Raw genomic sequence first — 144179 nt, forward strand, 5'->3', positions numbered from 1 at the left:
TTGGGAAGGGACCACTGCAGCCATAAATCCAATCAAACAGTAGCGGATAGCCAAGCTGCAGCCCCCTGCATGAGGCATGGCCCACTGCATGCTCAAGGAAGGAAGGAAGGAAGGCAGACAGCACTTATATGATACGTGCACTGCAACTTTTTATGCCAGTCAACACAAGCAAAATTCTAATCTAACCCATTCAATCCGGGAAAGCATCTGTGTCATTTTAGATTTGAGCTAAAACCATTATTTTATACTTTGGCTATTCAAAAATAGCGTGTAGATCTGCTTTTTTTTTTTTTTTTTAATCCGGGACAATTTGTGCAAATCTTTGAATATATATTTTCTTAAGCGAACATTTGTAACTCAAATCTTTGCTTCTGGGGGTCCCCGGAACACAATATTTGACAAATGTTTCGTTTAAAAAATATACTGTGTATTCAAAGATTTGCACACGTTCTCATGTTTTTTCAAAAACAGCAGATCTACAAGCTCATAGCGCGGCACTCGGTGCCGCGCTATGAGCTTGTATATCTGCTGTTTTTGAATAGCCACAGGAAATCTTAAAATGACAGAGATGCGTTCCAGGATTGAACGGGTTAAAATAATAGAATCATGTGGATCTCGGACCACACTGGAGTGGCCAGCCGGAGACACCAATCATCTATATACTGTAGCATCAGTCATTTATGATGCATCTATGATGCATCACTCCAACATTTGGGAAAGGTCTCAGCCCGATCAGAGCCCTTTGACTTCCGATCAAATATTTAAGTTGAATATTTCCCAAAATTATAGAACACGTGAAAATTAATTAGGTACTGTACTTCAGTGGCCTGCTGGCAGTGTGCACAATACAAGACATTTGGCGCTGATCAGTCAGGCGGTTTGTGAGATTAGCTCCGGACACACATACAGACACACACACACAGACTGGCCTCTTATAGACAGATAAGACTCCTACAGATGCGGTAACAATTCTCGATGAATCTCAATACGGTATATCAAAGAATCGCGATGGTAAATGGTGCATTTATATAGCGCTTTTATCCAAAGCGCTTTACATTGATTGTGCATTACATTCAACCATTCACACACACATTCACACACCGATGGCGGAGGAAACCATGCAAGGCACCAACCTGCTCATCGGGAGCAATTGGGGGTTCAGCGTCTTGCTCAAGGACACTGCCGACACTTAACTCTTCTGGGAGATCCCGGGATCGAACCGGAAACCTCACGGCTTCCATCCGGCCGCTCTAACCGGCCACTCTACCCACTGAGCCACTGCCGCCCGACGATCTTATCGAATTGAATTGTGAGGTCAATGCGAGTGGGTGCGTGTATGTGTGTGTGTGTGTGTGTGTGTGTGTGTGTGTGTGTGTGTGTGTGTGTGTGTGTGTGTGTGTGTGTGTGTGTGTGTGTGTGTGTGTGTGTGTGTGTGTGTGTGCATGTTTCTATGATTGTATGTATATACTGGATGTGCATGTGCACAGTGCATACAGTTGTTATAAGGTTTAGTGTGTGTGTGTGTGTGTGTGTGTGTGTGTGTGTGTGTGTGTGTGTGTGTGTGTGTGTGTATTGCCGCTTGCATCAGGCTTCATGCCGCACGTGGTTTATGTGAAGTCAGGCAGGCATATAGTTTGGTGGGCAGGGTATGCGTACGTGTGTGTGTGTGCGTGTGCGAGTGTGTGTGTGCGAGTGTGTGTGTGTGTGTGTGTGCGAGTGTGTGTTGGCACTTGACAGCTGCTTTAGAGGTGGTGGGTGACCGTAACCACCGGTAAAAAGGCCCTCGAGACCCACCTGGAGCAGCCAATGAATCTGCTCTGAGCTGAGATGAAACAGACCTGGAGGGAGTGGAGGCGATAAGAGTCCCCCTGGGTTGAGGTGTGTGTGTGTGTGTGTGTGTGTGTGTGTGTGTGTGTGTGTGTGTGTGTGTGTGTGTGTGTGTGTGTGTGTGTGTGTGTGTGTGTGTGTGTGTGTGTGTGTGTGTGTGTGTGTGTGCGCGCACGCGCGTGTACGCACGAGCAGATTTCTGTGGGTGTTCATGCGCGTTCATGTGTGGGTATGTGCACGCCCGTGCGTGCATGCAGTGTGAAGCAGGCGGGCTACCAATGACCTACTTCCTTTAAACTAACAGTTTCCCACCTCTAAAGTCAGCAGGCAGTTTGTGGGAAGAGCTGTGATACATCATGTGTGGCAGTGCTTGGTCTCAGACCACAAAGTCGGCCCCGCGCAAGAACCCTTAAGCCTGACTTGTTGCGTTCCAGTGTCACGCACGAAAATAGCCGATCCGCAAGCTCACAATGCGTCGCGCCGTGGCACGTTGCGAGCTTTTAGATCAGCTATTTTCTGGATGCGACACTTCCGTGCAAAGAATTCTAAATCAGGCTTCACAGCATCCCAAGCAAACCAAACACTTTTGGGATTTGTTTCCCAAAGACACACTATAATACGTTTCAAAGCATTTCTTATCGCGCTGCATGAAAGGATTACACTGAAGCTACGAATGCGCAGCGACTTAAAGGGGCTACACCATGAATTTCATTTTTTTTTAGGTTTTTAGTATTTTTTGGGCTCCCCAGTGTCTCTTGTACCCAAAAAAATATTTTTTCTTAACATTCAGTCATTCATGCTCATTTCATGGATTTCCTGAATGGGCGTGTCTGAACAGGCCATTTCAGAATGGCTGTGCAAGTGATGTCACTTGCACTGATTTTGCATTGACGATGGCCAGAAAGAATTGCTCAGTAGCTCCCCCCTGCCCAATAGGACGTTTTGGTATTGCAGCTGAAAAAGCTTGGAATGACAGACAGTCAGATTGTGAGAAAAAATATCTGGATGTTTTTTAGGCTTACAACCTGTTTAAAACGTATTAGGGGGCAATATTTATATATAATATATTTTTTTTTAATTCATGGTGTAGCCCCTTTAATGTTATGTTATAAAAAATATACAGCAGTGCACGTTCTGTACTTCTGTTCTACTCGAAATGACTGCAAAAGTCACATGATCCACGTTAAATAAAGAATCAAGAATCAATGCTACATCTTGGATAACAAAGGTGGAGTTTCAAAAGGCAAAAATATAATCTATCTAATATGATATATTATATGTGCAGGGGGGGTTGGTTTGAGGTGAGTTTAAAGGGGATGATGACATCACCCTTGTATACACTGGACATTCATACTTAATTCAATTGGAAGATAATTCGGTCAAGTGTCACACTTTTTCAATTGAAAAAAGGTCGCTCTGCAACATGTAGATTATCCTAAAGGGAACAGGGGGTTTTAACCTGTATTCATTCAAGGACAGGGTTGTTGTTTTTTTAGCAGGTACAGTAATCTTTCAACAACGTCCTCCTGCTTCATGTTCACAGAGATGCACAGATTCACAGCAGGCCAGGGACCATAACGGTACAACCACAGACTTCTGGTGTTCGCTGGTGTGCTGCTATAGAACAATTAGGGTTTATGTTCATTGCTCAGGGCCAATATCACAGAAGATGCTGAGGACGAGCAAACATAATTTATTACTTACTTACTGTCCTAGCCCAGATTGTTTCTGCTGCTCCGATTGTTTTTAACTGCCAAACTTCTGCCAACACATCTGCTTCTCTATCTTTAGGCGAAGCTGCAATGAACTGGCCCTCTATTTACCTTGTTAACCCATTACAACTGAGAGAGCATCTGTGTCATTTTAGATTTTAACCACGTTAACCATTATTTTATACTTTGGCTATTCAAATATAGACGATATATCTGTAGCTGACGATCTGCTACTTTTGAAAAATCATGTAAATGTTTGCAAATCTTTGAATATATATATATATATATATGTATATACCGTATATATATATATATATATATTTTTTTTTTTTTTAAGCGGACATTTTTTACTAAAAACTTTGCTTCTGGGGGTTCTCGGAACAGAATATTTTGAGATGGGGGTCCACGGCCGAATACATATAAATTTGGGGGTCCTTGACATGAAAAGGTTTTGAGCACCACTCCTATAGCAACATACGTTTTTCAGAACACAGTTGGGATTTAGAAGACATTCGTAGAATCGGCCTCAGGTCCTAATGGGTTCAATCGAATCCAGTTACTGTATATGCATTGGAGTCTCACCTCGGGGGGGATGGGGTCCAGCCCGGTGCAGTTCTCGTTGCACTTGTCATAGACGAGCCGTAGCTTGCGGAAGAGCACGGACAGCATGCGCAGGTGCTCCTGGAGTTTCCCCAGCCGGTCCTGATGGGTGTTGGGATGGTATGTCACCCCATTAGGCAGCTGGGAGGCAACACAGAAAGACGAGAGGTCATGTTGGCAGGTCAGGAAACAAACATTTTTCATCTAAAAGGTCACAGATAGTGGCTGGTAAATGTACAACCAAACCTCCAAACAGTGGCAGGTTATCTGCACAAGCAGCTGGTTGACTAGGCAAACGGTATAGTGCGTAGCAAAATAAAATCCTGAAGGGGGCGTCAACAAGTGTCACTTGACTTAACATTGACTCTTACCCCCCCAATATGTCTGCAGCTACTATGCCACGCCCCCCGTGGTGACGACACGTTGCCAAGCACTATAGGTTTTAGCTAGTGGCTAAGGCTTCATTTTACACTGGACATGAGTTTATAAACTAATCTCAAATCTTGCTAATACAAATTTTATTTTACACACTGGACATGTGCATGTCCAGTGTGTAACATGTCAGAACTGGGTCTACATAATGACACTGCAGTTTAAATATATTTAAAATACATACACAGTATATCTCTGCAGCAACAACAGGTAGACCGTTCCTACTGCAGAGACTTGTATGTGTTGCCAGCTCTAGTGCTGGGTCATCATCATTGATTTTTAACCACTTTGAACCTGGTGTCCCTATTTTGGGCATTACAGGATTATAGACAAAGATCTTCAAACATTTTCAAAAACAGCAGATCTAAAAGCACACAACTAATTGCGATGCAATGAATTGTGAGCTTGTAGATCGGCTATGTTCGCTGCGCGACACCAAACAAAGTATGAAATAGGGCTTAAGTAGTTACCCTACTTGTTAAAGATAACCAGGCTCATTACGATTGAGAGGATCAGCAAGCCTCTAGGGATGCACCGTCTGATTAGAAACATCCTTCATAACGTAAAAGAAGCATAAAACAATGTCTTCCAGGCATACATACCTAAACAAGAGATATAACAAGAGGGTGAAAAACAAGAAAGGGAGAGAAAAAAGCAGAGAGAGAGAGAGAGCGAGAGTGTGAGTGAGAGAGAGAGAGGGAATGGGGGCAAAGCCGGAACCGAAAATATGCATTTGCAAGTGTTTTATCGGTATATGGAAAGTCTCTGATCTGGAACTATAAGTCACAGCTATGGTGTTTTGCATTCTGTGGCAATGGCAGACTTTGTTTGTTTGTTCTTTAGACTCTTTAAACAGACTCCTTAAACTGACACTTGAGTGTAGTTAATCGATTCATTGATGTATAAAAAAATCGCACAAATATTTGAATAAATGTGCTTCTTGGCTATTCCCATCTGGTCACCTTATGTCCAGATAACAGAGTGACAGAGAAACAATGGTGGTCCAGCTATCTAGGAAAAATCACTGCAAAGGCAAGAAAAACAAAAAGCTTACCTAGCAATGTATTGTATTTCTTACCACAATGACAGAGAAAAGGCTTGTCATGTTGCGTTAAACTTATCCGATTCCATGGTGGGGAAAGGGGGAACAGTATTGAATTCTACATATTCAAACCAGGGCGCGCGCACACACGCACACACACACACACACACACACACACACACACACACACACACACACACACACACACACACACACACACACACACACACACACACACACACACACACACACACACACACACACACACACACACACACAGTTGTGATTTCAATTACGACTCATGTTCATGTAGTTAATGTTAAGTAATGTAATACATAGAGTGCTTCTGGGAGTGGTGCGATGGGACAGCGAAAAAACTCTAAATTGAAGGAGTTAGACAGAACCACGGACGGCGAAAGATACAGACAGAGAGACGGACAGAGAGACAGAAGGCAGACGTACATTACAGACACCCCGTTCCCTCGCTAGCTGACCTGCATGTTGCGGAGAAGCTGAAAGATCTCCATGGTTCTGAGGACAATGTCCTGGACCGTCTCCTGGCCGATGCGACATAGCGAGGCCGTGTTGACGTCACGCGCTGCCTGAGCCTGCTGCTGCTGTTGCTGCTGTTGCTGCTGCTGTTGCTGTTGCTGTTGTTGTTGCTGCTGTTGCTGTTGCTGTTGTTGCCCGCCAAAAGGCGTCACCTGCAGGGGCGGCGTGGTCATGGCGACAGACGGCAGAGAAGGAAGGTGTAGGCGGAGCTACCTGTCAGGCTATTCCACACTGATGCACCTTTACATGCCTGGAGGACAGGGAGGTGGAAATCAACACGTACGGAAGAGGTAAGCAATAGGCTCTATGCAGTGGTGGGGAAAGTACTCAAATGTTTTACTTAATCCATTGAGACCTGAAGCCGATTCTACATGTCTCCTAAATCTCAACAGTATTCTGAAAAACCTATGTTTCTATATCATTGGTGCTCAATCTCTTTCATGTCAAGGACCCCCATAATTATATGTATTTGGCAACGGACCCCCATCAAAATATGTTGTTCCAGGGACCACCAGAAGGAAAGATTTGAGCTAAAAATGTTCGCTTTAAAAATATTTATATTCAAAGATTTGCACACATTTTCACGATTTTTCAAAAATAGCAGATCTACAAGCTCGTAGCGCGGCACTCGGTGCCGCGCTATGAGCTTGTATATCTGCTATTTTTGAATAGCCCAAAGTGTAAAATAATGCTTTTTAGTTCAAATCTAAAAATGACACAGTTCCAGGTCTTAAAGGGTTAAGTAAAAGTATCAACGCTGCAATGCAGACATACATTGCATACTCAAAATGTACTTGAGTAAAAGTACATAAGCATTGGCATCAAAATTATGCAGAATGTCCCATTGCAAGTTTTCAAATGGTTAAACATCTTCTGAAAATAGCAGATCTAAAAGCTCACAATGCGTCGCATCGAGACACATTGTGAGCTTGCAGATCGGCTATTTTCAAATGGCCGAAATGTATAATGGGCTGAAGTGGGTAACGTATGTTTTGTAATAATAATGAAAATCTAGTTTTCAAATAATTGTAGTGGAACAATATTTGCCTCTGAGATGTAGTGGAGTAGAAGTAAAAGTATCGAAAATTGGAAATACTCCAGTACCTAAGTAAATGTACTTAGTTACTTTGCACCACTGGCTCTATGCACAGCAGCTATGTTGGAAAGAAATTGGGACTTTTCTTTACTTCCCTCCCAGGTCTTGCCAATTATATTAGTTAGGGTTTTGTTCCATTCTGGTCAAACAGAAGTCAGACAGGACAGCTGATATCGTGCATGTCTCACTGGAAACACTCTGCTACACCAGTGGGTCTCAAGCTGTGGTCCACGTACCCCCATGGTTCCTTGGGGGGGTTCCAAATAGCCCCTTACAGGTGCATAACTCTGAGAGTGTACGAATGAAACCAGGTTCCGTTTGTACACTCTCAGAGTCAACGTAGGGGTCCTTGAAATTAAAAGGTTTGAGAACCACTGTGCCACACTAAATGGAACAGAGCCGTAATTAGTATAATTGGTAAGAAGACCTGTGAAGAAAGTATGGAAGAGGCCCACATTTCTTTCCAATATGGCTGCTGTGCATAGAGCCTATTAGATTCACAGAGAAACTATAGAGGTGTCACGTTCAAACCCAGGGCCTTCTTGTTAAAGAGTCAACAGTGCTAATGTAGATTCAAACCTGGGTCTCCTGTGTGAGAACTAAGGGACACTAAAGCCACACATCTAATCCAATAGCCTATAAGAGTGGAATCCCCCCTTGGCAGGAGGAGATAATAGGTTTTTTTGTTCTTCAGCCTGAAGCCCTGAGTCACTCTGCTACACTAATTGCTAACCACTGTGCCTAAACTGGCTTTCTAACAGGGTTTCTCAATGTCGGTGCCTAGGGTGCCACCACGCCAATCCAAGTGGCGCCATGGAATACTTTGATAATATTTGGAATTTACCAATATCACTAATACGATTTTTATATGATTTTATATGAGTTTAAACATCAAGTACATCAATAACAACAACAATAGCAACATCCAGTTCGAACAACGTTATTATGCTCCTTTAACCCATTAAGACCTGGAACGCATCTGTGTCACTTTAGATTTCTTTGGCTATTCAAAAATAGCAGATTTACAAGCTCATAGCGCGGCACCGAGTGCCGCGCTATGAGCTTGTAGATCTACTATTTTTGAAAAATCTTGGAGGGAAAAAAAAACAATTTTAGGATTAGGATTTTGATCTTCTTTAAGAATCGCCTCAGGTCTTAATTGATTAACTGTGCGCATTCCTTTGAATGTTGTGGTTACCATCATCACAATAAGAATAGTAATAATCATTACAATGATACAAATAGTAATAGTAGGGCCTAATATACTGTTATGTAAAATGTCAGGGATGAAAAAGACCTGTATTGGGGTGCCTTGAGCCCAAAAGGTTTGAGAACCACTGGCCTAGCTAGCCCACCCTAAAGTGCCAATCTACTCTACCATACCATACCAACAATACAAATACATAGCAATAAAAACGGATTACAAGAAGAGAACACGTTTGACACCTCTGATAGATACCCAGCATGCGGGTATCACAGTTTGGATCACGGTTTACCGCCACTGCACTGCACTATAAATAGGCTCTATGCACAGCAGCCATACCCCATAAGAAATTGGGCCTCTTCTTACTTCCTTCACAGGTGTTACCAATGATACTTATGAAGGCTCTGTTCCATTCTGGTCAGGGTCCAAACTCTATACCAGTGGGTTTTTTTCAACCTTTTCCATGCCAAGGACCCCTAAATTGATATACATTTGGCCACGGACCCCCATCTGAAAATGTTGTGTGCCAGGGACCGCCAGAAGCAAAGATTTGAGTTAAAAACGTTGGCTCTAAAAATATATATATATATTCAAAAGATATGCACACAGATTTTTCACTCAGTGCCGGGCTATGAGCTTGTATATCTGATATTTTTTAATAGCCAAAGCTAAGTGGTTAAAATGATTGTGACGCTAGGAAAAACTAATTTCCCTGGGGGGGACCCCCAGAAAATTACAGAATTCAAAATGTACTTGTAAAAGTACAAAAATATTGGCATCAAAATATACTTAAAGTACTAAAAGTAAAAGTACTCATTGTGCAGAATGTCCCATTTCACAGGTTCAAAGTGTATGAAAAAATAATTTGAAAATAGCCGGGCTGAAGTGGCTAATGTATATTTTGTAATAATAATTCAAATCTACAAAGTAACTAGTAACTAACGTTTTCAAATAATTGTAGTGGAGTAAAAAGTACAATATTTGCCTCTGAGGTGTAGTGGAGTAGAAGTAAAAGTAATGAAAATTGAAAATACTGAAGAAAGTAAAAAAAATACCTTCAAATTGTACTTAAAAGCACAGTACTTGAGTAAATGTACTTAGTTACTTTACGCCACTGTATATAAGGAGATGGGAATGGGATGTAATATGGACTGTTTTCTATCAGCGACATTATCTGGACATGTTGATACGCAAACGTATCCAAATGGTGTTGAATTAGCTGTAGAATACAACTCTCGTAGACGTATTTATGATTCTGACGTTTTCAATCTACGAGAGTTGTAGGGTTCACCCCCCATGAACACAGGGACTTTCAGCACTATACCCCGTAGACACTCCAAACCCGTACAAATTGAAATAAATGTGCTTAACCCCACGCCCCAAATGTTAACTATCGCTACGGGGTAGTAGTTTAATGCAATAATCCATATCTTTCAATAAAGAAGTGTTTTAATGCCGTCTGTGGCCGATTCTGTCGGAAGTTCCCAATGGGCGGTAGTGACGCGCCCCATCTGGTGAAACCCGGAATTACACTCAATGTAAAAAGGAAGTAAACGAGGGTGAAAAATGGCGTTCGGCCACAGACACCATTAAAGCACTTCTTTATTGAAAGATATGGATTATTACATTAAACTACTATCCCGTAGCGAGAGTTAATATTTGAGGCGTGGGGGTAAGCACCGTTTTTTTCAATGTGTACATGTTTGGAGTGTATACGGGGCATAGTGCTGAAAGTCCCTGTGTCCATGGGGGGTGAACCCTACAACTCTAGTAGATTGAAAACGTCAGAATCATAAATACGTCTACGAGAGTTGTATTCTACAGCTAGTGTTGCTTGTGTGTAGTGAATGTTAACGTTATGATAGGTTAATAGTCTAAACGAGTAGCCGCTGGTTTATAACTGGTTGCACGCCGCCGGTTGTCGGCACCGAAAATAGCAGATCTACAAGCTCACAACGCGTTGCAGGGTTATGAGCTTGTAGATTTTCGGTGCCGCGACACGATACGCAAAAAGGCATAACTGTCCACATGCAAAAGTAGGCACAGTGCAGAGACATGACACTTCCAACTGCCTCTTAAGCCACTTTTTACGTTAAATATCCATTCCGAGACACAAGATCGGCCTTTGGATCGCTGCTATCAATCATATTACAAAGGTAAACAGTACGATATTTAGTCATATTACCTGTGTCGTGTTAATTTATCTATTTTGTTGACATTATGTCAAAAGAAAAGCCCCTTGCTTTTCTCCAGAGCTCAGCTGCTGCGCAAGTGTCGCGAGATTTGCCCCCCTACTACGTCTGCCTGCTGCCTACTGTAAAGAATGAAGTGCGAGCGCCTCTTGAAATCATTATTTTTATGATTTTCTTAATTCCGGTGGAGTGGCGGAAAAAGTACCCAAAAAAAAGTTAAAAGTACAGTAGAAATACTCTGTTACAAGTAAAAGTCTTGTATTCAAAGTTTACTTGAGTAAAATGTACTTAAAATACCAAAAGTAAACGTACTCATTATGCAGAATGTCCCATTTCACAAGTTTTCAAATGTATAAAAAGCTATTTTCAAATTGCCAAAATGTATATAGAGCTGAAGTGGTTAATGTATGTTTTGTAATACTAATCCAAATCTACATAATCAAAATAACTAGTAACTAAAGTTTTCAAATAATTGTAGAGGAGTAAAAAGTGCAATATTTAAATTGTCTCCAAAGATGTAGTGGAGTAGAAGTAAATGTACTGAAAATTGGAAATACTCCATTAAAGTAAATAAATATATCTCAAAATTAAATTGTACTTCAGTACACTGTACTTGAGTGAATGTTCTTAGTTACTTTACACCGCTGCCTCTCTAGCAGTTGAAATCATCATTCATTCACACCAGAAAGAGCCCATAGATCAAGTAAAAGATCAAGCATTGCTTTGTATTAAATTATAGCCAAACATTACGGTAAATGCCTGTGTCCACAGCGCCATCTGCTGCTCATTTCCTGCATAAGAACCAATTTAACTAACTGTTTGGTTCTTTATCATCAGGTTCCATAATAACAATAATCTGTGGTTCATGTCACCACTTATGGTCAAGTAAACATAATGTTATTTTACTATGCACATTTCAAACGACCCAGAACTGCAGTCTCATCTACTTGAGTGGCGCTCGAATCAAATCTTTTAAATTAAAATATACATTACTTGTATACACGCTTGGCTTAGCCTACTTTGTGAGCAACCAGAATTCAAATTAGAGTGTGAAATACAAGAGGTCCCTGAAATAGTCTGTGCTGTATACTCATTCTGCGCGCTCCACCATGCAAAATTACCCTTCTGACTGACATTGCACGGAAATAAAAGCTCTATTTGGGGTAAATGAAAGGCTGTGCCTTCAGGCTTGAGTGAAACTGAAAAAGTAGATTAGAATGCCTATTACTTAATTTCCATTATCCATTTAATTTGGTGGTTACAGTCTGGATTTCAATTTACATTTATATGGAGCATCCTTTGTGTGATAATAACCTCCAGATATTATTTTCGTGTCTGGGCTTACTCTAAAAGCCCCCCTATCTACTAAGTCCAATCAGTTGATAGAGAAAACAAAGTCAAGTTCAAGTGATTGCCTACAACTTCTTAATTACATAAAGAGTGCTGGTTATGTTGCCATGATGAATGAATCCCCATACTTTTTTTTGTGTGTGTGTGTGTGTGTGTGTGTGTGTGTGTGTGTGTGTGTGTGTGTGTGTGTGTGATTATGCCAATTGTCTGCAGGCCCTTACATGACAGCCCATCTATCATCAATGATCAAAGTATATAGAGAAACAAAAAAAAAACGTATTGATCAAGTGGATGAGATACTAAATCAACAACTCAACTCAGATGGTTTCAAATTACTTCTTCACATGAATACTGTCAGGAGAAGTTGATGACAAATGTGTTGGTTTAGGGTGACTTTATTCATATTAATGTTGTCAAGCCAGATTGTAAAACATGGCAATGAAAAAAATCAATGACACTTATTTGGCACAAGGTAATGTCATCAAAGACTAGAATTCCATTCTGGAAGGCATCTCATCAATAGCATCATTTTTATAACTGTAACCACATTCTACGGATCTCTCAAACACAAACAAGCAAAGTCCAAATGAATTATTGAGCAGACAGACAATACAGTATCTCATTACCCCTGTGCATGTCCCACGACATTTACTATCTATGTTTAGCCCTCCAGCTAACAAAGCATCAAGCAATACAAATGACCTTGACACTGATGCTCTGTTCCACTGTATCACTCAAATGGAGAGGGGGATTAAACACAATACAAAGAGAGCAAAGCGACAGATACACAGAACTACTCAGTGTGAAGAAACATGAACTGTGGAATTATCATGAACTAACTAGGGGTATCGGGCGGTCCGATAATGGTTCTTGGGGGGCCAGCCTGAGGTCAGTTTTGTCAAAGGGACACATAAGACCTGAGACAAAATAAAAGAGACAAAGACAGTGTTCAAGCTTTGTGTCAAATAAACTTTATTGCTTTTCCAAATTTAGACAGTGCTAAAGTGATATTAGAACAATAATAAAACTAGAACATTCTAAAATGTCCAAGTGTTCAAGCTCTCTTGTTCCTTTCAGTATATCAAGTAATAGCGCGCAAAGAAAAGAAAAACATAAGATTGGCATTTGTTTCAGGAACCGTATTTGTTTCAGTGACTTTAGTTACAATTCTATTAAATTACAATATTGAAAATGAAATGAGACATTCCTGTTATCTTCAGCTCAAGTTACACACATTCTTTGTTGCAACACTTCACAAGGCTCAATGAACAGTATCAGCTCTACTTTTCTAGAGGGTATCTATCTGCATCCCTGTCTGTAGTTTCCCTTGTAGAATTTCACCTTACAGCAACATAATTCTACGGTTTTTGTGACTTTTGGCAAACAGATCAACAAATGTGTCAAGACTCAAAGCATTTGACCTACTATACTCAATACACAGTACATCCAGATTGCACATTGCCCCATCAGTTATGGTGGACTCGAGATGATTTTTCACGCGGTTCACCATAGAAAAGTTATTCTCAGAAGAAGCAGCACCCACTGGGATTGCGACTGCTATTTTACAGAGTCTGAAGAGCTCAACAAACACATCTTTTAACGGCTCAAGGATCAGTGTCAGCTCTGCTGTACTAGAAGGTCTCTGCATCCCAGCCTGTATTTTCCTGTCTAAAAATCGGCTGAACAAAGGTAGTTCATTCCCCAAGTGTTCAATGTTTGAATCATACACTCGAGCAAATGAAAGCAGAACTTCACTTTGAAGAAATGCATCACTTTTGGGGTTTAGAGCATGGATGCTTTTCATTATGTCACAGGTTGTCTTTGAAAAACGTCTGTTAAGCTCATTGAGCATCTGATCAATGACGGGGTAGAAAAAGGCTGTACGAAACTTCTCTCTCTGATCAACAGTAGTCGCTATAGTGTAAGGTTCGAGCTCGGGCGCTATTGCATCATCACATTGCTCAGAAACGCTCAAGATTTCATCCCACAAGTTATCAAAAAATGACTCCTGCCTGAAGTCAGTCAGTGTGTGAACTAAAGCTTCAGCTAAGTCAACAACTTTTGAAAAGTCAGGCGCTGAAGACTGTAGCATATCAGAGAGAGGTTTTGTTTCTCTAAACACTTTACCGAGTGTAACGAGATACCCAATGAATTCAAAATCCATCTGTTCCAGCAGACATTGAGCCTCGATAGTTGTTCTACCACCATCGGGTTTTTGGCCTTCCATTTGCAGTACTCGCATAAGGGCAGGCAATCTATCCATTATGTTCTGTAGAGCTATAAATCGACATGCCCCTTGTGTGTCTGCAGATAATCGTTGGAGTTCTCTTGGTGCTCCTTCGTACATCTCGTACGTCGTACGTCTCTGGATAGCCAGCCACTCAGACTGGACAGATGGCCGAGACGTGAACACACATAGTTTTTCTAACAAGTTGAAGAACATGTATGCCCCCGGGATAACTTTGACCGCATCTACTAAAACTGCATTTAGACAGTGGGCATTGCTATGGATGTAAAATCCATATTTTGCTTGCTCTTTGATTCTAGCCTCGAACCCGGAATGACTAGCACTCAAGAGGTTAACACCACTGTGTGCTTGGGCTACAAGGTTGTTTCTGTGATCCAGACCATGACTTTCCAATATATAGATAATTTTTTCACTAAGACCCGGATTTAGCCCCTCAAAAGAGTCAAAATGGAGACAACTCTCCTGGACAGCTCCGTTGAAATAGTACCGGACTACTATAGAAATGCTGCTGTTGAAATGCTGCTGTCTCGTTTCATCTATCATGATGCTGAACACTTCACTGTGTTTCAGCTCTTCTGAAATTTCGGTTCGAACCATGTCTGCCAAACAATCCAGAACTTCCTTCTGAATGGTTTTGCTTGTGTACACTGCATTATTAACGGAACTCAACCTTTTTTTAACAGGTTCGTTGTCTTTACCAATTAATTCTAGAAGTGCCACAAAGTTCCCTTTATCATCTGGGTCTGCAAACTCATCATCTGAGTCTGCAAACTCAATGTGGCCTCTTTCAGCAATGTTTTGTGTGGCAGTAAATAGTAGCAGTCGCCCTATTGTTTTCATATATTCCCGATTGCTTTTAACCTGTTTGTTACGTTTCTTTTTTAGGACATTTGCCAGTGTTGGATCAGTTGCTACAGCTCTCTGATGATCCCTCCATGTAACCATTGCTCGTTTGTGCTGCTCAGAATTGGCATGAATTGCAAACCCCCCCTCTTTGTAGGTTGCTTTCTTCCAGTTTTTTAATCCAGACGCTGGGTCATATACTGCGTCTGTGCCTTTAGGAGGGCTAAAATGTCTGCAGGCGTAACAATACACAGAGTCCGATAATTGAGAATACTCAAGCCAGGGCTGAATGTTGCACCAGGCCGCCTTGAACCTCCTTCTCCTGTTCTCCATCACGGGCCTTGAAAAACGTTTAATCAACGGGTCTTTTTTACGCTTGCTGACACCTGTGGAGAAAGACGAGCGAGAAAGACGAGAGAGAGAGAGAGAGGGAAAGACATATATATTGATAAATCCAAACATGTATGACCATTTTATTAATCTTTTCAACTGATTTTCACCCAGGGACCACCATCCTGACTAAGAGCAACCTGGGGACCACCACTATCGTGCATGGGGGGGCCATCATAGACCCACCCCACACAATAGTGGTGGGGGTTTCATGCACCACAGGGAGCTGGAGAAAATAGCTATAATATCAATATAATATCTAATAAAATACAGTGATTTTGTTTGAATATGACGGAATATGATTAAGGATTACTGTGATTATGGTAAGCTCACATTTCATATCACACACACACACCATACAGTAAGAACTTTCTTTTTTAATGCATGGCCAGGGACCACCTGCAACACCGTCGCCAGTGGTCCGCGGACCATCGGTTGAAAACCCCTGCTATAGGTGGTTCCAAATGGACCTAGAAGTCAGTAACTCTGAGAGTGTACAAATTAAACCATACCCTTTCAGAGTTATGGTGGTCCTTGAAATTAAAAAGTTTGAGAACATAGCATATATATCCCATTAAGACCTGAGGCGGTTCTTAAAAATGTTTTCTAAATCCTAACAGTTTTTTGAAAAATAAATCAAAACATTTTTTTTTTTCAAGATTCTTCAAAAATAGCAGATCTTGTATATCTGCTATTTTTGAATAGCCAAAGAAATCTCAAGTGACACAGATGCGTTCCAGGTCTTAATGGGCTATATATCGCAGACGTGAAGTCCACATACCAGCTCTGACAGTGTGATGAAACCGGTTCCGTAAAATGGTTCAAAATGTGATGGAACCCATTACGGTTTCCTCAATGTTGGATCCGGTTCCGGAGCCCAAACCCGTCACACTTCTACATGGACACACCACAATACAATACAATGCTTTACAAGCGAAGCAGCATCACAAACCTGGTCGTCCACGTCGGCCAGTGCTTGAGGTCTTCATGACTCCTCCCATCTCTCAGTCTCTCCAACCCGACAAGGCTCTGTGGTGCTCTTCACTTCCTGCCGTTTCTCCTCAGCTCTCTCAAGTCAACACCTAGATCTATCTCAATGAATGAGAGTTTATTTACAGGTTCATTAAAAACAACATATACAACGCAAAGACAGGTACACAAAAATAAATAAAGTGTGTTACATGTCTCCACACATGACTGATTGCTTGTCCCTGGTGTGGTAGTTAAGTTACTTTGTAGACACAATTGTATAAAACATTAACCCATGAATAAAAACATTTATAAAGTACAATATTAAAACTAGTAGGGTCTGAACGCAGAATAATAATGGCAATTTGAGAATCATTCAGTTGTAGCTTTTTATGTTTTTTTTTTGTTGTTATTTTATTGTTTTGGGGTGGGGTGCGAAATAGGTCATAATGTCCTGTTTCCTCATCATTTTGAGTATAAGTTATATAGCGGATAATATAGGTGGGCACTGGGGACATCTGGGCACCTCGATGTAAAATTGGCCTTTATGTCCAAAATGTTAAAAAAGAAAATATTTGAAAAATGGTCTTAAGTAATGTAAAGTATACATGATGTGAACATGCAAGGTACATCATTATAATCAGACTTAATGTTATCCTTCAACTTCCTGTGTATGACCCAAAATGATTGGATGCACAGGATTTGTAGCACTTGTAGAAATATTACACCTTAATTGTCGAATGTTTAAGCCTGTTCTGGTCAGGTATACTTTACTTAAGACCATGTTTCAAATATTTCACTTTTTAACATTTTGGACACAATAGCCAATTTTACAAACAGGTATGTATGCACAGCAGCCACGTCATCACTTCCTACACAGGTGTTACCAATGATACTAATGAAGGCTCTGTTCCATTTAGTGTAATCTCTCAAGAACAGATTCTGCTCTGCGTTTGATAGTCAAAAACAGCAGAGGGCGCTGTTTTTCCTTTTCATTTGGCAATGGGTAGGTTCCCAAATTGCATTTAGAGTAGCACAGTGGTTCTCAGATATTTTTCCACGAGCCCCATAACTCTTAAGAGTTACACACCCTCAAGGGGCCATTTTGGAACCCCCTCAAGGAACCATGAGAGTCCCTGGACACAAAGTTTAGACCCACTGGTGTAGCAGAGTGTTTGCAGTGAGTCAACAACAAGCACAGTATCAGCAGATTCAGCACCCTGACTCTGTTTGACCAGAATGGAACAGAGCCTTCATTAGTATCATTGGCAACACCTATGAATGTCTTACAATGTGGCTGCTGTGCATAGAGCCTGTAGTGTGTAGAGCACACACACAATGGCGACTGTTTGGCGACGAATGCATAAAACTTCACCATGCATCCCAGAATATTAATATCCTGGCTTACTTTACTGATAAATAGTGTCGTGGTAGCCTTTGCGCTTATATTTCACAACTAGAGCTAATGGAGGAAACACCAATAAGCAATAACTAATAACTTCATTCATCCAGTCAACTCTTAACAGAGACAGAAGACATTTTTCAAAACTTTACAAGTTAACAAGGAGCGCGACGCGACAGACAGCGGTGTCCACAGTGACATGTCTGTTTGTGTCAACACAAAGACTAACTTGACTTACTTTGTATGGTAAAAAATACTTTTGCTCAGTTCCTCTCATAGCGTTTAGATGTCTTCAAGTGATTCTAGTCTGACGCAGTAGTGGAGCAGGCGTGTTAGTGTTTATCATCGGTGTCGGTGTTGCCATGTTTTGTGAGAGAAACAAGCAACTAGGTCTATGAAAATACAATCTGGGAACCCATCGTCAAATAAAAAGGAAAAACTCAAGCCCAAAAGAAGCGAGCCCTTCACCCTTTTTAAACATATGACATTGGCTATTTGAAAATAGCAAATCTATAACAACAGATGTAGATCTGTATTTAGAAATGCTATTTTCAAAAAAAATCTTGAAGAATAATTTGTGTACATTATAATTTGGGGGTCCAGGGTCCTTGACTTGAAACTGTTTGAACACTGTAAACAACATTAGGAAACAAGCCTAAATAAGCAACTAAGAAAAAATAAATAAGCAACTGAGACAAGGCCAAAAAAACGGCGCAACCACCAGTATTTATAGGCAACTTTACAGAAAAAACAAGCCCAAAGTCGCCGACATGGCAACCCTGTTTATCATGCTGCTGAGCCCGCCACTGGAGGTGTGTACCGCTCTGCGATCCGACTAGAAAGCAATGCTGAGCCAAGCCAGAGGCACTTTCGTTCCGCCTTTTGCTCAGCGCCCGTAGCGTAGTGGTTCTCAAAGTGGGGTCCGGGGACCCCCACCCGCAGGGGTCATTGAGGAGGGTTTCAGAGGGTCCCCAGCTAAATTACTTGATATAGCATCAAAATCAGTTTAACCCAAATCTTCTCTTATCGTCCGTGGCACAAAATCATTTCAGATGGGGGTCTGTGGCCAAAATACATGTCAAGGACAAGGGGGTCCTTGACATGAAAATGTTTGAGAACCACTGTAGGCTACCTGTTTCCTCAGCCCTATGTTCTATCAGCCTTAACCCTAGCCAACCCCTCCCTACACCAACCCATATAGGTCTGACCCTGGGCCATATCATCACAATAAATGGACAATTTTATTTTATCTATTGTGTGACTGTTCGGAGGTGGGCCACAGGGGGGTCCAAGAGCTCAGTGTATCAGTTCAGATATTCAAAAATAGGGGATCTCTGAGCTTTATCATTATATATCATATTATTATTATTTTTTTAACTTTGGTACTGTAGGTCAGGAGGACCGAAGTATATTTTAATGCCAAACTTTTATAGTTCTACTTTATAGAGGCCATATAATTGTAATGTTCAACAACGTATTTCTTATATTGTGATATTTCTACTTTTACTTAAGTATAAAACCTGCTATACTATAGTGTAAATAGCATCTTTCACCTCTCTGGATTCTCTGGACACCAGTCTGAGTGTGTGTGTGTGTGTGTGTGTGTGTGTGTGTGTGTGTGTGTGTGTGTGTGTGTGTGTGTGTGTGTGTGTGTGTGTGTGTGTGTGTGTGTGTGTGTGTGTGTGTGTGTGTGTGTGTGTGTGTGTTGCACACACAAGTTACGAGTGCATGTCTTGCTCCAGCAACTCCTTTGCACCCCTTCCTCACTTTGCACGCCACTCTATCCTGCTCACGAGTCTCTGCACCCCTAACCCCAGACACACGCACCTCCTCCCTTCTCTCTCTCTCTCTCTCTCTCTCTCTCTCTCTCTCTCTCTCTCTCTCTCTCTCTCTCTCTCTCTCTCTCTCACACACGCACACACACACACACACACACACACACACACACACACACACACACACACACACACACACACACACACACACACACACACACGCGACACACGCACCTCCTCCCTTCTCTCTCTCTGTCTCTCTCTATCTCTCACTCTCTAGCTCTCTCTCTCTGTCTATCTCTTTGTGTGTGTGTGTGTCTCTCTCTCTCTCTCTCTCTCTCTCTCTCTCTCTCTCTCTCTCTCTCTCTCTCTCTCTCTCTCTCTCTCTCTCTCTCTCTCTCTCTCTCTCTCTCACACACACACACACACACACACACACGCACACACACACGCGCGCACATGTGGCTCCGTGTACAAAAACTCAATGTGGCAATTATAAAAGCTGTAGTCTATGAGTCTGGTGAGTCATGTACTGGATGCACTCCATTTCTGCTCTCTCAAATGAACACTGCTAAGCCATTGGTTCAATATTCATTTTGGGGGGATATTCATTCAACAAAAAAAGCTAAATACGTAGCTATGTTTAAACAGTAACATAGTTATAATCTGCTAAACTAATATTAGAAATGAAATGTGTTGATAGTCATGAACAGAAATGCAGATGAATTAATGATTATTAATGAACACCAAGTGATAATGAAAGGAAATTAAATTGTTACCTAAAGAACACTAGAACGTTTTAAAGTTTTGTCTCTGCCCAGGGCTGGATTAACACCTCTCAGTGCCCCTGGGCACTGGAACTGCAATGGGCCCCCCCTCATGCGCCCGCGCGCCCGATTTGCAAGAAAGATTTTTTTTTGCCATTTGACATCATTTATTTATTTCATTCGTAATAGATAAATGCAAAATGGGGAATATTTTTTGTAAACAAAAAAAAAAACACACACACACACACAAACAGGATCTGTAACTTTCCATGTCGCAGGCACGCTGAAAACAGCATATACCGTCAAAAATGCACGTCTTTCCCACCTCCCCAACTGTCCACAAAACATTTATATACACTATGATTGATTGTCAGACCATTGGTAAACACAAAGGGTATCACTGTTTGTTGTCTAGAGAAATAATATAACCGGAGCTGTCCATTCATTTGTTTAGACCATGTTGAAAATAGGATGTCTCGCGTAATACAGTGGAAAAAAAGATTTAAGCATTTACAGGAAACCATTAAACATTTCCGGATCCGGGTGAGTGGAAAGTGAACCTGATCACTCGGGTGATTGTTAGGAAAATTAGATTTAAAGTCTAGAAGTATAATGAATGTGTCTGTAGAAAACTGCATAAATGTAGGAGTTTAGAAGAGTAAAAAAGGGGGAACTAACACATAAATCTAGAATAGAGGACCTTTGATTGATAGCTACGGCCTGGTCTTATGATGTTTTGATATTTTTTATAGTGGCTCCTGTTTATATCCTGCTGTTTAAACATATAACTGCTTTAAGTTCAGCTATTCTAATCACTTAAGCCACACATTGATATATAGACTATTATACTGTGTACTGTATATATACCGTATATTTTAATCATTAGTATGACTAAAAGTGTTAAGTTTTAGTTTAACTGTGTCATTATAACCTTATTCAAAGAAAATGTGTTTACCAAGGATGAGAGGAGATCATAGGGGGGCCTGTGAAAGGGGCCCTGTCTTTCCCTCTCTCTCATTCACTCCCTTTTTCAGAGGAATGTATCACTGGAAATACAAGCACTAGTGGTGCCTAAAAAGTAATATTAGGTCATAACAATTGTATACTCTTGTTGTAATACTCTTATAGTAATATACTAAAAGCTTTAATATGGATATCAAAATGACATAAAATTACACAGCAGAATTCAGAGTGTTAGTTCCCAGCCAGGAAATAGAAAACTAAAAATGCCATATACCTTGGCCAAATCATATTAGACAAAGGTTTCATAGACGCTTATCGCACCCAAAAGTTAGGGAGTGTAGCCATCGAGGGGAGGTGAGGAGCCCAGAGCGAAGGCTGGTCAGCGTGGGAACAGCAGGAAGCCTCATCCTCTGCAACCAAACATCAAGATCTAATTGATAATGTTTTTATGATGTAACGCTGGAATAGGGATAGGATGCTTCAGTACAGAAATCGCCCTGTCTCGAGCATCATTACTCTGTGAAAGGGATAGATTTTTGTATCCAGCGCGCTGTTATTGAGTGGTATTGTATCTTTACTGTTCGTTTGATAATTCATTCTGATAGTTTCATAGGCTCATAAATAATTGTAAACTTAGTTTAAAGGATAATAAATGATTTGATCTTACAATTGTAAATCTCCTGTCACTTGCATTTAAGGGTGTTTTAACGTCTCCCCATTTCACAGAACCTCTGAACGTTGCACCTTGGTTATTTCTTAAGTATTTCAACCTTATCTCTTATGGTGTGAAGGTACTGGTGAATCATTACATGATACAGAACAGCGCACTCTTTTATAAGATAATTAAAGAATGAAAACTCGTCCAAACTCGTCGACGGCAGGCTGCGCCTTAACAGAATTAGAATTTGTGCAAAATGTCACGGCAATCGCACGCTGTGTTCATGATTTGAGGCATGTTGTTCAAAACGGACCACTCCTGCAAACCTTCAAAGCCAATCTTAGACAGTCAGGATGGAATATGAAAAATCCGACTAACCCATTTGGTTTAATGACTATAGAGATACTGTGTGCCGATTTGCGTGACGTTTGGACAAAATCTGTAGGAGTAATCTAACAAAAATGTTTTGCAAAAATCGGCCTCCGTGTGGCGCTATAATAGGCCGATCTGAAAAATTTGGGGCAAAGATTCTGTACTGGCAACCACAGAGTTTCGCTGCGATTGTAATTTTATCAATAATATTCATCAACATCTGAAATTTGAATGAATTTATGAGGATTTAATATGTTCTTCCACTGTGGAAAATGAAATAAGTAGATGATTCATGTGCGTGTGCGTGTGCGTGTGTGTGTGTGTGTGTGTGTGTGTGTGTGTGTGTGTGTGTGTGTGTGTGTGTGTGTGTGTGTGTGTGTGTGTGTGTGTGTGTGTGTGTGTGTTTTCATAGATAAACACCCAGGGCATGTGTACTCACACATTGTGCCAAATAATGTAATTATTAATTACAAAGGGCAAATGTTAAAATATGCCAATGTCTTTATTTTCCCAGTACAGTCAAACAATGCCCAGAGGAACTGCGGTCAACTTGTTTTATTCTTCAAACAGGTCTAAACAGGTGAGTCAGAGTTGAGGTGAGGATCCTCTGCGTTCAAATAAACTGGATATTAGGAGGCTTATTTGGAGGAGGGGGAAAGCAACAAAACATTGTATATCTAAATAATTATAGATTTTTGTTTTGTTGAGATTTGGCTGCCAAGTAGCCAAAGAACCAGCATGTACTTTAACAGTAATCTTCTGTTGTGAAATACATTTGCTATATAGAACGGTAAAAAGCTGATGTAGACAGTTTTGCAGTGTTGCTGTGTTAAAAGTGACAAATTAAAAACAAATATAACTAGAAAAGTGTACAGGTGTCCGCCAGGTCAAGTAGGTTAGTGTGGGCCAGCAATGTACGGAATTCGCCAATCAGACGGATCCGTCTTGATGACTTGACTTGACTGTGTATCAATTTGCGTGATGTTTGGACAACATTTGTAGTAATAATATAAAACAAATTGTTTTGCAAAAATCGGCCTCCTGGTGGCACTATAATAGGGCAATGTTGAAAGGGTGGCATTTGTTGGCATGTGTGTGCAAAGGATGCATGATTTGCGGCATTTTGCTCTCCTGCAAACTTTAGATGTCATTCTTAGCCAATCGGGATGGAATATGAAAAATTGAACAGGTTTATCTTGATCACATGACTATAGAGATCATCTACTGTGGCTCTGGGCATTGTCTCATTATGCAGCACAAACAAAGAAACCGGGCAATTATTTTATTTGCTTTTTATGATATGACAGATTTATGATATGACAGACAGTACACACCCTTCAGGTCCTCATGTTGTTGACTATAAATGCTGGCTCATTACCTTATAAATAGCTGGGGGGTAATTCATACATCAAACAAGATAAAAGATAGAAATAACAAATCCAGAGGCCCATGATCCAAAATAGAAGGATCTGGTTATTTGTTATTTTGTTATTTGTGATCTTCACCGGCCCATAGCGGGGGTCGGCCGCGCGCGGGCGCCGAAAAATTGCAGTTAATTGGATAAAAATGGTTAAAAATGTCTTGAAAATTTGTTCTTAGGTGACTTTATTTCGGTTTTAGGGTTGGCCGCGGCCCCAGACTGCCCGGCCCTTCTGGCATCTGCCAGAAGTGCCAGACCGTCCAATCCGGGCCTGTTCCTGGGGTTCTGACCAAAAGGCAATATGTGCCTTCATGGGAGTGAGACTGTGTTGCAACAACGTATGGGGAAAATAACAAAATGTGTGATAACCATGAAAAAGCTGCTCCTGTGGAAAGGTTATCATATATTTATTTACTCGTATTTACCTATGAACAATTTAATATAGGTTTGGTTTTGCCCACTCTTTCGATAATCATTGCTCAATTTTGGGGCTCTGGCTCATGGACTATATGTGAGGAGACTGTTCAATGACCTCCATTCTTTTCTAAATGAGAGTAAAATGTTCAGAAGTCTTCATAACTCACAAGGACAAATGTCTGCAGTGTCCCTGAATACACTGAACCCTGACCTGTATGTCAGTTTCCAAAGTGTATTCTTCTCACACACATGTACACGATTATACTCTTTGTTTAAGTAGCAATTCATAAATGAACTCTTTGTCAATATATTTCATACATAAGCCTATAGTATTCTGGGTGAATGTATAATCTGACTTCCATTATATTTAAATCAGCCTGATCGCCAGAGAATTAGTATACATTGCACGGATTTGTGCATGTCATTCCGTGCATAGTCGCCTAGAAACCCCCAAATTCCGTGCATATGTACGGGGAGTCCCACGGTGGGCGTAACCAGTCGCAACCCGGAAAAACCCGGAAGTAGAGCAGTCCCCACAACAAAATGTACGATTCTGTGCCTATCGGTACGCAACTCAAACGGCGCTGAGTAGGCTCAAGGGAATGTCGCAATGTCCAGGACGGCAACTCGCTCGCTTTAGCTCGCTCGGTGGTCCTTCACACGGCGACAATTCCCTTGAGACTGCGCGCCTCCGAAATGGTTTAGTCACAATGGGGGAGATGCGAGGCGGCTATGCACGGAATTTGTGGTTTTCCAGTAGTCTATGCACGGATTTTGAGAAACGTTGAAAAACGTTCAATGAGAACGTTTCCTCTGGCGATCGGGTTGATTTAAATATACTTTTTTAATTGTATGATGTTTACACAATAATTCTTATGACCTTTTTAACCTTGTCCATGACAAATATAGATATATTATAATAACAAACTGAAACCAACATTACACTAATACCTACAGTAGTGATATTATGGCTTGATAAAAGTAGGTACATTATTTGAATAAGTTGTAGATATTGGGGTCAATAGCTGATCCGACAAATATTCAAATGAATTACTATTATTTAGGAAACTGTGAAATTATATATTTGTTATGTTATGTTATATATCACAAATTACTATCTGTTAAATGTATGCATGTTAACAAGTTAAAATAACAGGGTAAGTGATGGAGAACATTTTAAGCAACAAGGAGAACATTTTAGCAACAAGGATAACGAATACAGCCTATAGCTGTTGTGAGCAGAGGGCTATTTACATGTGGACCATTTCTAATCACTCATGAACAACGAGGTGCATTGTTAACATCTGGTGTAAAAACCTTTACATTCACAGCCTAAAACACATTTTAACAAACAACAAAAATGTAAAAACGAATTTGACTACAATGAATATCCACATTCCAACTATATCAACCTTTGCTCATGCTCTGCTTGTTCAGTTTAACTACAGAAATAAATAACAAATGTATTTGTGGTGAAAAAACTCATTTTATGATGATACATTACATTATACAATGTCAACTAACATTCAATTAACAACTTAAATAGTGAATCATGGCTGGATAAAAGCAGGTCCATTAATTGAATAACTTGTAAATATAGCTAGCTATTATATGAAAAAGATATGTTTGTTTCAATGTGTGTGTGTGTGTGTGTGTGTGTGTGTGTGTGTGTGTGTGTGTGTGTGTGTGTGTGTGTGTGTGTGTGTGTGTGTGTGTGTGTGTGTGTGTGTGTGTGTGTGTGTGTGTGTGTACAGTATGTACAGTATGTTTGCATGATAACAAACAAGCTAAAATGACAGGATATAAAAGTGAAAATTCTAGCAACAAGGATATACAGAATACAGCCTATAGCTGTAAACTATTCATTCATCTGATTAATAAGGAATGTGGGTTTCAATTGGTTCCTAATGGCTCAAATGAATATTCATGATGGCTGGTGACATCACCACAAGGCAGAGGGCAGTATAAAGGTTCCAGTTTGAAACGTAGTCATAACACATTATAAAGCCTTTCATAATGACTTATAATGCCAATGATTATAATATTTAATAATTTGACCACTTTTAGCAACTTATAATGACACTATAACATATTATAACAGTGATTTGTCAATTCAATCATCAGCCATCATCATTTAACCTATTAGCATTTTAACCAGGTGATAGAATGTGTTTCTTCCCCATTGACATTCAAATATATATAGAAATAAAGCACAATCACAACCCTATTGAAAGTAATTGTGCACTCCTAAGTGCTGCTCATTCCTTCAGTACAATAGCTACACTATGTGAGGAGACTGTTCAATGAGCTCCATTATTTTCTAAATGAGAGAAAATGTTCAGAGGTCAACATGACCTCAAAGTCTTCATAACACACAAGGACAAATATCTGCAGTGTCCCTAAAATACACTGGAATATTCATTTATCCTTTGTCACTATTACTACTTTAACATTAACACTTACCTGTCCTTTACATTTAGCAAATGTGTTACTTGTTGGGGTGATTTCAATTGGTGGAAAGTTCAAACTCAATGTTGTGTGTGTATGTGGCTAATCACGTAAACATGGTTTGTCTGCCTAACGTTAACTTGTTCATTTTATCAAATGAACAATTGAACATCAGTAGAGTCTGAGTCTGAGCTTCCATGCCTTTCATTTTCAAGCCAATGTCACAGCTCTTGCACTCCATAAAAACATGGGAGAGGGCTAAGTCTCAACAGCAGTAAATATTACAGGGTCAATACAATAAGAGTCTCTTTTAGCCCCACAATTGCTGACTAGTTAGACTGAAGCCCCATAGCTGCAGCAGACCAGCACAAGGTCAAGAAAGGGATGGGGAAACGTATTAAAGATCAATGTGAACCGCAAGACAATGGATCCGTTGTGTCCCTATTGCCCAGCAACTCATATCTATAGTTATAGCATAGAGATGAGGTAGACAGTATGGGAAAGTAAATATATATAGTAGGATGGCTAGAGTCATCTTTTCTTTTCAACCCATTAAGACCTGAGGCCGATTCTACAAATATCTTCAAAATCTTAACAGTTTTTTTTTGTTGCTACATCAGTGGTTCTCAAACTTGTTCATGTCAAGGACTCCCAAAATGCATATTGGCCGCAGACCCCAATCTCAACATATTTAGTTCCAGGGACCCCCAAAAGCAAAGATTTGAGTTAAAAATGTTCGCTTTAAAAATACATATATTTGCACAAATGTTGAAGATTAAAAAGAAATAGTAGATATACAAGCTCATAGCACGGCACTCTGTGCCGTGCTATGAGCTTGTATATCTGCTATTTTTGAATAGCCAAAGAAATCTTAAAGTGACACAGATGCGTTCCAGGTCTTAATGGGTTAATCAATAATTATAGATGTTTATACGTTTTTTCATATACGTTTTTATAATCAGATCATAAAGAGAGCATGATTACACATACAGCATATATGGCATTTCAAACCAGAATCATTTATGAAATCAGATGAGCGTCATTTTGATTCATTGTGTTTGAACCAATCATGAAGAAATATTATAAAAGTGATGCTGCTGAGCATGAGCAGTGGGCTGGACTTTTGTTCATGAATATTTTTTCAGGATTGGTTCATTACAGTCCAACGCACCTGCATAAGTGGATGTGCGGAAATATTTCCTTCCTTTTGCAAAGACAATTGATTGTGTTTGTTATTATGTGTTCAGATACATCAACCTTCAAGTTGTTGCCGTTGAGCCCATAACAGATTGCAATATTGTAAATATTATGATTTGGGTCCATTTGTTGAACTGCATTGCAGCACCATCCAAAATGTTTCACAAATGAACTAAAAATAGACAAACAATGTTTAAAATATTCTTTACTCTGGTGATATCACTGATAAATAGCTACAAATAAGGAATAATTCATAGCACTTGATGATGATCAGCTATCATGTGCAGATTCACAATACAGTAATGTAAACATAAATGCACTTTAAATAGTCAAGCTAATTAAATTTAAAGCAAAATACAACATGGGGAGAGGATAGACACTTTTCCACAAAACAAACCAAAATGCATTAAACATTCATCTCTTTGATATTCAAAATAGTCAACTCAAGCTATGGTGATTTGACTGAGAAATACACATTCCCTATTATCATGTGAATAATAACTTAGTTTGGAGGGTTAACACACTGTCAGTGACCATGGAGTGACCCCTGCACTTAACAAGTTCAGTGCCAGTTCAGAACGCCCAGTTAACTTACTTTATCACCATAGGTCACACCAATTAAAGTGGTGTCCTGTAAGGTAGCCTTCTTTAAAGTGGCTTATTATTAGACATCTCTGAGAGGGCCTTCCATTTAAAAAGAACGCCCCAAGGAGAGGCCTACATCTTGGGGTCCTCGCACAGGGTACACCCAGGCTTGAGGTCTGCTTGCCTCTCCATCTGGATGGTAACAGAGTGGAAGTTGTAGGCAGAGAAGCAGACCTGTGTCATCTCCCTCAGGACAGACTGGGCATCTTCTGAGACATCTGTGGGGGGAGGGGGGACCAAAATGAAAGCGATGTGAAACAGGGCCAGCGGTGGAAAAAATACTCAAATGTTTTACTTAAGTAAAAGTACCAATACTGCAATATAGAAATACTCTGTTACAAGTAAACGTCCGGAATTCAAAATGTACTTGAGTAAAAGTTCAAAAGTATTGGCATCAGAATGTACTTAAAGTACCAAAAGTAAAAGTACTAAAATGTTTGAAAATAGCCGATCTACAAGCTCACAACGCGCCGCGATGCGACGCGTTGGAGCTTGTAGATCGGCTATTTTCAAATAGCCTATGTATAAAACAGGACTAAAGTGGTTAATGTATGTTTTGTAATATCATAATTTATATCTGCAAAGTAACTAGTAACAAGTTTTCAAATAATTCTAGTAGAGTAAAAGTACAATATTTGCCTCTGAGATGTAGTGGAGTAGAAGTAAAAGTATTGGAAATTGGAAATACTCAAGTAAAGTACAAATACCTCAAAATTGTACTCAAGTACAATACTTAAGTAAATATACTTAGTTACTTTCCACCACTGAACAGGGCAGTGATAGTCCATTGATTGCATTGTCTCGCACGCGGTGAAAATGGACCTTCATAGGTGCATTACGTGGGTTAAATTAAAACAGGATTTTACTGTGCACCTGTGAATTGAACTGAGCTGAGTGTTTTTGTGCGGCCATTTCCTCTCACCTATGGCTACGTGGGCTGTCAGTACAGCCTGGTTCATGGTGAGGGCCCAGATGTGGAGGTTATGGACCGCTGTCACCCCCCTCACTGCTAGCAGATCCTCTCGCACTGCACTGTACTTCACCCCTGCTGGTGTGCCTACGGTAGAGAGACACACACGGAATGATAAGTGTGAGAGAGAGAGAGAGAGAGAGAGAGAGAGAGATAGAGAGAAAGAGAGAGAGAATGCAAAAGGTGTGAATGTGGAGTATGCTGTTAGTGAAAAAAAAAGTAGTTAGTGAAAGCATTAAATGCAGCAATAAAGTCAGCATCACAATTCACAATCTGAAAACACTTCTCTAAGATGCCTGCTTGTTAGTGCCAGGCTTCATTTTTACCAACAGATTTAATTTGACATTCATTCAATGGGTTATCGAAGTACAAGCACATCAGGATCAGGATGAAATAATATGTGTCAATGTCACAGTTTAACAGCAATATATATACCTATAACATTTCAGGGGTTCACCTTTTATATTTGTATGGTTCGGTAAAATTTCAATATGAGTGGCCTAAGTCAAATTCCGTGCATTTGAAGACTTGCTTTCACAGACCGTTGCCACATTGACCCATCATTTTAAAAGTGTAGCCTAAAGCCTGCTATATGTTTCATCTATAGAGTCGTGCACTCAAAATAGAGGTGGCACTCAAATATTTTCACATTTTAATATATAGAGTTGTGCACTCAAAATACAGGTGGCACTCAATTTTCACATTTTAAAGGTGTGAGAGAGTTGTGTGACTTGTGGACATAAATCAGGCTTATGGGATTCCTGCCTTACCTTCCATCAAAACAAGGAGGATGTCCCTCATGATGGTGAAAGTGGTGCACAAGACAAATATAGAGAAGAGGAAGGTACAGATGGGATCAGCTATCTTATACTCTGGCTGAAAGAAACAGATAAACATTGTGAAATCACACAAGCGGAAAAAAATGACACTAAGAGTTGCTTAATGGTCCTGGCGGCACAGCATCACGGCATGGGACAGTGAGAATAAATTGTCTGGTTTCAGTATTTCCCGTGAGCGATGGCCATAGCACAGCATTACTGAGTGCCCTGGGTGTTTATGTCATGCACATGGTGATCATAAGGACTTCACGGGCACACAAAATGGGGGGAACAAAGAGGCTAGCCTAAGGCTGCGTATCCACTCAGGACAATACGTTCTCAGACAATATGTTATTTTCAAAGTGAAGGATGTGCTCCAGCATATCACCAACAGAGAGACCTTGGTGTGATTTTAACATTAGTATTAGAAATTGTCTTATAAATGAAAGATGAAAGTAATAAGCCCCAAGAGGCCATGGTTCACAGTAGTGATAAGCGAGCCGACCCGTAACGCGCGGGTCAACCCGCGGCGCGGGTGGGTCGAGTCAGGATTTCAGAGGAAATTATGCGGGCTGCGGGTCAGCCGCTCTCACACGCAAAAAAAAATAAAAATCACATGCTCTTGTTTTGTCTTTATTTCTAATAAGAATAAGAATAATAACAATAAAACAGTTTGAATACACTTGGGGTGTATACTTGAAGATTATTTTCCTTCATGATTTTACTGTTTTTTTTTTTACCGCGGGTCGCGGGGCGGGTTGAGCCATAGATTTATATATGGGTTCGCGGGGCGGGTTGAGGCGGGTTGGGTTCCGTGGCGGGGCGGGGCGGGTCATGAAAAAACCCGACCCGCACATCAAACAGTGATTTTAGAACAGCTATGGGGCGCTGTTAGGAATGACACAGACGTGAGTGCCTAAAACCCTCTTAGCTCTTCTATAATCACTGTAAACTATGGCCTCATCATGTGCCTCATTACTTTTTTTAAATGGTTACTAAATGCACAGTGACCCCTTACCTTGAAAAAGATGATGATGGCACTGACCAGCACACTGAAACTCTGCAATAGATCTCCCACCACGTGGACAAAGGCTGCACGGACGCTGGCATTTTCCTGCTTGGCCCTCCCTCCTGAAGGCAAAGTTTAAAAGATTGCTGTTCTTCATTGACATCATACTGTAAAGTTAACTGCAATTACTCTAAACTTCATAGTATAGAATAAAGGGCATTGGACATACACATGTAAGGCAGGCAACTCTTATCGTCACAAAGTTGACATTACAAGGAATAAATCACCACATATTTGATATAATCATGTATTATATACAAATACATAATAATACATATTAAATAAATAATGATAATAATAACATTTTGTCAACTTCATGATGAAATTGATACAATCATCTGAATCTCCTGAACCTTTACACCGTACCATGCTCCACCCCTTGTTGCTCCAAATCCCTGTTACTTTTCCTGGCACCATCCTTGGCCTGGTTTGGGTCTGGGGTGCAATCCTTTTCCTCCTTGTGATTGAGGGCGTGATCCGTGCCCTTCTTGTGACTATGACCGTGCCCATGCGAACTAAGCCCGCCGTGACTGTGACCATGTCCAGACTGATGCAGGGTGAGGGCCATGCTGCTCAGAGAGAACAAACAATACAAGTTCATCATTATTTTATATTTTTAAAGATTTATTTTTGGCTTTTTTTAATGACTTTATTGATGGGATAGTACAGTGGTTTTCAACCTTTTTCATGCCAAGGACCCCTAAATTGATATACATTTGGCCGCGGACCCCCAATTGAAACGGTTTTGTGCCAGGGACCCCCAGAAGCAAATATATCAGTTAATTTTCGCTTCAAAAAATATAAATATTCAAAGATATGCACACTTTTTCACGATTTTTCAAAAATAGCAGATCTACAAGCTCATAGTGCGGCACTCGGTGCCGCGCTATGAGCTTGTAGATCTGCTATTTTTGAATAGCCAAAGCTAAGTGGTTAAAAATGATTGTGACGCTATTAACACATTTTGCTGGGGACCCCCTGGTACTCCCTCAAGGACAACTGGTGGTCCCCGGACCACCGGTTGAAAACCACTGGGATAGTAAGGCTGAGAGGAAATGGGGAGAGATGGGAGGTGACATGCAGCAAAGGCCGTCGGGATCGGGACTCGAACCCGCGACGCACTGTCAGGCTACTTAAGAGCCTAGGTGCCTGGACCGCCGCGCCAGTGGTCCAGGGCAATGCAAGTTCCTTATCAAAACTCATCCATTTTGAGAGATTAAGAGGGAGCCTGTCACTATTTTGTCAATCTGGGAACCCATCGTCAAATAAAAGGTTCTATGCCCATTGACACTCTCTTTAGCGCAGAAGGACGAAATCAAAAGTAACACAGATTGTTTGTGTTGTGACGGAGTCACGTAGAAATACAAAAACTACAGGAAAAAATCATATTTTGTCCGTCCAGGTGGCACAGGTGTAAAGTTCCTGCGCTCCATGATGACTGGGGTTTTGAAATTGGGGGGCTTAGAGGGTGCTGTCATGGAATAATGGTATTGTTTTTATTTGTTTGTTTTTTGTTCAAAAAAAGGTGTTGGATTCATTGTCTTCAAGTGGCGAAGCTCTCTAATCTGCTCTCACTGAGAATCTGTTGTTTACCTTGGGTGATACACAGCAGAGCTTTGGTTAATCACTAGGATCATTTTTTTAATAAATAATCAGCTCTTCATAATATGGACTCCTTTCTTTTCACTAAGTTAGAGTTAGGGTAAGTTAAGGACGTAAATAAGAGGAAGGGGGGAAAGACTACATTTTGAGAAAAAAATAAAATAACAAAAAAGGTTGATTATTGTTTACTGATTAATGATCCTTGAAATGTCAATGTCATACACTGTAAGATTGTACTGACCTAGGATTGTTAATAGGATGAAGTTATGTATGTTTGACTTACATAACGTTGGCCAGAACAGCACAGAGAGAAGTGACGAGCATGACAGTTCCATCGATGGTGTAATCGTCACTGATGAGGCGCTCAACAGCCAGGTAAACCAACACACCTGTTACCAGCCATATTGTGAACACTGACAGCAGAGCACCCAGGATCTCTGTGCGGGAGCAGAAATGGAGAGAGCAGGTTGGAGAGGGACCCAACATGGACGATTTGGAGGAGAGAGAGGGAATGAGAAACAACAAATGAGATTATTTCTGTCTGAAGAAGAGCATGGGCTAGAATTGTCACTGTGGTTGATTAAGTAATAACGCTTTTCAAAGGGAGCTATAGTGTTCCCCACACACTCTATCCAGTGGTGGAAAGTAACTAAGTACATTTACTTAAGTACTGTACTTAAGTACAATTTTGAGGTATTTGTACTTACTTGAGTATTTCCAATATCCAATACTTTTACTTCTACTCCACTACATCTCAGAGGCAAATATTGTACTTTTATTCCACTACAATTATTTGGAAACTTTAGTTACTAGTTACTTTTCAGATATAAATTAGGATATTATGAAACACACATTAAAGGAGCTACACCATGAATTTAAATAATAATAATAATATTTAATATCATATTGTTTATGTCCCTCAAACGTTTTTCAAAAGGTTTGAGCCTAAATCAAGCCTCAGATATACTCATTCCAACTAACTTCTCTCTGGCTTATAAAGCACTTTCACCTGCAATACCACATTGTCCTGTTTGGCACGGGGCGCTATTGAGCCAGTTTGTATGCATGTTATGTCCTGGTTCTGTGTGGAAAAAGTAAAAAAAAAAATAAGAAAAAAAATTAAAAAAATTAATTAAAAAAAAACCTTTTTTTTTTTTTTTTTTTTTTTGGTTAGAACTGAAAAACGGGAGGAATTGTTCCCAGACGTGACGTAGGCAGGGGGAACAAATCTGACGGACTGTTTTCAGACCAATTTACATAAAAACCACAGATAGCCTATGAAAGCCTGCATGCTCGAAGTCGGGTAATTGTTGGAACAGAAGAGAGGTGGGGGAGACAACGCTTCACGATGCGACGTGTTGTGAGCTTGTAGATATGCTATTTTCAAACATTTTAGTACTTTTACTTTTGGTACTTTAAGTACATTTTGATGCCATACTTTAGTACTTTTACTCAAGTAGTACTGGATTTTTACTTGTAACAGAGTATTTCTATATTGCTGTATGTGTACTTTTACTTAAGTAAAGAATTGGAGTACTTTTCCCACCACTGCACTCTACTTCTCGTTGATCTCAGCTCACTTTGGGGGGCCAGCACCTTACCTTCTAGAGGTCGGATGGGCGTGACTTATCTTTGATCGTGCATAATTTCTACCTCATTCTTTGGCGAATGGAACATCCCGGTTATCAAGGTAACAACAGCAATGACAACAAAAGAAAACAGCCTACAGCCGCGGGCCTGACCTGCGCGGTGCCAGCCGTAGTTGAGTGTGTGTGTGGCAGGTCTGGAGGAGAGCCACAGGGAGCACAGGCTGATGAGGAAGCTGGTGAAATCCACCAGCAGGTGAGCAGCGTCCGTCATCACCGCCAGGCTACCTGCAAAGTACCCACCTGCAGCGTATAGGGTGGAGAGGACGGGCGAGAGAGAAAGAGGGGATGGGGGGGGGAGAGAAGGAGGTCGGTGGGTTACACAGGGCATGAGGAGGTGCAGAGGGAGGATGTATAAACCAGTGGTTCTCAAACTTTTTCATGTCCAGGTGACCCCCAAATTGACACTTATTAGCCCGCGGACCCCCATTTGAAAAGATATGCCAGGGACCCCCATAAGAGAAGATTTAGGCTCTAGCAGTGATTCTCAACCATTTTAATTTCAAGGACCCCCAGTTTGACATGCGTTAGGGCTACGGACCCCCATTTAATGGCATTTCTATCACTTGGACCGCAATTTATATTGTAAACTCCATGTCAATTTAACTCTGAGAGTGAACCAAATGGACCCTAACGGGTCCATTTGGTTCCATTTGTACACTCTCAAGAGTTACAGACCCATAAGGATCCATTTGGTGCCTAATCTATCATTTAACGGGGGACCCCTGGAACTCCCTCAAGGACCCCTGGGGGTCCCCGGACCCCACTTTGAGAACCAATGGTATAAACAATGAAGAAAGATGTGAGTTGGCAAGGATTGAGATATGGAGAGGAGAGAATGGAAGGATGTATGATAAGTCATTTATTGATTAACTAACAAACAGCCTCCCTTATGAGTGAACCTTCAGAAAGCTGACATCAGAGATCTATGGTTTATCAGACTTGTCCTGCTGTACTGATGTGATCTGATGAAGTAAACTGGACTTTTCACCCCTACACCTTGATAGATTCAGTAAAGACAGAACTTAAGAAGTAAGCCTAGAAGATTTAATCCTTAAACAAACACTGAGGAGTTACTGTGTAGGACAGTGGTTCTCAATGTGGAGTATGGTCTTGTGTTTCCTGTCTTCCATTGTGTTTGTTACCTGTCTTGTCTCACCTTCCCTGATTTATGGAGCCTGTCCATCACTTGTGTCCTGTTTGCCCCAGCCAATCCCTGTGTTAACTGTCTGTTGAATTCACCTGTGTCCTGTTATCCTCGTGTGTATTTAAGCCCTGTGTTGGGCCTATGGCTTTGTCGAATTATTGTGTTTGTGACCTGAGTGTCCCAGTCTGTTCATGTATACTGTTTTTGCTCTCCTGCAAACTTCTGTTTAATTAAACTCTGTCTTCCAATATTCCTTAACTTCCTTGCATTTAGGTCCTACTAGAAAAACGCCCTGACATAGACTCACCCAGGATCTCCCCGATCATGAAAACGAGGCAGATGACAGAGACAATATACAGCCTCTTCCTGGCAACTTTCTTCTCTCTCTCACGGTCCTCCTGGGCATGGCTGTTGTCATGGCAATGATTGATTCCACCATCGCTGTTTTTCTGAATGCCATCTTCTTCACTGGACACACTGGTCAATCAATAGATAGAGAATTAATACAATTTAGGAAAGAACACACTACTACAAGAAGTGTATGTAAACTGGGGGAACGGGGGTTGATCCTAAAAGTATTTTTTTTTTCTTTCTGTTTATTAGGCTATTTATATGGATCATGTGATTAATTAGCAAAATACTTGACTTGTTTGGGTAGGCTATGAGTTTCTACCGGGGAATAACTTTCAATATATAGCCCAATACACAAAGTTTGCAAGCTTTCTTTCCAGGTTTATCTATTTATTCATGTATCTATAATTTGTTTCTTATATATATATATATAATACAGATATAAGTAAATAAATGGACATTTTCAGTCCTATCGTTTAACACAGTTGTGGGTGGCCCACCCAGTTCCATCTGTGAGAGTCATACTGTAGCCTACAAGGTGAAAATATATCAGGCTTATTGTCACTCAGTGGTGGAAAGTATTAAACTAAGTAGCCTACATTTACTCAAGTACTGTAGGCCTACTTAAGTAAAATGTTGAGGTATTTTCACTTTCACTACAATTATTTGAAAACTTTAGTTACTACTAGTTACTTTGTAGATTTTGATTATTATTACAAAGTTACATTAACCACTTCAGCCCTATATACATTTTGGCCATTTGAAAATAGCCATCTACAAGCTCACAATGAGTCTCTGCTATTTTTCCAAAAGATTGTATACATTTGAAAAGTTGTGAAAATTAGTACTTTCTTTAAGTACATTTTGATACCGATACCTTTGTACTTTTACTCAAGTAAATTTGGAATTCCCGACTTTTACTTGTAACAGAGTAGTTCTACATAGCAGTAGTGATACTTTTACTTAAGTAAAATGTAGCGGTCCCCACCGAAAGATAGTCAAGACTTGAACTGATGATCATGAATTTATTAAGATCCAAAAACCACCGTAAGAACTGACAAGACAAGACAGTACTATAACACAAACAAAAATACTCTGTTAGTTTCCCATATTTTGTGAAAGAACAACAGTTGGCTTTTTCTTTCATACCATAACATTACCATAAGCTCCAAATATACATAAATGCACATTCAAAACTGTACTGAAAGTGCTTTTTAACATGGCTTTGACCATCAGTCAGCATTACTGTAATTACTTTACAATGAATTAAGGCACAATATGACTTCAACATCATCACATCTAATGAACTCGTTTTCCTTTCATAGCAGCTGTTTTTAACTCAATATAACATAATGAAATGCCCTTTTTTAACCTTTTTTAAGTGCATAAACTGACATGAAATAATGACGTTTTTAAACCAAAGAGCATGAAATACTGTAACATCAAATACTTTCCTTTACAATGCACAATTCAAACCTTTCATTTTCAAAACACTTTACAGAAAGAGTAGTAAACTCTACTCTTAACTAGTTATCATCCATAGCACCATACACCTTTGTTGCAGAAAAACGTTTCTTTCATTTAATGTCCATCAATATACCGTATGCTGAACAGGATATAAACAAATCAAAACATGCATTTTGAGCGATAGTTCTGTCTTTTTATAACCAAAAAAAAACGTGTTGTTTTGTATGTAGCAAGCAGTCCATGGCTACTGACCTTATGCCTCTTCGGGGGGTGCTAAACTATAAGTAATCATCTCAAAAGACAAAAACAATATGCAATCTTTTTGCAGCACAGAACAGCGTGTCTTCGTTGGTTCTCAAAGTGGGGTCCGTGGACCCCCAGGGGTCCTTGAGGGAGTTCCAGGGGGTCCCCAGCTAAATGATGGACAGGAACCAAATGGACCCTTATGGGTCTGTAACTCTGAGAGTGTACAAATGGAACCAAATGGACCCTAACTGTACACTCTCAGAGTTAGATGTTTCAATATGAATTAGGGTCCCAGAGATATAAATGCCATTAAATGGGGGTCCGTAGCCTAATGCATGTCAAACTGGGGGTCCAAGAAATTAAAATGGTTGAAAATCACTGCTAGAGCCGTAATAAATGTCAATTTGGGGGTCCTTGACATGAAAAAGTTTGAGAACCACGTCTTCACACTGCTGTTCTGTCAAACTGTCTCTCTGCGTCGCGCAGGTCATAACGTCATCCCAAATTATTTTCAAAATAAAAGCACTCGACTCAAAACAAAAAATAAAAGGATATCGACTTAATACAGGTATATTTCAGAATAAAGCCACAACAACAAATGTCTTTTCACCCCGGAAATGTTAGTTTTAGTGCAAAAACGTATTTGGGTTCTGTACATAAAACATTTGAGTACTTTTTCCACCACTGCGTATTGTAGCCTCCGTGATGGAGCGATGTTTGCGCACTGCTAAGAGACCCCGTGCCCGTGTGTATAAAATATGTGATATGTGGAGGAGACGAGAGAAGGGACCGTGAGCAAAGAAACACTGACAAAAAAAAGGGAGGAAAGCGATTTCTATCGACACACAGTGTCTATTTTTAACGGTGTGGATATAATAATCATTGTGCGAGTGAGCTGTTAAATAGACGATATTGCCTATTGGCAATTAATGTAACACTTCTAACACAGTATAGGGGTGTTAGAATGGTTCAATTATGTTTGAGACAGACACACTTCAAACACAAAAATACAATACAAATACGTACAACTAACTGTTGCCATCATTACTTCGGATTGGACACAATTAAAGATCAGTGAAAAGGTCTCTTACCTGTCCATGCCATACATTTTCTTTTCTGCGGTCACCAGGAGAGACTTTTCTGGATTCTTATTTTTGAACATTATTATTAAGTATATATGGACAGTAATCCGAATCGAATCGGGGAAAAAAAACGTTCAAATGGATTGATAAATACGCTCGATCTAAGACTAAGAGATTAAATTATTAAATGAAATATGTTCCCATATAGCCTATAAAGAAATCCTATGCATATGAAATCTCTCTCTTCATTTTGAAAGCTCACCCCTTATAAAACAGAGTTAACAGACCCCCTAGAAAGGCTATAGACCTATAGATCACCCTGTTGACTATGATCTCTCTACTAAAGGACGTGAAATAAATACCAGGGGTGCAAACCCTTCACATCATGAAGCCTTGTGACTCCATGTTTGCACCGTGTGCAGCCACAGTCACAAGGCCTCAGGCCGCTTGCAGCAGCACCTTCTATTCGGAGGGTGATTTATTATGAAAAGATCAGATCCATTATCCTACAAGGTCAAGGCAATGGGGATAGGAAGCAGTGTTGGAAAAAGTATTCTTTTTTTTTTTTAAGTAAAAGTATCAATACTGCAATGGAGAAATAATCCACAAGTAAAAGTCCGGTATTAAAATGTTACTTAAGTACAAAAGTAGAAAGTACTTGTCATGCAGAAGGTCCCATTTCACAAGTTTTCAAATGTATGAAATGTATTACAAATATTTTGAAAATAGCAGATCTACTGCATCTACAAGCTCACCGCATTGTGAGCTTGTAGATTGGCTATTTTCAATGGGCTGAAGTGGTTAATGTATTTTTTGTAATAATAATCAAAATCTACTAGTAAGTGACTAGTAACTACAGTTTTTAATGAATATAATGAAATAATTGTAGTGGAGTAAAAGATTATAATAAAGTTTGCTCAACAAATACACTATTCTATTTAAACCCACTGACACTATTCCAACATTTGCCACACGGTGGCGACAATTCAGACATAATTCAGTTTGGGGGCAGGATTCCATAGTCAAATTAGAGTTCTTCATGGAGTCAGAAAAATGGACAACAATGATAATATGCTTTGTTGATGATCTCTGGCCTCAAGAGGGCACATCCTCAGCTCAGAACACTGTGGCAGCTGCACCAATAAAGACTTGTTGAGCTGTGTTCTAAATCAGTGCTTTTCAACCTTTTTCGTGTCAAGGACCACCAAATTGACACATGTTAGCCCAGGGACCCCCATTTGAAAAGATGTGCCAGGGACTCAACCATTTTATGTGGTTCATGTGTGCAAATGGAACCAAATGGACCCGGTAGGGTCCATTTGGTTCCATTTGTACACTCTCAGAGTTACAGACACATAAGGGTCAATTTGGTTTCTAACTATTAATTTGGCTGGGGACCCCCTGGAACCCCCTGGACCCCCCTCAAGGACCACTGGTGGTCCCCGGACCACTGGTTGAAAACCACTGTTCTAAATGATGTAGGCCTATATAGTTCACAACTGTATAATTTCTCTCTGTCGTTTTTTTAACCAGGAGATACTTCCCCACAAACTTCTATCAGACAACAATGACAGCGCCTGCGGCCAGAGCAGGCCATCCTATACCCGAGAGTATAACTCACAATGGTGGTGAGTCAGAGCTTTTAATGAATGTCAAGGAAGCATGATAATCATATGATAATCATATGAAGACATTGAGCAGAACTAGCCACATAAGATCATCATAGTCCAGCACTGTGTGTGTGTTGCTATCAGATGTACTGCAGGACCTTTGTCCCATGAATGTGGGCAGACAGCTATACATGGAATACAGTTACAGAGGTCAAATTAGTCTAATCCAGGGGTCTTCAACAGGGGGTCCGGGACCCCTAGGGGGTCCTCAGAGTTACTACAGGGGGTCCGCCAAATCTTTGTGTGATATGTTTTTTTTTTTACCTGAACCACTTGAACCCTAACATCCCTTTTCTGAGGAGAACTTTAGCCAAAAATAGCAGATATGAAAGCTCACAACGCCTTGCAGCGAGAGGCGTTGTGAGCTTGTAGATCTGCTATTTTTGGCAAAGAGGTATAGGTGTAGAGGGAAAAAAGAGCAGACCAAGTAAACAAAAAAAGTTGAATCTGAAACACAATTTTATACAATATAGAGGGGGTCCCTGCTTCATCTCTCTCTCAGCGAGGGGGTCCTTGGCCTGAAAACGTTGAAGACCCCTGGTCTAATCACTGTCTGGAATCACTAGAATTACACCCTCGTCTCCTGAATGTATTGAGCCATTACACAGTTGTAATGGCTATACATGTTTGCCTTACTTCAGAAACAACTATCTACCAAATATAGATAAATTCAGCTTAAACTGTTCTCATTTCCTTCACGTGTGTAGCAACATCAAGAACGTATGTCAGATTTTATAACTTTTTACATACAGAGTATATCACGGGAGTCTCTAAAACAGCCTTTCAGTCTAAAAGTGGAACGAATTGGACTCTAAAAATAGCCTCCCGTGCGTCAGCGTTAAGGCTCTATTTTAGTCCTATATTGTTGATAGACTTTAGAATCTGGGTCTGTGCGTGGTTGGCCAAGTGTTAACATTTCTAAATGGCTCAGGCCTATTGCAAGGGTTGCTAGGTGCTGCTGAAAGAAAAGGCAATAGTCGCCCATTGGTGTTCACTCAGTTTGTTAGACCCAGACACAGGGGACGGATCCTGTTATTGGAGTAACAACTTACCTCAGTTGCAGTGTGTGTGTGTGTGTGTGTGTGTGTGTGTGTGTGTGTGTGTGTGTGTGTGTGTGTGTGTGTGTGTGTGTGTGTGTGTGTGTGTGTGTGTGTGTGTGTGTGTGTGTGTGTGTGGGGGGTGCTGGGGGGGGGTCCTCATAAATTCTGATAGTCCACAGCAGAGCATCCAGGGAACTCAAGACAGAAGGGACTGGAGAGAGAGAGAGAGAGAGAGGGTCGAGAGAGCATTCCTCAGACAACGCTGTGATCTTAGCACAGCCGAGACGATCAGCGTATAGTAGAATGGTACAGACAGACAGTCACATCATTTAAACAACAAAAACCCGTTACTGATCCGTTTGATTAACAGAACAAGCTTGAGCCCGTATAGTGTGCCATGATGGAAGTGGTCCTCACCAGGCTGCGAGACTTCTCCTGTAAGACCAGCACCTTCCAGAACTGCATGTCGGCCGGGCAGAGCGTGTGCAGGGTCCGGGACCCTCGGACGCAAGGCGGCTGCTTCAGGGACGGGGTCCCAGCAGACGGCCACGCAGCCGTCGCCGCGGTGAGCAGCCCCTGCAAACTGGACATTGGGAGTGCACTGGCATGGCTACGTGAGGAACTGGTAAGACTGGGGCCAAACGCTCACAACGCTCTCACTCAGGAATTCAGTTGTTTTTGTTTATGTTTTTAAGACATTTTTGAGTGCCTATAAAACTGTAAAGTGCACATGATTTACAAAACATGTATTGAAAATTCACTTGAAACTAAAGAATAAGGAAGCTATTTTAGAACAATGTTATTCAATTTAAGCGCAGGAATAGCTTTTGACTATAATTGAGTGATGGCAGGAAATATAGACCTACACTGAAATTGGCAGTAATAATAATCCAGTAATTATCACATTAAGGTATGGTATTACATGTTTTTCATAGCCAAACAAGCCAATACACCCAAGCTGTGAAACCTCCTGTGTGGTCCTGTGGCGACAGTAGGGTTCCAGTGAATACAGATGCATTTTTATTGGCCATAATTAAGGCCTATAGGTCAAGACATTTGTCATCCTAACAAAATGACCTGCAAGCTCATTCAGAATGTTATTGTGTGGGAGGCCCCTGTTATTGTCTAAGATGTGTGCAGGTCATGTTATCACACTGTCACTGTCTAAATCATTCTCCCCAGTTAAATAGGTGTGTGTGTGTGTGTGTGTGTGTGTGTGTGTGTGTGTGTGTGTGTGTGTGTGTGTGTGTGTGTGTGTGTGTGTGTGTGTGTGTGTGTGTGTGTGTGTGTGTGTGTGTGTGTGTGTGTGTGTGTGTGTGTGTGTGTGTGTGCGTGCGTGCGTGTGCGTGTGTGTGTGTGTGTGTGTGCGCGCGTGCACGTGTGTGATAGATAGATAGTGTACTATAAAGTCAGAAAGACAGGTGCTCACGTGTGCATGTGGGCTTGTGAGATGTGTGTGTGCGCACGCAAATGTGAGTACTAGAGAGAGAGAGAGAGAGAGAGAGCGTGCAGTTGTATAGGCCCATTGTCATTGATTGATATATGTATGTCTTGGCATTTACAGCAGCTTGTCATGGTTACCAAGTGTCCAGCACACAGAAAGCAACAACCCAGGCTTTAGAACACAAGGTGTTCAAACGAGCCTGTAGACATGAAGGCCTTCATACTACATGATTGAGATCCGTCTGTGGTCTATGTCCGTTGGTCAATCATGAAAAGTTGTTTTTGTGCTAATCTCCTCTCATCTAATTGTTAGACATCCATCCACTAACAGAATATGGGATGAATAAAACATATGGTGCAACGCCATTCTCACAAATTGACAATTCATAAATGTTGCACCATTGTCTGATGGACTTTAGTTATTAGACAGCAAGCAAGCCATTGCACAAGATCAGTCACATATCCTGTGATAGCTTATCTATCGGCCCAATGTAGCAGGCCTCAGGACAGTTTATATCCACAGACCATACGCAGTGGTGGAAAAAGTACTCAAATTCTTTACTTAAGTAAAAGTACCATTACTGCAATATAAAAATACTCCGATATAAGTAAAAATCCAAAATTAAAAATTTACTTGAGTAAAAGTACAAAAGTATTGGCATCAAAATGTACTTAAAGTACCAAAAGTAAAAGTACTAAAATATTTGAAAATAGCAGATCTACAAGCTCACAACGCAACGCGTTGTGAGCTTGTAGATCTGCTATTTTCATTATATCATAGTTTATATCTGAAAAGTAACAAGTAACTAAAGTTTTCAAATAATTGTAGTGGAGTAAAAGTACAATATTTGCCTCTGAGATGTAGTGGAGTAGAAGTAAAAGTATTGGAAATTGGAAATACTCAAGTAAAGTACAAATACCTCAAAATTGTACTTAAGTAAATGTACTTAGTTACTTTCCACCACTGCGACCCCTGAACTCAAAACAGTGAAGTTGAAAATAATATGGACTGTGACTGTAACTTGGCTTATACTGTATATAAACTTTAAGCTCAGGGTCCATGTAGCATTGTACTGTATTCAGTGTTCAATATTATACTGCTCTGTTCACTTTATCGCCATAATATATGCGACAGCTGTAGCTTAGTGGGTAGAGGCCGTTGGTAATCTTAATCATACGTTGAAGTGTCCCTGAGCAAGATGCTTAACACTAACTGCTCCTCCAGTGCACTCATCATGTCCATCTGAACAGTCATCAGCTGGGTGAAGCTGAAACTGAATTTCCCCCGCTGGATTAATAAGGTCCCGAGACTCCCGATAAATAAATACATAAATACATACACTAAATATATATACACTATAAAGTATTTATGTACAGGATCACAATCTACAATTATGCGGATGTAATTTTATTTTCACCTTAATTGTATTAGATTCTATTTTGGAACATAATCAGATTTCTCAGTATTTTGCAGCTGAGGAGGATCTAAGAATATCACTGCTTGCAATGTTGCCACAGCTGTATCGTGGTGCATGTTACAATACAAACTTTGAAACTTAAACCTTGATTTAGATTAGAAAGAAAATGTGTGTTTTCTTTTCTTTTTTACAAACCATACACCCACCCAAGATGTTTTTTTGGAATAATGCTTTAGTGCGTACACATCTGCTGCCCTATTTCAGACACAACAAATGATCAACCAAGAAGTGAAAGTAGAACTGATGTTATAGAGACAAACTACAAAAGACAACCACTGTTTAAAAAAAAACATTCTTCCACTTCACTGTGACCAACAATCGAATGCACTTTGCTCCCTTAAGAGAGTTTCGGTTACTTAAGCCGAAATGGCCCCTCTGCTCATGTGCCTGTGGCATCAAATAGGCACAAAAGAGGTAGTCTACATTAGTTATGATCATCCCTTATGATCAACGGCCAAGGCCCAGTATTCACTGGCTCCTCATAAAGGAGTAGGCAAGAAGCTCTGAGGGGCCAGTAAATGTGTTTTGGTGTTCTGTGATCCACAAGGCCCCGTGATTCATACCACTATAGGTAAGATTCAGTCCTGAAATAGTCAAAGCAAATGGCATTTCCCAAGTGTGTGTGTGTGTGTGTGTGTGTGTGTGTGTGTGTGTGTGTGTGTGTGTGTGTGTGTGTGTGTGGTAAATAAAATGGTAAATGGTGCATTTATATAGCGCTTCTATCCGAAGCGCTTTACATTGATCGTGCCATTAACCCATTCACACACACATTCATACACCGATGGCGGAGGAAACCATGCAAGGCACCAACCTGCTCATCGGGAGCAATTAGGGGTTCAGCGTCTTGCTCAAGGACACTTCGACACTAACTCTAGGGGAGCGCCCCAGCCCGGGATCGAACTGGGAACCTTGCGGTTTTCCAGCTCACTCTACCCGGCCACTCTACCCCTGAGCCACTGCCGCCGCCGTGTGTGTGTGTGTGTGTGTGCGCGTGCGCGTGTGCGTGTGTGTGCAGGGGGTGGGACCCCAGGAAGCCTTTAGGCTCAACGTTTTTCAAAGGAAAGTTCATGTTTCTTCTCTCATTCCCCCTGTGCTAACAAAGACGACGAAACCCAGCATCTTTCAGCCTGAGCCCAGTCCCAGCCTGGTGCAGTAATTATCAAAGAAAAGAAATGCAGATTGGCCATGATGTGTTTTTGTTTCGGACATACCTCACTCCTTTGGACAAATTTGGACTCCACATTTGATGGAATGCCAAATGTTCTGTTTGCACAATGCATGCAATTAGACAGCCGCTCTCGTGAAAGAGACAAGAAAGGGAAAGACGAGAAAAATGCATTTGCATCTGAAAGAGGACGGTGCTCAAATGGAACGGCTGGAACAGCACACAATATTTCACACTGAGGGCATGAACCTGACCAGCTTGAAAGAGCCTCTTTGGAAAAGGACATGCTTTAGCTTTCTTCTCACTGACAGCTTTTGTCATATAAACAGACATTTTCATCAATAAATACATAATTCAATAATTGATTGATGATTTGACTGTTTAGGTCGTCAACCTCAGGGACATCATTTTGTTAGATGCAGTGTAAAGCGATCTACCGACCTGCTTCGCCACAGCCATCGTTGTCTGAAAAAATGTAAAAGTTGAAACAAAAGTACAAATACTCTTCCTACGCACCTCCCTCCCTCCCTGCCTGTCTGTCTGTCCATCTGTCTGTCTCCATTGAACTACAGCACATAAATGAATGACATAAATGAATGTGCCTACTGCCTATACTGTATGTGTGCAGATGGAGATGCGGTCCCAGGACCAAGCTTTGATCCGACAGTTGATGGACCTTCACACCGGCATCCAGGAGCTCAAGCAGGAGCTGTCCGATGAGGAAGAGGAGTCCGAAGAGGAGTCGGAGGAGGAGGAGGAGGAGGAGCAGGTTGGCGAAGATGACGGGAGCTACTGGGACTCTGCGAGTGAGCGGGGAAGCGGTAGTGTCTACTCCAGCTCAGGTGAAGCGGGGTCCTCCATTTCCTGTGTGAGGATGACGCCACCCTCTGCGTCTGGGTCTTGGCCCAAGAGGATGTTCAACAGGAGAAGTTCCGTGCCTTGAGCACTCAAAACCTAAACCCCCCCCAAATCTCTACCTGACTTTCCCTATCGTCTGTGATTCTTATCGAAGGCCATAGATAAGCACCTAATATGTTTCCTGTCAAATTTAATAGGAGGGGATGGGAAGAGTTGATGAGAAATTCACCATGCAAAAAAATGCTAAATTAACAATAAGGATTTTGCTGTACATTACCCTTGTGTGTGATCATACTTCCCCACATCCCAGTTACATCCACTCTAATGTTGCAGTTACTAGCTGTACTGCGACTGTATTTCCCATTTACATCATCAAACACACAAAAACTTGGCGTTCTAATGCCTTAACTGTATCATTTGTCATCGCTTGTGTATTCATACAAATGTCACATGATGATTTCAGACAAAGCCATATGGCTGCTATAAATTAAAACATGTTTTGATGTGTGAAGCTAAGATATGTGACTGTGGACAGCAAATGTCCTACATTATTCAGACCTGAGGACATTGTTGCCTTGTATCTATTAGAACTAGGATTTGAATGATGTCTGTGGTAGTGTGTGTGTGTGTGTGTGTGTGTGTGTGTGTGTGTGTGTGTGTGTGTGTGTGTGTGTGTGTGTGTGTGTGTGTGTGTGTGTGTGTGTGTGTGTGTGTGTGTGTGTGTGTGTGTGTGCGCACCAAACCAACCCACACATGTCAACACTGGAAGCATATTTATAACACACATACATTGTGTGATCAGTTTATCTCTTGATACTGAACTCATACCCAGGCCAGGACTCTATATCTGATAAAAGGTCATTGACATTTTCCTGACTGACTGCAACTGTTCATTTACGTGAATTAGATTCAATGGTCCGGCTGGACATTCTAAAGTTCACCACAAACCCATTATGCAGATAGTTGTTGTGGAGTAGCCCTGGCTGAGGACCCGAAGCCAATTTCACTGATTGACTGGTGATTGCGATTTATGTCACTATGTAAATTAGTGTTTTATTAAAAAAACTGAATTATGCGAGATCACTGTAAAATAAAATACCTGTTAACTGAATAAGCTACAACTCTTTCTGTGTGTGTGTGTGTGTGTGTGTGTGTGTGTGTGTGTGTGTGTGTGTGTGTGTGTGTGTGTGTGTGTGTGTGTGTGTGTGTGTGTGTGTGTGAGAGAGAGAGAGAGAGAGAGAGAGAGAGACATGGATGTATCTATTAACCATCCTTCATCGTCCTGCTACATTAGAGACAGGTACTGTCTTGAGCTACAGTATGCCAGCACAATAAAGACATTAAGACGATCATAATTGTGCACATTTAATTTTTGTTACAAATCATAAAACATTCATGGCATTACATAATGTTTTGTAAACACAACAGGAATCACTGCCACAAAAAGAACACTACAATTCAGACTACAATCTGAATTTCTTATTTCCCATTTACATTCACTATGTTTGTTTCTCTATCCAGTACAGAAACAGAACCTGCTAAATACATTACACCTCATCATAAGTGCCAGTCACTTGAATATAACTAGGGCTGTGTATAAAAAAACACACACAAAAAAAACAATGCCCACACCAACCTTTAACATCAATGTTGATTTTAAGGCATCACAATTTTTGGAAAAACTTTTTTTTAAAGGGGGAAAAAGGGGGGCATTTCATTGAAATCAATGCAAAGATTCTGTTTTGAAAAAGAAAGGGCAGAATATAATTCAAGTCTGCAATGAAATGTGACTGACAGTAATTGAAGGAAAGGCTTCACAAAATGGTAAAGTTACGGAGTCTGTATTGAATCTTAAGAATCGGAAACCAATACTGAAAAGTATTTGCATACTAGATGCAACAGAGAAACGCAGAAAATGTCATTATTGCAAAGTGATTTCTTTCATAATGTCATCCTCACAAGACAGGTGGGTATTACATTTGACTACATTCAGGTGGTTAAAAAAACGGCACCAGCAGCTTCAGCGACAAATACAGTGAATTAATTCCATCCGACAACAGGTTCTGTTGCACACATCACTCCTTGAAATAATAAACAATGAAAACCATTGCTTTGGTTTTTCATCAGCTCTGTGCTATGAAAGAAAGATTCTTCCTGCTCACTTTCTTTCTCTTGCCACTCCATCTCAAGGCTTCCCCAGAGCAAGAACTCTGCTGGGTAAGGTCACTGCTAATCTCTCAAGACAGACTTTCTTTTTTCTTTTATTTAAAACCGAATGGGTTCCCAGATTGGGTCACTGCTGCTCATCTCCTTCTGCTTCCAGAGCTCCGTAACTCTCCCTTCTCAGTCTCTGGATCTCAGTGTTGAGCCCCAGTAATGTCTGAGCCAGCTGACGGTCCTGCGAGCGCATCTCCAGCTGCAAGGAAATGATGAGGGTAGAAAATCAGACCGACCATCCTGAGCTTCAAGTATTACATACACTTGCTCACTGAAGCACAATGCCACATCTAACCTGAGTAACAAAACCTGCATAAACCAAAAAAAAATCACAGTTTTTGAGCTCTAAAATAAATGGTTTTGAGCAACAGTTCTCATTAAAAAATAAATAAAGAAACTATAAAAGCAAATGATTAACAACCAACAATTAATAGTTTTCCAGTAAACAAAGAACTCACCAGTTCAGTTCTAAGCCAGGTTATTGCTCCATCTATCTTTGCTCTGCGCAGTTCCTCGTTGGCTTGGTAACTCCTGCCAATGCTGACTGGTTGGACAGTGGAGCCAGAGTCTTGGGCTTCTCGGGGCTCCCCTGTTGTCCTGAAGGCATGAATCAGTTTGTTTTTGATGTTCTCCAGGACCATAGTGGACAAAGTGTCCTCGCTGTGACTGTCCCGGTTCATGCTGTCTTTCAAGGGAAGTGTGTGTGTGTGTGTGTGTGTGTGTGTGTGTGTGTGTGTGTGTGTGTGTGTGTGTGTGTGTGTGTGTGTGTGTGTGTGTGTGTGTGTGTGTGAGAGCAGGTGTGTGTGTGTGTAGCCTTGAATCCTTCCCTGCTTTGTAGAGAGAGAACACCCTTTTCGCGGCAGGCAGAACTGTACACTTCTTTGGAGTAAACTTTAAGGGTCTCCTCTTCTGTTCCACTACACTGGATCAACGGTTCCCCCCAGTGTCCTTCCACTCTTCCCCTCTCCGTGCTTGTTGTCCTCCCTGCGCGTGAATAGGACTCCTCCTCAGATTCGCAGCAGAAGTTTCTGTGCCTCTGTTCAGCAGCTTCACTCATCCCATTGCCTGCCTGGTGTGGAACCCGGCCTGTTTTGTCATCGTTACTATGGAGAAGCAGCCCTCTGCCTGCAGACCCCTCCCCTCAGTAACCCCAATGAGAATGGTGGAAGATCTCAGACAAAGACCATTGTTGCCCCCGAAAAGAACTGAAGACCCCCCCCCCCCCCCCCCCCCGCCCCCCACATCCCCACCCACCCCACAACCACCACACCCCCCTCCCCTTTTTTTCTTTCTCTCTCTCTCACTCTCAGTCTATCCCGCCCCCATACAATTCTAGTGTGAGAAACGTGGTGTGAGTGAGCTCTCAGTTGGAAAGAGTGGCAGAGTAAAAACCCGTGCGCAGGCCTGCATGCAGCCGTGTGTGTGTGTGTGTGTGTGTGTGTGTGTGCGTGTGCGTGTGCGTGTGCGTGTGCGTGTGCGTGTGCGTGTGCGTGTGCGTGTGCGTGTGCGTGTGAGTGTGCGTGTGCGCATGTATTATGCACTTCCATCCAAGCCCCGGCCGACTTTTCAGCACCTCTCCCTAAATAAGACCTGCTTGTCAGCTTTGGGAGACAGACAGGTTGGGTGCGGAGAGAGACACACAGCCTCAGTGTTAGCCGATTCACTGGCATAAAGGCCATCCAACAGTGAAATATAACCAGGCCTATTGTGTCCGAGTTAAGTCCATTCCCCATGGGGCTTCTGGGATGTTTTTTTGGCGGCATTTATGTCGTTTTTCTTTTTTCCCCTGACTTCTGTACACAGATAAGACAGGGGTCTAGTGTACTCTCCTCCCTGACATATGGGACTGGCAGTGGGAATTGTGCTAGGCACATTTAGAGGGGCATCAGACAGTGAATGCTTTCAAGCCCGCAGCATTTTCCCAAGGTAATTATTTACTTAGTGGAGGTATTTTGTCTTATTTTCGTTTACACGCCACCCAAAACACAGACTTGAAAAACACTGGCGTACATACGTTGCAGCGCGTTGTGACGCATTGTGAGGCATTATGAGGCTTGTATATCAGCTATTTTTCCGGAACGTTTGCATATTTTTTGCCAAATGTTCACCTATTTTGGCAGAACGTTCACCTATCATGACACGCCCAGAATCAGGGCGCTATAGGGTTCACTAAGTGGTGAAAGGGTTTAATTATGTGCTTCTGTCATAGTGTGACCACAGCAAGATGGATGAGCGTGTTATGGACAAACAGAAGTGCACTAGTGTCCAAGGCAAGCTACGACTCCATTTGTGCAGTGGTCTCTGGAGCGTGAGAAGAGCTTGGAGGGATTGGGCCATTCAGTCTTGAAGGTCAAGGAAGCAGGGCTAACACATGACAACAATGACACGCATCAAATGACCCACAAAGTCTGATGAGGCTCAGTCCAGATTTAGTGTGATGGACAGAGTGGTGGTGGATTTCCTCGCGTGACTAAAATGTGCGGCAATTAAGTGGTATGTGTGTTTTTGTGCATGAGGGAGTGACAGACCGACTTACCCTGCTCTCTTTGATCTAGAGACCAGTGGTTTTCAACCTTTTTCATGCCAAGGACCCCTAAAGTGATATACATTTGGCCGCGGACCCCCATTTGAAAATGTTTTGTGCCAGGGACCCCCAGAAGCAAAGATATCAGTTAATTCTTGCTTTAAACAATATAATTATTCAAAGATATGCACACTTTTTCAAGGTTTTTCAAAAATAGCAGATCTACAAGCTCATAGACGCTATTAACACATTTTTGCTGGGGACCCCACTGGTGGTCCCCGGACCACTGGTTGAAAACCACTGATCTAGACAACATAACATTTTCATATGAGTAATGGTATGCTAGTTTCTTCTTTCTATTCTAAATTCACACCGCAGCTAGTTGTAAGAGTTGGAATGGATGAGTCATGACATCCTGAAATGGTTAGGTAGCATAGAGATACATTTAAATTCCAAGAAAAGAGTAGGCTTAAATGGAGTTTAGGCAGTTTAACTATGCACCGCTGTGCAGCGGAATGCCACTGGTATTACTGATAGTGGTGAGAAGCCTTGGGTGACATATTGATTTATAAAATGGTCAAATGTGAAAGCCTGTGACAATATAAATATATTCTGCCCAAATTCTACCGTGGTGGAAAGCCTGGTGATGCGAGGTTACCCAAATACTCCCAGGCCTGGGCCTTGACAGTGAATCTAAACAAGACATTGGTTCAGTTGTAGAAGGCTCCAACATACCCATGTTGTTTGTCTTATTTTAGTTGTCTTTTACAATGGGAGTTGTATGAATGTATTTATTGATTGATTGAGTTGAGCAAATCCATTCACCGCATCCAATGGAAAACACCAAATAATACATTGGTTCTGGGACTCCAGTCTGTTCACAAACATAAGCAAAACTATCAAACGGAAACCACACTATAGACTAAACCAAATGATAAGAAAACGAAAAGAAAACTTATCTGACACATTGCAAAGAATCATGCCAAAAAAAAAAGAAAAAAGAAACATAGCTTACGTGAAAGCTATTTGGCCCTCAACAGAGAACACACCGTGGCAGAACACCTGAGCACTGTGACTGATCCAAAATTAAGCAAATCCTTGACTATGCAAAGACCCAGTAATCACAGCCTCCTCGCCATCGAGAGAGGCCGCAACAGGTGGACCTGCTGGTAGGCCTGTCACAATTATTACATAATCGCCTAATCGCAATTACGTTATATAATCGCAATTCTTTTTGCATAATCGTCATAATCGTCATAATCAATTCCATGTTAAAAAATGTCATATATTTTCCAAAAATGTCAAAAATAGTGGAAATAGCAGATCTACAAGCTCAAAGAGCTTATAGATCGGCTATTTCCACTATTAATGTTTATTTTTAAGTATAAAGTAATTAAATATATGTTATTTGTCATATCTCCCCTGTGCAACTTTTGTGGCTAAAAGCCAAACAGAAATGTCATATTTATTCATAATGTTCCATTAATTTTCAACGACAGAAACACAATTAAATCGTTAATCGCAATTATTTTGAGTGACAATTTATCGTCAACTTAAATTTGTAATCGTGACAGCCCTATCTGCTGGCTCCCGAGAAGAGACAGACTGTGCACTAGTTGTACACAAAAATGAGGTGGAAACTGACCTGCCCTTTCTAACAACCTGTGCCAAGACATCAGAGACCTGCCCACTTCCAGCAGATTACAACCCCCCCAAATGACTTTGAAAACATGACTAAAACATTTCCATATCTGCGCTGGGTGAAGAGCAGCCATGTGCAAACACAGCAACAAGAAGCTGAAAATTATGTTCAAGGAAAGGAATACAACCGCCGTAAAAAGACTGTCAATCGTCTGTGTATTCCTACATTGACAGATACGTACTTTTAAATGATCTTTTCTCATCTGTGTCTAAATAATAATATATTAGCATTGTATCTGTTTGCAGTAGGCCTAATCTATAAATGTTCATACTTTTTTTGTTCTTTATTTAATTTCACACTTACTTTGGCAATGTGAACAAATCAAATGTATGTTTCCCATGCCAATAAAGCCCCTTTAAATTGGAGAGAGAGAGAGAGAGAGAGAGAGAGAGAGAGAGAGAGAGAGAGAGAGAGAGAGAGAGAGAGAGAGAGAGAGAGAGAGAGAGAGAGAGAGAGAGTATTGTGTTCACATCTGCCACCTAGTGTCCCATGTAAACACACGCACATGGCTCGGGTATCAACAACATTGCAGCTCAGAGACGGAGCAGAGTAAAATGTAGTGCAAGAATCTCCACCAGGACCAAGCAACGAGTATTGCCAGGGTACGGGACTTTGTCTGAATGGTGCATAATCATGGTGTTATTTTTGATATGTCACTAAATCTCTAATCATTCAGAACACCCTGGCAGTTTACTAAGCTTCCACAAGTACATTTACTTATGCACAGTGCTTTTCTAACATTGTATTGAGTGTTTCCATTTCTTGATACTTTATACTTCTACTCCACCATATCTCAGAGGTAAATATTGTACTTTTACTCCACTGCAATTATTTAACAGCTTTAGTTATACTTACTTTGTAGATTTCTTTTTAGATTATTAATAGCAAATGAGCATTAACTAATAAATGATGATGTATTCACTACCATAGGTTAACCTACCCAGCAGCATATAAAGTCATCAAAATCATCATCCCGACCCGGGTCTCCTGCACAAATGCCAAAATGTTTACCACTGAGCCTACCTGCTTGCTCTGGGGAGAAATAGAATTTCACATTCAGGTCAAAGTGTCAAACCATAAACAGGATCGTGTCAATCTGTCAAGACGGATTCTGCTAACACCGAGTTCCTGTTTCAACACAAAAAAGGAGGTGGTGCCCCCAGAGGCAAAAACGACTATTGTTTTTTTTTTACTGGGTTCCCAGATTGTGTTCAGTCCAACCTATGTCAGATCTATGTCTCAATAGAACAGCAGGGTGACCAAATAGAACCACCCCATTTGTATAAGTTATATTGTATTAACATACCCTACCATACAGATTGGACAAAATAACATTCTATTCACTAAAAACAATTACATGATATAGCTTTAAAGTGATGAAAACATTAATGCATTAAAATTGCAAATTGCAATCCATTCTGCTTAATGAGTACCTTTACTGTAAGTACTGCAAGTATATATTGATGCCAATACTTGTATACAATACTTTTTGCCCCACTATACTGTCACAATTCAATGCACCATCAACTACAAATCCCAAAGTTTTTAGACCTGCCATGCATGTTGGCAATAATATTCAACTCTATATACAGTAGTCCACTGATTCTCCACATGGGGTCAGAGGAACCCCAGGAGTCCTTGACCTTGGGGAGTTTTAAGGGGTCCAAGGAACCAAATGGACTATCTAACTCAGAGAGTGTACAAATGAAATCAAATTGATTTGGTTCCATACTTCCAAGTTCCATGATTACACTGATTGGAGTCCCAGAGATCAAATAGTATCAAATTGAGGCCCTTGGCCTAACGCATACCAAAGGGTTATTGAAATGAAAAAGGTTGAGAATAACGGATATAGGCTGTCCTCAATACATATAAAACGTTTTAACTGTGTTAATATTAGTCTAGAGCTTCAAACCATCAGCACTCTATTTGTTAAAGGTACTGTAAGTGATAATCTTTGCTGAAATGTATTAGATAGCTCTATATTCCCATAGCAATCATTGATATATAGAGTGTTTGTTCAGTGTCTCCCAGACCCAGTCTCTCCAGCTCTTTAGTTAACAGAAAATACATTTCCAGGTCAGGTTTCGTCCAATCAGGGAAAAGAACTCATATACAGGCCATAAGCAAGTGAAACTGGAAGTGATGTATAACAAAAACAGAAAAACAATAAAACCATTGGAACTGGAACACAGGCTGATAAATGATCTTTGTTTTGTTCTCTCTCCTGATTGATTGAAATTGGTATCCTGACCTGAACATGTAAGATGGTGGGGAGACCCTTGTTATTGAACAACCACTCTATTGCAATGATTTTTTTTCTCCATAATAAACGTATTGTATCATCATCAACAACAACAACAACAACAACAACAACCAGTGGTGTAAAATAACTAAGTACATGTACTCATACTGTACTTAAGCACAATTGCGTGGCATTTTTTACTTTCCAATTTTCAATACTTTTGCATCTCAGAGGCAAATATGGTACTTTTACTCCACTACAATTACTGGATAACTTTAGTTACTAGTTACTTTGTAGATTAATAAAAATATTGCAAAACATGTATTAACCACTTCATCGCATCGCGACGCATTGTGAGCTTGCAGATCGGATATTTTGAAAAGATTTCTTTAATACATTTTGAACTTGTGAAATGGGACATTCTGCACAATGAGTACACTACTTTTACTTTTGGTACTTTAAGTACATTTTGATACCAATACCTTTGTACTTTTACTCAAGTACATTTTGAATACTGGACTTTTACTTTACTAACATGTTATTTCTACATTGCAGTATTTTTTACTTTTTACTTGAGTAAAAAAAATTGAATACTCTACTTTCCTCACCACTGATGATGTCACACAGCAGAGTCGCATCCTTGCAGCAGCAGCAGCAGCATCAGCATCATCAGCACCGCATCATCAGCAGCAGCAGCATCAGCACCACTCTGATGCTCTGATGTGGCCGACAGCAGCAGCATCCTGGATTCAAACCGCTGCTTTGGGCGGAAGACAGGGGAAGGAAACACTGCCATCTTGTTTGTTTTAGTGGGAAGCAGCGTTGCCATGTCTGCTTATTTTTATAAGCGACTTTAGGCTTGTTTTTCTGTAAAGTTGCTTGTAAATATTGGTTTTGATTGATTGATTGATTGAATACTTTATTAACAGTTTGCACATAATAAAGTACTGTTTAATACAAATACAATGCTAAAAGGATTGAACCCAAGAAAGCACTTCCATTATTGGGGTCCTGTATTCAATTCATAGAAACATTTAGACAAATATACAATACTATGCAAAAGCATCATATAATATAAACGAGTTGTAATCAAAAAGGGGGGGGGGGGGGGGGGGGCTTGAAAAACATTTTCAAGTCAAGGACCCCCATTTGAAAATATTGTATGCCAGGGAGCCCCATACAGATAGTTTTGAAACATTTTAACAACACGTATCTAAGATACGTGTTGTTAAAATGTTTCAAAACTATTCCAATTTAAACCACGGCTATTTTCAAATAGCCACGGTTTAAAGGTCTCATCGTATCATATGATATGAGACTCCTAGGGCCACATTGGCCTAGTAGTCGCTTCTTTTGGGCTTGTTTTCATAGACCCGATTGCTCGTTTCTCTCGCAGAACCTGGCAACGCTGGGAAGATGCAGGGAGGAGGAGGAGGAGGAGGAGGGAGAAGAAATAAATAGCAAACGGTAGCTAAAAAAAACAAAAAACAGCTGCCAAAACGGGAAAACCACAATAATTGCGCTTGGTGAGTTGATAGATACATAGACTTTAACACGGCCGCTCAGCTGACTGCAGTTTGTGCATTTTTTTCCTGTTTATTTACGCGGAGCAAAAATTATATCGGGCCTCGTAGAGCATTTAAAAAATATATATATATATATATATATATTATGAATGTTAGCTTGCTAGCTGAATAATTCAATGTCGGTATGATCAGTAGGCCTACCATCTAATCGTCTGGTGCGATTGGTATAAATATGCCTTCCATCTGTACGATCAGCGATAATGCGGCTTTCGTGGCCGATTCTTTATCCTAGAATGTCCCTAGAACAGCACTGAGTCGATCCTGTTTCTCTATACCTCTCCTGGAATACATGGATTTCCACATCCACTGTTTATATTTAGATTTTGGAGCAGACACTGGAATAAACAACAGTTTAGATTGACAGGGGTCTTCAATAGGGGGTCCGAGACCCCTAGGGGGTCCTCAGAGTTACTACTACAGGGCACAGGGGGTCCGCCAAATCTTTGTGTGATATGATTTTTTTTGTTTTACCTTAACCACTTGAACCCTTAGCATCCCTTTTTCTGAAGAGAACTTAAGCCAAAAAAGAGCAGATCTACAAGCCACAACGCGTCGCGCTGCGAGGCATTGTGAGCTTGTAGATCGGCTATTTTTTTGGCAAAGAGGTATAGGTGTAGAGGGCAAAAAGAGCAGTCCAAGTAAACAAAAAAAGTTGAATCTGAAACACAATTTTATACAATATAGAGGGGGTCCCTGCTTCATCTCTGTCTCAGCTACGGGGGTCCTTGGCCTGAAAACGTTGAAGACCCCTGGTTTAGAATAGATGTGCAGTAGGGTAACCTGGCTGTCAGTGGAAAGAAGTCGTGCATTATGTTTATGAAGCCCCCGCCCCGCCCCCTTCTGCTATATTTTATACAGGGCACTGGTTATCACCAGTTTATGTGTTATGATTATGCAGTGGTGGAAGAAGTACTCTGGTGTTTTACTGAAGTAAAAGTAGCAATACCACAATATAAAGATACTTGCAAGTAAAAGGCCTGTGTTCAAATGCTACTCGAGTAAAAGTACAAAAGTATTGGCATCAAAATATTCTTAAAGTACCAAAAGTAAAAGTAGTAAAATGTTTGAAAAATAGCCTATGTATAAAATATCCTAAAGTGGATAATACCTGTTTTATAATATAATCATTTATATCCGCAAAGTAACTAGTAACTAATGTTTTCGACCACTGTGATTATGATATGTATTCAAAGTTGACAGTTATAAGTTATCCAGTTTACATGCAGCTGTTATGATCATTATGATATGTATTCAGAGTTTTGAAATTACTTGTTTTACTCAGTCTTTTAGACCAGTGACTCTTTCATTTCAAGGACCCCCAGTTTGATATGCATTAGGCCACATTAGACCCCCATTTGATACAATTATCTCTGGGGTCCCAAAGGAAAATCCATTTAATTCAACTTGGAGCGTGTATAAAATCTGTGTACCCCTAGGTGTCCCCAGACACCACATTAAGAACCATTTTCAGTCAGACGTCTTGATTTATTTTCATGCTAAATCAAAGATGTATTGTCTTTAAAGGAGAATTTTGGACTAAAGTTTTATTACCTTTTCTATGATGTTATGATATCTTAGGATGAATGGTACAGTAGAAAAAAATCATAACTCCACCCCTGGTCCGCCAGAGCTTAAAAGCCCTCTAAGCTGCCTCATTCACTTGAATGGGGAATCTCACTTACAGTTGAAGCGGATTGGCCTTAGGTTAGATCACATATTTTAATAGCTTTTTTTTTTTTTTTTTTTTGTGAGATCTGATGTTCATAGTGACAGAACACTATGCAACCAAAAAAAAAAAAAAGAAAAAAAAACAGAAGTCTCGCTAGACGAGATTGAAATCTCGAGATTTCAATCTCGTCTAGCGAGACTTCTGTTTTTTTTTCTTTTTTTTTTTTTTTTGGACAGTGTTCTGTCACTATGAACGTCAGATCTCTCACAAAAAAAAAAAAAAAAAAGCTATTAAAATATGTGATCTAACCTAAGGCCAATCCGCGCACCTTTTTAAGCTGTGGCGGCTCAGGGGTGGAGTTATGAAAATGTTCTACCGTACCATTCATCCTAAGATATCATAACATCATAGAAAAGGTAATAAAACTTTAGTCCAAAATTCTCCTTTAATGGTGCTTCATTCATTTGCCTGCCTGCCTGGTTGTCTTGTCTCTCCTCCATCATCCAGGCTTGGCGCCCAGCTTCCGCCTTCCCCTGTTGTGAGAAGGAGCTGTGGGACAATGTTTTATGCCCACTTCGTCCTCAGCAAGCGTGGGCCGCTGGCCAAAATCTGGCTGGCGGCCCACTGGGATAAGAAGCTGACCAAAGCCCATGTGTTTGAGTGCAACCTGGAGAGCAGCGTGGAGAGCATCATCTCACCTAAGGTAAAAGCCCTACACCATGGCAAATGAGCTCCACTTCATTTTCAGGTGTACCAAAAGTGGGTGAAATTCATACAATTTCCATCATTGCAATAGGCTCTATGCACAGCAGCCATATTGGAAAGACATTGGGCCTCTTCTTACTTACTTCACAGGTGTTACCAATGATACTAATGAAGGCTCTGTTCCATTCTGGTCAGAGTGCTGATATCGTGCATGTTGGCTCACTAGAAACACTCCATTTTGGTTCCCAAATGGCCCCTTATGGTGGGTGTGTAACTCTGAGAGTGTACAAATGGAACCAAATGGACCCGTAAGGGTCCATTTGGTTCCATTTGTACACTCTCAGAGTTATGTGGGTCCTTGAAAATGAGACAACCACTGTGTCACACTAAATGGAACAGAGCCTTAATTAGTATCATTGGTAACACCTGTGAAGGAAGTAAGGAAGGGGCCCAATTCATTCCCAATATGGCTGCTGTGCATAGAGCCTATTTCAAGAAAGGTTGAAAGAGATGGAGAAAGAAACAAACAAACAGAAAAACAGGTCAGATATCCAGGGGTGCACATAACTGGTGCGCAGGTGCGCACGCGCACCCAAAGTAAATAATGCGCACCACATCGGACGACGCGAGGCGCTTTTGCGTACCAACAGCTGGGACAGGAATTTCCAAGCTTTTATTTTTTTAGCAAAACTAAAAAATAAAAGCCTGGAGATCGAGGCTAGGAATTTACTTCCTGAAGCCACACTCACACAATGACGCTAAAGCACGCGTCGGCCCCGTGAGGACGCATGCTGCACGTGATCGTGTGAGTGTTGCCTCGCATCCTGACACAGACACGCTGCGACTCGCAACGCGCTGCACGCAGCCAGCGGCAGTTGTGTTACAGGCACTCGTCACCGATGATTAACGCACCGTGATGGTACAAAATATGCCGTGAACGTCCCAATCTGGCGGATAAAAGCAGCGCAACACAGGGCACCAACCTTGGTGGGGGCACCAAACGGGGTGAAGAAAAAGAAACGGCGGAAAACGACGGAATTTAGAAGCAGGGCGCTACAACATTGACATTTTTTCTCGAGCTCCCGCCCAAGGGCCAATCTCAGATTACTTTTCAGCCTAATTATTCAGAAAACCCCAGACCACAGAAAATCCACTGAATGTTCAAAGTTCAGGTTTTTTGGGTGTAACTGTTTGTTTTTCCATAAGGTGGCATATATATTGTATTTCCTATTTTGGGGCAGTTTTCCATAGCTTCGTTTGATTGGCTCATGCAGCAGATTTGAACTGGAAACACCTGATACCTTCATATGTATTTCCGTGTTCAAATCTGCCGACGCAGAACAGGAAACGGGTATGCCACCCTCTGGACAAGGGAACTACAGTTATGCACAGAGCCTATTAACTTTATTTCTACTGGGAGAGTGTGGCGTCTCCTTCCTACAGAAACCATCCGTCATCCATTGTGACAGGCAGTGGTGGAAAAAGTACTCAAATGTTTTACTTAAGTAAGAGTATCAATACTGCAATATGGAAGTACTCTGTTACAAGTAAAAGTCTGGAATTCAAAATGTACTTGAGTAAAAGTAGAAAAGTATTGGCATCAAACTATACTTAAAGTACCAAAAGTAAAAGTACTAAAATGTTTGAAAATAGCAGATCTAGTGAGCTTGTAGATCGGCTATTTTCAAATAGCCTAGGTATAAAACAGCGCTAACGTTAATGTATGTTTTATAATGTAATCATTTGTATCTGCAAAGTAACTAGTAACTAAAGTTTTCAAATAATTGTAGTGGAGTAAAAGTACAATATTTGCCTCTTGAGTTGTAGTGGAGTAGAAGTAAAAGTATTAGATATTGGAAATACTCCAGTAAAGTAAAAAGAATACCTCAAAATTGTACTTAAGTACAGTACTTGAGTAAATGTACTAAAGTTACCAGTTTACACCACTGGTGACAGGTGGACAGAAATGTTGGTTTGATGCTCTGTCCAGCTATAAACCATGGTTATCCTGTTTTGTATTCCTTCTAGGTGAAGATGGCCCTGCGCACATCGGGTCATCTGCTCCTGGGCGTGGTGAGGATCTACCACAGGAAGGCCAAGTACCTGCTGGCTGACTGCAACGAGGCATTCATCAAGATTAAGATGGCCTTCCGACCAGGTACAGTAGAGCAGTGGCTCTCAACCTGTGGTTCGGACCCCCAGGGGGGTCCCCACATGATTTTCGGGGGGTGACCAGATCATTTGCTTAATGTGCAACATTGCTTTCTCACTCAACAGTCAACAACTAAAAAAGTAGTCAAAGGTAATCAACAAACTATAGTATAAAAAACTGGTCAAACATTGGCCAAATTGTCAAATAATATAAGAAGGAGGGAAATAGATGATCTACATGCTCGCAACTCCTCGCAATGAAAAGCATTGTGAGCATGTAGACATGTATAGATCAGCTATTTTCACAAGATTTCTCTGTAGAACCAAGGCAAACTAAAGTAAATGCCTCAACTCCTACAATTCCAAGTGCTTGTCAGGGTGGGGGGTCCCCAGCTCAAATATGATGTGATTTTGGGGGGTCGCGGCCTGAAAAGGTTGAGAACCACAGCAGTAGAGAAGTCGTTCTCAAACTTTTTTTTATGTCAAGGAGCAAGGACCCCCAAAAGAATATGTATTTGGCTGCGGACCCCCAATCTGAAAATATTTCGCAACAGAGGACAAAAGTTGATTGTCTGAACTATTCAGTTCTCTCAATCAAACTGCTGCCTTTCCCCTTGTAACATAACAACTCTGTAGTCTGTCTTGTAAGGAATTATTGAAATTGACTATGCAAAGGTTATAAGAAGCAGTGTGGGAAATAGACACCAACCAACTTCTGGTCCATTTTGGCTTTGTCTCTTAAATAATTAAGTAATTGATCATCATCAGGAGGTCCCATTTAATTTTGTCTTGAGAAATTCTGACAGCAGTTAGTGACTTTTGGGATGTACCACCAGCTACTGTGCTATTATTTATTTTTTATTTAACCAAAACCAGAAAAGAAGTCTAGTTGTTGAATATGGAGTTAACGTTAGAATAGATTATTATTCGTTGAGCCACTGTGAAGCTGTGAATGCAACTCTGTAAATCTGTCCAACAGAGGGTGCTGCAGCTCAACTCCTCCTGGTTTTAGAGCAGTCAGCAGTGGTTCCCAAAGTGGGGTCCGGTGACCCCCAGGGGTCCTTGAGGGGGTTCCAGGGGGTCCCCAGCTAAATGATTGCTAGTGAGGATTGCAACCAAATTGACCCTTACAAGTCTGTAACTCTGAGAGTGTACGAATGCTCTCATAACACGTGAGAGCTTTGTACACTCTCAGAGTTATGGGGGTTCATGACCTTAATCACGGGTCCATTTGGTTCCATTTGTACACTCTCAGAGTTAAGTTAACATTGATTTTACAACATGAATTGGGGTCCCAGAGATAGAAATGGCATTAAATGGGGGTCCGTAGCCCTAATGCATGTCAAACTGGGGGTCCTTAAAATGTATCTTTTCAAATGGGGGTCCGCGGGCTAATAAGTGTCCATTTGGGGGTCCTTGACATGAAAAAGTTTGAGAACCACTGCACTAATCATTCTCCAAAAGAGAGCAATAAGGACCATTCACAAGGTCGGCTACCTGGAGCATACCAATTCACTATTTTTACAGTCAAAATTATTAAAATTTACCGACATAGTATCATATCAAACAGCAATAATAATGTACAAGGCTAGGAACCATCATCTACCAGTGAACATCCAAAATGTGTTTCAGGATCGTGAGGGGGGTTATAACTTGAGGGGAGAATTCAATTTTAAAACATCAAACAGACATACCACCATGAAAGGTTTTTGCGTATCAATTACAGGTGTAAACATATGGAACAGTTTGAGCGAGGTACTAAAGCAATGTCCAAACATCAATCATTTTAAAGCAATGTACAAGGGTTTGGTTTCCACAAGTTACAGGGAGGACGGGAATGGATAGCAGGGTTATTTGCTGTATTTGTATGTAATGTTTATTATATAGTATGTATTATACATAGAATATAGGGTAGTATTGTAGTATTTTGTATTTTGTATTTAGGATATGGATGTATATGTGTATATAATTATATATATATATATTTATATAGGATATATATTTTGATATATCATTGAAGAGTATATATATATTTTTTTACAAGTAGTATAATGTAAGGCACAGAATTCAAATAAGTAATTATTTAACTCAAAGGTATAAAAGGGGTGGGAGTTTATACGTTGTTTACTTCTTCTCACTCCTTTTCGTATACGTTTTGATTAGTTTCTCTATATTTTCTTCTTTTTTCTTTTGTTTCTTTTTTGCTATATTTTAATCTGATATTCATCTCATTGTTGTGATTTGTAGAAAAATAAAAAAGAATATTCTGTTTTTTTTTAACATATTCGAAATAAACATGACAAACAAACAATGCATACCAAACGGGGGGTCCTTGAAATTAAAAGGCTTGACAGCCACTGGTATAGAGAAGATGATGTTTATCCTGAGTGGAATATACACTAAGCGGGTCCATCTTCACTGTGTGGTATTCTTGTAGGTGTGGTTGATCTCCCAGAGGAGAACAGAGAAGCAGCGTACAATGCCATCACTCTACCAGAAGAGTTCCATGACTTTGACCAGCCACTCCCAGACCTAGAGTGAGTGTCTGTCTGCATGCATCAGCACCAGTGGTGGAAAAAGTACTGAAATTCTCTACTTAAGTAAAAGTACCAATACTGCAATATAGAAATACTCTGTTAGAAGTAAAAGTCCAGAATTCAAAAAAAGTATTAGCATCAAAATGTACTTAAAGTACCAAAAGTATTAAATAAAAAAGTACTAAATATTTGAAAATAGCAGATCTACAAGCTCACAACGCGTCGCAATGCGACGCGTTGTGAGCTTGTAGATCGGCTATTTTCAAATAGCCTATGTATAAAATAGGGTTAAAGTTGTTAATGTGTGTTTCATTATATCATAATTTATATCTGAAAAGTAACTAGCAACTAAAGTTTTCAAATAATTGTAGTGGAGTAAAAGTACAATATTTGCCTCTGAGATGTAGTGGAGTAGAAGTAAAAGTATTGGAAATTGGAAATACTCAAGTAAAGTACAAATACCTCAAAATTGTACTTAAGTACAGTACTTAAGTAAATGTACTTAGTTACTTTCGCACCACTGATCAGCGCTGCTAAATATCACTCCCATTTCATCATGTCTGTTCTGTTGTAGCATTTATTGTCGCATCCGGTAGCAATGGATCAAATTCACACTAGAACGTTGCTTGTCAAAGCTTGTAGATCTTCCTATTTATTTTCCCCGATTGTTTGCCTATTTTCCACATAAGATTTACCTATTGTGACATGCCCAGAATTGGGATGTATGCTAGGGTTCATGTGGTTAATGCAAGTGTTGACGCAGCAGAATGGTATATGTTTTTGTACCACAGCGACATTGACGTGGCCGCGCAGTTCACTCTGAACCAGAGCCGAGTGGAGGAGATCACCATGAGGGAGGAGGTGGGAAACATCAGTCTGCTGCAAGACACCGACTTTGGTAAGCAGCGTCTCCTCCTGTCTCCTGTCGTCTCATCCACCGCCAACCTTATTGTTGTTTCAATATTCCAATTCTGTATCCTTTTTTAACCCATTGAGACCTGAAGCCGATCCTACATGTCTCCTAAATCTCAACAGTATTCTGAAAAACGTATGTTTCTATATCACTGGTGCTCAATCTTTTTCATGTCAAGGACCCCCAAAATTAAATGTATTTGGCCGTGGACCCCCAACAAAATATTTTGTTCCAGGGACCCCCCAGAAGCAAAGATTTGAGTTAAAAATGTTCGCTTTAAAAATATATATATATTCAAAGATTTGCACACATTTTCACGATTTTTCAAAAATAGCAGATCTACAAGCTCGTAGCGCGGCACTCGAATAAAAAAATGACACAGTTCAAGGTCTTAATGGGTTAAAGGGACAGTTCACAAAAAAAATAAATGGCGTCATCGTCTACTACTACTACCCTCATGCTGAATTCACACCAGCAGTGCCTGTGGTAATTCGCTGAAATACTGCTCCAAATGGAGTACTTTTAAATGGGACCAAATTAACCTGTAAGTTCCTATAGAGCACCGAAGTCTTACGTAATTTACGCATCCTACCTGGTTCGCGGTTTTCCACCCCCATTCTGAATTCCCATCGACGTCTTGAATATCGTGTCAAATAAGAACTGTGTTCCAAAAATAAACAAATGACCCCGGCGGTTTCACTCATATGGATATGAAGCATCAACTGACGGTGAGAAAACGATAAAGTTACTTCCGCCGAATTAGTTCCATTTTCGCCAGAAACAGACTGTATCAAATATAAGTGACTGACTATCATAAACGATACAGAGCCTCCTCCCTGACAATATCGCCGGGACAGTTTGTTTATTTTTGGACCACAATTCTTATATGAGACGATTCTATGATGACCCAATGTTATTCTCCATAGAGAAATGACCTTACGAACCAGGGGATGGACGAGTGACGTCAGGACTTCTGTACTCTGTTTGATTCCATTTGTATACTCTCAGAGACTCAGAGAGTCTCACTGTTTTATTATAGCCTCTACAACTATAATATCGGTATTGGTACCACAGTTTAACAACTTATGCCCTGACCGGGGTCCCCCAGGGCTCTATACTTGGTCCGCTCCGTTTCTCCCTCTACGCCAAATCTCTTTGCCAAAAATAGCCGATCCACAAGCTCACAACGCGTGACGCATAGATCGTCTATTTTATCGTCTATTCCAGTGGTTTTCAACCTTTTTCATGCCAGGGACCCCTAAATTGATATACATTTGGCCGCGGACCCCCACCTGAAATTGTTTTGTGACAGGGACCCCCAACAGCAAAGATACCAGTTCATTTTCGCTTAAAAAAATATAAATATTCAAAGATATGCACACTTTTTCAAGATTTTTCAAAAATAGCAGATCTACAAGCTCATAGCGCGGCACTCGGTGCCGCGCTATGAGCTTGTATATCTGCTATTTTTGAATAGCCAACGCTAAGTGGTTAAACATGATAGTGACGCTATTAACAAATTTTGCTGGGGACCCCCTGGTACTCCCTCAAGGACCACTGGTGGTCCCCGGACCACTGGTTGAAAACCACTGGTCTATTCTATAGCCCCAGAAAAGGAACGCTAGGGTTCGCGTGGTCGATATCACAAACAGAATGTGAAACGTGTATTGTAAACGGTGAATGAGACGTGTCCGCTGTCCCTGCAGCTGACTTTGGGATGGACGACCGAGAGATGATGAGGGAGGAGAGTGCGTTTGAGGTGGACATCATGGGGGCGTCGGCCTCCAACCTGTTGCTGGAGGCGGAGGGCGGAGCCAACCAGTTGACCGACAAGTCCAACCACCTGGAGTATGACGACCAGTACAAGGATGACTTTGGAGACAACCCCATGGAGAGCACCGAGGGAGGCATGCTGGGTAATTACTGAGGGGTACAAGAGCGTAGCAGCACGAAAGCAGCCAAACATACAAACCGATCTACACTAGATCGGCTGCTGTCGCTATTTTGAAAACTTTTCAAATTGAATGTTTAAAGTGGTTAAGACTGCCTTAACTCATCCACTGCCAGACTTATTGCTGGCCGCGTTTGCCCACTGCCAGAGATTTTTCATTGAAAAAAAAAAGTACTCAGGAGCTGAGATACAGAATTTTTAAGCTTTAAGTTAACAAGGAAGTGGATGGGAGTCTTTTCCTTCGAAAAATCATATCTCCTTGGTCTTTGGGTCAAAAAAAAAAAAGATTTTTTTTTTTTTTTTTTGAAAAATTAATAATTACGTTTTTTACGTCTGTGGCAGGGTTGGTAAACGGGAATAATTACGTTTATTACGTCAGTGGCAGTGGATGAGTTAACAAGGGTTAGGGTTAGGGTTTAGTCACACGCCTGTGACTAAATAGTAACTGCATTGGATCCATTGGAACGCAGGTTCTATTTTACATTTCCTGAAAAGTAACATTTTTGGACACACTAAGGTTTCTGCCCGACAGCGGCGATATGGAAGTTGTCATAACCGCAACGTTATCGCGTCATCTAACAAACTAGCAGCGAGGATGCGAACGAACCGTGACGGGGAAGCCGTTTTGATACGTATAGCAGGTGTACTCACAATTGCGTTGTATTTGCCGTCTCCGCACAGTGGACAAGCTGCTGAGCAACGAGGACGGAGGTGGCATCTTCGACGACCCTCCTGCCATCACAGAGAGCGTGCTGATGCCACAGGATCACGGGGACGACGAGGACGATTTCGACGCCCTGTCAGGTAACGCTGCGCAGTTTGCCTTGTCGGTCCAAGTCTGCAAAAGAAAACAATTGTTTGTGTAACGGCATGACCCTGCTGTGTTGCAGTGTATGTGTTGATGTAGGTGTGTGTGTGTGTGTGTGTGTGTGTGTCTTATCTGGAACGTACAAGGGTTAGGTTTTAATGTCAAGCCCCCGTAAAGAGAAAGTGTGTGTAATTTATCGGGGACGTGTTGATCTGTTGTATAGCCTGTACAGTAGATCTAAACTGATTGCGATGGTATATTAACCCATTAAGATCTGGAACGCATCTGTGTCACTTTAGATTTTATTTGGCTATTCAGAAATAGCAGATCTACAAGCTCATAGCGCGGCACCGAGTGCCGCGCTATGAGCATGTAGATCTGCTATTTCTGAAAAATATTTTTTTTTTAATTGCCTCAGGTCTTAATGGGTTAACACATTTTGATGGAGACCCCCTGGAACCTGCTTAAAGACCCCACTTTGAAAACCTGTGTGTGTGTGTGTGTGTGTGTGTGTGTGTGTGTGTGTGTGTGTGTGTGTGTGTGTGTGTGTGTGTGTGTGTGTGTGTGTGTGTGTGTGTGTGTGTGTGTGTGTGTGTGTGTGTGCGCGCGCGTGTGTGTGTGCGTGCGCGCGCGTGTGCTTGTGTTTTACTACTTTCTACTTTCTGTACTTTAAGTATATTTTGATACCAATACTTTTGTACTTTCACTCAAGTAAATTCCAGACTTTTACTTGTAACAGAGTATTTCTACATTGCAGTATTGATACTTTTACTTAACCCATTGAGACCTGAAGCCGATTCTACGTGTCTCCTAAATCCCAACAGTTTTCTGAAAAACGTATGTTTCTATATCAGTGGTGCTCAATCTTTTTCATGTCAAGTGTGTGTGTGTGTGTGTGTGTGTGTGTGTGTGTGTGTGTGTGTGTGTGTGTGTGTGTGTGTGTGTGTGTGTGTGTGTGTGTGTGTGTGTGTGTGTGTGTGTGTGTGTGTGTGTGTGTGTGTGTGTGTGTGTGCGTGCGCGCGCGTGTGCTTGTGTTTTAGCGGGAGCTCCAGACAGTCCAGACTCTGGCCCAACAGAGCCCCCACCAGCAACGGCTGACCAGACGGAACAGACCACACTGGTTCCCAACGAAGAGGAGGCTTTTGCACTGGAGCCCATCGACATCACAGGTCTGTCAGTCAGTCAGTTCAAACGTAGCGCAGCAATGCAGAAGCTTTTCATTTGGCTTGAATATCTGGTTGCACCGTGAATGTGGTCACAGTGATAGATTAGTGATGGACTTTTTTCTGTTTATTTGTTTGATTGATTTTTTTTAGTAGAGAATTTTACAAAGCTCCTCAACAAAATCAAAATATTTGAAAAGACACACGATCTATTAAGGCAAAATTATGTCTTTCCATGTCTGACAGTTGCTTTTAACTTGTCACACTGCCCAGACCAGCAGTGGTGGAAAGTAACGAGGTACATTTACTTTAAGTACTGTACTTAAGTACAATGTTGAGGTATTTTTTACTTTACTTGAGTATTTCCAATTTCCAATACTTTTACTTCTACTCCACTACATCTCGGATCCAAATATTGTACTTTTACTCCACTACATTTATTTGAACACTTTAGTTACTAGTTACTTTGTAGATTTTAATTATTATTACAAAACATGCACTAACCACTTCAGGCCTATATACATTTCGGCCATTTGAAAAAAAAAGCCGATCAACAAGCGCTCACAATTGTGAGCTGTGAGCTTGTAGATCTGCTATTTTCGAAAGATTTTAATACATTTTATACAATTTGTAAACTTGTGAAATGGGACTTTCTGCATAATGAGTACTTTCTACTTTCTGTACTTTAAGTATATTTTGATACCAATACTTTTGTACTTTCACTCAAGTAAATTCCAGACTTTTACTTGTAACAGAGTATTTCTATTGATACTTTTACTTAACCCATTGAGACCTGAAGCCGATTCTACGTGTCTCCTAAATCCCAACAGTTTTCTGAAAAACGTATGTTTCTATATCAGTGGTGCTCAATCTTTTTCATGTCAAGGACCCCCAAAATTATATGTATTTGGCCGCGGACCCCCATCAAAATATTTTGTTCCAGGGACCCCCCAGAAGCAAAGATTTGAGTTAAAAATGTTCGCTTTAAAAATATATATATTCAAAGATTTGCGCACATTTTCACGATTTTTCAAAAATAGCAGATCTACAAGCTCGTAGCGCGGCACTCTGTGCCGCGCTATGAGCTTGTAGATCTGCTATTTTTGAATAGCCCAAAGTGTAAAATAATGTTTTTTTAGCTCAAATCTAAAAATGACACAGTTCCAGGTCTTAATGGGTTAAGTAGTACTTTTTCCACCACTGCTGTCCAGTTCATCATCTTCGTCTCCGCTTTGTCCCCCACACACAGTGAAGGAGACGAAGGCGAAGCGCAAGAGGAAGCTGATCGTGGACAGCGTGAAGGAGCTGGACAGCAAGACCATCCGAGCCCAGCTGTCCGACTACTCGGACATCGTCACCACCCTGGACCTGGCCCCGCCCACCAAGAAGCTGATGATGTGGAAGGAGACGGGAGGAGTGGAGAAGCTCTTCTCTCTCCCCGCACAGCCGCTTTGGAACGCCAGGCTGCTCAAGGCAACGCAAACACACTTTTACATGTTAAAAACTGATGGGGAAAAAGCGGGGGTTCCAACAGGTTCAAGGGATTTCTGGGAAGGTTTTTTTTTTTTAATCAGTCGGGCTCTGTGCATAACTGTCGTCCCCAGGTTTACAGCAAGCAAGCCCCCAGCAGTGGTGGTAAAAGTACTCGAATGTTTTACTTAAGTAAAAGTATCGATAGTGCAATGTAGGAGTACTCCGTTACAAGTGAAAGTAGGGAATTCAAAATTTACTTGAGCAAAAGTACAAAAGTATTGGCATCAAAATGTACCAAAAGTAAAAGTACTAAAATGTTTGAAAATAGCCGATCTACAAGCTCACAACGCGTCGCAGCGCGACGCGTTGTGACCTTGTAGATCTGCTATTTTCAAATAGCCTAGGTATAAAATAGGGCTAAAGTGGTTAATGTATGTTTCATAATATAATGGACGGAAGCGGGGTTCCAACCAGTGTTGATTTCGTCGACTAAAACTATGACGAGAAATGTCTGTTGACTAAATTTTTTCACTTAGGAAAACAAAATAAAAACTAAGCTATGACGACTAAAACTATGAATAAATATACTCACAATAGGCTCTGTGCACAGCAGACATATTGGAAAGAAATTGGGTCTCTTCTGACTTCCTTCACAGGTGTTACCAATGGTACTAATGAAGGCTCTGTTCCGTTCTGGTCAAACAGAGTCAGGGCGCTGATATTGTGCATGTTGGCTCACTGGAAACACTCTGCTACACCAGTGGGTCTCAAAGTGTGGTCCAGGGACCCTCATGGTTCCTTGAGGGGGTTCCAAGTGTGTAACTCTGAGAGTGTACAAATGACGGGCCCATTTGGTTCCATTTGTACACTCTCAGAGTTATAGGAGTCCTTGAAATTAAAAGGTTTGAGAACAACTGTGCCACACTAAATGGAACAGAGCCTTCATTTTGATGCCATCACGGCCCGCCAAAATCGACTAAATCAACTGTAGATTTAGTCGACTAAAATCTTATGATATTTAGTCCACTAGAAGCCAATCTAGAAGCCAATCAGACGAAACTATGGGAAAATAGAAAAATAGAAATAGAAACTATGGGAAAATAGATTCATTCATTATTATTGGTCATGGAATATCTTTGAAAAAAGAAGTTTTATTTGTTATGTCTGGTTAAGGCATATTTCACTCACAATGTTGGAAAGACTAAGAGCTGATCCCACCGTCATGGTTCTCATGGTATTGATTGTGTAAGTAGTCACTGGCTAAGAATGTAATAATTGCTGGTAAAAGTCAGGGAATTTCACCTTGCATTTGGGAGCGGGAACTCTGTGTGTTGGCAATGTGATTGTTTTCATGCATTGATTTAACTCTTTCTGTCCCTCCCCAGATGTTCACGCGATGCCTGACGCCACTGGTCCCAGACGAGCTGAGGAAGAGGAGGAAAGGCGGTGAAGCCGACAGCCTGGACGAGTTCCTCAAGGACCTGGAGAACCCTGATGTACCCCGAGAGGACAGCGTGAGCCAGCAGCAGCGAGACATCATTGGTAAGATGAGAGAAGTGTGTGTGTGTGTGTTGACCTTCTTAACACATTGACTGCCATCGGCTAATCTCAGAACGTCCATCGTAGTGCCAAGCTATTTCTTACCTTTTTTGTTTTTTTGATTCCGTCATAGGCCCCGCTAAATCCGTTTAAAATCCGCGTTCATTTGGTTCGACACAAACACGGGACCCGACCGAACAAAACGCTGAAAACCGTGCCGCGATCCGACACTGCATTCTGGAGAACGAGAGGAAAACGCTAAAATGGTGGATGCGGTGAGAAAAACAACAAGCCAGAGATAATGGCGTCCAAAGTTGATCGCTAGACAGGGAGAAAAACCGGAAACAGTATTATTTCGTTTCCGGTCCGCCCCCTTCGAAACCGGAAGTGCAAAAAAAATCCGGAATCTGCACCTGCACGATTTAACATGGGAAAACACCCGCCCCGTGGGACTACGGGAACGGCAGTTAACGGTTGGATTTAACGGCCCGTAGGACTACGGGCCTGGCAGTGGATGTGTTAATATTTTAACCCATTAAGACCGGGAACGCATCTGTGTCATTTTAAATTTCTTTGGCTATTTTTTGAAAAATCGTGAAAATGTGTGCAAATATATATATATTTTAAAGCGAACATGTGTAAAATTGTGTTCCAGCGACCCCCCCAGAAGCAAAGATTTGAGTTACAAATGTTTGCATTCAAAATATATACATTCAAAGATTTGCACACATTTTCAAGATTTTTCAAAAATAGCAGATTTACATAACGCGGCACTCGGTGCCGCCCTATGAGCTTGTATATCTGCCATTTTTGAACAGCCAAAGAAATGTTATAATGACACAGACGCTACCCCGGATTTAACGGGTTAAGAATGAGATTAGATAGATGCATACTTGATATCCCTTTTCAAACTATATCATCACACTGCTTCTTGCAATAACCACTTTCAACCTGGCATGTCATCATCTATGGCAAAAATGTTCAAAGAAATAAAATAAAAATGTCTAAAATGTTCACATTTTAAATTTGTATACATATAAACACCTACTTTCTCAGTGACAAATAGAATTTTGACCTTCAGGCAATACCACCTGTCAACCAGCAGGGGTCCTACTCTACCATAGGGTCCACATTTCTCAATAGAAGAGCAGAAAGACCAAATACAACCACTGCAGTTGTGTTAGTTACACAGCATATACTCTACAATTCATATTGGTCGAAATAACATTTTTATTCACACACGAAAAGTGAAATAGTTGTACTTTAAGTGGTTAACCAATACGCCCACCTTCAGACCAGACCATCATGGAGGAACCCAGTGTCCTGCAGGCTTCAGCGATGGAGGGAAGCAGGACCACTCTGGACGAGTCAGCCATGCCCCCTCCAGCCACGCGTGGTCTCAAGCGCAAGGCCCAGGAGGCAGAGCCCGCCCTGCCTGTAAGTAGAGTCGTTATTCTCACCCCCCTCGTGTCGTTATTTTATGGCTTTCTCACAGCGCACTATTCAGTGGTGGGAAGTAACTAAGTACATTCACACAAGTACTGTACTTGAGTACAATTTTGAGGTACTTTTACTTTACTGGAGTATTTCCAATTGTCTATACTTTTACTTCTACTCCACTACTTCTCAGAGGCAAATATTGTACTTTTACTCCACTACAATTATTTGAAAACTTCAGTTACTAGTTACTTTGCAGATATAAATTATTACATTATAAAACATACATTAACCACTTTAGCCCTATTTTATACCTAGGCTATTTTCAAACTTTTTAGTACTTTTTCTTACTCAAGTACATTTTGAATTCCGGACTTTTACTTGTAACAGAGTACTTCTACATAGCAGTATTGATACATTTACTTGAGTAAAACATTTGAGTACTTTTTCCACCACTGTTCCTTACTTACTTCTCTGTCCTTCACTTCTTTTCTCCCATCCCTCTCCCTCCCCTATCTGTGCTCTTCACAATCTTTTCTCCCCGGCCCCTCTCTCTCCCTTTCCTCAATTCCCTACCTTGTTGCCAACACGTCGCGACGCGTTGTGAGCTTGTAGATCTGCTATTTTCAAATAGCGTATGTATAAAATAGGGCTAAAGTGGTTAATGTATGTTCTATAATGTAATAATTTATAACTTCAAAGTAACTAGTAACTAAAGTTTTCAAATAAATGTAGTGGAGTAAAAGTACACTATTAAGGCTCTGAGATGTAGTGGAGTAGAAGTAAAAGTATTGGAAATTGGAAATACTCAAGTAAAGTACAAATACCTCAAAATTGTACTTAAGTACAGTACTTAAGTAAATCTACTTAGTTACTTTCCACCACTGCTCTCCTGTCTAGATGGGTACTCTGGACCAGTCTCAGCCACAGCAGCTGGAAGCCAGTTCTTCTGCGGTGCCCGAGCAGCTGGAGACGTCTGGCGTGGTGGATCTGCCTCCAGAGGAGACCAGCACCAGCCAGATGTTTGAGATGGAGCTGCTCGACAAGGACAAGGAGAAGAAGGCTGAGGACGATTCAGACGACGAGGTTAGGGACGGGGAGATGTGTCATACGTAGTTTCATGTATATTCGCTTTGATGTTTTTACATTCGGTCTTTCTCTATTGCAAGTTTGACCCTTCATTAGATGTTTAACCCATTAAGACCGGGAACGCATCCGTGTAACCACTTTATCCATATTTTATACTTTGGCTATTCAAAAATAGCAGATATACAAGCTGCACCGAGTGCTGCACTATGAGCTTGTAGATCTGCTATTTTTGGAAAAAAACATTTTGAGTATTTATAATTTTTAAAAGGAACTTTTTTTACTCAAATCTTTGCTTCATGGGGGTCCCTGGAACTAAATAAATTGAGATGGGGGTCAAATGTGGCCAAATACATATCATTTTGGGGGTCCTTGACATGAAAAAGGTTTTAAAGGAGGAGTTCACCCAAAAAATGACTTATTTTCTATCAATTGCACTTCCTATGAAGCCTTGAATCCATGGATTATTTTTTGTTTTTGTCGCATTCCTAAGCTAATCATTTGATTCCCGTCTCCTACCGGCTAGTGTATCCGGTAGGAGACACAAAGTAGATTATTTGTGTCTCCAACCGGAAATACACACGGTCATCAAATTAGTGTCTTAGGAATGCCACAAAAACAAAAATAAATCCATGAAATCAAGGCTTCATGGGGTGTGTTATTGATAGAAAATAAGTCATTTTTTGGGTGAACTCCTCCTTTAAGCACCACTGATTGTAGCAACATCATTTTTTTCAGAAAACTGTTAGGATTTAGAAGACATTTGTAGAATCCCCAGACCAAAGATTTGAGTTGCAAATGTTTGCTTTAAAAAAATAATATATATATTCAAAGATTTGCACAAATGTTCACGATGTTTCAAAAATAGCAGATCTACAAGCTCATAGCGTGGCATTCGGTGCCGCGCTATGAGCTTGTATATCTTGCCATTTTTAGTCAAAGACATCTAAAATGACACAGATGCATTCCCGGATTAAAGGGGTTAAGGCTGTGGTTTGTCTCTCTCAGGAAGAGGGGGTACAGGCAGGAGACCAGGACCAGGAGGAGAGGAGGTGGAACAAGAGGACCCAGCAGATGCTCCATGGCCTTCAGGTACGTCCGTACTGTATGTCACATGCAAGCTTGGGTTAGACATGCCCCATTTACACCTGATCATTCTATGTGCAGTAGCTTGTATACAGGTTCTAACCCAGGTGGGATTTCTCATTTACATTTACACCTGTTGTCAAACGTGCAACGCTGGTCTGGTTGGTAGCCAGATTAGTGCTTTCTCCCCATTAGTCCCGGGGCCAAGCCAGATTTTGGTACCACCTAAGGTGGCCGTACATTTTTGGTATTTTTGTATTCCTACATGTCTCTAGTTTATATTTTGGTATGATACATCTTCCAATTCAGTAGCTTAATGACAGTAATCACTCTAAACCGGCTAATGTATCCGGTAGGAGACACAAAGTAGAATCTTTGTGTCTCCTACCGGAAATACACCCGGGCATCAAATTATTGCGACAAAAAACAAAATATATCCATGTATTCAAGGCTTCATGGGGTGTGCAATTGATAGAAAATAAATCATTTTTTGGGTGAACTCCTCCTTTACATTTCCCAGGGGGACTCTCTACCCATTCAGCTATGACCACACTAGACCGAAGGAGGGTCAACTTTTACAAGCTTATGGAAAGCAGTCTTTTTGCAAACACTAAAAATCTGAGAAGTTATCAATTTGCACACCCCATGAAGCCTTGAATACATGGATATATTTTGTTTTTTTGTCGCAATAATTTGATGCCCTGGTGTATTTCCGGTAGGAGACACAAAGATTCTACTTTGTGTCTCCTACCGGATACATTAGCCGGTAGGTAGTGATAACTGCCATTAAGCTACTGAATTGGAAGATGTATCATACTGTACCAAAATATAAACTAGAGACATGTAGGAATACAAAAATACAAAAACTTTACGGCCACCTCAGGTGGTACCAATTTGTGAAAATATCAGTGTTGGCCCCTGGACTAATGTGAAACATTCCTCTTACTGAGGGCACTTTTTAACCATTATTTGTCTAGCATTTCGTTTTTGCAGACATGGTAGGCGCTCCTGAAATGATCATTTTATACATATTATCGTGTCTACCGCAAGCTCAGCTCAAAGCAAAACTGCATGCCAACTACGGCTGCCCCCTGAAAAGCAACAATTTGAGTAGTCACTCGGAGACCCTTCGGTTATTTGATTCGAGCAGTCGGTTTGTTTGTTTTTTTTCCGGTTGATTTCTTCCATCGTGTTAGTTTCACCTGCTTTGGTACTAGTACTCAATAAAACCTATGTTGACCCATCATATTAGTTTCCAATAGTTTTAGTAAAAGTGGCTCTTATTATGAAATCTGCCCATTTTAGAGGAAATCCTTTTTTCTATTTCTATTGCTTTCTATTGAAGCCATCTTGATGCTGGTCGGAAGTAAACAAAACAACAGATATGGATTAAAAGCAAGATTTTAGCAAAATGTTTGCATGGGCTACGATATGAAAAGAAAACCATGCTCTTGTGCCCTACACAGCGTACACACTTAGGAAGTGCGTTCTATTTCGAGCTCCGTAGCAGTAGGTGAGTCGTTTTATCTCATGCTGGCTACAGTAGCATTGTGATAAATAACTGTACTACACACAATCTGCAGTCTGCTGCTTTGTCATCAATTCAAAATAAAACATCCGCCGTCTTATGTCGTTGTCATGTCGGATTTATTTAAAATGATAAACATTTTCAAATGGCTCTGTTGCACAATGACTATAATGTGGTCTAAATCAGCACTGAAATACAAATTTCATTTCTATTTGTGTGTTTCAACCAATTACAGTCCGACTACGAGTCGGAACAGCCCTAATCCCAACAAGTTCCAAGACCTGGAACTGTGTAATTTTTTGATTTGAGCTAAAAAGCATTATTTTACACTTTGGGCTATTCAAAAATAGCAGATATACAAGCTCATAGCGCGGCACCGAGTGCCGCGCTACGAGCTTGTAGATCTGCTATTTTTGAAAAATCATGAAAATGTGTGCAAATCTTTCAATATATATATTTTTTTAAAGCGAAAATTTTTAACTCAAATCTTTGCTTCTGGGGGTCCCTGGAACAAAATATTTTGATGGGGGTCGGCGGCCAAATACATAACATTTTGGGGGTACTTGACATGAAAAAGATGGAGCACCACTGATATAGAAACGTTTTTTCAGAAAACTGTTGGGATTTCGGAGACATGTAGAATCGGCTTCAGGCCTCAATGGGTTAAAATGGAGGGAAACTCCTTTACTGTCCTCTCTTCTTTCCAGAGGGTGATGGCCAAGACAGGTGCCGAGTCACTCGGCCTGCTGGACCTATGCAAGAACAACAACAAGAAACAGGCAGCGGCCAAGTTCTACAGCTTTCTGGTTCTGAAGAAACAGCAGGCAGTGGAGCTCAGTCAGGAAGGGCCCTACAGTGACATCATCGCCACGCCTGGACCCCGATTCCACGTCATCTAGAGAGGTGCGGCTCACCACTCGCCCACGAGAATGCTACAGGGATGGCTTCTTTGTGTAGGTCAACCCGGACATTACCTCCAATGGGTTCCCATCAAAGATTTATTTTCCAGTGGAATCATTGCATTGAGATTGGAATAAATTAAGAAAATAAGATCCATGGGAAACAATGGCTTCTATTTGTTCAAAATGTCCACAAATCACAGCAAAAATTCATAGTTGAGATATTAATAGATACGATTTGTCACAGAACAAACCATGATGCTCTTTTGGCTCACGATAGTCTCACAGTAGCCAGCCGATTAGATAATCTGTGGCTTAACTATTGAAAAGAAGTTGAGACCAAAAAAAGCTGAACCTCCATTACTGTCAGGGACTTTTCCTGACTTTTTCTTTCAGACTTATATTTCAGACCCTTCATCGCTGGAATTTATGAATTAAAGACGGTGGGTCTGACCACGTTATACTAGGCTCATATTAACCACATACCTCATTTTCAGGATAAATTGAATACCCTATGGTTAAAAAATAAACAATTCATTGGAAATCTGGTGAGGCAACGCATTGCCAAACTCACTTCCAGGTTTTAGGCCTACAAACTGCAGCACTATTCCCAATCCCAAAAGAAACACCTGCTACTCCTTGCCCCTGCATCTGGTCAACTCAACACTGGCTGTTTATTTTTTACTCAAATTTTATTTGCCTTTCGTTGTTGTGTGCATATGATGTGTATTTTTACTGTATCATGTACTTTTATGTATCCTTTTTTAATGACTTCCTGTTTTTGTTTGAATGTAATGGGAGACGTGATGTCTCAGTAACAGTTTTGTGGCAAGATAACAAGCATAATAATTCATTCAACTCTGGTACTGAGGGAGTAACTTAACCACCCCGTTGCTGGTATAAAAAACACCTACATTATACCCGTTAGCCAAAATGAGCATGTTGTATAGTGTGCAACATGCCGTTTTGCTGCAGTGATTTGCTAAGCCAACCAGCAATTTCTTGGTTTACCAAACATAGTGTCACCGGCTCAAGCATTACAAAAAGTTCAGAATATTTTTGTTTTGTGCTATTGTCTGTTTATTGCTACCAAGAATCAATGTAACTACAAAATGGGTCTCTGTAGTTGGATCAGCGTGTATTTTTTGACAATATAACTATAAGCTATCATAGTTGCATGCTCCATTTTGAAATGTTTTCTAGGAAATAAGCTACTCCAGGAACTGCGTTTTATACTGTTACAAGAATTCCCTTTGACCTAAATCCAAGTTTCATTCTGTGACGTGTCTTTCTATCTGATCCCCCTTGCAGAGTGGTTTTACAGCTGGACTTACTGTAACCATGTTTTGAAATTTAGGACTTTTCAGCGGTATTCTACAGGTGTATCACTTCCAGATCATCCTCTTGACAGTTAAATCAAATCGCTATCCTTAAGACTGTAAAACTGCTGTTAAGTATTAAATATTCAGCATTCTGTTCAGCATTATATATTTATAAATCATTTGATTTAAAAAGAGAGAAAAATGCATTTTTATAATATAAGAAAAGTCACATAGCATATATACAGTACATTTAAGTCTGAAAGCACATATGCGTTGTTTGGACTCTAAACTGATTTTAAATGGACTGAAATTGAATAAGCTATAGCTTGTCATACCGCAAATCACAGTTAAGACAAATATGCGGCTCATTCAAGCTACACCTTTTATCTCTGTCCCCTTTTCCAAAGACAGCTGAATGCATTGTTTTTGATATTCTCTCCCTTTGAAATTGTATATCATGTAATGTTCCAGTGCATCTTATATTTTAAAATATGTGCCTGTAAACTTGCTTTTTTATTTTGTATAAAATCCAAGTACAAATGTAGTACAAAAAGTACAAGTGTAGATACAGATGGGGGAAAAAATGTTAAATGTCAAAGTGTTATAATGCCTGTAGCCCCAACAACTGTTATGGAACCTTTTTTAAATAAAGTAAATACCGTCTCAACCAGTATTCTTCTGTGGCTAGCATTGATTGGAGTACGGTAAATTATTTTTTTATGCAGGCATAAAAACAGCAGACTAAGGTGGAAGTGACTCAACACTGTATTATACTTAGTTGTAGAATGGTGTACACATTTGTGGAAATAGCAGATCTACAAGTTCACAACACGTCGCAATGCGGCGTGTTGTGAGCTTGTACATGAGCTATTCTCACAATTTTTTCCTTTTGAATGATCCTTCATTAAATCGTAATCGAGGCAAGTTTGGGGGGGAAATGGTGATATATTGATTTTAACCCATTAAGACCCGTTACTTTTTTTCAAAAACTTTTGAAAAATCTTGAAAACATTTTTTTAGATTTATTTCAAAAAACATTTTTAAGAATCGCCTCAGGTCTTAATGGGTTGAGTCATATGGCCCAGCCCTAGCCAGATACTTCTCATATGGACATGGTATACAGGTGTATATTTTTAGGAAAGGTTTTAAATGAAAGCTGCTTTGAGCTTTCACATACAAGTCTCAGGTTGCCAGGTATATTACGGATTTGTCTTTGGGAGAGCCGCCGCGCCCTCCCCTCCCTCCACCTTCCCTTTCTTGTTCCGTTTCCGTTTCCTATTCTCTCCCTCGGATGTCTTCTTTGGCGGTGTGGGTAGCCCTTTCTTTTTCTTCTTCAGGCAACTCAGAGGGTTCGGGTTGCTCTGTTTCACCTTATGCCTCTTGCCCCGTCGTTCTCTCTCCTGGCCTATCCCCCGTTCCTCCTTCAGGCTGCGTATGCTCTGCTGCTGCGCAGGGCTGACCAGTTCTCCCATCTGGATCTTCTGGACTCGGTCCAGAGACATCTTGCTGGGCTTGTCCAGCACCATGGTGTTGACGATGATGTATAGCAGAGGCACGCCAGGGATCATCTTCAGGCGCTCGGTTACCTTGTAGTCCTGCATATTAACCCATTAAAACAAGGAAAGCCTCTGTTATTTTAGATTTTACTTAAATATATATCAGGGGTTGACACCAACGTCTCGGAGGCACTTGCCCACCTGGCAAGTACAGGTCAAGTTCTACTTGCCCAAAGGACATGCCCACTTGCCCGAAAAGTATATCAAATTAATGTTAAATGAAATTGATAATTGCAGATTGCAGAGTGGCGACAGTCACTTTGAAAGTCTGAATGAGCACAACTGCTACTTCTAAAACGGTATTATTTGTTCTTTCATGAATACCCAATAATATTTAGGCCGGAATGTAGACGGCATCCGGGGGCAGTATGGGTCGGCGCCCCAGCCTGTGTCTTCCATGAGGAAGAACCCCAATAAATCCACTGTGAGGCCTTTAACCCTTTAAGACCTGGAACTGTGTCATTTTTAGATTTGAGCTAAAAAGCATTATTTTACACTTCGGGCTATTCAAAAATAGCAGATATACAAGCTCATAGCGCGGCACCAAGTGCCGCACTATGAGCTTGTAGATCTGCTATTTTTGAAAAATCGTGAAAATGTGTGCAAATCTTCTGAATATATATATTTTTAAAGTGAACATTTGTAACTCAAATCTTTGCTTCTGGGGGGTCCCTGGAACAAGATGTTTTGATGGGGGTCCGCGGCCAAATACATATCATTTTGGGGGTCCTTGACATGAAAAAGATTGAGCACCACTGATATAGAAACATACGTTTTTCAGAAAACTGTTGAGATTTAGGAGACATGTAGAATCGGCTTCAGGTCTCAATGGGTTAAGGAGGGCCATTCAAGCAAGTCGCAAGTGGAGCCTGGCAATACCACCACGGCCAAGACACCATCACACCAGAATTAAATATTTGGAGCAGGGGAGTCCGGTGCAACGCTCAGGTCCTGGACCTGGTGAGACGGAGGAGGAGCCCAGCCAGGAGGTCATCCACAGAGCCTAGCCCCCTCCACGTGCCAGAGTATCTCCTCTCCCCCAGTCCCGGCAGAGTAGTTCCGGACAAGCGGATTGAGTGACACCGTCTTTCCCTAAGAGGACTGACCGTGGGTAGCTTCCAAACTCTGACACTTAGAAAAAATAATCACCTGCACGGAATTTATTGACAGAAAGTAGCTCATAAGATGTCTACGGTGGATTTTGATGAAACAAAAACTTTGCAGATAGAAACAGGATGATTCAAGCTTTCCGTACAGCTGCCATGTTGGTGTGTTTTAACGTTGTATAATACAAATCAGATTAGGGTTTTTTTGACACTCAGTAGGCATTCCTGCATAACATCCGGGTACGATGATGTCACGCTCAAAGCCTCTTTTAAATATAGAGAAAATTGGCCCAAATCTTGGCCCAAATCTTTGAATATATTTTCTTTGAAGTGAACATTTTTAACTCAAATCTTTGCTTCTGGGGGTCCCTGGAATATATTAGATTATTTTAAAGGTACATACAAAGCCCTGAAAGTTCTTCATATCCTCTTATACGAGTGCTACAGAGAACAAACCTTAGATTAACTGTGAAATTATACAAACCTGTGTAGCAACAAAGTAGTGGTGTGGGTTCGTGTCTTCCAACATGGAGAGCAGGCACTGCGAGGCAGGAACGGGAACGTTGACGTGACGACAGTTCCTGACCTGAAACCTCTGGAGGATCATTTTGGCTCCGTACAGTTCCTTTCCCAGAGTCTCCAGTTCCTTCAGTGCACAACTGTAGTGCGTGAGAGATTGAAACAATAATGCTACAATGACATGAGTTTAATTGATACACTTTAAGATAACTATAGGCTCTATGCACAGCAGCCATATAGGAAAGAAATTGGGCCTTCACAGGTGTTGCCAATGATACTATTAAGGCTCTGTTCCATTATGGTCAACCAGAGTCAGGGTGCTGACATTGTGCATGTTGGTTCACTGGAGACACTCTGCTACACCAGTGGGTCTCAAAGTGGGGTCCAGGGACCCTTACAGTATGGTTCCTTGGGGGGGTTCCAAATGGCCCCTTACAGGTGTGTAACTGAGAGTGTACAAATATGGAACCAAATGGACCCGTAGCGTACAAATGGAACCAAATGGACCCGTAATTTGTACATTCTTGAAACTTGAAACTAAAAAGTCTGAGAACCACTGTACTACACTAAAAGGAACAGATCCTTCATTAGTAGCATTGGTAACACCTGTGAAGTAAGGGAGGAAGATGTCCACTTTCTTTCCAATATGGCTGCTGTGCATAGAGCCTATTAAGTGTTTCTGTGAAAATGTTTTGTTTTCAGTTGCCAATTTTGTCCAATCGGGAGAGAGTGCCCTTTATCAGCTTCGATTTTAGTGTTCCAGTTTCAATTTTGTGTGGTCATTTCTTTGTGTCATCACTTCCAATTTCAATTGTCTATCCTGTATCCTTTCAATATTTGCCTATGAGATGTAGTGGAGTAGAAGTACTGAAAATTAGAAATACTCCAGTAAAGTAAAAAAAAAACTCAAAATTGTACTTAAGTACAGTACTTGAGTAAATGTACTTAGTTACTTTCCACCACTGTTAGTATGAAAGCAGACAACAAGTCCACTCACTTGGTGGTGCAGAGTGTCACCTCTCCCATCAGGTATTTACACATAATATAACACATAATATTATAATATATTACAATAATAGCTCTGGTCCATAGCCTAGACAGTGGAGTTCCTCTCCCCTTAGGACCAGAGCTATAATATACTCACTTGGTGGTGCAGAGGGTCACCTCTCCCATCAGGTACTTGGGCAGCTGCTCCTTGATCTGGATCTTGTTCTTCAGAGCCGCTTGGCAGAAGGTCCCGTCGATGAGGATCTGAAAGGGTTGTCTGAAGTTAAAGTTGTATTTGTAGAAGCTTATGTTCTTCTTGGCTTGCTTTTGTCGTTTGATTTTCATGGTGCCTGGACAGCAAAACTACAGAGCTATTAAACTAACTAATGATTAATAATCCGCCTTTTACAGACTTTAAGGAATCAAAGAGCTACTTTACATGTAAGGTTTTGATCGCTACTGTTAACATAATGGTATTTAACTCAGCCGATACAACCCAGCATGGCAGGGTAAACATTCAATATGGCGGTGCCTCTAGCAGCGTTGCCAGGTTGTGGGAGAGAAATAAGAAACCGGGTCTAGGAAAACAAGCCCAAAAGAAGCAACTTAGGTCATCTGAGCGCTTTTTAATCGGCTATTTGAAAATAGCCGATCTACAAGCTCACAACGCGTTGAATTGTGACGCGTTGTGAGCTTGTAGATCTGTTATTTTCTCAATTATTTTGTTGCAACTCTTGCAATAAAATGGGGAATATTTTTGAATATTCTTTTTTTATACATACTAACAACACAGATGCTCCCCTCGGCAAAAAAACATTTTTATTAAAATATTTGAGAACCACTGGTTTAAATATTATTTTTATTTTTTTGAAACAAGCCTAAATAAGCATGTACACTTTAGAAACAAGCCCCCAATAAACACAACACGCACAACTGCAAGCATTTTCAAGCAACTTTTAAGTCGCTTATAATAAGCCGACATGGCAACGCTGGCCACTAGTATTGAGTCCGGACAGAAACAAAGATTATTTAAGATGTTTGTTCCAGCCCATCATTTATTTTATTCTAATAGGAACCACGTCCACGTAACGATAGTTAGTCATTTAAAATAGTTGAGAGAGATGGAAGCTGGTTTGGGTTGGTTTACCATTACCAACACCAGGCTGCTATTCTTGTATCCATACAGTGTGGCTGCGTGGTGCGTGTGCGTGTGTGTGTGTGCCTGCGTGCGTGCGTGTCTGCGTGTGCGGTGGGAAGGAGATTTTCTTTTTGAGTGTGTGTGTATATATATATATATATATATATATATATATATATATATATATATATATATATATATATATATATATATATATATATAGTATAGGCTACATTACAGCTATTGTAGCTACAAAATAATAAAGAGATTTGTAAGTATGTACACACACATTATATTAAAACAATAGTGTATTTAACTTTGGGGAATAAAATAAATATATGTTGAAAACTTACTTTAGTAATCGGGTCACTCAAAGTTCAATAAAAAATGCGCATGATTGTAACGGTGCACCATGGGGTGACCAGACTGCCTCTCAGGTCTAGCCTGGTAAACCATCCCCCCTCCGGAAAGCTCATTTGCATTTGATTTCTGCTCTGAGACTGCTCAGCTCTGAGACGCTCCGCTCTGCTCTGAGACGCTCCGCTCTGAGACTGCTCCGCTCTGAGACGCTCCGCTCTGCTCTGAGACGCTCCGCTCTGAGACGCTCCGCTCTGCTCTGAGACGCTCCGCTCTGAGACTGCTCCGCTCTGAGACGCTCCGCTCTGCTCTGAGACGCTCCGCTCTGAGACGCTCCGCTCTGAGACGCTCTGAGACGCTCCGCTCTGCTCTGAGACTGCTCTGCTCTGAGACTGCTCTGCTCTGAGACGCTCTGCTCTGAGACGCTCTGAGACTGCTCTGCTCTGAGACTGCTCTGCTCTGAGACGCTCTGAGACGCTCCGCTCTGAGACGCTCCGCTCTGAGACTGCTCTGCTCTGAGACGCTCTGCTCTGAGACGCTTTGCTCGTCTCAGAGCAGAGCGTCTCAGAGCGGAGCGTCTCAGAGCGGAGCAGAGCGGAGCGTCTCAGAGCGGAGCGTCTCAGAGCAGAGCAGTCTCAGAGCGGAGCAGAGCGGAGCGTCTCAGAGCGGAGCGTCTCAGAGCAGAGCGTCTCAGAGCGGAGCAGAGCGTCTCAGAGCGGAGCGTCTCAGAGCGGAGCAGTCTCAGAGCAGAGCGTCTCAGAGCGGAGCGGAGCAGAGCGTCTCAGAGCAGAGCGTCTCAGAGCGGAGCGTCTCAGAGCGGAGCGGAGCAGAGCGGAGCGGAGCAGAGCGTCTCAGAGCGGAGCGTCTCAGAGCGGAGCGGAGCAGAGCGTCTCAGAGCAGAGCGGAGCAGAGCGTCTCAGAGCAGAGCGTCTCAGAGCAGAGCGTCTCAGAGCAGAGCGTCTCAGAGCGTCTCAGAGCGGAGCGTCTCAGAGCAGAGCGTCTCAGAGCAGAGCAGTCTCGGAGCAGAGCAGTCTCAGAGCGGAGCGTCTCAGAGCAGAGCGTCTCAGAGCAGAGCGTCTCAGAGCGGAGCAGAGCAGAGCGTCTCAGAGCGGAGCAGAGCGTCTCAGAGCGGAGCAGAGCGTCTCAGAGCGGAGCGTCTCAGAGCGGAGCAGAGCAGAGCGTCTCAGAGCGTCTCAGAGCGGAGCGGAGCAGAGCGTCTCAGAGCGGAGCGTCTCAGAGCGGAGCGGAGCGGAGCAGAGCGTCTCAGAGCAGAGCGGAGCGTCTCAGAGCGGAGCGGAGCAGAGCGTCTCAGAGCAGAGCGTCTCAGAGCGGAGCGGAGCGGAGCGGAGCAGAGCGTCTCAGAGCGGAGCGTCTCAGAGCGGAGCGTCTCAGAGCGGAGCGTCTCAGAGCGGAGCGTCTCAGAGCGGAGCGTCTCAGAGCAGAGCGGAGCGGAGCGTCTCAGAGCAGAGCGGAGCGGAGCATCTCAGAGCGGAGCGTCTCAGAGCGGAGCGTCTCAGAGCGGAGCGGAGCGTCTCAGAGCGGAGCGGAGCGTCTCAGAGCAGAGCGTCTCAGAGCGGAGCGGAGCAGAGCGTCTCAGAGCGGAGCATCTCAGAGCGGAGCATCTCAGAGCGGAGCGGAGCAGAGCGTCTCAGAGCGGAGCGGAGCAGAGCGGAGCATCTCAGAGCGGAGCGGAGCGGAGCAGAGCGTCTCAGAGCGGAGCGTCTCAGAGCGGAGCTGAGCAGAGCGTCTCAGAGCGGAGCGGAGCATCTCAGAGCGGAGCAGAGCGTCTCAGAGCGGAGCGTCTCAGAGCGTCTCAGAGCAGAGCGTCTCAGAGCGGAGCGTCTCAGAGCGGAGCGTCTCAGAGCGTCTCAGAGCAGAGCGTCTCAGAGCAGAGCGTCTCAGAGCGGAGCGTCTCAGAGCGGAGCGGAGCAGAGCGTCTCAGAGCAGAGCGTCTCAGAGCGGAGCGTCTCAGAGCGGAGCGGAGCAGAGCGGAGCAGAGCGGAGCAGTCTCAGAGCGGAGCGTCTCAGAGCGGAGCAGAGCGTCTCAGAGCGGAGCGTCTCAGAGCAGAGCGGAGCGGAGCAGAGCGTCTCAGAGCAGAGCGTCTCAGAGCGTCTCAGAGCAGAGCGTCTCAGAGCGGAGCGGAGCAGAGCGGAGCGGAGCAGAGCGTCTCAGAGCGGAGCGTCTCAGAGCGGAGCATCTCAGAGCGGAGCGGAGCAGAGCGGAGCGGAGCAGAGCGTCTCAGAGCGGAGCGTCTCAGAGCGGAGCGGAGCATCTCAGAGCGGAGCGGAGCAGAGCGTCTCAGAGCAGAGCGGAGCATCTCAGAGCGGAGCAGAGCGTCTCAGAGCGGAGCGTCTCAGAGCGGAGCGTCTCAGAGCAGAGCGTCTCAGAGCAGAGCAGTCTCAGAGCAGAGCGGAGCAGAGCGGAGCGTCTCAGAGCGGAGCGGAGCAGAGCATCTCAGAGCAGAGCGTCTCAGAGCAGAGCGTCTCAGAGCGTCTCAGAGCGGAGCGTCTCAGAGCAGAGCGTCTCAGAGCAGAGCGTCTCAGAGCGGAGCGTCTCAGAGCAGAGCGTCTCAGAGCGGAGCAGAGCGGAGCGTCTCAGAGCGGAGCGGAGCAGAGCGTCTCAGAGCAGAGCGTCTCAGAGCAGAGCAGAGCGTCTCAGAGCGGAGCAGAGCGTCTCAGAGCGGAGCGTCTCAGAGCGGAGCGTCTCAGAGCGGAGCATTCTCAGAGCGGAGCGTCTCAGAGCGGAGCGGAGCAGAGCGTCTCAGAGCAGAGCGTCTCAGAGCGGAGCGGAGCAGAGCGTCTCAGAGCGTCTCAGAGCGGAGCGTCTCAGAGCGGAGCGGAGCGTCTCAGAGCGGAGCGTCTCAGAGCGGAGCAGTCTCAGAGCAGAGCGTCTCAGAGCGGAGCAGTCTCAGAGCGGAGCGTCTCAGTGCGGAGCAGTCTCAGAGCGGAGCGTCTCAGAGCGGAGCAGAGGGTCTCAGAGCGGAGCAGAGGGTCTCAAAGCGGAGCGTCTCAGAGCAGAGCAGTCTCAGAGCAGAGCGGAGCAGACTGCTCTGCTCTGAGACGCTCTGCTCTGCTCTGAGACGCTCTGCTCTGAGACTGCTCTGCTCTGAGACGCTCTGCTCTGAGACTGCTCTGCTCTGAGACGCTCTGAGCTGGATTTGGGTAAAGTGGTGATAATATAATGACACGTGCAAGTATCTGATAATATATAAAGTCACAATACCAAGTTTGATGAGGCAGTATTGCTTTGTTTTAAAAATATAAGGTTTTCTTCATTTTCTGAAAAATGTATATTTTGTTTTTCATTTCCTGAACAATTACCATTTTGGAGTTAGCTGGTTCTGGCCGGACAGCAGAGATATAGTTGTTGGGTGATAACTATGTTTTTTGAATTTTTTGAAAAAGTACATTGAAATGGATGGGATTCTGTAATATTTAAATTATTTATTATTAATAATTGCTGCTGTAAAACATATTGATAATCATCACAGCTTTACAAGAGACCATGGGGCACATTAATATATAGTTGTTGGGTGATAACTATGTTTTTTGAATTTATGATTTTTTGAAAAATGACATTGAAATGGATGGGATTCTGTAATATTTCAATAATTTATCATTAATAATTGCTGCTGTAGAACATATTGATAATCATCACAGCTTTACAAGAGACCATGGGACACATTAATATATAGTTGTTGGGTGATAACCATGTTTTTTGGATTTCTTATGATTTTTCTAAAGATTACATTGAAATGGATGGGATTCTGTAATATTTCAATATTTTTTTTATTAATAATTGCTGCTGTAAAACATATTGATGATAATCATCACAGCTTTACAAGAGACCATGGGGCATATTAATATATAGTTGTTGGGTGATAACTATGTTTTTTGAATTTTTTTGATTTTTTGAAAAATTGCATTGAAATGGATGGGATTCTGTAATATTTCAATAGTTTATTATTAATAATTGCTGCTGTAAAACATATTGATAATCCTCACAGCTTTACAAGAGACCATTGGACATACATGCCTTGTTAAGTTTCTCACCAGAACGCAAGGCTTCAGGTAAGATGGCTTTATAATGCCTGCATAATAGTCTTTTTTCTTTGGAACGATGCTGCTGTGCATTTACTTATCCAGTTACCTGTAAACCGACAGCACCTCCTCAGTCAGCCAGAGAAGAACAGCACCTAATGAAATGCAGAATTGTCCCTTATTTAGTGTCCATTATTGATCTAATAAGGGACACACTTTGTTCCTTACTTTTGGGAATCAATCATTGACACAAATCTTACAAAACAGCTCATATACAACAATACAGGTTAACAATTTGAATAAGCCTATGACTTACACCAAATCTCTCCCAAAAAAATGCAGATGGTGATACAGTTCCAAATTGTCTGCTCATTTATTTCAGCACTTACAATTACACTAGTTTATCCTGTATGAGTTCTCTCCTGATTGGATGAAATTGATATCCTGAAAATGTATTTTCTGTTTACTAAGGAGCTGGAGAGACAAGGATACCCCTATTACTGACACATCTCCATCTATAGCAATGATTACTATTGGACTATTGAGCAATTTAACACTTGTTTTAACCTTTAATATACAACAAAAATGTCTGGAAGGCAGGAATAGAGGATATGCGCATGCTTAAAGTGAATGGCACATCGAGTGGCAAAGCAACATGCAAAGTGAGTTTAACATTGTTTAATGTTGTTTAATGCAATCAGATATGACTTTTCTGTTTGGATGCATGGGCTGTCAAGGCCAGAAAGTAGTTTTTTTTACACTCAGTAGGCATTCCTGCATAACTTCCGGGTTTGATGATGATGTCACACGCATATCCTCTATAGTTTGACCCATAAAGAGTACTAATACTCTGCTTGTAATAATGCAACATGAATAATTATCAAATGCTCCTGGTATAACATCATCAATACAAGGCAAACATGAACTACTTATTGGATATTCAGCTTCACAGTCTGCTCCACAGAAAACACATAATGTAACACAAAACATCATAACACCATGACAATACATGAAGTCCCAAGGATACACAAACGAACATCAGTGAGGCAGTTAGTTTAGTGCAGCAATGGCTGAATGGACAAAACTCCAACTATAACCAACTTATTGCCATTTCAAACTGCATCCTCGTCCGGATGGCATGAGTGTTACGTGACGATTGAGGGTCATTGTAAGTATAATTTTCTATTGTGAGTGCTAAACGTGTGATGGCTTTATCGCTCACATCAGAAAGTGTGGGTGTGGGAAGGCCAGTAGTTTTAGAGGCAATACAAGCAATACTGAAAAGTTTGTTTTTGTTAGACATGGTCAATATATTGTATTCTAACACCTTCAACATGGCCTCCCTATTTTGGGCATGTCATTGTAGGCAACCCTTTTCAAAAATGTTCCAAAATAGTTACAATAGCTGATAGTGTACAGGGTCACAACGCGTTGCAACTAGACATGTTGTGACCCTGTGGAATGGCTATTTTTTACTAAAAAAATATATTAGTCATACAACAAATTACATATGGCTTAAAGGTCACAGGTCACAACTAGGATTTCTTATTAACAAAAATGACACTTGTACACCTGCTAAACAATATCCTGTCCAATTCTCTGGCCCAAGAGTACTTGGGAGCCGGAAACTCTAAGGAGACAGGAGATCAATTCTAAGGTCATGTTTCTCAGTCTCACTATGTATGCAGTACTTATGCTTAGCAGGGCATATAGAACACACAGTGTGTGATGATGACTGACCTCTGTCTGAACAGTCATAGTGAACATATAATGACATGATATAATAACATAATAACTATATAATAAAGTATAATGAACAGTCATAAACTCTAAACAGTAGCTAAGCATAAAATGAAAAGGCAACTTACACGTCTATACAAAATGACATTGACCAATGAACCGTAAGATTATTAAATAAACTAAAAAAAAAGATACCAGTCTTTACGTGACCCTGTGGAACAAATGTTTTACCATCTGTCATAAAACAAATTATACACATCTTTTAAAAAAGTCACAACTAGGATTTAGGATTTCTTATTAACAAAAATGACACTCATACACCTGCTAACTGGCCAATTCTCTCCCAAGAATACTTCAATCTAAGGTGATGTTTCTCAGTCTCACTATGTATGCAGTAGTTATGCTTAGCAGGGCATATAGAATGTACACAGTGTCTGATGATCATTGACCTCTGTCTGAACAGTTATAGTGAACATATGACACAATATATAATATAAAATATAATAACGTCTAATGAACAGCATTAACTCACAACTGAGTACCTAATCATAAAATGAAACGTATATATCTATACAAAATGACATTGACTCATGAACCTTCAGATTATTAAATAAACTTAAGACTAAACTTAAGATCAGTCAAACCTGAAATGTAGCCTATTGCCCTTTGAACCAAAAAAAGAAAAGAAGTCCTTTCTGAGATATTAAGACTGAACAGTACTCAACTAAAACAAAACAAAATCTCTCGTTGAGTATCCAAAAGGGCCCCTTTATAATTGTCCTCAGTCCAAAACATACGAATATAGAAAAAGAAATGGAGAGAATGGAAATACCAATGTTGTCCAAGTATGCAGTAGGAGCAGCAGTGACCAGAGGCACGATAAGCAGTCAGTTCTCCATAGGCACGATAAGCAGTCAGTTGTCCACAGGCATGATGAGCAGTCCTCTTTCCTCACTATGTCCACTTTAAACAGAAGAGTGTCACACAGAAAAGTGATGCGAGATGAATGAATGCAGAACGACGTCTCACAGACAGGCAAAAACATCCTAAACCCATTTAGTCTTCTTTTACATTACTGTACCCTGGGTTTAACACAAAATACAAATTATCTTATAAAGCATAATATTAAAACGGTATAGACTGTTTACATTCTGACCACAGAGGTACCTTGTACAACCATACTGGCCAAAGATGAATGGATGAATGAATGAATGACTGAAGCGTTCTCCTGACACGTTCTATGGTGAAAACGGCCATAAATCACTACACAGTGAATGAGACCAACACTAATTACACAACTGGCTAACATGACAGCTGAGTAACACTTGTGTGATGATGACCTCTGCCTGCTAGTAGGATACTACAGAATGTACCCAGTGTGTTAGTTAGTGTGTGATGATGATGATGCTGACCTCTGTCTGGCAGGTGTAGGTTTGGGATCTCTCCATCCAGATGAGATCTTAGCGCTGCTCTTTCAGCCATCGACCTTGAGAGAACTGAGAGACTCAGGAGCCTGGAGATTGGAGCACAACAGACAGAGAGGAAGGAAAGAGTATGGTTAAGTGGATAGATGGATGGAGAGGCGAGGACATGAGTGTGTGAGTGTGCGTGTGCGTGTGCGTGTGCGTGTGCGTGTGCGTGTGCGTGTGTGTGGGGGGGGGGATTCCTTCTGTAGAAACCGACGAAGCATCTTCATGTGAACGGCATAGTAGAGTGTATGACAAAAGAAATCCAAGAAGTACTGCTTGACTCCCAAGTGGTATGGAGTGGACTGCAGAATTCCAAGGCACTCAGTCTTTAATGGGAAAAAAAAGAAGAAAATCAATATTTTATTTGAAATAAGGTAACAGCATGCCTAACACGTGTCGATATAATATGGAGATACAAGGTTTCTGCCCGACAGCAACGATATACCGTACAGCATTTCATGTCAAATGTTATACAGAGAAAAGCAAGCAAGAATGTATGTAGTCAGAAATAATACAGAAATGAACAAAACTGACCTTCATTGCAAGCTGCTTTGATGACAGTGGCTCATAGCTCACACACCCGTTTCCTTCACAGCAGAGCTCTGTTCTGAATAGATCAGAAACAAAACTAAGGAAGCATTGGCATAATGAGACACATGACAGTTTAAGTAATAGTTCTTACTTTGATGGTTTCAGAGTGCATTGATTTTGTGATGAATTCTGTAACATGTTAGTTTTAAGGGATGAAGTTGTTAAACTCATGCCCAACCCCCAATATGGAGGACTACGGATTGTCCTTAGTCTGATCCCTACCCTTGTGAGCTGTCCGGCATGGTTGGACCAGCCAGAAGCCGTGACTCCAGCCGGCTTAGCTCTCTGGGTCACTGGGATAACTCAAGCTCCTCCACCGCCGGCAAGGTGACAATCCATGGGAGGAGAACCCGATTTAGTCATTGCCAATTCCCAATTCTCCCCAAGTGTCCTGCAATCCCTGTTGCTGCCACCTCCCCTCACCTTTGGAGGTATAAACTACTATGTGCATTGTGCATCAAGATTATAGGTAAATTAAATTAGCGAAAAAACGAAACTAGAACCTTTTAATATCTCACCCCTGACAAATACCCCATACTACAATAAAAACTGAAACCTAACTCCCGGCCGGGACTCGGCGAACCCGGGATTTCTAGGGTTGTAGGTGCATATGTTATCAGTCCGGTAAAAAGCCAGGCTCGCTAGCGAGCGGCAATGTAACAGCCTATGCCTGCAGTAGTCCCCTGAGCTTCTCCCTCAGCAAGGACGATTAGCAAAGGCGGCTAATCGTCAACAAGGCAGCATTATCCACTATCCAGTCAGCTTTTTCAAAAAAATAACTAGTGAACTCTCTTTAAAAACTAATTACAACTAAATTGAAATAGAAAATACGAAGTCAAAACTCAATACAAACTAAATAAGTATTCAGAACTATAATAATCTTGATGTACATCCTGCAGTGCAGCAAAAAGGACATGATCACTTGATCCTCACCAGCTTCCCACCCGTAAACACGGCCAATTGTGTTTGTTGAAGCGCCCAGCCAAGCTGGATGCACCGCCTCTGCTGCTGGGTATTGAACCCAGGTATTTGCGGTGGTGGGGGAGTGTTTTGCCTCTACCACACCCAGACGCCCCAAAATGTTTAGATTGTGTGTCTCCACACACACACACACACACACACACACACACACACACACACACACACACACACACACACACACACACACACACACACACACACACACACACACACACACACACACACACACACACACACACACACACACACACACACACACACACACACACACAGTATAGATAATAGACAGATATTGATTTATATATTTTTAACTTTTTTTTTTCTTTTACATTTTCCCTTCTCCTTAACAACTATTCCTTAAATGACTATTATTACTACTTGATGTTAAACTCTAAACCATATAAAGTAACAGACGAAAGTAAATGAGATTACCTCAGGTTATTTCAAACAAACTGTGTCTTCTGGCAGCCACAGTACAGCCTATGCATGCCTACAGTCGTCGTCCCATTCTGGAAGCGCATCCACACGCACCAGGAGCGATCAGGAGTGAGGCTCGACTGACCAACTTCGACTGGGGGGACCTCCGCTTCCAGATACGTTTTTTGTTGCATTACCAATGTTCTTACCAGTGAAGATGCTTACCAGTACAGCATATGTATGCCTACAGTCGTCCCCCTTTCTGGAAGCCAACCATATAAAGTAACAGACACAAGTAAGTGTTCTTACCTCAGGTTATTTCAAACACATTTCCAAGTGTTTGCTGGCAGCCACAGTACAGCGTATGCATGACTACCGTCGTCCCCCTTTGTGGAAGCGTATCCACACGCACCAGGAGCGATCAGGAGCGAGGCTCGACTGACCAACTTCGACTGGGGGGACCTCCACCTCCAGTCCGGGGAACCTGCTGTGTGGTCCATGACTGACAGACAGACAGACAGACAGACAGACAGACAGACAGACAGACAGACAGGCAGGCAGACAGACAGAGGAACAGGTGTATTGTGTGTGTGTGGTGGTAGGTGATTTCTTGCCTGTTTAAGTTAAAATGTATGTAAAAATGTAGCAGCAGTGGGCTCCAGAGGCAGGGTGCACAGGCCCACCGGTGTGTGGACAAGCCCTGGTGTCCAACAACCTGATCCTATCTCGACACGCTGATCTCAGACCATACCATAAATGCTCTCAGGACATCAAGGAGGAAACTCCAGCAAGCCTCAACTCAACTAACCATGGTCGTCTTGGGGGACCACCATAACCAAACAGGGAATCCTCCCTGATGATCACGTCTGGTCCTCCTCTTAGGAGATGGGGCTAAGCAGCTCCCCTCAGTCCAGACTCAGCTCCCCACCAAAGGCAGAATCAAGGAAGGACTTCCAGTCGAAGTCCTCCACCTGATCCTCCTCTGTGGGGGTGCGGCTGTTCTGGCTCAGCTCCTCACTCAAGGCTGGATCAAGGAAGGCGTCCCAGGCATAGTCAGCCACCAGGTCCTCCTCTGTGGGGATGGTGCACTGACTCTGTGGGAGGCAATCCAAGGCACAGCTAGGAGGGGTAGGAGGCGCAGACACAGCGGAGCTTGCCACACTGCAGAGCTCCGGAAGCTGGTGCTGGATAGGAGGGAGTGTGTAGCTCAGTCTGGGCAGTGGCTCGCCGCTGTCCGGACTGAGCTCCCTGCTCGAGGCCCACTTCAGGAGGGCGTCCAAGTCAAAGTTCCCGTCGACCGACCCCAGCTCTTTCTGTTCGTCCCCACGAAGCAGCAGGGAGCTGGAGCGCCGGGGGACTTTGGCCAGGCTAGTTGCAGAGGCTTGGGGCAGCTTCCTCTTGTGCCCGCCGACCGCCTGGCTTGTCTGGTTCTGTTCCGTCCAGGTGACTACTTCAAAGTTTCCGGGGAGCTGCTGCGAGCCGGATCGGGGGTCGATCTGGAACTTGTAAACACCGTTGAGGAGGCGCTCAACATGCTGCGGGTCAACCGTCCAGAAGCCCCCCTTTCCCGACTCGTCTTTCTCCCGCGGGAGCTTGATGAAGCCCTTGTTGACGGACAGGGTGTGCCGGATGGTTTCCTGCCAGGACTTGGTTTTGGCGTAGCGGTAGAAAGGGAAGTTCTCACTGAACCACTTGTAAATAGAGGCCAGTGTGAGCTTTCTCTTCTCGCTGGCCTGTATGGCCATGCAGATCAGCGTGGGACAGGAGTAGGGTGGCCTCGCATGGGCGTCGGTGTTGTAGCCCACCCCACCGGGGTAGTGGCCGTGCGTCACGACGCCTGGGAGGCTCTGCTGGGCCCGGGTGCAAGCCGCTGGTGTGGGCATGACCGGGCTCAGGGGAATGCCCATGGACGCCATGTCCCCGGCGAGAGGGGACAAAGCCGCCACAGACAAACCCAATGGCCGACGGTGACTGGACAGCGGAGGGTCCCAGCCTGGCTGGGGGCCTCTGCCGTTGGCACCGAGGGTGGAGAAGTCCTGGAGCCAGTGCAGGCTCGTCAGGCTGTCGTCCACCTTGGCACAGTGCAGAGGCAGCATGGCTATCCTCTGAAACATAATGTGTGTGTGTGTATGTGTGTGCGCGTGCGTGCGTGCGTGCGTGCGTGTGTGTATTGGTCTACTGGTGTCCTGTCCTCTTGGCTGCACTGCAGTGAGGAGAGAGAGAAATTGAGAGAGAGGGGGGGGGGGAGAAGGGGGGGGTCAGTAAACACGAATAGCTGTAACAAGCTGTAACCAACACAATGACGGCCTCATTTGAAAACACATAACAGAGGCCAACAATTTGTTGATATAGCATCAGAATCAGTTTAACCACTTTAACTCTATTTTATATTTCATCTAGTCAGAAAATAGCAGATCTACAAGCTCACAATGGGTAGCGATGCAGCGCGTTGTAAGCTTGTAGATCTGCTATGTTCTAAACATTTGGAAATCTGGAATAATTTGTAAACATTTCAACAACACAGTGTTTCAGTTATGGGGGTCCCTGTCACAAAATCGTTTCAGATGCATTTGAATGCATATTAATTTGGGGGTCCTTTACATGAAAACGTTTGAGAACCACTGATCGGCCAATAAGAGTGTACAGTCTCCATTTGAATGATATGGAGAGTGTCTGTGTGTCTGCTGGACAGTGAAACATTTATAACGTGTACAGTTCAGTTCATAATAAGACCCAACACAGATTCCAACACGTCTCCTCCGTTATGGTTTAAATTGGTGACCTGGAGAAATAAGTCTTGTGGACTACACAAAACGGACATTTGAGGTCTTGCAATACGTGGCCTAAACACCACTAGGTCTAACTCTGTTAGAGTAAACAACTGCGATTTACGGTCGGACATCGACGTTAATATGTGTCCAGTGAGTCCAGTCCACACGATGGTCACATATTTCTCCAGGTCACCAATGTCACCGTAACGCCGCCATGTTGGACGCCCTGACCCAGTCACAGCCCCCTTAAACCCCGCAGTACCAACGTGTCGCTTGCCAAAAAAAGAACAGATCTACAAGCCAACAAGTAACAGTTGTTGTTAGCTTGATTTCGTACTACAACATGCGGCCTTTCGTAATTTTATTTAATTCAAAACAACCTCTTCATCCAGCCAGTGGATCACCGTTGGACACAGAATTGTAGCCTAATCAACAAATATGAAATGACATTCCCACCAATTCCGTTAACGTTTTGAAAATAAACAAAACTCCCCCAAAATCACCTAAAAACAGTTCTATGAAGCTTATCTTCTGTTCTTTTTGAGCGAAGCCGTTGTCGTTGAAATCACTCGAGTCATCCTGTCGCTTCAAGCGACAGGATGACTCGAGTGATTTCAACGACAACGGCTTTCCGTCCGTCATTCAGTCAAATTAAAACAACTAGCTAGCTAGTAGCAACTCAAAACTAACAACCCACTCTTCTTGTATCCCCAAAAAAACATTTGAAAATGTAAATGATCCACAACTGTTGGCCTCTCGAGGTGTAAATCAACTACAAACACAGCCGTTAAGAGCGTTTTGAAACATTAAAACACCGCTTACCTTAGTCGGTTAACCTGAAGAAGACTTGGAATTCCAAAAGAAGTGTCAGCAAATGTTGAAAAAGCAAAATAATACACGTTGAAATGACAGAAGATCGATGAAAACGAGCAGTAACGGTGTCTCTGTGGAGCTGGTGTAACGCACGTCTGATCTCAAAGAGTCTCTGGACAGCATTGACGTCTGGATCTGAAAGCACGTGATTAGACCACCTGCGTGAAGAGGAAGGATGCCCGAGAGCCCTGTTCCTATTGGTCCGCTGCTCGCTGAGACGTTTTCAAGTGTAAACAACTAGAAGTTCGGCCCGGTCGCAAATAAATAACTTTATTATTGTTAAAACTATAAAAAAAAAAAAAAAGTGGAAAAAAAAGTGGGGGAAAAAAAGGAAATAAATATTTTCTAAAAAAAAAAGAATCAGAAATGCCAAACATATTTTCAAAAATAAAAAAAAAGAAGTGGAAAAAAAAAGTGGGGAAAAAAAAGGAAATCTAATAAAAGAAAACATATTTTCTATAAAAAAATAAAAAATAAAACAACAGAAATGCCAAACATTTTTGGAAATGCCTACAAGCTCACAACATGTCCTTGTAGATCTGCTATTAAAAAAAAAGTATTTTTGTAGGTTTGGGTCCCAGGAGACACCAAATTAATTCTGAGCTAAACATTTTGCTCAGAGACCCCGTCAACAGTAGAGGGCGTCAAAAGATTGCGTGCTTTGTAACTTACATAAGGTACTTTTCCCCTTCATGACGTTTGATGGATAAATTCATAATAATGTATTGGAATGATCCTAGAATACATTAGAATACATACCAAGTCAGCAATGCATAATATTTATATATTATGTTAGAGATGATTATGTTTTCGGGTACGGTCTGGTCTGGGTAGTGGGTGGGGCGGATGAGCGGGCTTTGTTTAAGGTATTGTAGTTAGCGGTTGTTGCCTAACAATGTGTAATATGGAAAAAGAGTACCTTATGTGCACAGAGCAGCCAGCGGTCAGACTGGAGTAGCCTACTGGAACCTGACCATGAATGTAAGCAATCTATCACTTTCTGAGCTCGTTTTTGCATGCCACGCACACACACACACGCACGCACGCACGCACATACACACACACACACACACACACACACACACACACACACACACACACACACACACACACACACACACACACACACACACACACACACTGCACAGCTGCTGCCTTGGAAGTGTGTGTTTAGTAGCGTTTGTGTTGCATCATGTTTTGTTTTCTGTACATGTGTACACCTGACAACATTTTTAGGTAATGGTTTTTAAACCATTTTTATTGTTGGTCACCTGACTCACCTCTGTCTCCTCTGCAGTGGTGTAAAGTAACTAAGTACATTTACTCAAGTTACAGTACTGTAATTAAGTAAAATGTTGAGGTATTTTTTTTACTTTACTGGAGTATTTCCAATTGTCAGTACTTTATTATTTTTTTAATTGCTGTGTATATATGGCCCTGGGGGGTCCCCGGACCCCACTTTGAGAACCCCTGCATTGGACCGTGGACCACCATAACTCTAAGTGTACAGACGGAACCAAATGGACCCTCACAGATCCATTTGGTTCCATCTGGACTTCTCAGAGTTGCAGCCCCATACTGGTCCATTTGGCTCCTAATCCTAACTCAAATATTTTATCTGGGGACCCCACTGTAAGAACCCCTGATGTAGCCTACTGTATTTTATTTATTTAAAGCCTACTGGCTTTGTTTTCAAAATGGCTTCACTTAAACAAACCACAATCTTAATCGTGATTTTTTTTTAATTGGGTTTGTAAATTTAGTTACAATAATAATGCCAACATTGTCTTGTGTTCCATTTACAGTCTCTGCCGGAACAACACAAGCGCCGAAAGGCAGTGACTGAACCAGAGGCACGTTACTACATGACGCAGCTGCTGAATGGCTGCCGGTATCTCCACAACAACAGAGTCATCCATAGAGATCTAAAGCTGGGAAATATCTTCCTCAGCGACGACATGATGGTCAAAATAGGTAAGTTAATTGCATGCTGTGACACATCCCGGGCCACACATAGATTGTTAACTAATGACACAACACGATATACTGCTCTCCCATATTTTTTTAAACGACAAGAACAATGTTTCGCCCATGCAAGGGCTTCATCCGGTTTCTGATGAAGCCCTTGTATGGGCAAAACGTTCTTGTTCGTTAAACAAAATATGGGAAAGCAATTTGTTGTGTGCGGACATTCCCTTATTTTCACTTGAATATTTGGTCCAGCACAGTGTTCAAAGAACTGTGGGGATATTTTTTTAAACGACAAGAACAATGTTTCGCCCATGCAAGGGCTTCATCCGGTTTCTGATGAAGCCCTTGTATGGGCAAAACGTTCTTGTTCGTTAAACAAAATATGGGAAAGCAATTTGTTGTGTGCGGACATTCCCTTATTTTCACTTAAATATTTGGTCCAGCACAGTGTTCAAAGAACTGTGGGGATCCCTATGTTTTTTTCGTAATGACAACAAGCCTGCTTGTCCTCTTAACAGACCATGGCACACCCCAACTCGCAACATGAATGGTTTCCAATACTACTAATAAAGTTGTAAACATGGGCTTATTTGAATGAAAGCTAACATGAATCTTTATATCTCTCCACAAGGGGACCAAACCCTGGCAACTAAGATCGAGTAGGATTGGCGAGGAAGAAGACCTTGTGTGGAACATCCAACTACATCGCCCCTGAAGTGCTTTGCAAGAAGGGCCACAGCTTCGAGGTGGACGTCTGGTCACTCGGTTGCATCCTGTACGTTGTCAACGTGTAGTTGCTTTTTCTTCTTTGTAGAACATTGTAGATCACCAAGCACATAATATGGAACCGCTCAGGGAACGGTAATGAAAGAGGACAAGAGAAGATAAATAAAAACATTGAAAATGGATAAATATATAAGAAATAATAGAAAAAAGGTTTAATCAAAATGATTATTAAAATAACTTGTACCAGTTATTCTATTTCAAGCTGTATGTCCTGCACACTGCATAATCAGATTATTGACCCCTCGTTCCTCCTGTCTTCTTCACAGATACACTCTGTTGGTGGGTGAGCCTCCATTTGAGACGTCCTGTCTGAAGGAGACATACAACCGGATCAAGAAGAACAACTATACCATCCCCTGGTCGGCACACCACAGTAGAAGGGAGACGGGGAGTGACACGCAGCCAAGGTCATGGGGCTCGGGAATCGAACCCGCGTAGAGCGTATATTAAAGCACAATTAAACTCTCCAAACACCATGTCAACTTTGCCTATGTTTTAACATCTACCTCTTTAACATACTGCCTTTCCTCACTTTGTGTCTAGTACAGATTGATTTTTACAAGTGAGTTCTGGTTCTGTATTCTCAGGGACATTGCGGGCAGGGATGTACCAGAGGGACCAGACTGCAACCTGACTGACTTGTTACAGCAAATCACAGCTTTCCTTGCAACAAAGCCATCCGAGCGGACCCTCGTATGCGAAGTCCTCTCAAATGTCTGTGTTCAGATTCCACCCCAAGCTGCGACTGGCCGTATGTCTCTCAGCTGATCACTGAACTTATCTTTGTGAATTGTGATAACATCGTGAATGCTGACCAGTGGTGGAAAGAAACTGAAGTATATTTACTAAAGTACTGTTTTGAGGTACTTTTCCACTACTTGAGTATATATATATTTTTTTTTTACAATACTTGATATTTCTACTACACTACATCGCAGAAGCAAATATTGGAACTTTTATTCCACTACAATTATTTAAAAAACTTGAGTCTGCTTATGCGGCAGATTCTGCCAATGCTTTTCAGCGGAAACAGTGTTTTTTTTTCTGCGGTACTCCGTCAATGGCAACAAACCACTCCGTTCCCATTGACAAAATCCGCCGCATAGGCAGAATGAAAGTTTGGTGTGACCGCACCCTTACAAGTTACTTTGTGGATTATTATTTACAAAAGAAAACACTTAAAGGTAGGGTAAGTGATTCACTTTGGTTAAAATAAGTGTTAAATAGCTCTATATGCTGATAGTCCTCATTGCTATAGAGTGTTAGTTCAGTAAAAGGAGTCTCCCATGTCTCTCCAGCTCTTTAATAAACAGAAAATGCATTTTCAGTGCTGTCTCCTGATTGGCTTAAATGTTGTCTCCTACCTGAAAATGTACTATATTCTGTTTACTAAAGAGCTGGAGAGACCCCTGTGACCGAACAAACGCTCTGTAGCAATGATTACTATCAGAATATAGTACTTAAACCTTTTTTATTTTTACCAAAACAAAAAAAGATTAGCAAAAAATCACTTACCCTACTTTAAGCCCTAGCTTATACTTTGTCAATTTGAAAATAGCTCAATAGCTTGTAGATCTGAACAATTTCGAGACGTTTTCTTATTGGTCAAACCTTTTGAATGCAGGCATTTACGACGGGTGCGTTCGGAAATTACGCACCGGAGCACACTCGCCTATTAGTTTGTATTGGCCAGTGCGCTCAGTGCTGTATTTTCGAACGCGCCCTTAATGGAATCAGAGTGTTGCCAAGGCGACGATGACGATGGGATAATCGTCCCGATTAAGGACGCAACGCCAGTGTGACGTCGTCCTACGATCGTGTGACATCATATTTTACCCATAAATACCCACCGCTGTTAGACAGAGTGTGTGTCAAAGCAGTTGTAGAATCAGAATAATAAATAACTAGACTAGATAAATAGCCAGGGCCTATCCACCCATATTCAACGTGTGTGATTCAAGAACCACTCATTCTCGGCCCCATCCACCAGATAGAGTACGAGACCTCGGCTCTATAGGATCTCATAGTTGGCTGAGCCGCTCATCTCAGCCTTAAACAGCCTTATCACTTGTGACAATCACAAGAGCCAGCAGTACCTAGAGAATAATACAGTCCTTAATACGATATCGAAGTAGTAACATAACTCTCTGTTACAAGAGTATTTATACATTGTGGTATTGCTACTTTTACTGAAGCCACCTCTGACACTGACAATCATTTTGTTTGTGTGAACTTTCAGAAAAGGCAGAAGACCCCGCGTGCATCCCCATCTTCTGGATCAGCAAATGGGTCGACTATTCTGATAAACTAGAGTTTCGGGGGGCTACGCCCCCCTCAACCCCAGCCGCGCACGGGGCCCAGCGTGGCCGTGTGTATATTGGGGGACCCAAATCGCCGGAGTGAAACTGTGGAAATTTTTTTTTGAAAAAGGAAAAAATTTGAAGAAATAATATTTGTTATGTTTCAGGGGGTCCGCGGACCCCCTGATGGTCCACTGACCCCCTGTGGAGTGTTGGGACGCGCGGGGACACCCCTGGAACATTGCGGACCATTTCGGTGTTTTTTTTTTTTTCATGAAGGTGGTTGCTTGTTTCTGGCGCAGGCTGTGCAAACCTGGCAACCCAGCGCATGCTGCCGCACGTTTAAGTGGCGTAGCGTCATGAGGGTGAGTGGGGCCGTGGCTCGGTCAGTGAAGACCCTGTAGTGCGGATGATATGTGGCATAGAGGGGCAGATTGTAAATCCACAGAGGAAACATCCGTGGGCTACCATTGGTTCAGCGATGTGTGCGGTCGCCCTGCGGCCCCTCCTCCTCCACCAATGTGCAGTATTGAGAGCCCTGACATCACAACAATTGGAGCGATGGGCACTGCACTGTGGTTGGTTAGGGTACACCTAGGGCCCAGGTAGAACCCAGTTAAAGGCTGCATGGGCAAACGCAGTTAGGACCCGCCTTGGTCCCACATAAACATGGCTAGTTGGGGCCCACCTAAGGGCCAGGTAGAAGGTACTTATAGCCTGCATGGGCATCGCAGTTGGGACTGAAGTGGATGCCGCTGACATTGCTGACATGGGGTCCATATGGTTTAGCCCACCTTGAAACCATATGGGAACTACGCTGGCATGCTGGCTGTAATGCAAACGCTGCATCATACCTGCAGTGTGTAGTTTGATGTTGTGTGTGTAGCAGATATACCTGCAGTGTGTAGATCAATGTCCATAGGAAAGTCAATGCCCAGCAGTGTTTTTTTTCCCCAGCAGAGTTTCTAGTGTGTCTGTGTCTCTGTGGAAGAGGTTGCACATGAACTCTGCAGCCGCACTGAGGCGCTCCAACACAAACACTCTGACATTAAGCTGCTTGACACAACAAACATCAGCACCACGCTGCTGTTTGTCCAAAAGACACAATATGTCCTCTCCCACTGACGTCATGTGTTCATTTATCGACAGCCGTACAGACTCCTTTTGACACATTTTACGTCGTTTATCCAGCTCTCACTGACTCTCCACATGGGGCTGTTATTTTGCTGCGATCAAGTCAACGATGTGAGAGATTAGCTATCACAGACGGACGGACAGGGGGTGAAACATAGTCTTGCGCCATGCCTTGCGGCCTGGCGGAGACAATAAAAAACCGAAAGTAAAGGAAATGGCCATTTCTGCAACAGAAGTAGTCAATAAACTATGCTCTGAAAACATGGGCCACATTGGCAAAGAATGTAAGAAAGAGGCAATCATGTAGAAAATAGCCGATCTCCAAGCTTACAAAGCCTCTCAATGTGAGGCGTTTCGAGCTTGTAGATCGGCTATTTTCACAATATTTACTTGTGGAACGGAGTCAAACAGAATGGGGGGGTCCCAGATCAAGTACGTGTATTTGTGGGGGGGGGGGGGGGGGGGGGGGCGTGAAAGGGTTGATAAACACTGCTGTAATCGGAGCGAAATTATCTGAAATTACTACATGACCATAATGCAGCCTAACATGCGTTGCACGTGGCGGTCCTGCCATTACGTTAGTTACTGTAGTTGCTGTGGAGCGACATAGTTCTCCAGAAGACACACACAAACATACACCATGTACAATGGACGAACTGAGCAGCAATATAGACATTCACCACACGAACGTGCATTGTTGACAAAGTGATTGCACAGCCGCTGCAGGCATGACAACCAGATTAGCGTTAGCGACATGGCAGCTATCACAGCGCCCTGTCCGTCGTGCTGCAACTGCCTGTGATGGCTACAGCAGTAACAGCAAGCTGTCTGCGATGCCATTGTCTGGAGACTGCTGTTAGCGTGACAGGACCAATGAGAGTGAGCGCTGTAGTTGTTGCTAAGATACGGTGGCGTCTCTGCCCCATAGCTTGTAGATCTCTCACACATGATTGGCCTAGGCTGCGTTGCCAGGTCTGACTTTGTGTCTAAGCAATGGTCGGCTTATTTTTGCGCGCCTTTGGGCTCGTTTGCATTGTGCGCACGGCAGCGCTTGTTTAGCGTACGTCAGCGCGACGTGGCAACGGACGTGGCAACGTGAAAGGTGATTGGCTGGTGAAAAGAAACACCCGACGTTACACCAGAAATGGTGCCTGGAGAAAATGGTGACCAAAAAAAAAGTTTGGAAAAAAAGGAAAAAAAACGCGCAGCGGCTGCCCGCTGTTGTGGTGATGAGGTCGTGCGCACGGTAAACGGTACGAAGCTGCTTCCACTTCCGTTGTGTCCGACATTTGGTGAGTAGAATTAATTATGTTGCGAGGTGGGAACGGTGTAGTGAGGCATGCCATGTGCCCTACGCGAAACGTAAATTCAGGCCGCCCGCCGTGGCGACAGTGTTGGCGACATGTGGTCTGACGGTGTTGTGTTTAGTCGATCACAGAGCTGTGGGGTGTCACCACCGAGGGCGCGGAAGTTGCTCGCCATTTATATAGTTAGATACGGGCTAGGTAAGGCACACTTCTGCATTTTGGGGAAATATTTATTTTCTAAATGTTTTATTCTGCCTTCACATCATGAAGCCACGAGAAGCCACTTTGGGTTAATTGTTTTATTTTTTTCTATGTATAATTTTAAATGTGTCTTTACATTTTGTATTGTCAAATAAAGAGACTTTGAGCAATATAAATAAATGGTTTGTTTAGGCATGTTTACAATACTCAAGGAAGTTGTATGTTGGAAGTTCATGTAACGTTTGTAATATATTTGCTGGCTCGATCTGGTGTGGACACAAATGATAGCTGGTACGCAGTGGTGAAAGAAGTACTCAATAGTACCAATACCACAATGTAGCAATACACTCTTCCAGATAAAAGTCTGGTATTCAAAATGTACTTGAGTAAAAGTACAACAATATTTGCATTAAAATATACTTGAGTACTGAAAATAAAAGTACTAATTTTGGAGTTTTTCACAAGTTATGTCTAAAATGGCAAATCTACAAGCTCGCAACACATCACACCACGTGTTGTGAGCTTGTAGATCTGCTATTTTCAAATAGGCAAAGTTTAAATGGGGCTAAAGTGGTTAATGTATGTTTTGTTGTAGTATTACTAAAGTTTTCAAATGATTGTAGTGAGTAAAAGTACAATATTTGCCTCTGAGATGTAGTGGAGTTGAAGTAAAAGTTTAGAAAATTGAAAAAAAAAAACGTTCTGATTAGCTAATGTCCACAGCACCTGAAATTTACCCTCTAGACATTCACCAGCCGTTGGAATTGTTGATACTGTAACTCAAATTCTCATTTGGAATCCCTCTGCCTGAATAAACAGAAGAATGAATGTGCTTTTTTTCTTTTGCCTTTTTGTTTAAGATATGTGGAGTAATTGGGTCAATTGTTATTAGAAATTATTTGAAGTTAAATCAACTTGGCATTTAGTATATTTAGATATGTACTTTATTCATCCCCGAGGGGAAATTATTTATGCTGAAATGATTTGAACAATACTCAAAACTGTTCAGTGTGAATGTCTCACCCTGTGGCTCTTACCTTGGTGCCAGCAGAGATGCAAAGGTTTATCACCCTATGCAGCTCCTAGTTTGGGACTAGCAGAAGTTCAATCTGCAGGCATCTGTTCTGAGACGGAGCATGTCAAATGTGTGAATGGCCAGCCAAAACTGACTCCATGAAGTCATGAATTCTACTGATTTTAGGATTCTATTCAACGCCACGGTTGAAATGCCAATGTATGATCAGCCTCACCTCTAGACTACTGCCTGAATTTGAATGGTATGGTGGAATTCACTTGCTGTCTGCTCATCCAGATGGGAAAAGTATTCCAGTGCAGCTGCACTGTTGTCCTAAAGAACAATATTAACGCAATTGTTTAGACTCGGTTGTGTTAATATTAAGAGCTCTAAACCTTAGAGCTGTCTAGTATTTGCACACCAAATCATCCTATACGTATAAGTGATTATAGCACTCATTCAAATACATATCCCCTTGAATGCTTCCACAGGTACACTATACACAGCACTGGTTTGCAACGTGGGGTGTGGGAGACCCCAGGGGTGTTCGAGGGTGCATCCATTCGGTTCCATTTATACACTCTCAGAGGTAAATGAATACTGAGGACTCTAATGCATATCAAACTGGGGCCCTTGAAATTAAAAAGACTGATAATTGTGTTTGTAATAGAACTTTGAGCGTTTACATTTTAAGTTACTCATTTACTTTCCATACAGGACAGGTGACTGACTTTACATAAGCAAAACATATAAGTCACTTGTACCAACTTTCTACATCGTCTGAGTCATTCCTTCACATTCCTCAAACCTGGCATCTCCTCATACCAAATGCATGTGGCTGCTATAGAAGATCCCCATCTTCTGGATCAGCAAATGGGTTGACTATTCTGATAAATACGGGCTAGGTAAGGCACACTTCTGCATTTTGGGGAAATATTTATTTTCTAAATGTTTTATTCTGCCTTCACATCATGAAGCCACGAGAAGCCACTTTGGGTTAATTGTTTTGTTTTTTTCTATGTATAATTTTAAATGTGTCTTTGCATTTTGTATTTTCAAATAAAGAGACTTTGAGCAATATAAATAACTGGTTTGTTTAGGCATGTTTACAATACTCAAGGAAGTTGTATGTTGGAAGTTCATGTAACGTTTGTAATATATTTGCTGGCTCGATCTGGTGTGGACACAAATGATAGTTGGTACGCAGTGGTGAAAGAAGTACTCAATAGTACCAATACCACAATGTAGCAATACACTCTTCCAGATAAGTATAAGTCTGGTATTCAAAATGTACTTGAGTAAAGGTACAAAAATATTTGCATTAAAATATAGTACTTGAGTACTGAAAATAAAAGTACTAATTTTGGAGTTTTTCACAAGTTATGTCTAAAATGGCAAATCTACAAGCTCGCAAGCTCCTCATACCAAATGCATGTGGCTGCTATAGACACATGCATGCTGTAATGTGACCTTGTACACAGGAAACTAGTGTTCATTCCATACTTCACTAGTTAGGCTTGAAGTGCATGTGCTGTGCAATGAATACTGTAGGATTCATCATCATAGCATTGTAATGAGTTTGGAAGAAGGATATCAAATAGAATTATGGTGGATCTGCAATGTGGCTGCTTAAATCTAATATCAGTTGATCTTGTTTTCAACTCAGCTAGGCTTAGACGTACAGGTGATCGTGGACTAGTTACTTACACAGGGATTACAGACAAAAAAGAAACCCTGAAGAGAAAAGAATGCAACAGGCCACTGTTGTCAACAAACTGACATTGTTGAAAAGGACACAGATAACTCAAGTCATATTTACAATTGTATTTTAATAAATATAAACAGCATTGTCTTAATCAAAATATTTACACTTACAAACATTAGTATCAAAAGCTAGCCGATTACTTGGTGATGAGTAAAAAGGAAAAAAATATCTACTGCATTATCTTAATCAAAAATATTTACACTTAGAAAAACAAAGTAGCATCAATATCTAGAATGAGATATATATGAAATCAAATCAGTCTGTGGTCAATAATTGTTTTTATGAAAGATATCTAGCACTTCATATTGATCAGTGGCTCATATTCAGACCTTTCAAATATACAATCATTAATACCACATGTAAGCATACACATTCAAATCAAAAGTTCAATGATTATTACAAAATATTTGCACTTATAACAAACAAATTAGCATCATCAATATCTAGAATGTGAACGTGTGCCTTTACCTGGTGATGAATAAAAAAAAAATCATCTGAAAGTTGTGGTTACATCACCCCTACATCAGGACACATTGTCAACTTTAAAAAAATAAAGTAGCTTTTCAGTGTGTAATCCTTGGTGATGGTCATGTTGCTGCCCAGGCCCGCCTGATCACACAGGCTTTAGGGCTGCAGCCATGGGCACCAAGCTCTGGGGGCCAAAAAGGGCTATAACAGTAACAGCGGCAAAATATTGTCCTGCTGTTGAGCTGCTGAGGTAGCGGCAAAAACGGTGCCACCGGCCAACACAAGGGCTAATCCAACCCTTGTTAGGACTGCACATGATTGGAGGTGGCCTTTGGTGTTGCAGGTCCTCTCCTGTTGTACAGTAGCTACTGTTCATCCCTCTGGCTCCTTCCTGAACTCCTGACTTCACCACAGCAACTAGGGGGAAAACACAGAATTAGTGAGTGAGTGTGTGACAGTGATAGAGTTCAGTAAAGACCACACCACAACTATAACAAAGACAATAGTGAACAATATACAGTTTTAGTAAAGAGAAACTTAACAGAGAGACATACGGACAGAAGGATGTAAATGCCATGACTCTAACCGACTCTATCCAAATTACAATCTGAGGAGGATGGAGGAGGAGTAGGACCCCCCCCCCCCCTTTTCATCAAAGGGTTCAATAAAAGTGTAAGAACCCATTGTCTCAGTGGGTGAATAAAGGTTAGATACAAATACAAAATAACATGTTTGTGCTGTCAGGCAGATACCTACCAAAACCGTTACTTTCAGTAACCTCCATGACTTCCATCTGCATCTTCCTGGGGCCAGTCAAGATGAGGTGGTTGATGGCCTTGTAGTCCATTTCCAGAACGCTCTGGTTATTGATGGCAACTACAATCTGACACACCTGGGACAGATACAGAGGGAGAGGAAGGGGTATGATGGAGAGAGAGAGGGAGAGAAAAACACAAAATGACTTGAAATTAAATGATTTGACCCACTTTTCACTACATTCTGAGAAAGATACTCCAAAGTCATGAAGGCTTATAGCCAATTACTTATGTAAGCCTTTGTAGAAGTGCTGCTTTTTACATTTACTTGCTTCAGTCTTGATCCACCCGAGAGAGAAGTCATTTTAACGTCCTACAGTGCCAGGCTAATGCAACAAAGCAGGATCTTTTGGGGATAATGGCTACCAAAAAGTATGACATTACAACATTCATCACCATTTTCCATGATTCCTACCTTCATCCCAGCAACCGCAGCAGGTCCATGGGGCTCCACAGCCTGGACGTGACATGGTCCAGTCCCTCGAACAACGAACCCCCAGCCCAACTCGCCGCTCTCGATCTGTGCAAAGACAACACATGACAAAGATTTGTATTTGTCGGAAACACCAGCAGTAGCAGAAAGTGTGTGTGTGTGTGTGTGTGTGTGTGTGTGTGTGTGTGTGTGTGTGTGTGTGTGTGTGTGTGTGTGTGTGTGTGTGTGTGTGTGTGTGTGTACATGGAGGGGGTATATCTCTTGAGCAGAGCTTGATGAATTGTGAGTTCAGAGTTGCAAGTGAATTATTGTGGGTACAGTACGTACTCTTAACAGTTTCTTCCTGTAGGGTCCTGCTGGTTGCTGTAGTTCCTCTGGGGTTACAGTTTTCTTCAGGACTGCAAATTGAAACAGGTATCATGACTGTCTGAAAGCTTTATTTCATTTATTTATCTCTTCTACAGGATTGCAATGATTAAACTCACACTACAGTAGATTGCATATAGAGCCCGACCAACCATTATTTGACTTTTTGGATGACACTGGCTTTAGCAAAATATGCAGCCGAACCCAGTTATAAACCACACAGTTCAATGTGTTATTATTACTTTTACTTATTACTTTTTTTTGTTTATAAGTTAAATGTCCTCAAATTGGTTTCTGACCCAAAAGTCGGTTGGACTCTAATTGCAAAATTGAGAGAGATGGAGTGCACACTCAGAATCTATACAGAGTAGACCAACACTATTATAACACATTTGTATTTTATATTATATTATGAATTACTAAGTCATACATTGGGGTTGAGAAAATGGGCTCTAATGTGCAAGTTCTCCTCACCTGATTTGGGGTTGGTGAGCACGGGAGAGGAGGCGGTGGTGTGGTGTGTGGGTCGTCTCCTGTTGGACTGCATGGAGGAGGTGGTGCAGGGCTCTGGTCCTCTGCTGTACATCCTCTGCAGCATGGCTCTGGTGTTGGGCAGGAGGAGGGAGGAGGCCTTGGATGGTGCAGGCCCTCCCCTGTTGTACAGGGGTTGTCTACTGTTCATCTCTCTGGCTCCTTCCTTAGCGACTAGGGGGAAACACAGCCACACAGAGAGTTAGTGAGTGAGAGTTAAGCAAAGTCCACACCACAACTATATCAAAGACAATAGTGTAGTTAAGAGAGACTTAACAGAAAGAGAGACATACTGACAGAAGGTTGTAAATCACTCTACCCGACTCATAATTACAATCTGACTTTTCATCACTTGGGTTCAATAAAAGTGTGAGAATCCAATGTCTCAATGGGTGAATAAAGGTTATATACGAATACAAAATAACATGTTTTTAAGCCTTCAAAAGAAACATAGAGTTGGACATCCTAATTCAAATTTGGCTCAAACTATTGGACTCTTAAGAGATCTATGGGCTCTACACTTTTGCCAACCAAGATTCTTGACTAAATGGATGGATAAAAACACTATATACAGGAAATTATCCATGGGTCACTCGCTAGAACTCAGAATTAATGCAATGCGAATAGTTGTATCTTTAAGTCAATGGTTGTCAACGTGGGGTCATGGGACCTCCAGGGGTCCTTGAGGTGGTTGCAGGGGATCCCAGCAAAATTACTTAATATAGCATCAAACAGTTTAACCATCAGCTATTTGAAAATAGACGATCTAAAACCACACAACGTGTTGCAAATGGACAAGTTGTGAACTTGTAGATCTGCTATTTTCAAAGAATCTTGAAAAACATTTCAACAACACACAGATCTTGTAAGGGAGTCCCTGGACTCCCTGGCACGAAATATTTTCAGATGGGGTCCGTGGCCAAATGGGCTACATATTATTTAGAAGCCACTTTTGATTGTTATGATTTAAAAGTAGCTACATTTAACGAACCCTAGAGTTGTGATTAGCTGCGACTCATCGCAGTCAGTTACAACTTCCATGGAATTTGTGTGTCCTGCTACAGTAGGCTAACGGCGAACAACAATTTCTCATTCAAATCAGAGTTGATTACATCAAGGCAGCTTGCAGACTTGAAATCAACGGCTTACAGTTCACTGAAGCAAATATTACAAAAAAACAACATTATCAACAAGGTTGCAGTAATAACGTGTGCTTTCGTGCCAAGGGTAGAAAAAGAATACATGAACTTGCGTTACTAGTAGCTCTAGTCCATATGTTACTGGCCTAAATCGCACAGTTACCAAATCTACATGAATAACATTTCCGTTGCATAAATCAACACCACTTACGTTCAGAACGGTCAAAGGCCTCGGTGATCTCAAGCCAAGTTTCTATATTGCAGATAAGATCCATCTCTAGCTTCGTTCCGTTCTCCTCGTCTTCAGCTGATAAACGTGTTGACTCGGTTAAGTTCGTTGATTTTTCTCTCTCTCTGCTGATTCTCTCGGATGATGCTCGTGTCTCTGCTCTCAATGCTCTGAAACTCTGGCGTCTCGTCAGGTGTCTTTATTGCGGTGGCGACCTAACGGCCTCGAACTGTGATTGGCTGAGGCAACGTTTCAAAAGTGTAGAACAGCGCGCGACAGGTTGTTTACCGCTCCTCTAGCCAATCACAGCACTTCGTTCTCCTCTAGCCAATCACAGCACTTCGTTAGCAGCAACAGAACGCCCACGTTTTTCGTACGTTTACGTCGCGTCGTAACTGACGTAAGCGTGACGTCGTTACTGAAGCGTCGTAACTGGTAACTACTTGAAAACAATGTTAAGCAGCGTTGCTTCATTTTAGAACAATTTAGAAACAGAATCCGTGAACAAATTCGCTCCATAGCTACCAAATGCTTACAATCATGATACTGAGCTACAAACAGATATTTTATAACTTAAATAACTTCATAAATAATTCTCAGTGCTGGAAATTCAAATAATGCAAAAAAAAGTAAAACGACAACAACAGTACACTAGGAGGCTACTTATGTTATAATTTGGCAACATCATAAGCTATGTTATATTATAGATGTTAGAAATATGTGTTTTTAGTATTTTTAGCATTTTGTATTTTTAGCATTTTGTATAATCATGCAGTTGAGCAGTTTTGTTATGTAGGACAAATCTACCGAACTCAACCAAAATATAGGCCTACAATTAATGTCACAGTTTTAATTATATGTTGAAAATAGCCTATCTACAAGCTCAAAATGTGTCGCTATACTATGCATTATGAGCTTGTAGATCTGTTGTTTTCAAAAAATGTTTATACATTTTGAATTGTGAAATGGGACATTCTGTACAATGACTACTTTGACCTTTGGTACTTTCAGTATATTTTGATGCCGATACATTTATTGTACTTTTTACTCAAGTACATTTTGATTACGGGACTTCTACTTGTAACAGTAGGCTACTTGTCTACTTTGCAGTATTGATACTTTTACTTAAGTAAAACATAGTAGCCTACTTCTATCACTGACACTGAATATAGTCACATAGGCCTATATATGTGTGTGTGTGTGTGTGTGTGTGTGTGTGTGTGTGTGTGTGTGTGTGTGTGTGTGTGTGTGTGTGTGTGTGTGTGTGTGTGTGTGTGTGTGTGTGTGTAGTAGAGTGCAGAGTTTTACTGCGCTTCAGAACCATGGATAGCGCCGCTGACAGCGTCCACTAGAGTTTAAGATCTACACACCAGTGTTGCCATGTCCGCTTATTACAAGCCACTTTGGGCTTATTTTTCTGTAAAGTTGCTTGTAAATATAGGTGGTTGCGGTTTTTTGGGGCTTGTTTCTAAAGTGTAGTTGCTTATTTGGGCTTGCTGTGTAATGTTTAAACCAGTGGTTCTCAAACATTTTCATGTCAAGGACCCCTTGACCCTTTGACTGTTAATGGAATCAGAGTATTCATACATTGTATTGCTACTTTTACTGAAGTCACCTCTGACACTGACAATCATTCTGTTTGTGTGAACTTTCAGAAAAGGCAGAAGACCCCGAGTGCATCCCCATCTTTTGGATCAGCAAATGGGTCAACTATTCTGATAAATACGGGCTAGGTAAGGCACACTTCTGCATTTTGGGTAAATATTTGTTTTCTAAATGTTTTATTCCGCCTTCACATCATATCAGTTAAAGCCTCTTGCAACAGAGAATTTGTATGCAACTGTTTGCAGGGGTAGAATAACTAGTCGCATGATGTGACTACAGTACTGCAATAATGTGCAGTGTCCATGTAGACTTGTCTTCTGCCATTTCTTCCTAGCTTGGTGTATTTTGAAAGTTTTGATGTTTTTTTTCCAGGCTACCAGCTGTGTGACAAGTGACAACAGCGTGGGTGTGCTCGTCAACGATCAGTGTACACCACTTGATGGTGTGTACACTGTGGAGAAAGCCTGCAGTACACTGACAAAACCAATGCAGAGAGCTACATCAGTGTACGCTCGTACCCTGCCACGCTCACCAAGAAGGTCAGTAGTTGTCTCTGTCTCTGACCCAGTACTATTATTTTTTTTTTCACCATTTAAGATGTTTCTAACTCAGCTATTGGTGGGCATGGAGCCAAAAACAGGGAGCCAGATGTATTTAAGGCAGTGGTGGAAAAAGTACTCACATTCTTTACTTAGTAAAAGCACCAATACTGCAATATAGAAAAACTCTGTTACAAGTTAGTCCAGAATTCTAAATGTACTTGAGTATTGGCATCAAAATGTACTGAAAGTACTCATTATGCAGAATGTCCCATTTTACATTTTTTCAAATGTATAAAAATCTTTTGAAAATAGCAGATCTACAAGCTTGTAGCTCGGCTATTTTCAAATGGCCGAAACGTATATACTAGGGCTGAAGTGGATAATGTATCTTTTGTAGTAATCAAAATCTACAACATAACTAGTAAGGTTTTCAAATGATTGTAGTGGAGTGAAAGTACAATATTTGCCTTTGAGATGTAGTGGAGTAAAAGTACTGGGAAATCCTCCAGTAAAGTTGTAAATACCTCAAAATTGTACTTGAGTAAATGTACTTTGTAATTTGCTATTGGGTCCACAGCAAGTACCTAAAGTGTAAAGTACCTAAAGTGTGTGGCGGGGAGTGGGTCTGTGGGAATGAGAGACATACACTTATTTGATGAAACATAAGATGACAGATCCTTTTATTTGTATTGCCGGATATTGGCTCCTGTGGCGAGCTTTGTGCCCATGCACCCCATATTATGATCTGGCTTGAAAGTACACTAGGCTCAACACTATATACTCATTTATACTCGTCTACTGGCAGTGGGAAAGGAGTTCAATTCATTCACGTATTCGCCCAGTATGGAGTTATTTCCTCCATGCTTGGAGCAACTTTTATACCTGAGATCTCATGCTATCCTGATCTCTTGGTGTAGTCACACTTAAAGTAGTCGTAGCATTACAGCTTGATCTGTGGAAGTCTTTACACTTTTCTGTCTCACTGCCTCCTTTTTTATGTTTGTTAATTCTTATCACTTTGTTTATCGCCTCTCTTGCAGATAACGTTGCTCAAGTACTTCCGCAGCTACATGAGCGAGCACCTTCTCAAGGCCGGTGCCAACATGGCACGTAGAGACGGTGACGAGCTGGCACGCCTGCCCTACCTCTCTCTCTGGTTCAGGACCAAGAGTGCCATCGTGCTGCACCTGTCCAGATTAACTTCTTCCAGGTTGGTAAACTTCACTACATCCAAAGAGTAATGTCAGACCAACAACACACGTGTAGGCTTCACACACTCCTAGTTGGGAGTATTCAGGAGTTTATATTTGGGACCAAGACCAAGCACAATTCTGTTGTACTTTCAGGTAGAGCTGGGTGATATGACTTCACATTGATGTCCCAATTATTCTGATAGATCTGGCATTGGAAATGGCAGATCTACAGGCTCACAATCGTTGTGAGCTTGTAGGGAGGCTATTTTTGTACACTATTGTGAAGTAGAATACACTTATATATTTTTTTCATGCGACTTGTGAATGTGTCAAACTAGCAATGGAATACATGTTCAGAAGCAGCCGTACTGGTCCCGAATATTTCAAAAGGTATATATTCAACTGGTTGGCTGGATTTAGAACGGCAAGAACTTACTGTAGGACTAGAACGACTGCAACAAAAACGAACACAGATTTAGAACATTTATTATCTAAACCTCATAATTCTACATATTGTGCTAGATTGTTAAGGAAAAATAGCGCTAGTGTTGGGGGCTCCTTCCACGCTGCATCACAGATTGCACTTGGCGTAACACATTAAATTACATTGTTTTCATCTCCTCCAGGACCACGCCAAGGTGATCCTCTGTGACATACATCGATGAGAAGCGAGTCTTCTGCACCTACAAACTGTCCTTGCTGGAGGAGTTTGGCTGCAGCAGGGAGCTGGCCACAAGGATGCGCTACGCCAAGCAGATGGTGGAGAAGCTGCTGAGCTCCAATGGCTCTGCAGCGCAATCTTAAACATGAGAAACCACTTTGGGTTAATTGATTTTTTTTCTATGCATAATTTTAAATGTGTATTTAAATTTTGTATTTTCTAATAAAGAGAATTTGAATATAAATAACTGGTTTGTTTAGGCATGTTTACAATACTCAAGGAAGTTGTATGTTTGAAGGTTCATGTAACGTTTGCAATATATTTGCTGGCTAGATCTGGTGTGGACACAAATGATAGCTGGTAGGTAGTGGTGGAAGAAGTACTCACATCTTGTACAAGTACCAATACCACAATGTAGCAATACACTCTTCCAGATAAAGGTCTGGTATTCAAAATGTACTTGAGTAAAAGTACAACATTTCACAAGTTATGTCTAAAATTGCAAATCTACAAGCTCGCAACACGTCACATCATGTGTTGTGAGCTTGTAGATCTGCTATTTTCAAATAGGCAAAGTTTAAATGGGGTTGACGTGGTTAATGTATGTTTTGTAGTAATTAAAGTTTTCAAATGATTGTAGTGAGTAAAGGTACAATATTTGCATCTGAGATGTAGTGGAGTTGAAGTAAAAGTTTAGATAATTGGAAATACTCCAGTAAGGTAAGTACATTATATTGTACTTAACTACGGTAATTGAGTAACTGTACTTAGGTACTTCCAACCTAATCTGGTACGTCTTGTCCATCAGATGTGAGGCAGTCAAGCATCTATTGCAACTGAAATACAGCCATTTACAGTTTCTGATTAGCTAATGCCCACAGCACCTGAAATTTACCATAGACATTCACCAGCCTTTGGAATTGTTGATACCGTAACTCAAATTCTCATTTGGAATCCCTCTGCCTTACGCAAATAAAGTGTTCAACTTTTGTTTATTAAACAATAATACTAATAATGATGGCACAGTATGACAATACACTAGCTTTTGTTACATTAGAATGCAAAATTAGGCTACATTAGGATATGATGTTTGGACAAATTCTGTTATACTTTAATTCATTGTTAATGTTACAGTATTTATTATTTAACTAACTGCTTGCTCTGAGACGAGCCCTAAGTTCCTGTGTCTCTGTTTCTAATGGCCATCAGACAGTACAGTATATGTCCTGTTTATGGGTCACAGAGGTCATGGCAGGTAAAGGATATGCAACCAAATAGTAAACATTACATAATGGGCTAAACTCTACTCCCTAGCTGTCTACCTAGCTGTCCTGAATTATGTTATGCATGTCTTAATCCAGGTAGCTTACTTCAAGGTTACTTTATTTTGTCTCCCTTGGGAGAAATTTGTCTTATAATTCACTAGTGTTGCAACTGGCAGGTAAAGCATTCAATGAGCCTCAATGAGACCCCAACACACCCCTGGATCACAGTGCAAGAGGATGGAACAGTCCTTATGGCTCATTGCACCTGTAAGGCAAGCTTAGGAGAGGTGCGCTCTCATGCAGCAGCTTTAATGTATGTTGTGTTGGCTGCTATATTGATAAAAGATGAGCAGGCTTGCATCCAGATGTCCTGTGCATGGTCAGCCCAGCATGGAGTCTGTCCGAGGTGTCCCATATCCCTGTCATGTTCAAGGCCTTAGATGAAACGTATTGTGAGCTTGTAGATCTGCTATTTTACAAAAGACCCTTTACTTTCTTTTAATTTTCAACATAATAAACATTACCATACTACTGAAAGGAGATTAGACCTCCAATTCAAGAGTCAGACCAACAATTCTCAAGGTTCAAACTGATCATTTTATTACATTAAATGGATATTTACATCATTTATAGATATTTACAAAATGTACATGGATATGAGACCTTTGCTATTTACATATATACATACTTGAAGGTACACAGAAGATTAACACAATGTATGTTACATTTGTTTTTGCACAACAAACAAATATGCACAACAAACAAATATGTACAACAAACGAATATGTACATGACAAGTAGACAGACAAACAGTAGACAAACATTTGACAAAACTGTTTCGACCAATGGGCTCGACTTGCGAGCTTGCGCACAGGGTTGCGCACAGAGGCGTCACCTCCATGACGCAAAACGTGTCACAGAGGCCCCAAATAGCATGTCACATTTCCCAATCCGGAAGAAGGCGTGAAAAGGGAGTATGCGCTGGGTGAGCAGCTCCATACAAGTGGACGGGCGGGGATTTCCTGTGCCCTCTCTATTATTTTTAACTCTATGGTTCTCGAGCAGGGGAGCAGCCAGGCTCCTCACAGTGGAGGACTGCAGCTCAGACAGGCGAGTGACGTTCATCAGCTTGCTCCCCGCGTACTTCATCCTGACAGCCTAGTGGAGGAGAGGGAAAACTAGCATTAGTATTCATCTATTTAGGCATCCTTATCTCACTCCATTATATGATACTACATTATACTAACCTAGTGGAGAGGGAACATATTAGTATGCAAACATCCCTATCTTACACCATTATGCTATACTACAATTTACAATTACAATTTTGGCATTAAGCAGACGCTCTTTATCCGGCGCAATTTACAGTAAGCAATTAAGCCAGGTAAACACATACTGTACATCACATGCAGAGAGACAGTGTAGTGTCTCAGTAATTTAGGATCAAGACAGGATAGGTAAACTAAGAAGCTAGCATCAGTCTAAACAATATGATATAAATAATCTGTACATTGAAACTATAGGATGCCAGGTAAACAAATGAACCTAGCATCTGTCTAAATAACATGCTATCTAACATCCATTTATACTAGTGGAGAGGGAATCTTAGCATGAGTATCCATCTATTCAAACATCCACATCTTACTTCATCAACTTCCAAATGCCTTCGTTTGCCAACTCACCTGGAACTTTGTTTTCCCCTCGTTGACGTTAACGACATTCTTACTGATGTGCTGCATTATGGGCTTCAGGTGAGCCTCGTCGTATGAGGTGTAATGCTGCTCTGTAGGTGTCTGCAACACATGAAAAACAATAATTAGGATCATCATATGTGATGCAATACTGCTCTGTAGGAAAGGGGAAAAAAATAGAATCAAAAGACAAAATGTCAAGCTAGCCATCTGTACTAATAAGCCAACATATACATTGATTCTATTGAACTCACCCATGGCAGGCCACCCAGCAGCAGCTGAGAGAGGCACAGTGAAGCAGCAGCAATCTCAGAGGGCCGGTAGTGAACCATGTCGTAGTCAAGGAGTGTCAACTCCATCAGATACTTGGCCAGCATGTGTCTCTCCACAGTACACTAGAACAAACAAACAACACTATTAAAAAGCCTGCTTGCATATACAATTCAAAATACTCTGCTACATGCTTTATTTTAACCACCATTTGACCAGTCACCACCTGTGTTCATTTAGAGTTAGACTATGTTCACACCGTCAGCCCAAATCTGATAATTGTCCTAACCAGATTGGAAATCAGAGTTGTTTCATTAAGTCTGAACAGCATAAACCCTCATGGAAATAAAAATGTCCACAATTTTTTGGGGGTCGATTGAAATATTCAAATCTGTGTGTTTTAGTCTGAACACTGACACTGCGAATGACCATGGTGCTCGTGGGAAATAGACGATCCACAAGCTTACATGTCAAATTGTGCTATTTTCTACACAAATCCAAACTAACCACTTGAAAATAACGTTATAACGTTAACGGGGATAAGTGTTGACAGTCAGTCCTAAAGATCAGATGCAGTCTGGACAAAGCCTTGGGCCAGAGGGTTAAGTCTGATCACTACACCTTGTTGTATGTTAGTGAACCATGTGAACAGTGACTCACGCTTGCAGCCTTGGATGCTCTCCTGAGGAAGTGCAAGGGCAGCGGGATCCCCAGCTCAAAGTTGAGGGACCTGAACACCACCCGCTCCATCTGTTTGATCTGAGTGGTTGTGAAGGCGTTGTCTGTGATGTGGGCAAAGTCTTGGATCCCTGGGGCATACATCTCCTCATACTTTGAGGCCAGCAGCATGGCAGCGACACCAACAAGCTGGAGCTTCTTTGGTGAAACTGACCGAACCTGTAATACATCACAACAGCTCATTAAAAAAAGAAAGGGAAAAGAAAAGAATGAAAGACAAGAGCAGATCAAATGGCAAACAAATTTGTGAGTTGCCCTTACTTGCAGAAAACGATCCAAGATGGCAACTGTGAGATAGAGTGTCTCCTGCAGCAGCTGGAAACTGGAATGAACCTGGATCAGCCAGTTGATTAGGACAGCTCGCATGTGTGCCGTTATGTCGCAGCCCTTCAAGTACCCGGGGCGCACAGCCTGCTTTACCTGTACAAACAAAATACTTCATTACATTGCTGCAAGACACCAGGTCACAATTATTACATAATCGCACGATTGCAATTATTTTGCATTATTGTCATAATCAGTTTCATGTTCAAAAATAGTGTAAATACCTGTAGGTCTACAAGCTCACTATGTGTCGCACCGCGTTGTAAGCTTGTAGATAGTCTATTTCCACAATGTTTTTTATTTCTTTTTACACATTTTCAGTATGAAATTTTGAAATACGGCCCATTATGGCCATAGCACATTTATTTTAATTATTTGTAGAGGACCTTGTCAGTCATTTCTTTGCATAATTCAATTCTTTGTCAAATCTGCCCAGTGCAATTTTTGTTTACAAAGCCTAAAAGCCAAATAGAAATGTAATTTTTATGTTCCAATGTTCAATGGAAAAACACAATTAAATCGTTAATCGCCATTATTTGTATGACAATTAATCGTCAAGTAAAAAGTCATGATTGTATGACAACAGTAGTCACTTCATGCAGTAAAAAAACATGCCTCTGGCGTCACGTACCTCTAGATCCATTAGATGTGCATATATGTCTTTCACATATTCAGAACACAGGTGGGTCATCTGTGAGTCTCCTGCATCAATGTCCTCTACTGTGAGTGGATCAGGAAAGGCCAGCCAGAACAGCTCCTCTTCCTCCTTCATGGAAACATCAGCAGCTTGTTCTGGACCAGTGGAGGCAGACACTTGAGGAGGTGCCTCAACTGTGGCAGCTCCAGTCCTCTGAGAAGGAGAAAAAAATGTAATACATTCAAAACACATTCTTCTTTGAAGTTAAACTGTACGTAATTTGTATCTTGTATATAGTTTAAATCACTGGTTCTGAACATCGAGTCCAGAGACCACCAGGGGTCCAAACGGACCCTTACAGGTCTGTAACTCTGAGTGTATATCGTCACTGTCGGGTGGAAACCTTGCATGTCCATAACTGTTACTTTTGAGGAAATGGAAAAAAGAACCAATTCCAATGGATCCAATGTAGTTATTATTTAGTCACAAGCTCTTGTTAATACTTGTCATTGGTTCAATATTTATAAACTTGATTTTAGTTTTAGGGTTACGTTTTGTTTTTGTTTTTATAAAGAATTAAGGTTTTTCAGAAGGTTAGGATTTAGAGGCCGTTCTTTTTAAAAACAAAATCAGCCTCAGGTCTAAATGGGTTTCACTATCTTCCAAATGAGCAAATCTACAAGCTCACAACACGTCGTGACTAGTCGAGTCACGGCTCCTTTTGCATGACACGACAACATAGGGCATTCATTTATACAAAACATTGAAATATGGAGAATGTTTCCACCCGACAGCGATGATATGCAGTGCTACAGTGCAGACTAGCAAAGACTTACTCGGGATTCCAGGATGGATGCTCTCCACACCTTCCTGTCCAGCATCAGGCGCTCTGCTGTGTTGTTCGCTCTGCTGTCACGCTGCAGTGTGTCTACATAGGTGGTGTGCCTCTCTCCCCTCCTAGCTGTGCCTTGTGTCAGCTTGTTGGCCATCAGTTTCAGGTGCCTGGCACAGTGCCCAGCCAGCCTCATCATTCTCTCCCTGACCTTGTCCGCGACTCTCGGGAGGTCCACGTTTCTGATGTGGTCCACGTCCACACATGGTACATCAGGGATCCTCTGTATCATTCTTGTGTAGATGACATCCAGGGCCTTGTCCTGTTGTACTGTCTTGAACTGAGAGTGTACAAAGGGAACCTTAAATTAGAGGCATGCAACTCAACTAAAACAACTAAATGAAAACAATGTAATTTGTTTAAATTGACAGTCAGTTTAAAGGGATTTTTCAGTGTAAGGGGGTCTGGAAAAAAGTATCAAATTGGGGTCTGTGAAATTGTAAATGTTGAGAATCAGGGGTTTAAATATTACCTTGGTGTTAGAAGCCTTGTTGGCAAAGTTGGACAGGTCTCCAAGAGCAGCTCTCTTTGGAGCAGCTAGGTTGGTCTTCCCCATGTATGCATGGTTCTCCATGTTCATCCACTGTTCAGGAAACATTCAAAATCAGAAAAAAAACGTTACAAACACCCGTTAGTCAAACTGCACTTTACATTTCAAAACACACTTCACCAACGTTCACAACGTTCAAAATGCACTCAACAACCAACGTTTAAAAGCATTTGAACAACCAGCAAACTAACCAAAACAGATATTCAAGCTGACAAACCGTCCGTTATAAGCTTGGAAGATCGTTCGGCGAGCGACACCAACACCATAACTCTAGTTATTTTTCATAATTATTGTACTCAACATAATGCTTAACTCCAAATCAGAAACAATAACCGTTACAAAAACCCATGAGTTAAAAAAACACTTTTTCAGGTAAAAAAAAAAATGCACAAACACCCAAAATAGCACAAATACTCTCAATTCGTGTCGCTTCCCGACCAGAACAGACATTAAAAACAACGTGTTTAGTTAAAAAGCAACGTTCAAACTGTACGTTACGTTTAGAAGGTTCACAACACACTTCACCAACGTTCACAACATTCAAAATTCACTCAACAACCAACGCTTAAAAGCCGTTGAACAACCAACAAAATGAGCAAACAGCAGCCAAAACAGATACTCAAGCTGACAAAGCGTCCCTATAAGCTGGGAAGATCAGTTCGGCAAGCGACACCAACACCATAATGTTAACGTTTAGCCTAACGGAAGAATAACTAGCTTCTCTGGTTATTTTTTCATAATGATTGTACTCACCATAACGCTGAACTCCACCGAAAAGACGATAAAACCGTTAAATTCTGAAAACAACTAACAATAAATGTCAAACTCCACCGAAGAAGACGATAAAACAGTTCAATTCTGAACGCAACCGACAATAAATCTCTGTTGATGTCTTTAGTCTTCAATTATCTACCGCAGTAGTGAGTCAGATGCTCTTCGTTAGCTTAACAAACACTGACTGATTCACTTTCTCTGCCGTTTCGTACATAACGTCCAAAGACCGCCCGCGCCTCCTCTGATTGGCCGGCCGCCAGCAGAACGCGCGCCGCTCATTGGTTGAAGGAATGCACATCGCGTCGTTCGAAGGTGCGTACGGTGGAGCGTGTGGGGAAAATAGCCGATCTACAAGCTCACAAAGCCCTGCGTCAGAGTGACGTCATGAGCTTGCAGATCAGCTACTTTCCCGCACACCGCGAAACCGTGGCATTTTAGAGGTTTTAACTTTATTTAACAATGTTATTGACACAATGCAGTACGTTTAAACGGCAAAAATAAAATACAAACTGAAATTTATATGATATAAAATGTATATATTGTATTTGCGTGCAAACAAGTTTTTGTCAACTTTATGATTAAAAAAGATCAAAATGATATAATGATAATATTAAATGCAGTTTCATATGTCCACAAATTCCTCTTCAAAGGCTACATCAAGTCTAAACGTACAGATTTCCAGTGGTGGAAACTAAAGTAACTAAGTACATTTACTCAATTACTGTACTTAAGTTAAGTACAATTTCAGTACAAAGTATTTTTTACTTTACTGCAGTACTTCCAATTTTCAATACTTTTACTTCTACTCCACTACCTCTCAGATCCAAATATTGTACTTTTACTCAGTTACTCTTATTCCACTACATTTATTTGAAAACTTTAATTAGTTACTTTGCAGATTTTGATTATTACTACAAAACATACATTAACCACTTCAGCCCTATTGACTTTGGCTGTTTGAAAATAGCTGATCTACAAGCTCACAACGCGTCGACGTGTTGTGAGCTTGTAGATCTGCTATTTTCCAAGGATTTCAATACATTCTAAAAACTTATGAAACGGGACATTCTGCGTAGGCTAGTAGGCTACCTTTGGTACTTTAAGTACATTTTGACACCAATACTTTTGTACTTTTACTCAAGTAAATTTTGAATTATTGTAATTGTAACAGAGTATTTCTACATTGCAGTATTGATACTTTTACTTAAGTAAACATTTGAGTACTTTTTCTGCCTATTAGTCTCTCTAATTATGGAGGAAGAGACACAGGCAGCACTCAACTCAGTGAATAATAATTCACAGATAACCAGTTAACAGAGACCAGTTTTAATAACTAATCTGAAGATATTATTAACAACTTCACACCTGCTGTTGGTCTCCCTTAAAGTGGCGCTTTTAGATAATAGAGACTTGTGTAGAGTACAACTATGGACAGTGAACAAGCAGGCTATAGGCGTTTATGTACTTTCTCTCTCTCTCTCTCTCTCTCTCTCTCTCTCTCTCTCTCTCTCTCTCTCTCTCTCTCTCTCTCTCTCTCTCTCTCTCTCTCTCTCTCTCTCTCTCTCTCTCTCTCTCTCTCTCTCTCTCTCTCTCTCTCACACACACACACACACACACACACACACACACACACACACACACACACACACACACACACACACACACACACACACACACACACACACACACACACACACACACACACACACACACACACACACACACACACACACACACACACACACACACACACACACACACACACACACACACACACACACACACACAGTAGGTATTTCTGTCAAACTGAAATATGATACGTGCCGAATGCAGAGAATGATAGACGAGGATTAAACCATTTAGAGGAAGTTAAGAAGACAGGCTGCAAAAAGACTACAATCACTTTTTAAATTTAGAAGTGTTTTTATTTGCTAGGTTTAGGAACTGTACATGTGACCCTTCTTCTTGAAAATACTGCTCATGGGCTGAGAAAGTTAAGGAGAGAGAGAGAGAGAGAGAGAAAAAGAAGGGTGGGGTTTTAAATAGGGAGAAGAGGAAGGGAGCGTAAGAGAGAAAAGGTGAAGGGGGCTGAGGGAATGAGGGAAACATGGAGGGGGTGGGAGGGGTGAAATAAATTGGGAGATAAATAAGGTTGAGAGAGGGAGACAAAGGGAAGGACAGAACGTTGAGAGGATACGAGGACAATTCCTGGAGCACACACCAGCAACACCACCAACAGTACATGCTGGGTCCTGACCTCCATTTAAAACGACACGAGCCCTAGCGTGCCTATTCTGGGTGTGTCATAATAGGCAAACATTCGGCAAAAATAGAAAATCTAACAAGCTCACAATGTGTCGCGTTATAAGCTTGAAGATTGGCTATTTTCGGTGAAGAGATTTGGTGTAGAGGGACAAAGGTATAGAGCCCTGGGGGACACCAGTCAACAATGTATACAGGGGTTTAAGTGGTTAAGGAAAAATGTATTCCAATAAATACATTACTGCTGTATTCCTGAATGGGTTTTCAGCTGGCACGGTTCAGACCAGGTTTGGGGTCTCGCATCCGATGTTCAGTTTGAATTGACATGTACAGGTTCAATTCACTTAAAAAAACAACAAGATTAATTCTTAATACATATAGTGTGAGATTATAGTATACACAGCTTGGACAACTGACCACCAAGGGGTACATCTAAAAACTAACACGACTGACTGTTACCTACTGTTGCCAAGACATTACAGATTGTTGCCTATTTAACTACTTGCAACCTGGCGTCCGTATTTTGGGCATGTCATTATTGTCAAACATTTAAAAAAATAGCTAAAATAGCATATCTACAAGCTGGCAATGCGTTGAGCTTGTAGATCTGCTATTTTTGTGTGGCATTGTCATGCGGCGAAGTATAAAATAGAGATTAAGTGATTAAACAAGGTCTCTCTTCACATGCTGCCTGAGTGTTCTTCTTGCATGTGTTCACTCACTGCGTCTCCAGTTCAGAGGCAACGGATTAATCAACCACTTAAACCCTATACACTTCTTTGACCGGTATCCCGCAGGGGTCTCTTAGTTGGTCCCCTCCTTTTTTCCATTTACACCAAAATCTCTTTGCCGGAAATAGCCGATCCGCAAGCTTGTAGACCTGCAATTTTCACAGAATGTTCACCGTCACTTCATATCCACAGTGCAGTATGTAGACTTGAGTGTGAGCTTCCAGATGAGGGTCAACGGTACAAGGAGTGACAGGACATGAAAAAATATTCTCCCCGGTCGATGCAGCATCACACTTGGCTTCAATATATAAAATAAGAGAATAAAGTCATCATATGACGGGTTTTCCATATTTCCTTTCTGAAGAAACATTTCAATACAAAAATGGATTATAATCAATGCAGATGACAACCATGCTCTGTCAAGCCACGGAGCCTTGTTTTAAAAATACTCAAAGTAGTGTTTTGAGTGGCACAGGACAACTCACAGTACGTTTTAACAGCGGGCGACTCTCGGGCGATCGCCGGGCGACATTGTCCAAAAGATAAAGAAAATCCATCTTTCATCACCCCCCCCGCCCACTTCGCCCGATCGCCAGTAGTTGCCGGCTCTCATAGACTTTCTTTATCTTTTGGACGATGTCGCCCGCGATCGCCCGAGAGTCGCCCGCTGTTAAAACGTACTGTTAGGATCGATCTCTCCTCCTTATATACCCCTCTATTTTACCCTCCATCATCCCCATTGGTTCATCCCCTCCATCTCTATTCCCTGTTCATCCCCAATGCCTTCCACTCTCTTTCTTGTCGACTCATAGATCGGGAAAGTGTTAAAAATAGAATTTTGTATATTTACTATGTAGTTAACTTAAAAAGTGCCCATGGATCTTTATTTGTGTTCCATTTAAAAAAAAGAGATAAAATTCATATTTTTCGTTTTTCCAGGTGCCTGAGATAGTCTGTTGGCTATATGCCACGTGATACCAAAGCAATAACATTGAATGAGAAAGATGCGACATTTATGAGTCTAAGATACGCTAATAACCACATCACTGTCAGCTTTGTAGTGAACGCATTAACCTGGTGAAAAGAAGGAAGACAGAAAAACAAATACAGACAACATCAAGGCTGATAATAATGATAATAATAATAATAATAATAATTTGTAATGATATAATAAGCAGGTTTAAGCATCATCTTCATCATCATCCTAGCTCATCTGTTCCAGTTGTGACATCTCACAATACGTGGAGATGTTTACCTGTTCCTCGTGTACTCGTTTTTGTATTGTTCTTAATGAAATCTTGTTGTTGTTTTGTTTGACTAAGTCTACAACCATTCCAGAGAAAGCCATAGAACAAAAAACAAAACAAAACAAAACGCCCACAGTCCACTGGACGAACATATCGCTAGCCTCCAGGCGATATTTATACGCAGTTGCGCGCCAGCGTTGCGTACCGAAAACAGCTGATCTACAAGTTTGCAGATCTGCTATTTTCAATGCGCAACACAGTGCGCAACCAAGTATAAAGCAGGCAGTAGGAGTTAGCGCGCTGTGCATGCAGGACGCTGGCAGGGCTCGTTTGACGCGTTTCCTTCAATGATTCCAATCGACCTGTTGAGGTTTTTTGTGTTTAACTGGCTCTGGAGGAGACAGCATAGGAGACAAGCATTTCTTCTGGATACAGAACAACGAGACGACAAAATAAACAGAGATAAAAAACGACAACTAAATATCGAGCAAATGTGGACGCAGCCAGACATACGCTGAGGAAGAGTTTATAAATGAATGTCTGTGTGATGGAGGAGAGGCAGAGAGAGAGAGAGGTGGTATCCCTAGGTTTAGTCTTTCAGGTGTACTGTCCTGTCTGTTCATCCGTACATCCATGCATGTGTCCCTGTCCAATCTATCCATTGATCAATGATCCATCAGTCCATTACTTGATCGATCTGGGATCTGTCCGTCGATCCATCCATCCATCCATCGGCCCTTCCACCTCTCTCTTTGATTGGCTGAGTCTCTCCACCGTCAGGCTCCTCCCCTTTCCCCATCCTCCATCCAGATTGCCTGTGGCTGAATCTCCTGGCCCCGCCCGTCCAGTCTGATTGGATCGCAGGCTAGTGCGTGTGGCCCTGGGCAATCAACTTGAGGCGCGCTTGGTCGATGACGTCCAGCAGGTTCTTGGCATCGACAGCGAGAGCGTGAGCTGCCGTCAACATCTGTTTCTTATAGTCCTGTTGTAAGCTGAGGAGAACACAAAACATATCTTAATGAACAAATAGTATTTGTCATTACATTTTCTTTTCTTTTTCTGATTTCTTTTTGGCATTTTGTTATGCCTTGTTTTTTTTGTTTTGTTTTTTGATTTAAGAGTAGACAATAATTGTTTTCCCCCTTTTTCTCCCCAATCTAGTCGTTATGCTAATTGATTCCTCCCCACACACATTTCTGTATTGTCACTGCTGTTGTATCCTACTGACTCACCTGCCAGTGAGGAGCCCCCACCAGGAGGACGTAGAGCCTTCGTCCTACTCCTCCCGCCCAACACTCCCCGCTGACAAGTGCCGCGTAGGAGCACGTAGGAGTATGTGCAATGACCATTAACACCCTCCCTGCCCGGCTTCCCTCCCCCGAACACGGGCCAATTGTGCTCGTGTAGACGCTCGACAAAGCCGGATGCACCACCACGGTGGATTCGAACCCACAACCTCCGTGGTGGTGGGCAGTGACTTTACCACTGCGCCACCCGAGCGCTTTTACATTATGCCTTGTTTTAGATAGGTCAGTGTAGATAGTCACGAAACGAAGGCCAGAGGGAGGGGAGACATCCAAGAAAAGACAGCTCGGATTTGAACCCCGGTTCTCCCACTCACAAGGAGCATAATGGTTTGTGTACTAAATGGCTGAGCCAATGTCATTGCATTTTTAATCAATCCATGAATTACCCACATTATAAACGACCAATATCAAAGTAGTACAAAATAAAAACTAGAACCCCCACCCCCCTTAGAAAATGGGTGTTTGTGTACCTACCTTGTCATGACATACTGCTGGGCAAGTTTCATCTTCCCTATCAACTCTGCCAGGTCTGAATTCAACAACTTCTGAGCCATCTCAATCTATTTCAACAAAAAAGAAAAAAGTCACTAAAGCCATATATAAAATGCACTTGAGTAGAACATGTAAACCTTTGATTTAACAATTTATTAACCACTCAAACCCAAGCGTCCATATTCTGGGCATCTTGTTACGAGGCGATGCGTGAGCTTGTACATTGGCTGGTTTCGGCGAAAAGATTTGATCCCTGGGGGACCCTTGTCAACGAAGTGTAAAGGGTATAAGCTAGTATTTCTGGGATGCACTCATCAGCCCTGTCAGAGATGCTTTTAGACAGTCAAATCCTCAGTGTTGTGTCCATTTGTAACTCCAAGACTGTACAAATGTAACAACACTAGAGGTGCGGGTCGCTACGCGACCCTTCCGTCTAGTCGCTGGCGCGAGGCTCTCGTGTAGTAGGCTGTCGAGGTTTTCGACACGCAAACCAAAAGCGAGAGCAACAGCAGTGTTTGTTTCGAGACGGAAACCGAAAACGAAAGCAAACTGAGAGACGGACACATTTCACCCGTTCATCTATCTATGTATTCACACAGGCTCTTGCAGGACCAGAATGTGCGGCACAGATTGATGAAGCAGCCCGCTCAGCCCAGCGAGACGGCGTTCGCTGCGTTCAACCCTCCCAAAGAGTCAGACAGACAGTATTTGGATGGGGGGCGGGGTTGCCGGGGTTGCCATGTCCAGGAGTTGTAAGCGTGAAGTGGCGTGTAATTGCTTAGGGAAAGTGCGTCGACTAGTGTTTAACACCGGGATTCCCGGGATGCGGGAATCCCGGGAATTCTTTTTTTTTTACCATCCCGGGAATTCACTTCGGTTCCCGGGCTTCCCGTTTTTTTTTTTCTTGTTAGAAATGAATACTAATTAGTAGAAAGGCCTATCTACAGCGTGGAGGAATTACTATTATAATTAGGCAAGTTACTTGCCGCGTTGCCGACCAGGGCAGGGTCCCATCGTCCCGTTGTGAACCAATATGGGACGCACTGAATGTAACAGTAGGCTAATGAACAAAATAAAACACAAGTGGCCGTGATGCCCCATGCCTGCCCTGCGCAGTGCGCACGCTGATTTCACCGTTTCCTCTGCTGTCATGTCAATACGGTAGACACTAGTTGACTAGTTCAGATTCAACATCATCAAGTGAAACGCTGCATAAACAGTAGGTAGGTTTGATCGAGCCTATATTCCAGCTTAAAATGCGCGCAAGCCAAGCAATGCTTTTGATAGAGAGAGAGGACAGACCGGAGAGCTGGAGAGAGAGAGAGAGAGAGAGAGAGAGAGAGAGAGAGAGAGAGAGAGAGAGAGAGAGAGAGAGAGAGAGAGAGAGAGAGTATTAGACCGATGTGGTCCGATTTTTGTATCATTCATCATTAATGTAGCCTACCCTACCTACACTTGCATTTTAGAACGTTCAAACCACCATTTTACTAGAACTACCCAGTAGAACAAGTGAACTGCACAACAGCTGTCTGTCTCATTGATTGTCAGTGCTGGCAGCGCATGCATGTGCACATCAAAATCACACTACAAAACCCCACATTTGATCAACAACAAAATATAGATTAATAGACAACATACAGCCAACATCCCCAAATGGAGTCTTATAATATCCAGCAAGTAGCCTAATATAAATTAATAACTGTCTGCAAACAAATTACAAGTTTAGGCTATCAAATCAATATCCTACAAAAGTAGAGATAAACTGTGACCTCACCGGCGCTCTGATGGACAATGAATAAATAATCCCTTTGCACATTCTCTTGTCAATAATGATACAAATGGAACGTTTATTTCAGCAGCTAGAGTTTGACATTGTTTGAGTGCGTTTTGAGCGCAGCTCCTATAGTTTAAGTTAATTGTCTTCACCCGCTGCTGCGCAACAAGGCAGATCTCCGCCAGGGCAGGGCACCATAGGCTATTATATTTATATATTATATTTATATGCTTTTTAAAAAATCAACTTAAGTCATTATTAGTGCAAGTTCATAGGTGGACACAATAGGGACATTTGGGCACCTCGGTGTAAAATTGGCTATTTAAGTATCTACATATAAATGCATTTTAGTGGGCTCTTTTTTTTTTTTTTTACCCTTTAACGGGAATTCCCGGGAAGCCCGGGAAAAGGTCTGAAAATTCCCGGGAATTAAAATTAGCTATTTCCCGGAAAATGTTAAACCCTAGCGTCGACGCATGCGCAGTGCTGATGCAACTTACATACAGACGCACAAACATTCTGGCGCATGACTGTAGATTCCAATTGTAAGGTAGATGGACCCGGCCGTAAGGTTCTATTTGTACACTCTCAGATTTAACTTAACACAGGATTTTACTCTGTAGGCGCACCTAAGTCAGTTGTAGAATGGACTACTAAATCCCTTATCTGTTCCAGTTACATGTGGGACGCGTATGTGTGAAGAAGACAAAGAGAGTAGCAAAAGAACACAGGAAGACAGCGAGTGTGTCTTTCTTGCGTTTACCTCTCTGTGTGTGCTGGCTGGTAGCACCGGAATCGTCTCATCCACTGTCGCTAGCAGAGTCCTCAGTGCTAGGCCCACCTCCTACGCACACGCACGCACACACACACACACACACACACACACACACACACACACACACACACACACACACATTACTATACTTGTGAGGACCTCAACCTTTTAGGACGGCATTGAAAAATAGCTGAAAGTAACTTAACCACCAAAATAGCCGATCTACAAGCTCACAACGCGTCGCAGTTTTTATCTTGTTGATCGGCTATCACCTCACAATTAAGCATAAAACAGGGAAAACTCTTAATAACCCCAACCCCTAAACTTAACCTCTAAATGCCCAATCTTAACCCTAACCCCAACCTAAATCTTTCCCTAATTGTAAGGCTAACTCTAAAATATTTTTAAAACAATATAAAACAACCATTTCTCTTGTGAGGACCACAAAAATGGTCCAGGGGGGTCCCCAGCAAAAGTAGTTAACATAGCATTACAATCATTTGAACCACTTTATCCATTTACACGTTGGCTATTCAAAAAATAGCAGATCTACAAGCTCACAGCTGCTTGTACATGTGCTATTTTTGAAAATATTTTAAAAATATCGAACATTTTTGGAAGATTTTGAATCATTTAGAATTTAAATCTTCTCTTCTGGGGGTCCCTGGCTGGCACAAAACATTTTCAGATGGGGTTGTCTGTGGGCAAGTACAAATCAATTTGGGGGTCCTTGACATGAATTTTTTTTAGAACCACTGCACTAGGCATCAGCTTCTTCTTCTAAACATGTATGTGACTCTGGATATGTGTGTCAGCTGAATGACTACAAATGTTTTAAAAGGTGAACTGCATCTATCATTTGAGTCTTACCTTCACCATAGGGACGTACTCCTCTGGGGCCGCAGGCTGAATCCTACTGGACATCTCGATCACGGCTTTGACCAATCCCGTTACGTTCTCATACACTTTGTCGTTCGAGCGATCCAGATTGGCTGTGGGGGGCGGGCTGATCTCCTGGGGCTGGAGCTGGACGGACCAATGAGGAATGCAAGGACAGTAAGAAAGGTAAAGAATAAAACATCTGCCCTGCACATTTCTTTCATGGTCGAATATGTGACTGTAGTTACACAGACTCTCCACCAGGTGGCAGTTGTAACATCACTAATTGAGGCACCAGGAGAGGAAACCCACACAAACATCCACATTCACTCAATCTCATTGTTAAGTCATGAATGAATGTTGAATTCATGTTGAATTTTATATAAAAGTAAATACACAACCTTGTAAAGTCAGCCCCTGCCCTGAGTGACCTTTCCATGGCATGTCGGCGTTGCAGAATCAGAGGTGTAACATGTAGCACTACAGCATCAGCATCTAAGCTGTTTAAAATGACAGCTACTTTTGTTGGTAGATTATATGCATTTATAACTATATTGCCTATGCATTTATTTCACAAAACACTGGCACAAAATGGGCAGACGACGTGGCAGAACACAGTCACAACGTGTCTCAAAGTGACGCGTTGTGAGCTTGTCGATCTGCTATTTTCAAAGGATATTTATACATTTTATACATTTGAAAACTGGTGAAATGGGACCTTCTGCATAATGAGTACTTTTACTTTTGGTACTTGAAGTACATTTTGATGCCAATACTTTTGTACTTTTACTCAAGTACATTTTGAATACTGAACTTGTATTTGTAATAGACTATTTCTACAATAGGGTATGGATACTTTTACTTAAACATTTGAGTACTTCTTTCATCACTGCTTAAATGTGGCACAACAATGCCCCCCTATTCCATGTCAATACGAATTGGAAGGATGGCGCAACATTCCTACCTTGAACAGGCTGTGTAAAAATGGGCAAGTGCTTCTCTGTACGTTTCTAGAATGAACAACTAGTACAATTGGATTGTTAGTATGTTAGTCAGTCCATGATGTAACCATAGACATACTAAAACTCCAATAAAAATGTAAAGACTTAAAATGATCCCAGTCTTAAACTATGTTAGATTAGTCCTAAATGTACACAGCAATGATGACTTCTGGACTAATCCGAGTGAATTCATAGTTGTTCCTTCAATGATCTTGGACAGTTAGATCTCGTGGTCAAGTTTAAGTAAAGAATCCAAAGACTATAGAAACAACACTGTCAAGACTAACTTTTAAAATCATTTTAGTGAATTTCCTTTTTTTCAGGAATTTCATTTGACTCACTCACCCACCAGGAAAGCTCAAAGCAAAGATGTCTTTGTCAACAAAGACAAAGTGTTGCCTTTGTCATTAAGAGTTCATTTTGTACATTTTTGCTCTAGCTAATAGGATCAGAGGAAGGAAATAATATGAATCCTGTTTATGGGCGGATGATAATCCTCACCCACTACTATGGTGACAGACAGACTTACAGTTTGCTACTGTATTATGTCTACAGTATGTTAAATGGATACCTTGACGTAATGACTATTTAAGTTGGTTATTTGTCCTAAGTCACAAGCACCCGAAAATTACTGGCATGATTAACTGACAGCAATGGTACTGTAACTATTTCTTTACACAGACCACATAAAAAAAAAGTGATACCAAAGCTTTTTTCTGCAAGAAAAAGACAAAAATCCGTCAAAGTATCCCTTTACAACTTTAGTGGACGTAACTAGTGACTACCTACTAAGTACTAACTTCTACAACGATAACACATACACACACAGATAGGCTTACCCTCCACGGCTATTAGGGGGGTGGGATGGGGGGGTGGAGGAGAGGGTACAGTGGAGTGGGGGGTGAGGATGATGAGGCGTGACGAAGTCACAGGAAGAAGGGGTGGATGGATGGATTGGGGGGGGTGCAGAGAGAAGGAGGGAGTGAGGTTGGGTGTGGGGCAATAAAGTGTGGACGGACGAATGGATAGATGGAAGGATGGAGTAAAGGGTGGGTACAATGAGGAGGAGATTAGGGGTGGATGGAATGGAGGAATGGAGGATGGATTGTGGTGATGACAGAGGAGAGAGAAGAGGGGAGAGCACGTTAGGCCAAAGCAAAACCACATGCGAGGCATTACATGGCATCGTATGAAACCCAGTAGCACAAAGCAAAAAGTACTCGACAGTCACATGAAAGCCCACACACTGTACCTGCAGCATGTCTCAACTCATTCAAATGACAGACTTTTATAGTGGGAGAGACTAATGGCACACGGTGGAACTTTACATCTGTGGTTTCTTAACAAAAACGTTAATGCTGCAAAACAACAGCACTTTCTATTAAAGGTAGGGTAAGTGATATTTTTTGGTTAAAACAAAAAGTATTTTGTTAAAAGGTTAAAGCACTATACTCTGATAGTAATCATTGCTATAGAGTGTTTGTTCAGTAACAGGAGTCTCCCCGTCTCTCCAGCTCTTTAATAAACAGAAAATACATTTTCCGTTAGGTGTCCAAATCTCAGCCAATCAGGAGCCAATTTTTAAGCTTAATTTTTATAGTGTTCCAGTTCCAATTTTGCCTGCTCATTTCTTAGTGTCATCACTTCCAATTTCACTTGTTTAATCTATATCCTGATTGAGTTCTCTATCCTGATTGGATAAAGAGCTGGAGAGACAAGGAGACTCCTTTTACTGAACAAACACTCTATAGCAATGAGTACTATCAGAATATAGAGCTATTTAACACTTATTTTAACCAAAGAAAATCACTTATCCTACCTTTAATTGATTGATTGATATCTTTAATTGATTGAATTTAAAGGGTCCACCATCAATGTGTTGGTATGTGCACACAGTATCCAGTATGTATGTCTGTGTTTGTATTAGATAGAAGTTGCGTGTTTCTGTATCACTAAAGGTAGCTCTCCACCAAACAGGCTACAACAGATTACTGCAGACTGGCAGTCCGTTGGAAGGTGTGGAAAAAAAGTTGCTGAATGCACCTGAGAGCAGACACCGACAGACGGCTGCTATGGTGCTAAAAATAGCCTATGGCTTGATGTCTTTTTCAACAACAAGCCCGCTGCTATCCGACGGTCCATGCTTCCCTACAACCTGCGACCCGACGTGACACGTATCCACCGCCCATTCAACAGCAGATTTTTGGCGCCCGACGCTTTCTAACACTTACCGCCGCTAACGTCGGTGCGATGGAGAGCTACCTTTAGGGCATTGGTTCTCAAAGTGGGGTCCGGGGACCCCCAGGGGTACTTGAGGGGGTTCCAGGGGGTCCCCAGCTAAATGATGGATAGGAACCAAATGGACCCTTATGGGTCTGTAACTCGGAGAGTGTACACTCTCAGAGTTAAGTTAACATTGACTTTACAACATGAATTGGGGTCCCAGAGATAGAAATGCCATTAAATGGGGGTCCGTAGCCCTAATGCATGTCAAACTGGGGGTCCTTAAAATGTATCTTTTCAAATGGGGGTCCGCGGGCTAATAAGTGTCCATTTGGGGGTCCTTGACATGAAAAAGTTTGAGAACCACTGCTTTAGGGAGTGTGTTGAAATGATTTGCATACTGTAAGTGTGAGCGTGTGTGTGTGTGTGTGTGTGTGTGTGTGTGTGTGTGAGTTATGTGTGTTTACCTTGACCCCCTCGTTGTAGCTGTCCACAGGGCTAATATTGGTCAGGTGAGCGGGGGCCCCTGGGCGGGGGGGCTTTTTAGGTGGGGCCACATGTTCTAGAATGAATTAGAACAATCATCATCTTTTTTTGTATTGCAACTTCCATACATACAGTAGAAAACAGCTGAAAGTACTTAGAACACAGCCTAACTATATAGAAAAAGTTCTTATTCTTATACTAAAAGCTTCTGCGTCCATAAGCTTCTGCGATAAAACATAAAAAGGTAAAATTGTAGAAATAAACTGAATGATATAAACAAAATAGCCATACAAATTAGCAATATCAACCATTTTATACAGTCTATACAGTACAGTACAGTACAGTATATCAAACATGTGGGTAAAGACAGCAAAGTGTTTCACCTACTACTAAGGCTACATTCAGGCCATGGAAACATTTGAATGTCAAATGACAAACACAGACAAGCGTATCAATGATATGTACAGTATACTAAGTACGAAGCATGCCACATGTTGTGTAGTGGTCTCACCTAGTTTCCCCACAGGTTGGTAAATGTGTTGGCTTCCACCCTGTTGACACACACACACACACACACACACACACACACACACACACACACACACACACACACACACACACACACACACACACACACACACACACACACACACACACACACACACACACACACACAGAATATGGAGCTTTAACTTTTCAACAACAACAACAAAAAACACATTTTGTTTTAACCAAAGGAAATAAAATTAAACCGATTTGACCGCACAGTGTAAATTCAGTTTTCAGCTTCACCCAGCTTATTACTGCCCTGGTGGTCCAAGGGGGGGGCAGTGCTCAGGGACACCTCGACAAATTGCCGGGGGATCACCGCGACAGGGGGACCTGGGATCTTTTGTTTCCCAGGCGGCCTCTCTACCCATTCACTATGGCTGCCCTTAAATATATATCTCTTACAGTAGTCCATGGGCCAGACGAGATGTCGGTACACCGAAAGGTGGCAAAGGTTACTTATTATTTTTGAGAAGCTCTATGTCTGTAGATAACATTTTGGTATGATAACCCTTCCTGAGTCACAGCTAAATTGGTGTTATCAGCTGCTGAAGTTACCCTCCCCCATTGAAAAAAGCCATTTTAGATGCAGGTGCATATCTTGGTATTGGCTCCTGTTGAGTACATATTTCAATATCTTTCACTATAGTGTTTGGTATCATTTTTAAGGGGACACTTTAAGCTTTCATTCAAGCCCATTTGTGTATATGTGGGACAAGTACAGTGGTTGCTGGAGCTCTTCAAACTTCAAATAAAACATTTTTAACACAATATTTGCCGAAATCATATTTTTTCTTTTAGTCCTGTGCCATCAAGAAACATCAGTGGCACAAAACACAAAATCTGGAATGCCGACATGACCCTAAGGATTCAGGAAATGTATAATTTACCCATATTATTTCATTCTGAGGGACAGATTTTCAGCCTTATATTAAACAAGCAGTTTTAACGCGAAACTAATCAGACCATAGTCAGTTACAACACAGACTCGTTTTAAGTATTTGTTCAATAGTAGCATTTTATAATAAAGCAGTTCATGAGTCACAGTAGTAGTCAAATCAACATGAAAGTATATGCATGAAATTATGTGTCCTTTTATCTACATAATGCTGTATATACAGCAGTAACAGTGTAGTAACATCAACAGTATATAGATATACATTGTGCAACATTGGGTTGATCACACTATACAAGAGACTTCAGTCCTTTGTGCGACCCACTTTATTTTTGCTCAGTTTTTCCTTGTATGGCTTATTCTTTATTATCTTTTTTCTCTTTTTGTCTCTTTTTTCCCAATGTCCTTGTTCATGGTCTAGCTGCCTGGTAGAAGTTTTTTTCCAAGCTTAGGGCCATGTCACACATTAAAACTGGTCATCAATTTCTTCATCTGACTCCCCAAGTTCAAATTCTGGTTGTGGATCATCTGCCTGTATTGGTTGCTGCAGGTCTGCAACCTGCACATGTCGGTCCATGCAGGTCAGTCCATTTGACAGGCACGTGCAATCTGGCAGTTTGCACACACTTGCAGGACAACAGCTCCAAGACCACATCTGGTGCAGGTGGGGAATGCATCCAGTGAATGGCCAGCTTGCCATTGTTGTCGGTCCATCCATGGAGAATAGGGCTTGGTACAACAGGAGATGCCTGTAGACAGCAGTTCCAGATTGCTGCCTGGTAGTTTGCCCGTCCAATAATGCATATAGAGACAATCTCTACATGGTGGCAGCTGGCTGGATTCGATTTCCCCCCTTTTGGAGCAAAACCGTTTGTGGCGCAGCTTACTTACGTCTTATTTACATCACCTGTGCTGCTATTAGCGATGTACATGCAACAGGTAAACTTCTCAATTTCCTGGAAGAGATCATGAGATACATTCCACGACTTCCCCAGTTGACTGAAAGTATCTTGCCAGGAAGGGTCCTTTCTTACCATCTTCAGAGCATTCAGCTTCCCTCGACCGGCGAATGCACTCACTGTGTCACATCCTGTGAAGGTGTGTAAGCCAATTAGGCAGCTCAATGCCATTTGGAGCCACAGGATTGAACCAGTTATTCTCCATAAGGTCAATGAAAGCCTTGACATCCTCATCATCTCTTTTGACCCTTGGACCCTGTAGATCTGGATGGGACAGCTTGGAACTGCCTTGACCTATCGAGTCTCTCAGATGTCTGAGGAACACGGTTCTGTACTCAGCTGTAAGGTAATATCACATCTCCTGGCTTCAAGCTGAATCCCTTTGTCCCTCCAGCTGTCTGGGTGTCTTTGTTCACCGTTTCTTCTATGGCTTGGTCAACAGGGATTCGGAGAAAGGGATTGGTGGAGCCCATTTGAACTGAGAAACCCCCTTCCATGAATTCTGTATACACATCTGGGTGTGTGATGGGCAGTTGAGACATTTGGGCGTAATAGTAGGGAAGGTACTGTGCATAATTAATTTGGTCATATGCAAAGCACCAAGGAATCATTGCTCGAATGCTTGCCAGGTGAAGCATCCAGTCTCCCTCTCTAGATGGGCAGTTCTAGATGCAGAGAGACTGCCATTTCCATTCTTTCCAACTCAACCACTACCAGGCAGCAATCTGGAACTGCTGTCTACAGGCATGTCCTGTTGTGCCAAGCCCTATTCTCCATGGATGGACCGACAACGATGGCAAGCTGGCCATTCACTGGATTCTGTTCACTGGAACAGAATTTGAACTTGGGGAGTCAGATGAAGAAATTGATGACCAGTTTTAATGTGTGACATGGCCCTAGGCTTGGAAAAAAACTACCCGGCAGCTAGGCCATGAACAAGGACATTGGGAAAAAAAGAGACAAAAAGAGAAAAAAGGAAATAAAGAATAAGCCATACAAGGAAAAAACTGAACAAAAAATAAAGTGGGTCGGCACAAAGGACTGAAGTCTCTTATATATAGTGCGATCAACCCAATGTTGCACAATGTATATCTATATACTGTTGATGTTACTACACTGTTACTGCTGTATATACAGCATTATGTAGATAAAAGGACACATAATTTCATGCATATACTTTCATGTTGATTTGACTACTACTGTGACTCATGAACTGCTTTATTATAAAATGCTACTATTGAACAAATACTTAAAACGAGTCTGTGTTGTAACTGACTATGGTCTGATTAGTTTTGCGTTAAAACTACTTGTTTAATATAAGGCTGAAAATCTGTCCCTCAGAATGAAATAATATGGGTAAATTATACATTTCCTGAATCCTTAGGGTCATGTCAGCATTCCAGATTTTGTGTTTTGTGCCACTGATGTTTCTTGATGGCACAGGACTAAAAGAAAAAATATGATTTCGGCAAATATTGTGTTAAAAATGTTTTATTCGAAGTTTGAAGGGCTCCAGTAACCACTGTACTTGTCCCACATATACACACAAGGGCTTGAATGAAAGCTTAAAGTGTCCCCTTAAAAATGATACCAAACACTATAGTGAAAGATATTGAAATATGTACTCAACAGGAGCCAATACCAAGATATGCACCTGCATCTAAAATGGCTTTTTTCAATGGGGGAGGGTAACTTCAGCAGCTGATAACACCAATTTAGCTGTGACTCAGGAAGGGTTATCATACCAAAATGATATCTACAGACATAGAGCTTCTCAAAAATGATATGTAACCTTTGCCACCTTTCGGTGTACCGACATCTCGTCTGGCCCATGGACTACAGCACAGTAACCTCACATGACATAATATTTAACATCTTGAAATTATGAGTCTGAATGCATAATACTGTCTCAGCCCAGTGTGAACGTCCTTCACAGTAAGTGTTATTCTGTGCTTCACATTGCTACGTTCCCATGAGCCCTCTGTGGTGATGTGGTTGGTGTGTGGGCAGCACCCTCCCTGGCATGCTGACAGAAATACACACTCTATCTGTCTTTCTTTCTCTCCATCTCTTACTTTCCTACGCTCTCCTTTTCATTTTCTATCCCCTGCTCTCTAGTCCATTCTTTGTGTTTCTCTTCCGTTCCGTCTCGTCTCTCTCTCTCTCTCTCTCTCTCTCTCTCAGCATTGTCAGCGTTTCTGTCTCCATTTTCTGCTCTGTTTTTACCCAAACATTCCTGTCTCCACCAGTGTGTGTGTGTGTGTGTGTGTGTGTGTGTGTGTGTGTGTGTGTGTGTGTGTGTGTGTGTGTGTGTGTGTGTGTGTGTGTGTGTGTGTGTGTGTGTGTGTGTGTGTGTGTGTGTGTGTGTGCGTGCGTGCGTGCGTGCGTGCGTGCGTGCGTGCTGAGTGTATTTGTGTTATGTGCCTGTATGCATGTGGTAACAACTCTTACAGGACATGATTGAAGAGATAAACGCAAGTGTGTGTGTGTGTGTGTGTGTGTGTGTGTGTGTGTGTGTGTGTGTGTGTGTGTGTGTGTGTGTGTGTGTGTGTGTGTGTGTGTGTGTGTGTGTGTGTGTTGTGTGTGTGTGTGTGTGTTTCTCTTTGAGAGCCCACATTACAAGCCAAGGTGCTGATAGGAACAAGGAACTACACACACAAACTCCTGACACTTTAACAGCTCCTTGTCAACTGTAGGCCAGGCTTGACACGCTCTGAAGAATGTTATAGCTCATTCTTCATGTTGTCAATGTAAATAGAGGAACAAAAGTATAATATAACATGGCACGGAATTGTACAGAACTATGGTATAGCTTAGCACCGTATAGTAGAATATAATACAGTAGTACAGTCACGCTCAAACACATAAACAAAGTCACTCACTCATACACCCATAGATATAATGCATTACTCACCGGTGATTGAAGTGTTCCATCCTCTCTGTCGATGCTTCCCCTGCTGTTTCTTGCCTCTGCCTTCTACACAGAGAGAGAGAGAGAAGGAGAGAGAGGGGAGAGATAGACAGACAGACAGACAGACAGACAGACATAGGGGGATAAGAGAGAGAGAGACAGAGGAGGAGAACAGAGCGAAAGTCGTTTAAAGGGAAAACCCAAAAATAAAAACCGAAGCTAACAATTTCTGTACTCCCGTTCTCTCAAAAATGACTTGCAAGCTGTTCCATTCAGTAATAGACATCAGCCAACTTTAGCCAGTGTTATGGCTAAAATGACTGGTGGTCACAGGGGCAATTTCACATGTATAATTCTTGCTCAGGCCTGGATCCATTTTAAACTCTTTGCTTTTTGGTTTAAGTGGATGCTTTTGCACAAGAAATGTGGTGACTTCTATTCGTACACTCTAATTTGTTGACAATTATTGTTGTCCACACTTTGTTGTTGTTCCTATGGGCTTTTCCCCATGAAAAATAAAACAAACGAGAAAGGAAAAACTGGAGTCCCCCGTTGACCATCTGGAGTATAGAAAGAAAAACATGTCCAATCAAGTTACCAAAAACATCTTTTTGCGTTCACTGCCCACACCGGACTATGCTTACAAAATCAATCAGCCAAAAACATTAAAAAAACTTCTGCGGACAATCGACACTCTGCCACCGGCTACGGAAAACCGTAGCTTTTCATGGTAATACTTTTGGTGGGTTTACAACCCACTACCCCATTCAATTTACCATTCCCTCTTTCTGCTTAAAACCCATTTTGGGCGGGAACCCCTATTTGTAACTATACCTTTCAAGACGGGAACCCCTGTTGCTATGTACAGTATATAGCAGCATATTTGTTTTGTAAATTTTGAATACCCATTTGAAGTTTTTCAGAAAGGCGTTTAGAAGGCGTTTTTAGAATCGGCCTCAGGTCTAAATGGGTTAAGGCTGTATTCTGTAACTAATATTATATTTCCTATTACAGATGCTTCGGTCAGAAAGCACAGGAGTAGACTCTCAAGCACATTGCTATTGACACACACACACACACACACACACACACACACACACACACACACACACACACACACACACACACACACACACACACACACACACACACACACACACACACACACACACACACACACACACACACACACACACACACACACACACACACAGTCCCATGCAATCCCACAGAAACCGATAACAAGTCAGCATTCACAAACAATCACTAACCAAAACAATTATCACTGCTGCTGGTTAGCCAGATAACACATGATGACAACATTAAAATATCCTCTCAATCTCTTTCTAACTTTCTCCCCCTCTCTCTGTACCGTTCTGGTGAAGCAGGCCTTGAAGAGATGCATCCTGGGAGAACAAAGCCAGAAGAAGATTGGGTGATGAAGAGAGGAGAGAGAGGCCATCGAATGAATGGCAGAAAGAGAGGGGAAGGGAATGTTCGACCAAATCAAGAAATTGACTCCCGAGTGTTAAATCAGGAAGGACGCAAGAGTAATGAAAGACCAAGGCAACAGGGAGCGGGAGAGAAGGCAATGAGGAAAAGAGTGGTTCAGGACAGAAAACGTGGGATAGAGAACGAGAGAGAGAGAGAGAGAGAGAGAGAGAGAGAGAGAGAGAGAGAGAGAGAGAGAGAAAAGAGAGAGAGAGAAAAAGAGAGAGAGAGAGAGAAATTAAGCTCTCGAGTTTCAAAGGAGAGAGTTCAAATTTGACAGAGAAGGAATAGTGGAATAGGAAAAGTAAGAAAGAAAGAAAGAAAGAAAGAAAGAAAGAAAGAGGGATATAGACTGAGAAAATAAATTCCAGGAGGAAAAATCTCCACTGAGGCTCAAAGACGGTCCTTGAGAGAAAAAGATCCCGCAGTCTACCGCTTAAACTCTCCCGTCACACTGTCTTGTTTCTCTCTCCGTCTGCTTCCTCCCTCCCTCTCTGGGTTCCTCCTCCCTCTCCCTCTCACTCTCTGTTTCTCCCTTCATCTCTCTCTCTCTCTCTCTGATGACTGCCTCCCTACTCTCTTATTCCCCTCTCTCTCTCTCTGTTGCTCTTGCCAATCCCACTTCCTTTATCCCCTCCTTCTCTCACTCTCGTTCTTCCTCTCCAAACTCCATCTCTCTGCTCTGTCTTTCTTCTCACTTTTCAAAACAAACAGTGGGTTGTGTATTTGACTAGCAGATCAAACAGAAATATGAAAGGTGGGGGAGACTGGAGCAGCTCGGACAATAAGCCTCTTTAATAGGAAGGTACGTACAGGACAAAAAGACGGACGTTTTGATGTTAATCTTCCTCAGGGTAATCGAAGGAAGCTGTAGTTAACCCATCCATGTCATTTTAGATTTCTTTGGCTATTAAAAAAATCACACCCAGTGTGAA

At 41.7% G+C, this 144179-nt stretch overlaps 6 protein-coding genes, 1 long non-coding RNA gene and 1 pseudogene across 15 annotated transcripts in view; 2 read left to right on the forward strand and 6 right to left on the reverse strand.

Annotated features, from left to right (window-relative positions):
* Nucleotides 1-10757, reverse strand: part of med30 (mediator complex subunit 30) — a 279467-nt gene extending 268710 nt beyond the window's left edge. For all 4 annotated transcript variants that reach the window (XR_014602487.1, XR_014602488.1, XR_014602489.1 and 1 more), the window contains exons 1-3: nucleotides 10651-10757; nucleotides 6108-6415; nucleotides 4122-4280 (exon numbers count right to left, since the gene is read on the reverse strand). Coding sequence is in view for 1 of the 4 variants with exons in the window: in XM_084081253.1 (XP_083937379.1) it covers nucleotides 4122-4280; nucleotides 6108-6338 (390 nt within the window). In the remaining 3 variants the exon portion in view is untranslated. The remainder of the gene's footprint in view (nucleotides 1-4121; nucleotides 4281-6107; nucleotides 6416-10650) is intronic.
* A 2249-nt stretch (nucleotides 10758-13006) lies between these two features.
* LOC311062207 lies at nucleotides 13007-18196 on the reverse strand. Its single transcript, XR_014602475.1, has 3 exons — nucleotides 18098-18196; nucleotides 16441-16576; nucleotides 13007-15484 (listed from the first exon to the last, which is right to left on the reverse strand). It is a non-coding gene; the product is annotated as an uncharacterized lncRNA (long non-coding RNA).
* A 10397-nt stretch (nucleotides 18197-28593) lies between these two features.
* On the reverse strand, nucleotides 28594-39046 carry slc30a8 (solute carrier family 30 member 8; the record flags this gene model as incomplete). The annotated part of the gene is made up of 9 exons (XM_084079960.1): nucleotides 38929-39046; nucleotides 36081-36250; nucleotides 34723-34869; nucleotides 33264-33417; nucleotides 31745-31947; nucleotides 31328-31440; nucleotides 30262-30367; nucleotides 29444-29578; nucleotides 28594-28739 (listed from the first exon to the last, which is right to left on the reverse strand). The coding sequence occupies exons 1-9, from the start codon at nucleotides 38997-38999 to the stop codon at nucleotides 28594-28596; spliced, it is 1245 nt and encodes a 414-aa protein (XP_083936086.1). The 5' UTR covers nucleotides 39000-39046.
* A 3181-nt stretch (nucleotides 39047-42227) lies between these two features.
* LOC311062317 (double-strand-break repair protein rad21 homolog A-like) lies at nucleotides 42228-79781 on the forward strand. Of its 2 annotated transcripts, none has more exons than XM_084081249.1 (14): nucleotides 42228-42254; nucleotides 59024-59219; nucleotides 61250-61379; nucleotides 63810-63909; nucleotides 64701-64807; nucleotides 66529-66738; nucleotides 67455-67577; nucleotides 68622-68750; nucleotides 69994-70217; nucleotides 71603-71759; nucleotides 73051-73193; nucleotides 74094-74279; nucleotides 75288-75371; nucleotides 77601-79781. In XM_084081249.1, exons 2-14 carry the CDS (start codon nucleotides 59076-59078, stop codon nucleotides 77790-77792), a joined length of 1929 nt encoding a protein of 642 aa, XP_083937375.1. In that variant the 5' UTR covers nucleotides 42228-42254; nucleotides 59024-59075; the 3' UTR covers nucleotides 77793-79781. The 2 variants fall into 2 exon arrangements, with proteins under 2 accessions (XP_083937375.1, XP_083937374.1); XM_084081248.1 differs by lacking the exon at nucleotides 42228-42254 and adding an exon at nucleotides 56693-56787.
* On the reverse strand, nucleotides 48867-49470 carry aard (alanine and arginine rich domain containing protein; the record flags this gene model as incomplete). The annotated part of the gene is made up of 2 exons (XM_084079750.1): nucleotides 48867-48989; nucleotides 49249-49470. The coding sequence occupies 2 exons, from the start codon at nucleotides 49468-49470 to the stop codon at nucleotides 48867-48869; spliced, it is 345 nt and encodes a 114-aa protein (XP_083935876.1).
* Nucleotides 79609-83787, reverse strand: utp23 (UTP23 small subunit processome component). 2 transcript variants are annotated; one of them, XM_084081251.1, is made up of 4 exons: nucleotides 83460-83787; nucleotides 83293-83312; nucleotides 82261-82435; nucleotides 79609-80709 (listed from the first exon to the last, which is right to left on the reverse strand). In XM_084081251.1, the coding sequence occupies exons 1-4, from the start codon at nucleotides 83625-83627 to the stop codon at nucleotides 80314-80316; spliced, it is 759 nt and encodes a 252-aa protein (XP_083937377.1). In that variant the 5' UTR covers nucleotides 83628-83787; the 3' UTR covers nucleotides 79609-80313. The 2 variants fall into 2 exon arrangements, with proteins under 2 accessions (XP_083937377.1, XP_083937378.1); XM_084081252.1 differs by lacking the exon at nucleotides 83293-83312 and having other exon boundaries at nucleotides 83440-83787.
* Nucleotides 83788-98564: 14777 nt separating this feature from the next.
* Nucleotides 98565-116264, forward strand: LOC311061193 (serine/threonine-protein kinase PLK1-like; annotated as a pseudogene). The gene is made up of 10 exons: nucleotides 98565-98603; nucleotides 99466-99634; nucleotides 100263-100406; nucleotides 100684-100824; nucleotides 109421-109528; nucleotides 110715-110953; nucleotides 113776-113853; nucleotides 114098-114264; nucleotides 115308-115477; nucleotides 116087-116264. The product of its transcript is annotated as a serine/threonine-protein kinase PLK1-like (transcript).
* A 10741-nt stretch (nucleotides 116265-127005) lies between these two features.
* LOC311062315 (focal adhesion kinase 1-like) overlaps nucleotides 127006-144179 on the reverse strand; it is a gene marked incomplete at its 5' end in the record, with an annotated part of 91178 nt that continues 74004 nt past the window's right edge. For all 3 annotated transcript variants that reach the window (XM_084081244.1, XM_084081243.1, XM_084081242.1), the window contains 7 exons: nucleotides 127006-128494; nucleotides 129284-129369; nucleotides 131839-131919; nucleotides 132721-132876; nucleotides 136421-136515; nucleotides 136951-136990; nucleotides 141757-141819. In XM_084081244.1, the coding sequence (XP_083937370.1) occupies nucleotides 128368-128494; nucleotides 129284-129369; nucleotides 131839-131919; nucleotides 132721-132876; nucleotides 136421-136515; nucleotides 136951-136990; nucleotides 141757-141819 (648 nt within the window). In that variant the 3' untranslated portion in view covers nucleotides 127006-128367. The remainder of the gene's footprint in view (nucleotides 128495-129283; nucleotides 129370-131838; nucleotides 131920-132720; nucleotides 132877-136420; nucleotides 136516-136950; nucleotides 136991-141756; nucleotides 141820-144179) is intronic.

This window comes from Gymnoscopelus microlampas (genome assembly GCF_963454915.1).
Source record: "Gymnoscopelus microlampas genome assembly, chromosome: 15".
NCBI lineage: Eukaryota > Metazoa > Chordata > Actinopteri > Myctophiformes > Myctophidae > Gymnoscopelus > Gymnoscopelus microlampas.

Excerpts from the sequence above, each read along its gene's own strand:
- LOC311062317 (XM_084081249.1), top strand. The coding sequence starts at position 59,076 with ATGTTTTATGCCCACTTCGTCCTCAGCAAGCGTGGGCCGCTGGCCAAA. Across the intron at positions 63,910-64,700 it reads CAGCCACTCCCAGACCTAGA|CGACATTGACGTGGCCGCGC; the intron begins GTGAGTGTCTGT and ends TTTGTACCACAG. Across the intron at positions 75,372-77,600 it reads AGATGCTCCATGGCCTTCAG|AGGGTGATGGCCAAGACAGG; the intron begins GTACGTCCGTAC and ends TCTTCTTTCCAG.
- utp23 (XM_084081251.1), bottom strand. The coding sequence starts at position 83,627 with ATGAAAATCAAACGACAAAAGCAAGCCAAGAAGAACATAAGCTTCTAC. Across the intron at positions 83,313-83,459 it reads CCAAGTACCTGATGGGAGAG|GTGACACTCTGCACCACCAA; the intron begins GTGACCCTCTGC and ends CTGATGGGAGAG. Across the intron at positions 82,436-83,292 it reads GTGACACTCTGCACCACCAA|TTGTGCACTGAAGGAACTGG; the intron begins GTGAGTGGACTT and ends CACGCACTACAG.